The sequence below is a fragment of the Aulonocara sp. 'chitande type north' Nkhata Bay genome, linkage group LG14 (genome assembly GCF_057382095.1).
Source record: "Aulonocara sp. 'chitande type north' Nkhata Bay isolate Kocher_YH1m ecotype deep benthic linkage group LG14, A_spYH_male_GT1.1, whole genome shotgun sequence".
NCBI classification, from domain to species: Eukaryota; Metazoa; Chordata; class Actinopteri; order Cichliformes; family Cichlidae; genus Aulonocara; species Aulonocara sp. 'chitande type north' Nkhata Bay.
Window position 1 is genome coordinate 16,253,770 of NC_141357.1, and position 123,156 is coordinate 16,376,925.

Consider the following 123,156-nt stretch of genomic DNA (forward strand, 5'->3'; position numbering starts at 1 on the left):
CCAAACTGGTGGCAAGTGGCATCTTGGCAGCTGCACGCTTGACTTTTCTCAGTTCATGGGCAGTTATTTGGCGCCTTGGTTTTTCCACACGCTTCTTGCGACCCTGTTGACTATTTTGAATGAAACGCTTGATTGTTCGATGATCACGCTTCAGAAGCTTTGCAATTTTGAGACTGCTGCATCCCTCTGCAAGATATCTCACTATTTTTGACTTTTCTGAGCCCGTCAAGTCCTTCTTTTGACCCATTTTGTCAAAGGAAAGGACGTTGCCTAATAATTATGCACACCTGATATAGGGTGTTGATGTCATTAGACCACACCCCTTCTCATTACAGAGATGCACATCACCTAATATGCTTAATTGGTAGTAGGCTTTCGAGCCTATACAGCTTGGAGTAAGACAACATGCATGAAGAGGATGATGTGGGCAAAATACTCATTTGCCTAATAATTCTGCACTCCCTGTAGTTTATATGTTCATGTCAGGTTCACATTCCATAGTCCCTGACTCTCTATTTATGTTCTCTGTTTTAGTTTGCTAATCCTTAGTCTCGTGGGCATTGTGTTCAGTTTTCCTCCCTCTCATCAGTTACTTCCTGTCCACCTGTGTCTTGGTACTGTGTCCCAGGTGTTTCTTCTCTGCTCTAATCTCCCCGCTGTGTATTTATACACTTTCTTTCTGTTGTCAGAGTGTAGTTCAGTTCTCTAGCGTCATTCTGATCCCTGGTCCCTTGTGAATTGAAATAGTTTGCACTTGTTTTGCATCGTTTTGTGCTTGGCCTTATATAGATTTCCATCAATCCAATAATGCCTTTTGTTAACCTCTCCATCTTGGGTCCTAACACAACATATCCTGACAGTAAGAGCTCACGTGTTGCTGTTTGTCTTAGAATGAGGTTGTATTTACCTCATTCTCAAATCTGCTAAGGATCCGTTTTTGTGATTCAGTTCCAGATTTTCATGAATGTTAATTTTCTTCTCACTCATTACTGCATTTGTGAAACTCAAAAGTAACCACACCAAAAATAGCAGCAGCATCTGTTTTAGTATTTTTTCTTTATTCAAACTTCCAACCTCTACTTCACATGAACCAGAAAGCCACTTTTATCTCCCATCTCTATGAGGCAAAAGTCATCAGCAAGTCAAAACCTACGCGCAGCGCAGGTCGGATTCTTTTGACAGTGTGCGTGTGTGCACACTGCAGATATACACAACATATACATACAGCATATTCATCTCATGTAGAAATTTCACTAAAAGTCTAGAGATCAAAACCTTTAAAAAAAACATACAGCAGAATTCTCTTTGAACAGAACTACACAGTACATGTTTTATCAAGACACACTCGAAGAAGAGTTTTAATCAGTGGTCGTTTTCAGGAGGTTGCGTGTGATTCCTACTGTGTGTTAACCAAGGCTGTTAGTCAGCACTGTGTTGCAAGGGTAGCTCTGTTGCCTCTAGGCGAATGCCCAATGGATACAGTTAACAAAGCACGTACAGAAACTCCATCTGCTGTCAGTGACAAAATCTCCCAGGTCACCTTGGTTCCACAGTTGTGCAGCGATAGCAACCATACAATCATTCGATTAACACAGATTAACTGCGTGAGTGCATGCTAGGAGAGAAAGAGTGAAAGCAAATGGACAGAAAAAAAAAAGAAGTGTTGATTGCTATAGAATGAAACTTAATTTGTTTAATTTGCTGGTAAAAATGAGAAACAGTTCTGAAGAAAAAGAAAAACAAGAAGTAAATTTGCATAACTGTTCAGATTTGTGAAATAAAACTTAAGTTTGCTGTCGCAACAGCTTCCTCAAAAGCCCGATCGAGCGTCTGACTTGGACTGAGGTGACATTAACTGCTTCACTCAGCCGCGACGGTGAAAACGTGTCAGTAAAACCATCTCAATCAAGCATTTACTACAGAAGCATCTGAAAACGAAGAAGAAAAAATCTACTCACTACACTTGAAAACAAACTCTAAAAGCATTTCAGTTACATTTCCATGTATTCGCACCGTCATACACACAAAGCATAACTTCACTATAATCTTTCAGTGCCTTCGAGATTGTGAAGGTGATTTCTATAAAACAGAAAACATCTCAAAATCGCTCACATTCACGTCTTAAGGTTTCTGTGCGTTATCGTCACTGTGCCTTCTTCAAATGGAACGCGCTCAATATGTCGGTCGAGAACACGCCACAGTAAAGTTATCTGCTTGCCCTCATACTGATCGCTCGTCCAATCTTTGCTCCGGAAAACGGACGAGAAGGTGTGCCAGGCTAAGTTCGGGGCGAGGCCTCAGCAAACGTAACACTACTTTTTATATAGCTGCTTTCAGCTGCTCCCTTATTCACAAGGGGGTTGCCATAGCGGGCAGATCCGTGTGTGTGATTCAGCAGATAAAATTATTATTATTATTTTTTTTTTTACACCGGGTGCCGTTCCTGATGCAACCCCAAATAGGGATTTGTGCATCATTCTGGGATCAAACCTGGGGATGTTGTTAGGTGAGTGAGTAAACCACCATACTAACACCTGTGTATGTATGTATGTATGTATGTATGTATATACTTATACTTAATTTAAAACAATACGTCCTCTGTGAAAGTACATTTCTACTTTCTTTTGGTTCAATTTAGTTGCATAAAGTTAATTCTCATGCTTTCACTGCATCCAAGACAGACACTTGAAACGGGGAAAGGTAGAGTACATTTTGAGTTAACGCAGGTATTTTTAAAGGAAGAGGTTTCGATTTTGAGGAATGTGCTTATGCTCTCACTTTTTATTTATTTTTTTACTGAGAGTAAGATGAAAAGATCCTACCAAGATGCCAAATATGAAGGTAGATCTAAACTTACAAAGAATGAACAAAAACTGTCAGGCTTAATTTCTTTTTGTTTCTTATTTACTTACTTAGTTTACACACGTGACAGTAGCATCTGATCATATCATCCAACCTTACAGCAAATGTGCAGATTTCCTAAAATGCCAAAACCTCTTCCTGTTTAGCAAACAGCGGCAGCTAATGTGGTGAAATGAACAGAAGAGTTGCTCACAGGGGGCACGAAGGGTTCATTTCCAAAATAGCATGTATCCATTTCATTTTTGCAAACTGCAAAAAATATATATTTTTACTTTTTTTTCCTGCCCTTATTTAGAAAGGGTTGTCACAGCAGGTAGCTCCGGTTATTTTTGATTTTAAGCGAGATGCTCTTACTGACACAACCTCAAAGGGGTTTGTGTTTCCTCCTGCGGTCGAGCCAGGCATCGTTTAGCTTCTTAGCCAAATGTGCATGTGACACTACCTAACCAATCGATCGTGGCTGTTTCCAGCTGTCTGATACATCATTTTGGAACAAAACTCTTCAAATGTGCAGCTGCACCCTGGTGGGACAAATGCAAGGCAGCATCCAAACACATCAGCATTAAAAAAAGAAAAGAAGGCAGTCCAGCTGGAAGAGCCAGAAAAGAAACATAGACATGTGGAATGGTAAAAATTCCTGCACACACACACACACACACACACACACACACACACACACACACACACACACACACACACACACACGCTCACGTGCGCGAACATAATCGCGCGAATGAAGAATCATACTTGCACACTGGACATGTCACAGACATATCTGGCATGCATCTTTAGAAGAAAACACTTTTTGTTAGAAATTCTTTAACTGGTCTAGAGCTCTGATCATTTCTGTATGTACATAAATTAACAATAAATATAGGTAATGTTTTTTATATATTTTTAAATATATATATATATGTATATATATTATATAATAATGAAATATTCTTATATATTTCAAATATATTCATGACCTCTTTCCAATCTGAAACATTTTTAAAGAGATATAATCACAGTTTAGTAATAAAACATGTAAGAACACAGGACTCCCTACTGGTCGGTCTAGCTGCAGCGTCCCCGTTTCAAAGTTTATCAAGTTGTGATCAAAGTCCAGCCTTTTTTTTTTCTTTTTTCCCCCAGACTAATACATTCGACTTCATCAGAAGGATGAGAAATAATGCGACATAAGGTAGGTAACACTGTGACGGGAGAAACCGAGCCTGCGAATCGCATCTTATCAATCTTACGCTCTACTCATCGGTATGTCAGGGAACCAGCCCGGACAGAAACCACACAGTCCAGGCTCAAACAAGGCAATAAGGGCTGATCAGTGAAGCTGATCTCCCAGCTACAATACGTCTTTTCTCGTGGAGTGAACCTGTCCTCTGATCACCTGGAGGTTTACTGAAGGGACGCTGCAGCGAGGACCTCTAGGGTACGATTGATTTGGAACAGTCGGAGAGTGTAGAAAGCCGTTAAGACTCAAAAGGATCCCCCTCCCCTTTTCTTTGACTCAATCTCTCCTCTTCTTCTGTTCTTTTTCAGACACACATAGACTGGAACTGGACCACATTAACACTGACTGAGGGGAGATAGGTTGTCTAAATGCATGCAGTAGTTTTCCTTCGCTCTCTCCGCCACGCTCCTGGCTCACATGGCTTACAGTAGGATGCACTTGGAAATAAAGAGAGTAGAAGGAAACGGTTATCCCCAAGGTGTTTAGAGGAAGCAAGTCTTGCACCTCCTCTTGTTGGGGATAGCTCGATTCCTGTGTGTGATCGGGACCCTTTCTGTCCGTGGTTTCGTCCTCTGGGGGTGGTTTTAACTTCCATACGCTAGAGATGACTGTTCCTCTCTTTATGTCCATGGATCCGCTCACTATTGGTCCCACCACCCCTCTCTGTTCTCTCTCTGTCTTGCCGCTGACGGCATACTGGTTCAAAAAGAAAACAGGTCCCGTATTGCACAGCATGCCCTCATGGCCTGATGGTAGTGTGTCAGTGATAGCGACTGCGTTTCTCCTCAGTCTCAGAGGGGTAGTCCCTTAAACCAATGCCTCTCTGGAGGTTCAATAAAGAGTCTTTCATCTGAAGAAGCAAAACAACAGGAACACATGTTAAATAGTATTTTCTCCATTTTAATAACAGGCGAAAAAGTTATTCAAACTTTTGGTCGCAATAGCATAAATGAAAATCAAGCTAGTTAGCAAATGTAAGCTTTGGTCAGAGTTGAATGTATTTATGAGAACACGTACAATCTCTTCTGGCAGAAATAATATTAAAATTACACTAATATTAAAAATGAAACTATTAAAAATATTGAAACATAAATAAAAGTAAAACTACATTTTCAGAATTATTATTTATCTTATTTAATTTAAATAATGTTAATTATATTATTATTTACTATCTGCTGTAAAAAAAGAAACTTTTTCTATACCTGGTCCAGCAGCACTACGGATGACTTGATAATCTCCCTCCACTTTTGCAGCTCAGCATCGTGGTACCGCTGCTGTGCCTCCAGGAGTTGGGCCCACTCCATCTGCGTCTGAGGCAGTTTACTTGGAAAAACACACACACAGATAAACACACACAGCAACCTAAGGGTGCAGGCACTGAAGCATTATTTCCATTTTAAGGGACTGCTAACAATCAGTTAGCAAGCGTGGAGATTTCCTGTTCAAGGCAATATGGATGCAGTTTACTTTACGGATGTGTGTGCCTGTCTGGAATTGTATTACAGTGTTTGGGTATCTTTAATGTGTTTAACAGAAAGTTCTGTGTAAAGAGTAATGAAAAAAACAGTACAATAAACCGTGTGTACACATGGATCTGTTGGGGTGTGTTTACCTTTCATGAAACCGCAGACCTTGCCAGGTTGTTAAGGACTGCGCAGAGTACTCCAGCATCCACAGTTTGTAGAAAAGCATCATGTTGAGGAACACAAGCAGGACCAGGCTGGAGGAGGGCAAAGAGACAGAAATGAAGAAAGAGAGTCAACAAACGAGGGCTCAGCTTCACTTTGAAATCATTCATAATGTCTCTAATGAGCTGGTATGAGCACTCTGATGTATACTGAAAGTACACTTTGACTGTGGGATGGTTTTCAATAAATACTGAATACAGACGGATGACAAATGTAATGATTAAATGAATCTCTGTTATGCTTTGGGGGCATTTTGCTCACATAGTTTGGATCTACTTGCAAACTTTATCCTCTCTGCCAGGATAAAGGACACGAGGGCGTCGCTAAATAGTTTGATACACACACGTGGGAACAAAGCTGTTTTTAGAGTAATGAGAGTTCAACATCACTGAACGCCTACAGGAAACTTTGGACTGTGCATCAGTCAGTCAGTCACTCTCCACCGACATTGAGACATTAAATAAAAGAGCAAACTTGCTAAGGAACGCTAAAGCCAATCGGCCGACATATAGTGGCCCAGTACCTTACTAAGACAGTTTGTTAGTTTTTCTATAATTTGTAATCTGTCTATATATCAGAGAACATATATGTGTACCTGAGACAGATCCTATGGATGGCAATGAAAGAAGAGGAGAAAGGAGTTACACTCAAAAGAACAATAATGACATATTTCTAAGGAAATTAAAATAAGTCATGTCAGCATGTGTCAAATGTACATTTACATCCTGATGGACAACTGTGCAGCCATCCTCACAGGAATGACGTGTGCACGTGCGTGCTCTGATGAGCTGCTTACACAAAGCTGATGATGAGCAGCAGTTTGGAGACGCTGTACAGAGCGAAGCCTCCGGGCAGGTGTTCTGGACTCTGGTGTCTCGTTTGCGTGGAGCCGGCCACGTGTTTGATCCTCTGGATCACTTCCTCATCTGTCGGCGTGGTAACGGGGCTGAGGGCCTCATCCAGATGCTGGCTGCGCATGTGGGGAAGCGGCCTCTTCTTGCGCCTCACCGTGGAGTTCTTCACCACTTTTGCCTTTGGAGACAGCTGGTGAGTCTCCATGAGTATCTCCTCCAGCTTGGACAGCTCCAACTCTGAGAGAGGAAAAACACACCTGTTACATATAAATATATATAACACCCATGCACTTTCAGCTTGTTGAAAACATCCACATGCTCTTGTTCTCTCTTTAAGCATTAAGCAATGATTAGATTAAGTCTATCGTTGCCATTATTTCTCCCCTTGAATGGGGGGAGTATGTAATCGGTTCCATTTCTTTGTCTGTCTGTTTGTCTGTTTGCTGCAGTCCAGTGTCCAAAGATATCATTGTGAAAGTTTTGTGTGATGGTAGATACCAATAACAGCTTCAGCTGATTTAATTAAGGTATAACTAGGGTCAAGATCACATCAAATGTTAAAATCAGTAAAAAAAAACTATATTACCCACAATTTTTATGGAGTTCACAACAATATACCAGGCCTTGGAGGACGGGTACCATGTTGGCTGAGCATTTGAGTTTGACCTTCATTGTTAGCGCCCAAGATCATATCGAGCATAACACCCCCTTTTTTGAAAAAATACGATGCTCTACGAGCTCACAGTGACGCCATAACAGGCTGATGTCATCATATTCTAATAAAAACAAGCTGACGTCAGCATGTTGTAATAAAAGCATCATAAATAAAGGTTTTAGTTTAGCCCTTGCTCTTCGAGTTGCGCTCTCTGAGTCTTCTTGTTAAGAAAACCACATGACTGATGTGACCAATCGAAACAGCCAACCAAACAACCATGGAGTTTACCAAGATGGCGGAAGTTTTCTTCAAGCCCACTCCAGAAGTTCTTCTCTATGAAGCCTTTTACCAGCCCCCATGGCTGTTTCCTGTAACGCAGCTCTGTTGATATCCTAGGAGAAGAGGATGACTGTATTCATACACAGGTTCTGTCTTTGCAATAAAATGGTAAATAAATTGAGATAAACCATGAAAAGAAACACTTAAAAATAATTTAAACACGGGGAAAGATGGTCCAAAAATAATTATGTCACGAAGTCTTATGACTCACCGTAACCGACACTTGTTCTTGGCCACCCTCGTGAGCATGTAGCGGTTGAGAGTGTAGAAGTAGTCATGATAGGGGACGTCGTGTGTGATGACCTCAGCATCAATGATGTAACACTCACTCTCCTGACTGGCTTTGTATAGAGTCTGATACAATCAACAAAATGTAGTTTAAGTGTCTCATAAAGCACAGCAGAGCTTAAATAATTAAACATGTTTCTACTTGACATGACTACCTGTGTCTCAGTGACTGTGGCTGTTTTGGGAGCCAGGGGGTTGGACAGAGAGATGGTGTACATGATTTCTCTGGTCTGGTTCCCATCTTCCTCCTTCTTCCATGGATGGTACACTATATCTGAAAAGCAAATGTTCGAATTGAATAAAGCCTGTCTTTTTAGCTTGCACTCTTTCCAAGGAGCTCAGACGTGACTCGACTGAATCACGTGCAGGAACATCAGGCGTACCGACCTGAGAATCGCCTCTGCTCCATGAAATCACTCATGAACTGAGACTCCGTGAAAAGGATGTCATACAGCTTGTCCACACTGAACTTGTAGATCTCATTGATATGCTGCCTGCCATTGAGATCCTCATGGAAGGCTTGTACCTCTCCTACGTGGCAAAGAAACACACATAACAAATAAAGAAAATACATTTCTTATGTTCTGGTTTTAAATTATATGAATAGTCGTCCTGTTAGCAAAGACCGTCCGCTCTCTGCAATTACCCTCGTCGTGTGTTTCTGAAGAATCACTGAGCTCAGTGGGGATGTCTTCATTGTCATTGAAGTCCAGTGACGGTGATGGGACAGGACCAGCAGGCCCACTGGTCTCATTCTTTTCCTCCACCACCAGAGGGACAGCCAGCAGATCACCATCTGGCAGGCAGTCTGCATATTCCTCAGCTGGGAGGTCAAACTGCGGAAAAACAATATGGTGAAGTTATTCAGAGATTCTGAGGTTTGCATGTGATTTGATTTAAATTTTTGTGATTTGTTTTTTTTAAATACTGAAAAACCTGAAAAAACTGCACAAAAATACTGAATGGAGCAATAATGATACAAATTAAAACTCTTATATGCAAAGTAAAATGTTATTTCCTTTTTAAAAACGTGAAAAATGTCAAAAGGTAGAATAAACACTGAAATAAAAAAATAGAAAGGAATTGTCTGCCAATGATTTCATGTTTTAGGCTTTACGTGGTTAAAAACAGAGTATAGAGCATAACTGCAACAACTTACTGTGATGGTATCGTGGTTGCCAGGGGTGGGGATGGTGCTGTTTGGGATGAGCTTCTTTTGTACAGGAGGAGGGCTCCCTTCAGGCTTGGCTTCTACGTTGTTCTTGGACAAGTTATCATTGTTGATCTCATTCTCCTCATTGGGAATCTCCTCACTGAACCTGAAGGCAATGGAGAAACGTGACAGCCCCAGACTTTACTGCAGCTGTAGAGACGTCTGCGATAATAGAATAGCTAAGTTACAAATATATGAGTTTCTGCCTGTAGTCTGGATGTAAGCAGTAAATGTGAATTTCTCTGATTGTAGACAGCAATGGATTTACAACAGATGGCAAGAGATTTCTAATTTCTGCTTATCTGTCACAGGTAATTCCCGTGTTATCAGAGGCTGCTGACTTGACCCCGTTCAATCACAAACTGATAGCAGAGTGAGTCCTTTTTATTGACATTTTATTGTCAACTTGACACACCCAGATGGCTACTGATTGCGAGCATGACCTTGTCACTGTCTATGAATCAACCACTGCAAAGGCAGCATGGTTTGTGGTTTTATGTAGGAATGTTTTTCACGCTGGCCAATCAAAGGAACTAGCTAACATGAGGGGAGTGCTATTGTTTCTGTATGTTTATATTATGTCACATGTTTGTGTCATGTCACACCGTCACGGGTTCATGTGCTTCTATGTTGCAGAGGTAGGTCATGAGTTCTCGAATGAACGACTTGTTCAAATACATTTTTTGGCTCTTCTGAGCACAGTGAGCCAAGTGCCATTTATTTACATTATGTCATAAGGAACACAGACACCTCCACCCAAAACTGATGAGCTCAACACAAAAAGATCGAGATCGATAACTAGCACTAGGGGAGAAACATGTAAACTTGATTTTGAGGCAAACTGTCTCTTATGTGTATGTAGACATGTTCGCAACAAAGCCTTTAGCCTTCACTGTGAGTGCATTGTAGAATAAAAGCATTCAAACCGTGACTGTATTAATAGTACATCGGCACAGAAAATACTCAGTATTTACTGGCTCTGGCTCATGTTGGCCGGAATAATTATTTTCTAATTTGGGAAATTAGGCAACCAAATGACAATATTTATAGTGGTAGCCATAGTAACTGATGCAGCACCATAGCCAGACATACCCCATGGTGTTAAAGTCATCATCGGGAGGAACGTAGTCCTCGTCGTCACTGGTCAGGCCGAGCTCGTTGCCATAGCACTGATGAACAAAGTGCCAGAGCTCTTTGGGGCACAGAGGCTGCAGAAGATCAACAAACCAGTTATAAGGAACGAAGAGAGTGAGGAGGGAACCATGCAGCAATTTGTTGTTGTCATCCCATGTGTGGCAAAAGAAAAAAAATATAGACCAAAGCATAAAGTCACAAATTGGATTTGCTGACCTTGTCGAGCAGCGCATTCTGCCACAGTCTAAACATCATCATGTACGTCCTGTCCCTGGCTCCGAACGAGGTGAAGAAGTGCTGCAGAGAATAAAACGCGATCTCGTATTAGCCGACATGGAACTAAAATAACACCATAAATAAAGGAATTTGCATCATGTACAAAGACATGCAAATAGAAAAAAAGGGAAGAGAGTCAGTTCTGGGAGATTAAATAAGTGGGAACTAAAAAGTAACAAAATACAAAATGAAAGGGAGAAATAATTTTGTAAATTAGTTGAAATAAATGAAAATAAAAACTAAAGCACATATTTCTGACACATTTACGGGTGCCCTCCATAATGTTTGAGGAAAAAGACGCAATTTTGTAGTTTTGCTTCTGCACACCACCACCCCACAGTGGGCTGTAAATCAAACATTTAATGTGTGATTCTAATGCAGACTTTCAGCTTCAATTCAGATTTTTTTTCCCAAGAAAGTACAGGGACTAGAAAGTTACTGAAACCTCTTTAATTTGCAGCTTGTTTGCTTGTGTCATTTGCTTGCAGTTTTGCATTTAATAACTAAAAAAACGCCTCTGTTTCACTGAGATCAGATGACTGACTGGGCCATAGAAGAATATCCTGTTGTTTTTCCTTAAGAAACTCTTGGTTTGCACTCCCGGGGTGCTTTATCTCATCATCCATTTGTAGCTGTCTGATCAGTTTGGCAGTATTTGGCTGAATCTGAGCAGAGAGCACAGCTCTGTAAACTTCACACTTCATCTTTGTGCTTCTATCAGCAGCCACATCATCAATAAACACTGACATGTACACACTGAAAACAAAGTCTTGCGTATCCCTTACCTTCTCAGTGTCCGTGCAGACCTGGATGGCATTGGGAATGAGCCGGGCGGTCTTCTCCTTTGTCATTGAGCAGATGTCCTTTAGCCGCACCGTCAGCTTTAAACAAACACACAAATGTACACCATTACTTACACACACACACCCAATACTGCCAGAAAGAATGCACAGAAGTGCAGCAATACCAGCGTTTCCCAGCGGAAGATGTTGCTATAGAAACAGATCCAGTTCTCAGAGAGGTAGAGTCGTCCCTGCAGGAGGATGTCCCGCTGAAGAGCACAGGAGTAGTCTGCAACATGGATGAGTCATGAAATCAGACATGATGGAAAATGAGAAAAAAGACGGCACAGGAACTGCACCATGTAGCACAGAAACAACAACAACAAATAGGACACAAAACTGACCATTTCAGCAAGTTCGAGTCAAGTTCACATGCAGTTTGATTTAGTCGGAAGCATTTACAACAATGACTGTACTCATAGGAACACTGAGAAACTCTCAACAACAAATGAGCGAAACTTGTGTTCACATTACGTGTTCACATGAGTGCCCGAAAAGGAAAAGGTCTCCTCAAACGATGACACTAAGGCCTCTGAAGACCGTGGGATTTATTTTACTCAGTGACAAAAATCGACACATATTTACAGTCATGCCATGATGTCAGCCGGTGGGAATATCCCGTACTTGTCTGCTCCGGAAGGATTAATCATTTTCTAATTACTACCAAGCTGGCTGCACCCTGCCAGTACTCAGATGGCCTCAGTGTGTACACTCACCCACAATGAGTCTCTCTGTGTCAGGGAGCTGCTTGAAGAGTTTCCTAAAGTCCTCATTGCGCTGCTTGTATGTCGGGCTCAGCACCTGCAGTGACAGGCAGAGTCAGAAACCACACACACACAAACAAACACACACTCGCATCCTCATGCTCTGTTCACAAGTGTTGCCTCTGTCACACAGCCTGGGTTACTTGTTTCCACGAGCATGTGAGATAACCTTGTTAAAACCACCCACAGGTTTGATCGGTATGTCCGCTTTACTTTAATCATGCCGTGACTTTCATCCTGTGGGGGATTTTCACAGTTACTGCAAATGGAAATACAGAGTACGGCAAGCAGAGGTACGTAGCCCGAGATATCTGAAAGGACGCATCATAACCGATTTAAAGCGCAATACAAGGAAAGAATCAGCCCAGTGCAAATCATTCAAAACACATGCTGCCATGACTGGTATTTATGAGTCAGGATATCCTATTTGCATTACAGGGCGACATATTTCTGACAGTGAGGCTTTTGTTGGATCATCGATGAAATCTCAAGTGTAAACAAGCAGACAGTGTTGGCTTATTAGGATCAAACGGGAAGCATATTCTGTTTCATATGACCAGTATTTTTCTTTATGCTTGGCTTCAGCTGACTAGATTAGCCTGTGATATATCTCCAAATGTGTACCAGAGGGAAGGCTCTCACTGTCCGTGCCAGATGCTTTCCTTCAACAGGAAAACTTCAGGAAAACATAACAGCAACAAGAGTTAAGCAGAAAGAAAAGAAAATACATATTCCTTTTGATCGAGGCTCAAGGGAGAAGTCTAAAGCCAAAAAACTGAAAGTGTTCTTAAAAAAAAATCATGCCGTTCTCTGCAGACATCATCATGTTTCCATTTTTTAAAACAACCCTAGAAACAACCTCCGCTGTTGACAAATGAAATCACTCACATAGTAACTGGACAATCATGCCAAACAACAGGCCTATGTGAGCTCAAGAAGATTTCAAATAGCAAAGACTCACAGCCAAACCACTTGTTTGAATTATTGGTGGGGATTTACCACAGAACTACGCTCACAGCAGCATGCACAGCACACAAAGTTCCCTAAAAAAGCCCTCTGGGCGATCCTCTGTTTTGCCGCTTCAAGGTTACATTTTCATTTTTCAACGCTTCTCCCCGTGATGTTTTCAGCTTACGAGCTGGGGTCGACTTACAGCAGGAATCTCCTCACTGTCCCACTCGGGGTCTTGAAGGTCTGAGGCAGCCCAGCCCCACTCCCAACCCCATTCCCCTCTAGCTGGACCCTGCAGAACCCACAATGCCAACGCCTCATCCAGCTCCAGCATGGCCTCCCAGTCAGACAGCGTACAGTCCTCATCCAGTTCCATAATCAGGGCGCCAGATCCTTTTTGCTGCCTGGATGGAAACAAGTTTTCCAAAAATGCGCCCCAGTGGGCTCGTCTCACAGCCAACTTGACTTGTCAGTTCGAGAAAAGTTGGGAAAATAAGAGAAGCCAGACAATGTGTGCAGCAGTTTGAAGCTGTAGTATCCGCGCTCCCCTCCTCCTCTTGGGTGCTGCTCCCTTTCAACACTGAGCAGTGGACACAACGCACTCCAGCCACATGATTCCTGTCTCACTCTGTCTTTCTGTGCCTCTCTCTCGCTTCCTTTCACGCAGACAGGGAGAGGAGTTACGGCCGTTGCCCTCTAGTAACCCCAGCCAACAAGTCCTTTATTATCACGCCAGTAGCCTTTTCCTTTTTTCTGCTTACTCCTCCTCGTAAGTGTGCAAGCAGAGCATGAGTGTGTGTGTGTGTGTGTGTATTGCTGTCCAGGTCTGAGTGCCTGATAATTACTCTGTTTATGACCAGCAAAGAATGAGGCGAGTTTACTCTGCAGACTGGAGGATTAATATAAACAAAGATGTAGCTGTAGGGGAAAAAAGTAGGACTGAATAAAGGGAAAAAAAGCCAAAGTATGTGTTGAGTCCGTCTTACAGTCTGAGCGAGTGATTGAGTTATAGAGAACAGATGTGAGCATAACCTCCAGTTACCTCTGGCTGCAAAACAACACCATCAATCTTGAAAGGGACTGCACCGGGTCGCAAGCCAGGGTTTAAATAGCAGAGCGAGGAGAATGAATAAATACGCGCTCGATAATTCTTTGCTCTTGGGCTTTTAACGTTTATTTTATGAATGAAAGGCCGCTGGAATCCAAAGTACGAGTACTGAACGTGCTGAACGCCGGCGATTTCAAGAAACTGCAAGTATGGAGTGGTTCCTTCCTGCCTTGGTATTGAGGTCATTCATGCACTCCTGACACCTGATCCCCCTCTGCTACTTTCAGTGGGCGAGAAGGATGGAGAGCTTCTACTTCAGCAGCACTTAAAATCGATAGATTTTCTTAACAAAAAAAAATGCTTCGGCGCTCAAAAACGTGGGCGCAGTTATGGAGGTCTGACTGGTGAGCAAAACAAAAAACAAACAGAGAGAAAAAAAAACAAAACACAAAACAAGTGTAACTGTGGCTTGGATTTTCATTGCTCTAAGCAAATTTATAAGTCATATTTGGGCACTGGAATCCAGCCACGAGTCCCATCTTTGCGTAAGTTGAGGAAGCAGAAAGAAAAATATCACAGGCTTCTTGGAAAACATGCCTTTACATCATGAGCATGAAACTTAATGAAGGTTCATCCCGTACTTGTGGTATTTCCGTGTATTCGTGTCGATTTTGTAGCTTTATAGCTTAAGGAAAGAAAGAGTTCATTGACTTGACTGTGACTTTGCATGCAGAGTTCAGGCGGCACAGTGACGCCTAGGACGAACGGGGTATAAAGTGGAACTACCAACACACAGCGTGTATCGATCTGGTTAACTATTAACATGCTGGACAAACAGTAGGGGATGGAGGAGACTGGTACTGCAAACCTGGGTGGGGTTTTATGCTGTGTACCGGAGGAGTGTGTTTATCCTATTAACAATAAACTCTCTATTTTACTACCGCTGTTGTTCATTTTATGGAAAGTTGGTCTCCATGCACTAAACTCATGCACTGTCTACTGTCCAGATATCTCTTATCTTGCTGTTTGTTGCTTGTTTTCTCTTTTCCTGCCAACTTCCTGGAGGCCACACATTTGTGTAGATGCAAAGCGAATAAGAAAACGCAGTTATGCTGCTCCTAAGAAAGTGAGGTGACCGTGCCTACCTCGTACGGGCTCGCGTTAGGAAAGGTGGATGTTTAGTCACTGTAGTTTCGAAGTCGTGGCCGATCGCTACTGCCACGTAGACGTGCACACACACACATGCACACAGTGTCTGACAAGCAGGCGCATAAATGCTACAACACCTACGTGTCAGAACCAAGTGAACTGAAAAAGGATCTGTTAGACACACGTTTCTCCGGCTGATTGAGCTTTAGTAAAAACACATGTGTGTAAAGATTAGTGTACAAGATGTCAGGAAGGTAGCCCCGATGCTGAGCAGTTAATTCAATTCACCATTATGAATCAGCTGTGATGGTGAATTTCACCCCGATTCAAATTGTCAGCGGGGTTTGAAGAGAACATTGTAATGCCAATTCTGAATATTCATATTAAGGGATTACTCCATAAACATTTCTTATTTTCAGGCTTTTCCTCCCTGTTTGAGGCTCGGAGACCTGAGGCCAGCTATCCTGTTGAAGTTGTCTCACATACACACTCTATGTAGTTTTAGTCTTGAGCCAACGCAACTTCGAAATAACAACAACGTGAACTTCTTACTCTTAAGAAGTTGACGAAGCTACAAAGACTGACTGGCTTGTTTGGGTGCAACTCTTAGCTTGATGTGCTTAATGTGAGTTAATGCTGGAAAGCTTCATCCCTGCATCACATGTGCTGATTTAAATTTGATGGCTCAAGTCTTCTCTGTATGTCAAAACAAAATACTATTTTTAACTTGTAAGCCACAGTAGATTTGTCTTTTGTGTCCATAGCATTTACTCATCACCAAACATTTCAGTCTTATTTAAAGACTAAATAATTTCCTTTCAACATCTGGGTGCTGTAAGCTAATGCATATATTTATATGCAGTATATGTGTGGACTGTTTTCAGCTGCAGAACTGATACAGACGGCAGGCTTGTAGTACAAAGGGACTCGAAGGAGCATGCATGTAAACAGTTGTGACCGTGTTCAGGGTAAAAACACGGCACGCAGTGCTTCCGCTGACAAAAATGCAGATCTGCAAGACAAAGGAACAAGAAAACGTGGCAATTAATGAGCAGGGTGGCTTCACTGTTAGGTTTGGCCTTTTACAGAGATTTGTTGACAGCAACATAATCTGGAGGTAAGGGCAGATTATCCTGCCATCTTGTACACGACAAGTTCACTGTGCTGGTAGCCGGCAGTATATCATCTGTAAGTATGACAGTGACATCTGTGAGAGATTATCAGTGCAGTCCAGTGGTTTGCAAACTATAATGTCTATTTTCTGGTAATTTTATTGAAATAAAACTAATAATAATAGCATCAGGAAACGCTCATGCGTCTGCCTCCTCTGCTTAAACTGTAATAATTTAAGTTAATGTGGCTCCTTCCCCTGTGGTGCCTCTATTCTCCACCAGGGGGCCCACCCCACAGTTTGAGAACCACAGGACGGCACTTACAGCAGTGATTATCACTTGTTACGGGTCTGTTCCAGATAGTAGGTCAGTAGAGGAAATGAAATGGGTTTATTACAGCTGAGTGCATTAGCGAAGTATTGAAAAGCTTTCAGAATCCTTTTTCATGTTTCAGCTATGTTTAGTTAGGGCCTTGTGTTTCTACTTGTTTTAATGCCAGACCAAGTGCCCGTGCTTATCAGGACGCAGGAAAGAGAGCTGGGCAGGAGGAAAACGTGCCACAACCTAAAGCACCATGCTTCATTCCCATGGCGCATTCAGAAGCCCTTGTGATGGTTTACTGAGCTGCTTAGTACAGTGAGGAACTCAGTGTGCTACCACCTGTTGCACGCCAGAAATAGAAATTCACTTGTGCTCACAGGTCCACGTGTAAAATGCAAACCCTTTGAACACTGTTACTGCTACGAAAGAATAATTGTGCTGTACGATTCTTCTACACTGTGTTGAAAACACAATATGGAAGATCTTGTTTTGAGCTTTATCATGACAGCACAGTGCTTTCTATTTCAGCGTGTCACTTGCTGGCGGTAGCAACGCTGAGTGCTGAGGGAAGGCAATGGAATGAGAAACAGGCAGGAGGGATATCAAAAAATCCCACCAGTCTGAGAGCAAGAGAGACAAGTCAAAGATAATCAGGGCTGGACAAAAATACAAGTCATGCTTACTCTCAGGATGTGTTGTCTTTCATGCTGGGGAGAGAGGGGCAGAGTGTACACACAGGGAATAAAAGAAAGGAAATAAACCAACAGAAGAAATAAAAGGAGCACAAAATGGGGGGGGAAAATCCAATAAAGACCCTTCTGTAGAAACTATGTTCTCACTTATTAGTGGTTAAATCCACTTAAACCCACACAGCTGGCAACCTTTTTGTTTAAAAAAAAAAAGGGTTTAAAATATTTGTTAAGTGGATGTTCAGTGGCGATCTACAAAGAGAACCATGGTTAGGAAAATAGTGTTAGCACACCACCTTGTGGTGAAAACACAGAACTGCAACAATCTGCGTCGATTCTATACTGTGTGATACCAGTCAAATATGTGGGCATATTAGTCAAATCTTGCACTGCAGTGCTGAAGGATTGTTGTCTTGCTTGCTGCATCAAAGGCCCACTTGCTGCTATTTTAAGCCTCCTGCTAATCCCTTCCTGCAGGACCAGTAACGCACACTAGTGGTTCAGTGCTCCAGTAAACAAGGTCAAGGACAACAGACCTTTCAGCTCCTAAGCAGTGTTAGCAACTAAACCAACACTTTCAGGTGTCACAAACATGACATGAAGACACCCCAGCACACAAACACAAACACACGCGCACACACACACACACACACACACAGACAGAAGGAGATAAAGAAGGCGTGACTTACGTTGTACCAGCTTTGGCTCTTCTGTGGAAAGAGAAAAAGAGGAAAAGCATTTAACTCCGTGGAACTAGTGAACAGTGCAGCAGGCTTGAAGGCTTATGCAGATACACACGATCAATCACCTTTTTAATAACCAGATCCATCAGATGTAAAACAACAATTTCTTAACAGCAGAATTCCCCACACTATTTAAATAATGTACTCTATCCTGAACATGGAAACGATGGAGGGTTAAATTATCTTCCAGTCCACTTACGTAAGCACCCAGACAGACATGTCTACTTATCAATCAAATATAGGACTTTTCCCCAAATCTTCCAAGGAAGACCTGCTTCCTGTGTTGGTGGAACTGAAAGTAATTTAATTCTAAAGCATGTTGCGTGCTGCATTCGCTGACTGGATATACTATGTTTGTATTTCAAAATACCTTTACAACAAGACGTACATCGATATGTCTTCAAAAATCATCACATTGCCTGCGTGGAGTTTATTTTTTAAAGAAAATGTGAAAATTAATTCACCTTTGTAGTTTAGTGATGATATTTAAATGAGCTGTAATGGGTGTGAAACGTGTCACTGGTGATTTTCTATAATTTGTTCTTTTGAGGTCTCTTCTTAGACAAACAATCACGTCTGTTGCGGTTTTACAGCAGCAGAGGGCAGCAGAGGTGCGGCCTAATAAGATTCACAATTCCATTCACATAAACACGCTTTCAACTCTAACAGTCTAAATGCAAAAAGTCCCACAGAGGGAACATGCAGGTGATCATTCAAAGGGGAGAACAAAGAAGAGGGAAGAAGACGGGGACTAAAGAGGAGAAAGTGCATCATACAGCATGTGTCTGGCAGCAGAGGGATGATTGACAAAGAAATATTATATTAATAAAAGAACAAAAAAACCCCAAACTGACACAGTAAGTTAAATCTGATGTGAATAACAGACTTTGCGGATAATCCAGATTGAGTTTTGGCAAGAACACAGAAAAAAAAGTCGATGATGTTGATTGTGACGGTGTAGCTGAAGAGTGAGTCATATGTTTCGTATTACACTTTGACTTGGCAGCTTTAGAAATTGCCACAAAACACAAATCATGGACTGAATGAAGCCCTAAATATTGCAAAACTGTAATTTTAAAACACAGAAATATTTAGTTTGTTTGTTTTCTGTTCAACAGGGTTTGCTGCTTTTCTGGTGTGCGCAGCGTCAGCTAGCATTTAGCTGCAGAAGCGGGCTCAAGGCTGTGATGATAGCTGGGCCAATGTGCGCTACTCTGATCTGAAGGTGACAGAGAGAAATGACTCAGAGTCCACTGTCTGGACAAGGTGTGCATGTATGCATGTGCCACTGTGTTTGACTTCCTGTGACTACATAAGAGGAGGGGAAGATTTCTTGGTTTAAATTTTAGGACATATTGTTTTAAAGAAATAGTTTAGTGTCGGGGCAAAAGAATTGGCTCGAATAATAATATTTTGTCATTTACAGTGCTGACAATCACTACAGTGGAATCAGTCTTCTGATTAAGCCGGGCTGATTATTTAACATTTCAGAATGAAATCAGGATCCTTTCGCATTGAGTCAGAGGGTGGGGGCGCACTGGAAAGGACAAGAGGGACAGGAACTAGAAATCCATCTCTATATGATGGGTAAGTGGAGGCCTAAGGGACTCAATGGGAGGCAGAAGGGATTGTGAATGGGTCAAATGAAAACAAGAAGAAATGCTTACTTTAATCAGGTTTAGCCTGTCATACTGAAAGAAAATTAAAGAGAAACAAAAATGTCAACTAAAGCAATGAGCAACGTAAACACTGACAGGAATGGATACACTGATATCGTAAGCGCCTGTGGCTCAAGTACAACTCTGAAATAACACTGCCAATACCGATGTAACAGCGTCAGAGGGCTGACTGAGTGGTTAGGTTAGCCTCTCCATCTAGCTGGATATGTTACATTAGATGCCTGATTGATTATTATTATTACATCAGGACTGCCGTTTATGCCGTTTTGCATAGAGGCACGGCGCATACGTTTCTTCTACCAAATGCATCTTTGATTTGTGCATCATTAGGGTTGGGGCGATCGAGCTCACGTTGCTTGGACCTAATGCCATTGCTGAGGTCATGTGACCACTGCAGGCCACAGAGGCTCGTGTATATATGTATACATACACATATATTATATATATATCTATATATATGGGAGATATTGCAAAAGAGTTAGGGTGGGGGTGGAGAGGGTTCGAACTGTGGCACATAAAAGGAGAGTCATATGATCAATTAGGATCTATGTGTGTGCACTAAACTGATTGTGTGACTGCGCAGCAGCAAACAGAGCATCAGGAGGGCTCTCTTCACACCGACCTCCAATTTACTGACTCACTCTCCCATTTTTGCGTCTTTCTATTCATTTGTGGTAAAAAAAAAATTAGCTTTTTAATCGCATCCTATAGCCTGAGTCACTGTATAGCCAAGCCATAAATTGAATGACTGACATGAAAAACACTGCGACAAGTAGCAAACTAGATGATGGGGCTACAGTATAGCTGATGCGCCAAAACGTGACCGCAGTCTGGAGAATTTTGGGGCCTGTGGTGCAAAAAAAAATTTATTAATTAAATATAAAAAAAAAATAAGATAAATTTGTTTCATGTGATGACAGAAAGGCTGCTTAAATAAAGATCCGGTCCTGCTGCTCTGGACTAGGATGCTGGCAGTATTTTAAAGAGTTCATCCTTCTACAGCAAGGGAATTACAGTACACAGCATAACAGATATAAAGCACTCATTACCGCAGTGTAATAGCGAGATAAGTTTGTAAAGAGAGTTCCAGGACAAAGGCCCAAGCAGGGAACAGGAAGAGGAGGTGAGGAAGGAATTTGGACAATTATTTGCAATATTTATTTATCTATTTAGTGAATTTCTCTACATCTGAATAGGAAAAAAACAACAACAAATAATCCTGATGTGACATTTCTGTAGAAATTCATGTCATATAAAACCACCAGAAAGGGAAAGGAAGGAAAGAGGAAAAGGAAAGGAAGTGAGTAAGGTTGCGTAGGGTTATTGGTATTGCAAAAAACGTCCATCTGCTGTGATGAAGGGTGCAGATGGGGATCGCAACGGCTGCAGTGTGCACAAGGGGGCAAGCCGGGTTTCAGGGGGAAGCATTCGAAAAACAGGAATGTTGTTTTTTGGGGGGATTTTTCACAGCGCAGCTCACAAGACAGGAGGTGTTGCAGAGGGGAAGTGGGCACGGAAATATTAGAAGAACAGAAAAAAAGAGTAATGCTTACTTTGGAAAGACGCTTGTGAGACTAGCATGCAATCAGGAGAAGAACAAAGAACAAAAAAATCAGATAGAAAAATGAAACCCCAAAAACGAAACAAACTGCAAGAAGAAACAGCTGACAGTACCAACAGAAGAGCTGAACAGTCTTTATCAGATGGTATGTATTATCATTATGGCATGTAGCAGCAGCAGCAGCAGCAGCGAAGAGAGAGACGGCGTGCACAGTGTGATGTGGAGAAATGAAAACGATCTCAAAAACCCAACGGAGATCAGCGGAGACGGATGAGGCAAAGGCAAAAAAGGAGATGGAGTGTGATGGCTTGCATCTTCTGTGAGAATACCTGACTTTCAAAGATTTAAATTCGCTTGTGACGAGAAATGCTGATGAGAACTCAGATAGATCCAAAAAAGAAAACGCTGCAACACTTGAAAGCTACACAGAGAACATGCTCAGCGCAAGAAATCCTAATCTCTGATTTGAAACCATTGTTTACATTTTACATTTGTCAATGTAAGTCATTTCCTGGATTAATTTTGTTGTTTAGCAAGCTAAAACAGGTACAATATAAAACTTTACTGATTCTTTAATCTTTTATTGTAAAATTAGTGAAAAAATGTGTGTTCAGGAGGAATAGAGAGAATAGTGTTATCTGTTCAGATTGGTTTTGGAGGGGTGGAGTGATAGTTACAGATCATCAGGCACCTACCAAGTCAATAACCGATCCTAACACGTGCGTCACTACACTAGAGAACTAAAGCCGGGCCAACACTGACGTGTTAGTGCAGCCACAGTTACACAGCTGGATCACAAGAGTTAAAATATCAACACGACTGTCAGAGAGTCAGGAGGACTAATTTAGAAGATGAAAAAATGTAATGCAACACATCAGGACTAAAATCACAGAGGAAATCCAAAGCATGGCAGGTAGTTGCTAACCTCATTTTGGTGCCCTCCTATTGATTTATGTCTGTTTCCTACACGATTATATTCTTGCTGAGTAAGCGTTCACGTTATAAAACCAAATCTTCTCCAGAGTCCTGAAATTCGTCTCCACCATCTTACTGTATTTGAGCCAAAGTGGAAACAACAACGTAAAAATGCACTCAACTGTAATTATGTGTATGCTTAGGTTTGAGGTTAAAGACAACATATTGTCAAAGCAGGTAACACTTTATGCTAAAGATCATTGTTAAATGGTGAATAGATAGCTAATAAACAGCTTACTTATTTTGAACAAACACATTATATTACATTATAATTAATAATGTTTAATAATTGGTTAAAATAAGCAGCGTCCCTGATAATGATTGACGCCCAGTCAAATCAGTTAGTGTACAAACTAATAATAACTATAATTATCAAACATAATCAATGATAATTCCTTCACACTGAAATAATTTTTTACTACAGTTTAATTAATTCTCAATGAATAATTTATTACTGAGGATTATTACTAAGTGTTCCACTTAGGCCTTATCCTGCCCATCGCACCTTTATCTTTGTCTGTGATATTGACACCTGGTGTCCCACTGAAGCAGCTCTGTGTGACGCAAAGTGTTGTCGAGGTGTACGGGGGCCTCTCTTCCTGCAGTTCTGAGTGTTTTGGGTGGAAAGGACACACAGCTCAAAAAGGGCTGAGCGATGCTGAGAGCTGGATCCTCTGTTTTATCCGTTTTTTTAAATTTTTTTAATATGCCAGTGAAAGTGCACTGTGTTTCAGTCCGTATTGTATTTCCATCTGATCAGATTCCAGATGATGCATCGAGAAGATAAAAAGGCGAATCTCCCGTGTACTCACCTTTGAGTTCTTTCCCCCGCTTCGCGCCGACTGCACGGAGTACGTTCTCTGGACAACCTGCTCAGGCGTGGAGGGGGACTTGTCAGAGGAGTGGTCTGAACCCTTCTCCACCATGTTCTCACCCTCCTGGCTCTGTGGTGTGGGAGAGCGCGAGCGTTTACGCAGGACTGGTGAGCAGGCGGGCGTGCTCTTGTTTGAGTTACTGGCAGTGCTAAAAAAAACCAAAGAAACAAACAAAAAAAAGAGAGAAAAAGAAGAGAATTCATTCCAATGTGATTTACCCTCACAACAAATATTAAGACAAACTGCTCTGCATGACAGCGCTGACCTACAGGTCAGTGTGGACAGCAGCACAGCACGTACACTGTTTGCTCAGCCTTACATCACTTGAGGCTTAATAGGCTTGAAGCACCATGTGCTAACATGGCTAATAATGGCCAAGCTAATACGGGAACTCAAAAACAACAACAACAACAAAAGCAGCAATGACGAAACGAAATGGCGTAAGCTACATCCACATAGTTATTAAGAAATCTTTAGAAAAAATATCAAATTTGAATGATCCTCACTGTGATATTTCACTATTTCTGTTTTGCATGCAGTCCCAGACCTTAACTGTGCACAAGGTTCCTATCTGCTAGGCTCTGTGATCCAGAACTAGACTATCTCAAACATCTCTGGCTGAGTAAGGAGCCTTCTTCTCCTAATGACAGAAGCTAACAAAAGGCCCTGTAAGTGATCTGTGTGACAGTGTGCCTGCCAGGCCTGGTTACTTGACATGGCATTATGCAAGCCATTACGTCAGTCGATGGCTGCTGTTAGTGGTCATGAATTACTGATCTACCGTTACATTTGGGACTTGGAGCCTTGAATCATAGAGAGCGGTGATGACAGCTTCTGTCTGACTGTCAGATGCTGCTGTACCAATGGCTGCTTGATTTTAAAAGACAAGGACATCACAGAGCCTTCACATCTGTTGACTCACTAAGATAAATAATGCACGCCTCTGACATCAATACATATGATTACCTAAAGTTCAGTTCTTTCAGTCGATGATCATTTTAAGTATAGTGCACATTGTGTATTCCTTAGTGACGCCATTAAGAATACATTTAAGGGAAAGCTGTCCTTAAAAGACATTAATTGTTAAACATTTAGAATTTTAAGTATACATTAATTTCTGCCAACAGTAAAGGACCACCACATGAGATTTTAGTGCAGAGCTACAGTTTAGCTTTCTAATGAGTATTTTTATTGCCTCTCACGCTCCCTCTTGTGCTTTTTGGCGTTTCATATTAACTTCTGGCGTTGTACATGCCAAGATGCATGCTATTAAAGTTTGCAGCTTGCTGATCTGATATGCACCGTGCAGTACGATCTCTGTCTCAGCCAGAAGATTTGTAGTTAAGTGCATATACGACACACCTGGAAGTTGGGGGACAATCAAGCAAATACTTTGATTTTAGCACAGGCAACACCCAACCCATAACCTGCTGAATTTCCGAATAAAGGATGACATACTAGATTAAAATCAGAACAGACAATGAAATTATGACATTGGTTATTCAGAACGACACCTGTGCTGCTTTTCTTTAAAGGTGAATGGGTGGTTTTGTAAGGTTATACATTTTTTATGATGTAAGCAGATTCTTGTCTGGGCTACAAAACACTGTGGGAAACCCTGTGGGCAACTGCACATGATGATAGGAGGATGGAGAATGGCACAAACTGTGGCACATGGCCGTAAGTGGTGGGGGCGGCTGTTGTGTTCCGTGCTGCTGGTGGACGTGTAAACCAACATGAAGCACAAAGGTGTTCAATGAACGTCTTTTATGTTTGGTCAGATAGAACATTTGTGTTTTGGGGACTTCTGGGAAGACATGATGGGCAGATTTCTATTTTTTATTACTGGGTTGGACGCAAACCCTCTTACTTAAATTTGGCCCTTAAAACTGTACTATGTGCTGGGTCTTCTTCAGTGTGTTTGAATTCCAGAACAAAAATATAGATAAAATTAAATACAAGACCCTTTTATATACTAGTTCCTCACTAATGTATCGTATTTGATCCATGACAAATTTAAGACAGATTACCATCATACGTTTTATTGTAATCGGCTGTGACACATGGTGAATTCCCAACTAGTTCACCCTATTCTAGTATTTTCTCAACAATTCATGTGAAAGCATAAATAAATCATGACTGAAACCACGTGTGTAAGACCAAGTGATGCACAAAAATACAATTTAAGATGAGCATCCTGTGCACCATGTGCCCCTTGACTGGGACAGGTGACTTATAATCAGAACAGCTGTCACCAATTACACAAATATCAACCAGAAAAGGTGCAAGTAGCGCACTGTACCAAACCTTAGAAGAGCACAGGTACATCAAATAGATGTATTAACAATATATATCAAAATACAATAGCTACAGAACTGGAATCTCATGGCAAACCAAACCTGCACCAAGACAGTCCACACTCTGTCATGTGTCTGTGTTCTCAATGATCTCATAACTGCAGACAAACACATTTTTGTGCAAATAATACAGATAAAACATACTGTTTTCGTGTCTTTGCATCCAAACAGAGCATTTTACTGTAAGACATAAAATCTCAGTCTGCACATTTGTTTGTTTCTTTGTCCGCCAACTCCAACACCTACATCGCCAGGAGCTGAGCGATAAAACCTGGCGCACGGGTGCATCTTAGGCTCCTTTAAGTTCTTTTCCATATCAGATATTATGATATCACCATGTTGCCTAGGAACCACCTAGCAATGGGCAACTTATATGAGCTGCTTTCAGTACTGATGCACCTGCATCCTTTTATTTCATTATAAAGACATTTTATTTATGTCCACAAAACTTAATTTATACACCATCAGACACCTGATGGCTTCATTAAAAAATCTGCCAAATCCAACATAGGGAGCTACCCACTATGACAACCCCTTGTGAATAATTTGTATTACCCCATCAGGTTGCCTGGCAACCACCTAGCAATATGTAAAAATGACCCGTTTTTAGCATTTATGTGCCTGCGACATCTTATGCAAGCATCCTGTTGAATTAATTAAAAAATAAATAGCACAAATAGGCCAAAAATACTATAGAATCGGCATGTACTGGGTTCATGTCGTGTTATTTTGCATGTCACATCCTAGGCTGGTCACTCTCACTCTCACACTAGCAGGTCTGGACTAGTGCTGCAAGACTGGATGGAGTTCCCATCTGGTCCTATGAAGGTTAATTATACTAAAAGTCCAAATGCTTGGATACTACAATGTAGCTACAATGTAGCATCACCAAACAAAAATAGACAATACATAAAGATAATGGCTTCTATAAGGATTGTCTAAAGAGCATAATTCACGTGAATCCATGTTAAGTTTGAGAGATGTGGTGGGGTAACCAAAACTAGCAAATAGAAGAGATAACAAAAAAAGACGTGGCTCATCTCTTATAATGTCCCCGCATGCAAAACATGTACAGGGACCCCCACTTGTTGTTTTCAGTAATAGGAATGCACGAATCACCTCTCCCTTCCAGATACACGGCAGTAAACAATGGAAACACTGAATCCGTCATCAGCATATGAATGACTGAACCCAATCGGTCATTCACACAAGAGTTTGCTCTTTGAACCAGCGGGCTAAGTGTGGACAGAGTGAACATGCAGCCTTTGCTAGCCTGGAGAAGAGTGGACAAAAGCATCAGTCGCAACTGCTTTGTTCTTCACTCCCTCATGAAACACAACACTGAGACACAAAGCGAGGACCTGTCACAGCATTATCACTGGATGCTAGTATGTAGTGTGATTAATGTCAAACACAGAGTTCGGCAGTAGATTAATAGACAAGGCTCTTACAGTTATCACGTCATATGAAAATGCCGTATGTAACAGACATGACAAACACTGCAAACTTATATGCACTATTGGTTGTATTGGAGCTAAAATAGGGCAGGAGTCCCTACTGGGTCATAGGGTGGCAATGATAAAGTGGCCTGAAGGCTGCTGTGTACACTTATATTCAGTGACATATATACAGTATACACACAGAGAGAACTTCAAGAAATTTATCAGTTTAAAAAAAACCCCCAAAAACATATCACTTGAAGCATTGCCTACTACAAAGCTCAAACACAGCTCTACTTTGAATGAAGATCGCTATAGCAACAGTGGACAGGATGGCTTAAATATTCAATGTGTGTGGCTAAATATACTCAAGTTCTGCAGTCAGAGAAGCCGTCTGAGCCGAAAATACAGCAGGATGGTGATGTGACAGACAATACCTCACAACCCATCTGGGCACCGTCATTGTACATTTCATGATTAAGCAAGTGTTTGTGTCTTCAAACAAACAGCTGTCATTTAAACATTGATTATTCACATTGCATCTGAGAAAACTTGAAGGTACAAACACAACTTGGCCCCGGAAATGTTTGGATTTCGCCTCTGTATCCCAGCAAATGGAGTTGAAATGAACTGAGATCCAAGGGAAGCGCAGAGGCTCGGCTTTAATTCAAGAGACCTGATAAACTGTTACATTAATTGTTGAATAATTGCAGACTTTTTTAATGCTCAGACTCTTTTAAATGCAAGTGAAAACTCAAAACGTATTTTGTGGACACCTACGGGCTATTTCTTTATTTCATTAAGCAGATAAGAGATCTGAAGAGGTCTTTTCTGCAGTTGCAGTTGTCAATGCAATGTTTCAATGCAATGTACATGAAGTAAATGGAGACTAGGATGCCTTATTCCTGTGCTTTTGTTGGTTCTGAGCAGTAGCTTGGACTGAGTCGAGCTAAGACTTGATGATACAACGAGATGAGTAACAAGATTTTTGTTGTCCAGTTTTAAAGTTTTGCCTAGTTACATAAAAAAAACCCCAGAGAACTGACTTCAAGGTGTTAATCACACAGGATCTTGACGTGCCAGCCATTCACAATAGGTCAAGTTCTTGTGCTCATAGTGAAAGAAAAAAGAAAAGAAAAGAAAGAGAAACAAGCTCGCTGTTTGCACCACTTTGTTACAGTCTTTTCTTTAAATAAGCTCTAAAGCCCTAAATCCAACCGGCTCAAGCTGTCCAAACGCTCAACTTCACAATAGAGCAGAGTTCCGGGCCTTTCCATGGGCCCCACTTGTTTTCACAGTTTTGCTGACCCTGGAAAATACCCATCTGGCATTGGTCCTTCAGCTCTGCTTGCTCCCAAAGGACCATGAGGAGCACCACGCTCGCTAGCAACCACTGCACATGCGCTCCCAGGAATGCGCACATTGAGCACACAGGAGCAGAAGTAAACATGGGCATGCGCGTGGACGCACAGTATGTATGCCCACTAATCACACCAGGCACGTCACAGCTCGCTTTGTCTTGCCGAAACTGATACAAATAGTGACATCGCACACACAATCTACAAAACAATACAAAATAAACCACTTTGGTATTTAAATGCACCTGTGAAATGCACAGATTACATAACCAAAACCATTCTACCCCACCCATCCCTTTTTCCCCCTGCATATGCACAGTGACACTAACGCATGCATCACAGAATCCACCATACCCCTGATGAAAGACACGGCCCCTCAGCACCTCCTCACAGCAGCCCTCAAGGCAGCGACAGCCCTCGCTGGCCACCGTCACACACTCAAACACCACCATGTCCTCGCAGGCAGCTCCCAGTGATGAGCTGTTCACCCAGTGGATCATCCCACAAACTGCACACTGCACTTCTTTTCTCTCTCCGTGCAAAAGAAAAGGTAGCTGGAGAAAAACAAGGTGAGAGTGAGAGAGACAGAGAAAAAAAATGGAAGGAGGAGGCTGGGTGATTTCCTTCAGCAGGCTTAGAGCCACTGATCTTCCCCAGCCAGCTCTGATCTCCTAATAACCAGCTTACGTTGCCCTTAACACCACCTGCCAAAGAAGACGCATTGGTGGTCTGAGATGCAGCTCTCATCCTCCTAGGATTTTCCTTCTAAATAGAACGTGTTGATCCAAGCAGGGAAACTCATCATTATGCCGGCTCCGTGTCAGTCTGTCTGAATGCAGGCAGGTATGCAGGCAGTTGTTCCCAGAACTAACCTGCTTGTAGCCATGTAGGGAGCCACTCCGCAGCGCTCAGCCCCTTTCAATCAGCTTCATTCACGCAGCGGGAGCCTTAGATGAGGAACAGGAAGAAGGAGAGAGGAGGTGGATGAAGGGTGGGGAGGAGAGGAAAGAGGGATGAGGGATAAAGGGGAGGAGGGTGGACGAGTTCCGGAGCATGCCAGGAGGATGAGAGGTAAAGAAGGAGGAAGCAGACGCAGCAGAGCGAGCTAAAGGAAACATATTTTGTTCCCAACAGATGGAGAGAAGCCACCGAAGCCAGGATATCAGACCTCGTTCTTCTCTTTCTATCATGCGCTCGCCTCTCCTTTGTCAGATACGGGCTGATAAGCTCCCGTTCTCTCTTAGCAAGCTGCACTTTTCCGTTCCCCCTTTTTCTTCCTCTGCTCTCTCAGCCATTGGATCATCTGTCTGCTTATTGCCTCTCCTAGTATTCAAGCGAGGCTCTTCCTCTTGCGATCGCTGCTGCTGGGTCACAGAATTTCAGGGCTGCAGGCTGACAATAGATAGAAGAGAATGTGCGAGGCAGGCTAGAGCGAGAGCGGGTGAGAGACAGAGACGGAGCTAATGAGGAAAGAGATGGCTTTCACTTTGCATTCCATCTCTGCCCAGCGCCGGTGCACTGAGCCTGCTTCTTCCTCAATTATTCATGTGTTTCATGAATTGGAGGGGCTGACATCACCGGCATTCAGGTCACTTTACACTGGAAGCTCCTTCGAAATCGCATAATGAGCCACCCATTTCTCAGTGGTAAACACATTTCATGTTTCACACCCACACACATGCACAAAGCCACGGTGTTTTTTTTCTAATACTAGAAGTAACCCAAATTCATATATTTCAAAAAAATCATAGCTGCTGACGCTCCCTGTATGTGTCCAACAAATATTTAGGATTAACCTGTGATTCATCTGTGGAACTTTCACTCCATAGCTCCTAAAGCATTCTGTGTTTCCACTTTGTCTCATGGTCAAATGAATAAATAAAGATTAAAATAAGAAGCTGTATCATTGCTATCCATTTTAATGCAGATATACAAGCAGTTCACTTTGCATTGTAACACACGTGTGCGACGCCTGTCATTAGTCATTCCTGCTGTAGTGGAGAGTGCTTCCTGAACTTGATCTCACCTCTGATTGTTTTGCATTTTAAAGCAAAGAGTGCAGCAATAATCAAACATGCCCCTGAATATAAAAGGCATCGCTGATTTAAACTTCACATGAACTTACAGTACTTTCCCCCGAAGCAGTGAAAGCACATTATTTTTGCAGTTACATTATACTTTAATGATGTTTCATTAATGCATGCTCAAGCTCTAATTACAGAATATAAAGGTGCATAGTTTTACAAATTTGGTATTTTATACATGGGCGTTTGAGTCATAACGGTAAAAACACAAGATTACAAAAACAGATTGGCCTCTTATGGAGTTCACATGGCACAGCAGGAGAAGTGGATGTGTAAATAACAAAATAAACCATCCCTAAATCCCATTAAACTGATCACAGTGATGACTCATAGTCACACTAGTTCCATTTTCATACGGCCATTTTGCTACAGGGTGCTGCAGCATTCCTGTTTATCTCATGTGTTCATGTGTAGAAGGGCTCAGTCCCCTCCCTTCACCCAAGTCTGATGCTTCCAGGATCTAAGCTCACAAACTAGTCACAGGTTTCATAGACGTCACGACCTGCTCGAAATTTTAAAGCCTGTTTCTGTTATTTTTGTTGCATTTAGTTTTTATAGCAATGTTAAACTAATGTTGGTGCTTCCTACCTCTGCTTAGCATTAAATACTATCAATACTGGACTTTCTTTTCCAGTTTCTAGTTTTTTAAACGTGCATACAGTATAACTGTATTTACGCTGGTGGGTTTGGGATTAGCGAACCATGTACCAATTAACCTAACCCCACTAACTGTGGGAGGAAGCCGGCCACGCAGCCAGGTGTCGGAATCGAATTCAGGACCTTCTTGGTGTGAGGCAACAGTGCGGACAATAATTACCTGATTACATTATTTTAAATAAACTGAAAATGGAAAAATATCTGAACACAAAATCACACAATCATTCACATGCCAGCTTTGTGAGCCATTAAAATTCTGTTGTTATCTATAACTTATCGAATTAGACATATTTACACCTTCATGTAAGTCAAACAGATGCAAGGTTTTGGCTATAGGACTGGAATGAAACCCTAATGAGGTACAACTGGTTTCTAATTATTATGGGTGAACCTGTTCTATGTGAAACCTAAAATGTTTGTTTATATTTACTACTTTATTAATTATTACTATGATTTACTTCTAACTGCACATTGTTGTGAGACTATAATAAGCTCGCAACAGCAGAAACCTGTCACATGCCACACATGCCAGGAAAAGTCATTTTAAGGTAATGAATTCACATTCACAGCCATTTACACATGCAGGCTATCGCAGTCAGTAATCACCTCTGTGTCTGTAAAAAGAAGCAAACTGAACCTTTAGCTGTGCTGCTGGAAAGACTTGACCCTGGGGCTGCAGCATTGCTGGCTGCCTCTGTGGGAGCGCTCAGCGGAGCTGTGCTGTGGAACAAAGGGAGCTGGTCCACTGAGCTGGACTACTGTGTGCCGTGATAAGCCCGCCCAGACTCACACCAACAAGTGACCTACTTAGAGAACCTCTGTTCTCATTGTTGTTGAACCCGGGGGATACACAGATGGTCAAATTGACCACACACTCACAGACATGGTAGTGTGTGGTGTTTACGTAGCTGCTCCTTTGCAGCTACGTAATGATGATTGACAGGTTTAAAAAACAATTCATTTGATTTCATACAGTTCATTTTGCTGATGATGTACGCAAAACACACCACAAACGTTAGAGGCTCCTATGATTTTTGAGAGGAAGGCGTGCTGTTTACAGAGTTGTCATGACGACACCAATGTGACGATGCCTCGCTGGGACGGAAATGTCTGTCAGCCTGACTGTGTCGGCCGTGCAGCTACCATGGCAGCCTGTCAAGCCATTCATGTGCACCGCTACTTGAAACGTTCCCAAGTCGAGGGAGAAGTAGAGAGCTGGAGGGTGGTGTGTTCGTGAGTCAGAAAGGGGGGGTGGGGGGTGCTGATGCAGTATTTAAACACGCTATTAGCAATCAAAAACATCCCAAGAGTTCAAGCTGATGATCGGTGTTTCCATTTGTTTTTTTTTTTACCAAATAAAGGAGACTGAAAGACTGACATAACACTTTCTGCATCAATGTACAGTGTGTCCACACAGTAAAAAAAAACAACAACATGCGGGGCATTATATAGGTTACCTTTCCTAAAACTATTTCAATCTATTCCCACAAGCATGACTTTAGTCCCAGGCTTAATTAAAATGCTTAATTATCCTCTCTGTGAGACAACCTAACATAGGAAGGCCTGTAACAATTTTTGGGTTCTTATTGAAGCTGTCACCTCTGGGTACAGGGAGCTGTTTTAAACGCTGATATAATTAAACATGCCGAATTAAATTCCAAACCACAGCTTGATGAGGTAATTTGAGAACTCAAGGTGTCAGAGAGGGACAGGAAGGGACGGGAAAGTGGCAACCGGATTAGGCCCCTGTAGGACACTTTGTCCCAGTGGGACGTGGCACAGCCGCTGCCATCTGCAAGGGATACACAGGCGGAAGCAGGCTGGGTGACAAAGCTCTGGGCAGGAGGTAGGGCGAGGGAAACAAAGTGAAGTATTTTTGAAGTTTGAAAGTCAAATAAGTAAGTAGTGTTACTACTAATGTTTGAAATATGTAATTAAATATTTTGATGAGAAACACAGGAACACCCTGGTGTTCTCATGCTGTTATGCTGCACTTCTATCCTAAAGTTAAGCCGATACGAGCAATTGATTCGTTTTACAGAAACAAAGATGATAATCAATGAATACCAGTTCTTCAAGCAACAGTTTCCAACACCCAGTAATCATATGATCTCGAATGTGATCTTTACATTGAAAAAAATAAAAGGTTAATTCATACTGTTAGAACTTGATTTGTTAGACAAACGTCTTCTGTGTGTACATTTTCATCCTTTTCTGGGTTTTAAGTGAAACACAAGTTCTTATTTACTGACAGTTAGTATTAAACAAAAGCTTTTTTACACTAGTTCCCTAAAACCTGTTTGAATTTAACCTGGTGCATATGGACGCATACATTAATAACTACTCCACCTGACTGAGGTAATGCTGTAAAATACAGCATCTCCATTGTATCAATGTTAACTTTACTGGTCAATCTGGATATTTCATCTCTCTAATATATGCCAAATTTTTCAAGTCCTTCATGGTTACAAGGTTCTGCTCATGTCAGAGACACAAATATGCATCATCTCCACATTACTGCGGATTATGCATCTATAGCTACCACTGTGTGTGCCCTGAAGACTTTCATGACCCAGTCTAATAAAATATATAGTCTCTTTGTTTAGAGGGGCTTTGTGAGAGATGCATATGTAAAGGTACTGTTTTTAGGCTGATGGCGAAAGAGGAAAGTATATGCTATATATGTGTATATGAACCAGTTTTCTGGTTCCTGAAATATTCATAGTCTACTGACTGTGGGGCCGTTAAGATTGCAGAAATATATATAAAAATATATAGAAATAAATATATAAAAAAGTCTTTTAAAATGTTATTCCTTATTTATTCACATATAACCAAACTTCCTAGCCTTCCTACTTAGGTAACCTGAACCCTGAACTGCTAATGTATGCATTATTCCTATATCCCTAAGTGCTGTTATGTAACCATCTCTGTGTTTTTCATTGACTTTGTGAATCAATAATTCTGGCTTCGTCAATCATATCCGCTCACACTGCAGACACAAAAAAAGCTTGCTGCATCGGATGCAGCCTGTGGAACAGTACAGAGTATAATCGGTGATGACAAATGGCTTGTGGCAAGGATGCACTAATAAAATAAGTAAACAGGGGGATGGGGGGACAAAAGAGAGAAAGGGAGATAATCAGCTGAGGCTGGACGGGAAAGCCTTCTGCAGTTTCTCTACACTGCGGAGCCCCCTGTAGTAAACCTGGGAGTCCACTGTGGCCTTGCCTGCTGGTGCAGTGGTCTATTTCTGACTCTGCAGCTGGGTCCAAGATGCTGCACCTATTCCTTACAAAATCTTGTCTCTTGACATTTCATGCTTTTGTTTTCAATGCAGGGGGTTGATCACATCTGACACCTCTAATGGCTCTGGAGGACCAGCTGGACAATCAGCAGTTCACACAGAGGCACAGTCTTTTCCTTCTCTCTCTCTAACACCATGCATATACTGTGCTAAATTAAACGTTCTCTGTACAGAGGCCTGGGAGCTACAATTTTCAAGTCAGCCTAAAATAGCCCAGAGAGCTCAGCACTGGATATTAACTGCCCGAAGCTTTGGATTCTATGTATGCACATGAGGATCTAAAGCATCTATGCAAATGCTTTGCTAGGTGTGAGTATCTAAATATCCCTGCTGTTTTGACTCTGTGTATGACAGCAGTGTATACGGACACAGCACATACATGCAGATAGCTGAGGTAGTGACAGAGCTCTGTTCCACAGCCGCAGAGGGGAATACAAATCCAAGTCGTGGATGGAACGACTCCTCAATGCCACTTGCTGCCTTAGCATGACGCGAAGCAGGGGAAGGACATGCATTCGCCATCTACGATCAGTAATGTCATTATAGACAGAGGAGCTAAACAACTAACTAGACATGTTTGGGGCGAAGCAAAACACACACGTTTCTGTATGTGAGTCTGCACACTCACAGTCTGTCCACCTATCCTGCAGCAACAACTGGCTCGTGCCATGTGCAGTGAGTAAGCTCCAGCTCTAGCTTGCTGTCAGTGCCTTGTTGCTACAGCTGCTGTTGGCTGTATGTGCACATCTGCGTGCGAGTAAATGTGTGTGTGTGTGTTTGTGAGCAGATTTAAGTCAGGCCAAATGTCATACCAAGAGCAAACATCCATACACTGCGGACACCGTCAAATCCTGAGCAATCTCCCTCCTTCCCCCTTCCCTTTCTCACACACACACAAACGTGCGCACATATCCTGTCTCTCTTCTTCTTCCCTATTCCATGTCTTCTGATTAGTAAGTAATCAACAAACCCCACACTGGATTTCTTTAATACATTGATGAGTGCAGATATGTCCTCATCCCACTGATATTAATAAGAACTGCATGTCCAGTGTCAGCTCCTGATTTATAACCTTAATAACAAAATGAAGTGATAGTGGTATGGAATGACCTGCAGGTCGCACTGTTTTGCCTACAAAGCAGATTGCTCCTTGAAGGATGGAGAATAGTGTCATAAATACTGACAGTAGTGAGTTTAGTGCTCAATCATCTCAGTGATAAATGTGAAACAGGCAACAGATCATAAAGACATCAATAGCATGTGCAGAAAAGAGCAGAAAAGAGATGAAAAAGAGAAGAGACGCAAGAAAACAGAGATAATGAAAGAGAGACATTAGGAAAAAAGAAGAAGACGTCCTGCAGGAAAGAGAAGAAGTCCTCATGAAAGTGAGAAGGAAGGAAGGAAGGAAGGAAGGAAGGAAGGAAGGAAGGAAGGAAGTGGGACGCACGTTGCCGAAACTGCTCCCCCTCCAGTTTTTTTTCTTCCTGCAGTGTGCCGTAATTCGTCTCTAAAAATATCAAGCAAGAGGAGGAGGAGGAGCATAAACAAACACAGGCGGAGGAGAGGATAAAAAGATGGACGATAGAAGAGTGCACGGGGAGCGCACAGTGCAGCAAGACAGGCTAGAAAAGAAAGTGAGAGTAGAATCACTTGCTGGTGCTGAATCTGTGTGTCTATGTGTGATAAGGAAGGAGCAGGAAAACAGGCAGGGGGGAAGGCGAGAGCGAAAGCCGCGGAGAGACCGAGGGAGCATGTGCATGCTCTTTTCCAGGCAGCCACGTGAGTGTCTCTCCTCAGCTGCTCCTTTCACACTGAGCCAGCCAGAGGGGAGAAGAGCAGGGTCGCTATAGTCACAGCGGGAAAAACACGCTACACCACACTGGCCCCACCGGATGTACACGCTCTGGTCACAGCTTACTGGTCCTGATCTAGCCCTCATTACATGCCAGTTTCTAGCGATTTACATAAGGGTGTAGAAATACACAGGTGTTAGACAGACGGATATGTGCTCGATTTAATAAGCACAGCTAAATAAACATCCATCAAGCCTCATTAAAGAGAATGTCATCTTAGGATGACATATGTTATTAAAGCCACAGAGGACAAAATACCAGAAAATAGCCCAGACATCTAGATGCTGGACTGGGTTGTGCTTTGCATTCATGACAGCCTCACGGCTATTTGGGGGAGGAAATAACGGTAACATTTCAAACACACACATTCGGAGTGCCACATCTCCTTGTCTTTTCTTACCAGGCGAGCTTGAAGCCTTTCATTAGTACAGCGAGGAGTGTCTGATATCCATAGCGTGTTGTGGGCACTGGGCTGCCCGTTCACACCGCCGCATGCTGACTGACAGCCTGCCAGTGCCTCACCTCCCATACACAGACCAGGAGAGATGCACAGGGAGAAGAAGGGAAGAGAGACACGCACAGGCTGACGGATGGTCGGGAACCGAAGTCTGGATGGATGATCCTCTCGGCTTTCTCCAACCTCTCTGCTACATTCCTTCGCTCGGATCAAGATGCCGCAGTGCTGAGCACTTGTGCCAGAAATTCACACCTCCCTGGGGTTCCTCATTTTTCCCAAAAGAGAAGGAGGTGACCTGCACTGCAACATTCGCAAAGCAAGCTGCAGCATGCAGCAGAAGCACGAGGGCTAGTGATTGCAAATAAAAGCCAACATGGCTAGTTGCTGCTCCTTTCTTTAAAGCCTGGTCGGCTTTCAATCAGGCTCGCACACTGTCGCTTCAAGCTTCTGTTCGCTCACTCTAACTCTCTCTGCCTCAGCCTCCGCTGCGGATGAAAGCTGCACTTGCTGTGCTCACTATGAGCAGGCGCAGGATCTCTACCCTCCCTCCCCCTCCCTCCTGTTCTCTCTGTCCTTTTCCCTAGATGGCTCTCTTTCTCTATTTCTCTCCAAGATAAGCATAACTAGCCCAGCAGAGAGGGCTAGAGCAGGGTGGTAGGCTCCTGCTATAACATCCTCTTTGCATTTACCCCTGTGCTCAACTCCGACTATACAAGAACAGCATTATTTGAGGGAACCTGCTGCAATTCTTTCCTCTCGTACTCGTCTCCACCCCTGATTTGTGTCAGCGGCTAACCCTGTTAATCTCTTAATGCATTGAGTGTAGTGGGGTACTTGTGTTTATAGCTATGTGGCCTGCACACATGATGAATCCAATGGCCTTCATGGTAACTCAGTTTGCTTAGTTGGCTAGTAAGTGTTTTATAACTGCAGTAACTTGACTTTAAATCAAACTGCCCTATTTGGTGGGGGGGATAGTTCTGGGTGCTGGGTTCATAAGCCTGTCAGCAATAACTGCCCAGTCAACAAATAATGGGAGCTATCCAACCTAGCCAGTGAGTGTATTATGCTGTTATTCTAGTTTTCCAAAAGATTTGTAGTTTTATTTTTGAGAGAAGTGCAGTGTTTGACATTTATTATACCTACACGTGGCTTTTTTAGCAGCAGCTTCTGCTAAGCTAAAGCAACAAACCACTCAAAAAACTAGAGTATATTTTAGTTATGGGATTATGATTATGATTCCATTTGCTCATTATTTTTCAGGCACTGGTGCGTGGTAGTAGTAAAATCAAAAGCTTTTAATTAAATTACCAACAAACGGTGGGGACATTTTGAGGATATTTGAGAAAAAGGGCGATTGGTCCCCTTCAGAATCATATGTTATTATTTCCGCCCCGTTAGGCTTAGCGCATGAACATCATAACACTGAGCTCAGTGAGGTCAGTCATTTTAATCTTAAACTATATCAGTGAGCAGCAGGTTGACGATCTATAAATGATAACTCAACTTTCTGAAGAAAATATCCAGAAATGTGGAGTGACAAATCTGTCTCGCTCATCTTTGAACTACAGTCTGTGCCTCGCAACCATTGAATGGCTGTAAAATATAGCAAAGGCCACTAATACAAAAAAAGGACACATAAACGAATGGCTGAGTATTTCGTGCTTTCAAGTTTGCGGTCCACTGAACACAGAAGTAGCCGCTTATCTCTTCCCTGGATCACTTGAGGCCACAGGGTTCAGAGAGCAGCTGATCATTCACTTTAACAGAAGCTGTCATCAAAAACTATGACTGACTTTAGCACCGACGCTGGGTGAAGGTGCAGCCCATTCTTCCTGTTTAATCTTCTTAAAGCACTGCACACGAATTACACCTCATTAGGGGTGACTAATACCATAACAGATGCAACACACACATGCTCTAAAGATCTAGAATAACAATTCTAATAATTTCCTCAATTATTAATAAAGTATTCTGATTCTGATTCGAATGTAGACCTCTTATTTTACTGAAACGTGTTTGTTTTGGAGAGATGTCTTTTTCTGTTGTTTGAATACATTTGTTTTATTATCACAACCTATGGTTAAACTGTGTAAGCAGTTTTATTAAAGCACAGTTTCGTTATAATAAGTTATTATTGAACTCAGCCTGAGCCACTGACCTTCAATCACTCACTTTGATTTCTAAAATGTAGATGTTGCCACGTGAGTGAGCACATGCCTGACCAATAAATAAAATGATAGCACGCAGATAATACAGATAAAATTGAGTACTTCAGTCTGTGAATAACATTAATATGCTCCAGTCACAGCCAGTAGGCCAAAGTTAAAGACAGTTCTAAGCCAACACCTCGCTACACACATAGAAAACTCCTGTGTTGCTATAATGCTGCATTAACGCCACCGAGATTTCTGATTAAAGTATGAGCCGTGGCAGCGGAGTATAACAACTCATCTATTTATGGCAATGCAATCATGCTCTGAACTGTAACAAATCAGAAGTTATATGTAGGAGAGAGGGAACAACATCATAATCTACTCAGATGTGAGTCTAGAACTTGTATCTCTATATCGAGTATTTGGGAACGCATATTGTGTTAAATCAGTTAACCTTCACCGCTTCTAATATTTAACACGTTACTTAGCAGGTATCTGTGTCTACATCATGCACCCATACACCGTCTCTGGATGGAGATTGCTAACTGGTGGATTACTGTGAGTGTATGTGGTTGCTAATGCACACATTAAGAAGTGCTGAATAATGTAAGCATGCAAGATTTTTGAAAATCTATATTTTTTTGCGGTTTTGTGAATGATACTGAGCTGCTATACATTATTTTACAGAAGTCTGGCAAATAATTTCTAATGTCTATAATATGTCAGCAGCATAAATTCATCTTTGCACATTTGAGCATGTCTTATCTCAGAGGATTGCAAATTGTGCTCCATGACTATAAGAGGGAATAGACAGCAGCTGCTCACTCTCAAAAGGCCCCCAGACCCCACTGTGATTACTTTTATCATGAAAAACTCTCACGGTGACAACGCTCAGTGAGTGCAACTTTCATCGCTTCACCAGGAGTGGGAAAGAGCAGACAGATGGACAGCCTCTTTCTCTACTGTTAGCCAGCATTTGCAGCTAATGTGAATGCAATAGGACTGTGGAGAAAGGGGCAAAAAGTGAGGAAAGGAAAAGAGGGAAGGAAGTGAGGTGAGAGCACTCTAATCGCTCTCCCAGGATAAAGCTGTGAGAGCTTGAACTTCATTCAAATAAAAAGACTCATCTCACACAGTGGCCATATGGTGCACACCTTTTTTTAGACTGCTAAAAAAAACCCAGGGAACTAAATAAATAAAAGAATAAAAATAATGAAAAAAATTATGATGTGAATATGTTCCATGTAAGATTAGTGGCGGTCATGATTTCTGGAAAATTCCAGGGAGTCTTTCACAGATTAGGGAGTGAGATGTCACCTGCCAAGGCTTTCAGTCTTTAATGAAAGCAGAACCCAGCTATTGTAAAGCAACTGCAACACGGAGCATGCATTGTTCATTTCTGTCACTATCACCAGATGGGTCTCTGTGACATTTTACTAGTTCTGCTGCCTTTGTAAACTTCATTGATTTTTCTACATCACAGGTTTCTTCGTGTGTATCTGTAGTTTGAATCTTGACAGGGCTTGAGCTCAGACACAGGAGACACGGGGTGCTGAAAGGACAGCTCCTCTGGTGAAGACTCAAACAGTCACTGACTGTTTGAGTCTCACCGACGCCACCTGCTGGTCACTGAGTAGCTGAGTCTTCTGCAGAAAAATATTTGTTATGTTCAGATAAAGTGTTATTATAAAAGTATTCAATATGGGATCAGGAAAAATGACTTATTGTCAGGATAAACTCTAAAATAAACTTTAAATGTTAAATAAATAATGTGTTCAACATTTCCTTTTTTCACCCAAAGACATAAAATTTTATGTTTATTTACACTAATACAGTATTTTATTGAATAGGCGTTACGGATAGTAGGTCCTTGTAAGTCTGCAAAACACTGGTCATGTGATTTCTCAGCTTCGTTTTTAGCATTCCTTGAACCATAATCTGATCCAGAGATTTTTCATTTATATCTAAGAATAGCATTGGCAGATAATCTGCATTAATCCCTCTACACTGCCTTGTGGGATTGGATGGTGTGGTGAGTGTGACTCACTCATTCTGCCCGCAGGGCATTTCTTACTCTGAAGCTGAGAATGGATTACTCTCGCGCTGGTTTCTGTCAATATGGATGACCCTCCCACGTTCATCTTTACTCTGTGACCACAGAGGGGGAATTGGTGGTCACGTGACCAGCTGACAGTTTTGTTTATCGATTAACTGACCATGTTGGATAATCTGAGTTCCCAAGGTCACAGCGTGGGGAGAGAGAGCACACTTTTACAGCCCGCAAACACAGGCGTACATCGTATATGCACGTGGGTACACATCAACAATAGCATTTCTTTGTAGTTTGCTGTTTGAAGGAAGAAGAAAAAAGACAAACAGATACAAACATTACATTTGGAATAAGATGAAAACCAAATCAGTGAAAAATAGAGATTAAAAAACGTCAGTATGTGAACTCAAACGTTACTAAACGTTCATGATTATAATGTGAAGAGGAATGAATAAAACCCTTAAGTCATATGAGCGATGTTGAGATGAGATGATGACACAGCGATGCAAGCTGACGTGCACGACTAACAGAAGCAACAGATAAGCCGGGGACACAGCCAACGTCTCACAGTAAGAATAAGTCTGAACAGATGCAAACATCGGACAACAGCACACAACAAACATCAGCTCAGGGTGGCTTAGTGAAATTTAATATTCTGTTGAAAACACACAAGCAGCAGGCATCGCACCGAGGAGGACAAAAGAGACAATATGCAGACGGCCAACACTGACATAAAAATAAAAGTAGTGTAAGGAAAACCAGACTGATCCAATGGTAAAATATGTTTATGTTTAATGGCAAGAATCAAGCAACACTGCAAAGGGACAGTCACGTTCAATATCAGGTTGACCCACAAAGTGATAAAGTAAAGTACAGATGGCCTTCTGCCTGCTTGGCACGTGTGCCATGAATAAAAGAACAAAGTACTGCACGTGCTGACATTAAAGCACTCTTTAAAACCCCCCCCCCCAAAAAACAGCCTTCCACTTCCTGTTTCTGCTGAAACAAGCAAGATGGAAATGGGTCGATGTTTCTTTTAAAACAAACCTGCAACGCACACATCCATAATTACTAAACAAAGAAGAGAAAAGGAGGAGAACGGGATTTTGGGATTAAAAACCTAAACAACAACGTGGGTGTAGGCTTGAGGATTAGTAAGTAGACAACACATTATAAACAGTAACATGGTAGCTGGAGTCTGGTAGAGTTGTAGTTCTTTTTCTTTTATGATCTAAATCTGGATTTTATCCATAATTTCATTTCAAATCATTTCACTGTTCTTCAGCAAAACATAGTGAAAAATAACACCAGTTTGAATATTTGATAAATAGCCCCAAACACATGGAAATAGCCTAGTTTGTAAGGTAACAGCTTTTAAACAATATGGGTAGACTAGTCCAATTTTTTAGCTTCAGTAAAGCTTAATCGTGGTTTTGAGATATTGGCCTTCATTTACAAACATGTGCATGGAAACATTCCTACCCTGCACAAAAAAGTGTGCACGCAAAATTACCGTCAGGTTTCTTACACGTGCACACCAGCCTATTTTGTTCTTATCACTGTGCACTTGTTAGTACATCAGATTCATTCTGAACCAACAGTGTTGTGCAAGCTACATATATGTGAAGCAGACTAGCAGAACTAAAACTATTGTGTCCAAAGAGGAAGTCAGAGAAGACAAAGGTTACAAAAGTGGTTCCATGGGAGTAATGAGAGTAAAAACAAAACAAAACAAATAAAACAAACAAATGAAAAAGCATGGCTCAGACTAAAATAACAGAGGATCTAAGTATGTTTTAAAATTAAACAGATACTGTGGTAGTAAAAAAAAAAGAGAAAAAGAAAGGTAAGAAGAGACTAACAGACTACAAGTAAAAAAAGAAAACAGGTGGAGGACAAAAGAGTGCGTGATCTGTCAGTTGGAGATGAGAAACTCCCTGCAATAGGGGAAAAGGAAAATCCAGTTTCTCCAGCTTCCCTGGGATAGTGCCAAAAAATTAGACTATTAGACAATAGACAATTTAACATAGGGTGAGATCAGATAAGGAATACTGGAATAGATTTAAATGAAAAGATAAAAGTCTACACGTTTCCTTTTAGTGTTTGGTTTTCTGATATTCAGCGTCTTTTTTTTTTTTTTGCTTTATTTAGTTGCAATTCTAAGCACTTTGTGGTTTATGGTCTTTTAGGCAGCATTGAAAAAATGACCAAAAGGCAACAACAATAACAATAACAAGAAAATACTAGTAGCAGAATTCCTGTTGAACACTTAATACTTTGCATGTCTTAAGCCTGCCAGGCCTTCACTGGTCAGAGGGACATTTTTTGGGGAAAATATGAACAAATTTTGGTCTGAAAAAAATATTGATAAATCATTGATTTGTGTGCGAAAAACCTTTAAGCGTGATTTGTGCACCGATCTGGGCCCATTGTACTTCTTGATTAACTTTTCATAAAATTGATCGATGGCAGCTCCACTCCCACTAACAGTGTGAATGGAGGACATCTGATGGTGTCACTCAGTCATTCCCATCAGTAGAAATTATATATTTCCTCAGGTCATTACTGAGTGTGTTTCAAACATCTTCAAATTGCAAACTGACACCTTGTAATATATTTATGTAATATATTTACTACTAACTAAACTACTGTGCTTGGTCTTCAATCTCCTTCCCGCTGTAAGCTGCTAATGATGCTTAAAATGATTTTAGCAGCCACTGTGTGAGCTCTGCTCGTCTCCCATCCTGAGTACTTTAAGAAGATGCTTATGATAAACCTCAATGCTGCTTCATTTATTGGCAGCCTCACTCATAAAATTGTGTAACGTGATACTGATATTCAATCTTTTTGAAAACCCCCTGACTTACACTTTCTTTTTTCTTGTGTAGTTTATAAAAAAAAAAAAAAAAAATCTTATATCTCTTATGGATCTCTATATGTGTTTAGAACGGAGAAGTGCCTCCAACCTAAATTTTTCTTTTTAGGGATTATCCATCCATCCATCCATCCATCCATCCATCCATGGTACAGCTGACTAATGGATGGAGCAGAAAAAGCATTTTAGCTTGGAAACTTATGCTAACACATGATGTTAAAATACACCTCTTTTGGCTGAAATGCAGCTACCTGGCAACTTTTAAGAGGCTTTTAATGAAGTGCATTGACCTTTGAAGGAATAAATTGCGTGAGAGGTCTGAAACGCTTGACTTCACGAATCGTGACTCCTTGAGGTTCAAACAATTGAATTCACTAATCATGATGTCATTTAGTTACCAGCAGAAAAAAAACAGAAAAGTGTAACGTCTACTCTCTAATGCACCACATCAGTGACTCATCACTTCCATGACCCTGAGCTCCTCAAATACACAGATGCGCCATTCAGAAAAATGATGTCATGACACAGATCGGGTTTCGCTGATCTCTCCAGATCTAGTCCACATCCAGTTGTGTACGGTATAGGTTTTAGCTGCTGCTGTAACACTGCATTGCTGACACTTTTGTCTAAGGACAGAAATGTCAAAGAGTCGTCTGGGGAAGCCGTGCTTTCCATTTACTGGAAAGTAATATTTCATTATATATACCCAAGATTAAAGTAGCTCTGTTCCTTTTTTTATTATCAGTACTTGATTTGTTTTGGTATGAATATCAAAAACCTTCTCACTGTCACCAACATCTTTCTTTGTGTCTGTGTATGAAAAAGGTCCAGATGACCTTGTCTTTAAGAAGTGAGAAATGCCGTGGTGTGGACGCCAGCACAATCAGATGAGGTTTTGTCAGAGAGCTCATTCAACATTGGAAACACTCATAGCCCCCAATGAGTGAAAGAATAACCCATCTGTGTCTTTATGCTCTTGCTCATGTCCTTGCTTGGGTTTAACTTAACTTGAAGTCTAGTGTCCACCCTATGATGGCGTTCGGTCTACATTAGCGCGTTTATCAGTGGTATTTAGGTGCCAATGACGTGCAAACACTCGTCCGCTCTGAAGCAAAAGCTTGAAGGCTGAGTGAGGGATGCTATTTTTATATGAAAGGACTCTGGCTATAGAGCAGTGGCGAGATAAGGTATTGGGTGAAGAGATATTGACTGACCCCTCCCCGACAACCCTCACTTCTAGTCAGTCAGGGCTGTTGCCAGAGACGACCCTGCTACCATCAGAAGCAGCCCAAACTGCTGCTTCAGGGCCACATGTGGACCTTGGGTGCTTTCTTCACATAAACACGCAGATGTAGTCCGTGAAACAAAATGCTAAGTGTAAATGACCTTTAAATTTGTAAATATTTTTACGTTTGTTTGAAAGGCACTTCGGTTTTATTTTGAAATCCATGCTTTTATTTTGAAACAGGAAACTGGCACAAAACCGTTAAGGGCTGTTAGTAACGTTTCTTTTAGGATATGGTAAAATAGTGTGCCTTAAAGTGAAAAATATGTACGTTTACTTTGCCAATTAGTACCTGGCTGACAGTGGCACAAGGTTTGTTAATGTTTCCTTTAACGGAATAAGTTACATGCAATCAAAATGTCGTTTAATAGAGTTTATGTTGTTAACCTTGACCTTGACCTTTATGTGTTGTTGTAAGTTAGTGAGGTGATATAATGAATTGAGTGATGTAAATTTGATGTATATGCTATATGTGAGCAGGAGAAATTTGTTTCCTTTGATGTTATGGTATTAATATTGCTGGTTTTGTTTTGCTCCTAGCTCTTACGGTGTCTTCACTGAATGTTTCAATAAAAACATTTCCAATAAAACCTCTGTGAAGCATCAGTATAAGAGACCATCATTCAGCCAGGGATGCTACAGTAAGAGCTTCAGCCTCACGAGTTTCACCTGACTGCCAAAGTCTATGATGAAAGAAGAGGGATTCATTTTGATGGTCTAAATGTGACACTCGCTCAAAATGGAAGCATCTCAGATATTAACTGCAGAAGCAGAAGGCTCAGATCAAATAAAAGACATCTGTCAAGCAAGCAAGGATGAGGAACTTCGCAGATCTGATCGCCCAAGAAATCCCACGGAGAAGATGCTTACATTTCAGAGAGAGGAGGCATACAAAAGGGAGAAGCGGCTCATGCACCTTTATGATCAATGGAAGATCCAGGCACGTAAGGCAAGAAATCAGCTAAAGCTAGACATTCCAGAAAGTGAAATCGCAGCTCTCATTGATATCTTAGAGAAATGCATGAATGATATTACGGACATTTATGTACAAATCAGAGATCACCTCACACCATCCAGTGAAACGAGACGTCGTGTTGATGCATGTGAGGCCGTAACAAAGGACATTATTAAAATTGCATATGAAAGAATATCAGGCATAGACGAAGACTATGATAGTGAAGCAGTCAAAGAACGCCTTCGTGAGCTCCTTAACAGAGACTATGCTCATTCCATATATGGATCCACAGTTTCACCTCCAAGTCAACACACTATAGACTCCATTGTCGCAGTAAAAAGAGCAGATGCTGCAGCAGAATTAGCAGCAAAGGAAGCAGAATATGAGTTGTTATTGGCGGAAGGAAAACAAAAGGAAAGGATCCAGCTCTTAGTAGAGCAACAGAAAAGGGATCTTGAAGCTCAAAAACATGAACTAGAAAGACTAAGGGCTGAAAAGGATATAAGAGCAGCACGAGCAAGATTGTCAATTTACAACCAAGATGTAATGCAGGAGGGCAGCTTGTGCTCTGCTAACAGCAAACTAAGGAACCAGGAACATATGCACCCACATCAAGCTGTGTCTCTGGCTCCAGTTCAGCATCTCATAAGATTTCCAGCTTCACCTCCACAGACAGATGTGTCCCACTTAGCTCAAGCAGTACAAGACAGCATAGCCATGAACAGACTTCCAATGCCAGAGCCACCTGTATTCACCGGCGACCCAATCCAGTTCATTGAATGGAAATCTTCATTCATATCCCTCATAGATAAAAGGAACATATGTTCAGCTGACAAACTGCATTACTTGAGAAGATATGTGGGAGGTCCTGCACGAAAGACACTTGATGGTATCTTTTACAGGGAGGATGATGAAGCGTATAAGGATGCATGGGATCGCCTTAATAGCAGGTACGGTCAACCATTCGTCTTGCAGAGAGCTTTCAGAGAAAAACTAGCTAGCTGGCCAAAGATCCACTCAAAGGATGCAGAACAACTCAGAGCATTCGCCGACTTCCTACATGCATGTCAGCAAGCCATGCCTCATATTAAAGGGCTGGACATTCTGAATGACTGTGAAGAGAACCAAAAGCTGGTCCAAAAGTTACCTGAGTGGGCAGCTTCAAGGTGGAACCGCAAGGTGACCCAGTTTATGAAGGACAGACAGGAATTTCCAGCCTTTCAGGACTTTGTCAACTTCATGTCATTAGAAGCAGAGATTGCCTGTAACCCAGTAACTTCCCTCCATGCATTACGTTTATCAGACTTACCTGCAGAGAAACATCATCTGAAAGAAAGGAAAAATAAATCTACTGTTCTTCATACACAGACACTTACAGAGAATGAGAAGAATGTACCATCCAAGACAAGCTTAAAGCCCCCTTGTACATTCTGTCATGATAACAAACACCGCCTACATAGTTGTCCAGAGTTTAAAGGAACGCCTCTGGAAGAGAAAAGAAAGTATGTAAGGGAAAACAAACTCTGCTATGGTTGTCTGAAACCAGGCCATAATGTTAAAGACTGCCGCCACAGACACTTATGTGATATCTGTAAGGGACGACACCCAACTTGCCTTCATGACGACAGATATTCCAACATGAATGCTGTGTTAGCCTCTAATCAGAATACAGACGAAGCAGTTACGACATTGTCTCTCAATACAGAGACTGAGCACACATCTATGACTACATCCATGATTTTGCCAGTCTGGGTTTCCTCTTCCAACAACCCAGGAATAGAAAGGCTTGTCTATGCTCTGCTTGACACCCAGAGTGACACTGTGTTTATTGATGAAGATGTTAGTCGTAGCTTGACAACCAAGACCTATCCTGTAAGGCTAAAGCTAACCACCATGATCGGAAAGGACACAGTAACACACAGTGAAAGAGTCTCAGGTCTCAGAGTGCGTGGCTATACCTCCACAAATCACATTGATCTCCCTCCTGCCTATACCAAAGACTGCATACCAGTGAATCGAAGGCACATTCCTACCAGTGAAACGGCGAGGCATTGGAATCATCTCAAAGCAATAGCAGATGATATTCCGCCACATTTAGACTGTGAAGTTGGTCTTCTAATAGGTTATAACTGCTCACAGGCACTAGCACCAAGACAGGTCATCCTAGGAAGAGATAATGAGCCTTATGCAGTCCGCACAGACCTAGGATGGAGCATCATAGGCTGCTCACCACCTCACCTTGAATCTCCTCCTGTCGCCAACATATGCCATAGAGTAACTGTCAAAGAGCTTCCTCCAGTGACGCCATCCGATGCCATTAAAGTACTTGAGTCTGACTTTAAGGACATCAGCAAGGACAGCAGAACAGTGTCTCAAGATGACATCCTCTTCCTCAATATGCTAAAGGAAAGCATTTACATGAATGCCCATGGTCACTATGAGATGCCTCTCCCTTTTAAAGAGAGACCCTACCTTCCCAACAACAAGCAGTTAGCTATCATCCGGCTCAACCATCTCAAACGAAAGCTGCTGAACAACAAGAACTACAAGACTCACTACGTAACGTTTTTGAATGAGGTAATTAAAAACAATGATGCTGAAGAAGTTCTCTGTGAAGAGAAGGAAGGTGAAACATGGTATATTCCACACCACGGAGTTTATCATTCCAAAAAACCAGAGAAGCTCAGAGTGGTTTTTGATTGCTCGGCTAAGTACAAGGGAACTTGCCTAAATGATCATCTCCTGTCGGGCCCAGATTTGACAAATACTCTAACTGGTGTTCTTATCAGATTTCGACAGAACCATGTTGCTCTGATGTGCGACATCGAAAGGATGTTTCATCAGTTTCATGTGCGCGAAGCGGATAGAGACTACCTACGTTTCCTGTGGTGGAAGGATGGGAACTTCAGTGTGGAGCCACAGGAATTCCGTATGAAAGTTCACCTTTTCGGTGCTGCATCTTCACCGGGATGTGCCAACTATGGGTTGAAACATCTCGCTAAGGAGAACGAGAGCCTGTTTCCTCTGGGCTCCCAATTCATTATGAGGGACTTCTATGTGGATGATGGTGTCACAAGCATAGCAGATGTAGATGAGGCTATTCAGCTTGCAAAAGAAGCCCAAAGGCTCTGTGCTATGGGTGGTCTGCGACTACACAAATTTGTGTGTAACAATGCGAAGGTGCTTGAGAGTATAGCACCATCTGAGCGTGCCACTGAAGTAAAGGCTCTTGATCTTGCCTTTAGTGATTCATCGCTGGAAAGAGCCTTAGGAATCCACTGGCACATTGAGTCAGACAGTTTCAGGTTTCATGCCCGTTTGAAGGACCAACCAGAAACCAGGCGTGGTATACTATCCACTGTTGCCTCTCTTTATGACCCACTTGGGCTTATTGCTCCTTTCCTGCTAACTGGGAAAAGGGTTCTTCAAGAAATGTGTAGGCATGGTACAGGTTGGGATGACCCACTCATCAGTAAACTGCAACCAGTCTGGAGATCCTGGAAGAGTGATCTGGCAAATTTGGATAAAATCACCATACCCCGATGCTATGTACCAGCTGACTTTGGAAAGGTCACAAAGAGAGAGCTACATCACTTCTCTGATGCAAGCACGTATGGTTATGGCCAGTGCTCATATTTGAGACATGTGAATGGAAATGGAACTGTTCATTGTGCTCTGATTATGGCAAAGTCCAGAGTTGCTCCAATCAAAGCTGTGACCATCCCCAGGTTAGAACTGACTGCTGCTGTTGTATCAGTTGCAGCAAGCAATACTCTAAAGGAAGAACTGGGAATTTCAGGGATTGATGAATACTTCTGGACAGACTCCAAGGTTGTACTGGGGTACATTAACAACGAGTCACGTCGCTTCCACACATTTGTATCAAATAGGATTCAGAAAATACATCTCAGTACAACTCCTCAGCAGTGGCGATATGTTTCTACTGACAAGAATCCTGCAGACCTTGCTTCGAGAGGTTCTAGTGCAAGCAAGCTTCTGACATCGAACTGGTTTACTGGACCCAAGTTCTTATGGGAGAAAGAGGTATCACCAGAGGTAGAGGTAATCCCAGAAATCCCAGTTGGGGACCCTGAAGTTAAAAGGGTTCAAGCACTAAATTTGGAGTCTGCAGAACAAGTGACTCTTCCAGACCGCTTGTCAAAGTTTTCTTCATGGTGTAAGGTCAAACAAGCTGTTGCGCGACTTCTTCGCCGAACCAAGAGTGACAAGTCAACAAGTCACAGCACAGTTCAGGAGCGAGAGGATGCACAGCGCATCATTATAAGAGATTTACAGAAACGAGTGTATCGAGATGAGATCCAGCTACTTAGTAATGGCTTACAACTTTCACGGCAGAGTAAACTGTTTCGATTGGATGCCTTTCTTGACAAAGATGGAATCCTCAAGGTGGGAGGAAGACTGAAAAATGCATCTCTCCCTGCCTCTCAGAAACATCCAATGATCATTCCAAAGGACCACCACATAACGAGGATGATAATAGCTCATCATCATGAACAGGTTAAACACCAAGGAAGGGGTATAACCATCAACGAGATCAGATCAAATGGATACTGGATCCCAGGAATGAACAGAGCTGTTGCATCTTATGTGCATCAGTGTGTCAAATGCAGGAAACTCAGGGGATCAGTGGAAGAGCAACGAATGGCAGACCTGCCATCTGAGCGGGTGGATCCATCTCCACCTTTCACTTATTGCGGAATGGACTGTTTTGGGCCATTTTTTACAAAGCAAGGGCGTAAGGTGAATAAGCGTTATGGTCTGCTTTTCACATGCCTTTGTTGTAGAGCAATTCACATTGAAATGGTGAATGATATGTCAGCAGATGCCTTCATTAATGGCCTCCGATGTTTTGTTTCCATAAGAGGAGCAGTACGACAAATAAGATGTGACCAAGGAAGCAATTTTGTTGGAGCTAAGAATGAAATGTATAATGCGCTGAAACAGATGGATGTCAATCGTCTGACTGCATTCTTGGCTGAGAGGCAGTGCGACTTCATTATGAATGCTCCCCATTCAAGCCATGTTGGAGGTGTCTGGGAGAGACAGATCAGAACAGTAAGAAATGTACTTCGGTCCACTCTTTCACTCTCACCTGGAAGATTAGATGATGCCTGTTTGAGGACATTGTTTTACGAAGCAATGTCTATTGTGAACAGCCGTCCACTCACTGTGGATAACCTGAATGATCCAAATGGTCCAGAACCGCTGACTCCTAATCACCTACTCACTATGAAACCCACTGGAGCCTTACCACCTCCCGGGACGTTCATCAGAGAAGACATGTATGCTCGTAAGAGATGGCGTCATATCCAGTATCTAGCAGAGCAATTCTGGAACCGCTGGAGAAGAGAGTATCTCTCTAATATTGCCACTAGACAACGTTGGCATATTTCTAGAAGGAATCTGAAAGTTGGTGACATAGTCATCGAAAGGATGGATGATCTGCCACGGAACGAGTGGAGATTAGCCAGAGTTGAAGAAACAGTCGCTGATAAAGATGGGCTTGTGAGGAAAGTTAAGATTCGTCTTGGAGACCAGAAAATGAAAAGGGAGGGTCAATGTTCTGGCAAGCCATCCATTGTTGAACGGCCCATTCAGAAACTGATCTTGCTTTTAGAGGCTGTCTAAGACAACGACCATACCCTTTATTGTATGAAGACTTGTGGACATTACCTGCAGGCTCATGCATGGATAATTCTTTGTTTTCGTTATGTAAAAGGCCTTGTGGTTAAGGTCATTCGTTTTTAAAAATCATTCGTGTTATGGTTCTCCCTTTTGTTAAAACACTCATGATTTGGTGGGAGTGTAAATGACCTTTAAATTTGTAAATATTTTTACGTTTGTTTGAAAGGCACTTCGGTTTTATTTTGAAATCCATGCTTTTATTTTGAAACAGGAAACTGGCACAAAACCGTTAAGGGCTGTTAGTAACGTTTCTTTTAGGATATGGTAAAATAGTGTGCCTTAAAGTGAAAAATATGTACGTTTACTTTGCCAATTAGTACCTGGCTGACAGTGGCACAAGGTTTGTTAATGTTTCCTTTAACGGAATAAGTTACATGCAATCAAAATGTCGTTTAATAGAGTTTATGTTGTTAACCTTGACCTTGACCTTTATGTGTTGTTGTAAGTTAGTGAGGTGATATAATGAATTGAGTGATGTAAATTTGATGTATATGCTATATGTGAGCAGGAGAAATTTGTTTCCTTTGATGTTATGGTATTAATATTGCTGGTTTTGTTTTGCTCCTAGCTCTTACGGTGTCTTCACTGAATGTTTCAATAAAAACATTTCCAATAAAACCTCTGTGAAGCATCAGTATAAGAGACCATCATTCAGCCAGGGATGCTACACTAAGGCCCACCTGAGCACACACACACACATACACTGCGTACTACTCGTTGCTATGCCGCTGTCGTCAATAAGGCATTCAACAACTACGTTTGAGCTATTTTGAGCCACACAACTGATCTGTGTCACTCATGGTGACAAAGCAACAACAAGGTCTCAATTTTGCATTGATGCACTCCTCTCAATTCTTTTTTCATCTTTCTTTTATTTACGCAACAAGCCTATTTTGTGGGTGAAAACTGGAAACAGTGGATTACATCAATACAGTCAAATTCAAGGGAGAGGGACAGAGTCCTCTAATGACTTAGTGTTATGAGGAATTTCTTCGCAAATGCTCCAACTAACTTTCATAAAAATCAGCTTGGTCGTTAGAAACGTACGGTATTATTCACAACATAATCTCCTGCTGGTAATAATCATGTGCAGGGAATTGATTCTGATGTACGGTACATGCTTTAAGCACTTGTGAAATTTTATTATAAACTGGATAAGAATGGGATACGGCGGTGCCAGGAAAGGACTCTCGAGAGAAAGTTAATCAAGAAGCAGAACTGGAACAAAGATATTCTGACATTTAGTCCTGAGTGAGTGACTCCCAAAACACTAGGAAATAAGATAGAAGATACTGCGCAATTATAGACAGGCTGAGTAAAACCTCGCTTCACTAATAAACTGATATTGCATAATCAGTGGCGTGTAACTTCTTTTTTAATCTTTCCAGTTTGCCTACAGCCATGTCCTTTCAGCGAGGCTTTTGGGTAGTTAGATTCTGGATGCAAGAACAAGCACAGTTTCACATAACTGGGTTGCGCTCCTGAAATGATGATCAGGATCAGGATGATCGTTAAATGATGCAACAGCAGTTTTGCTCCTGGATCTTCCTCACTGTGAAATCTGAGGACCATAAGAGGCTGATGGAAGGCAGAAATGCATCTTGGGATTTAAGACATGTCAAAACAGTGCCCTCTCTTGGTGGACCTGAGCATGGCATTTTCAGAGGTAATAACTTGCAGGTCTTTATGTTAAGAAAGTATTTTTTTTTTATTATTAAAAACATGATATTATAGGCAAGTACATTTAGAGAATGAAGGACTGCATGATGTGCTAGAAAGTACTGTTTGTCCTTAAAGACATGACTCACACCCAAACTGCCACACAATATCACTGCTGTGTGTGTCTTTTGAGATACATCCTACCTTTGAGGTTTCCATATCAGTTTCTTCCACTTCTTTTGCTTGGCCTATCAGTAAAGGTAGAGAAGAGTAAATGAGAAGAATATTTATAATATGATCCTCTGGATGGTTGAACTAAATGCAACCTTTTATGTGTTGTGGTTTCTGTAGATGGGCAAGATGACCTTTTCACGAGTAACAAAGCAGATCTTGGTCTCAAGACGGCCAAGAAACTCACTCTCAGCTATTTCACTGTGGTTACTTGTGAGCACTTGGACTCAAATTTCAAGGCCTAAGGGACTTAATATGTCCTGATATCAGCTGCTAAACATCCAATTTAGGGAATTTAAAATAACTTCAGGGAAAGTGGGGGATATAATTATTTGATCTCCTGCTGAATTTCTAATTTTTCAAATTTTTATGGTTTTTCATTTTAATGGAGACAGAACATCAACCAACCAGTCAGAAGAAAAACACCATTACATAAAAGTTAGGCATTAATTTTCATGTCATTGAGTGAAATAAGTATTTGATGTCCTACAAGAAAGCTGGAAATCTGGCTTCCATTACAATCAATCAGTCAATTACTCAACAACAGATGCTTCTGATCTCATCTACTGCAGCGGTCCCCAACCTTTTTTGTGCCACGGAACATTTTAATGACCAAGACAAAAACTGTGGTATCTTGTAAATATAATAATAAACGTGAATTCACTGTGTAATTGTGTAACTTTATTAGCAGCATGCTCCTGAAAATGCGCCAACAAAATTGAGAGTAACATCCTCCTCTCTGCCCTTTAATGCTCTCTGGTTGCTATGGTAACGCGTAAATATTTCTTTCAAAATAAGACAACTACAACACGGGAAAAGACCCAGGGAAACCAAGTTAACGATAAAAACCCTGAAAACCATAAATTTCACATCCAAGGCTCAACGACTCACAGACTGGCACAGGGGTTGGGGACCGCTGATCTACTGTATTTAAGCACACCTGCTCACAAAATCAGCTTCTTCCATTCTCAGATTTTTCTGTCAAAGGACGTCAGGGACAAGACTTTAGACCTGCAAAAGAAGGTAGAATGGGCTACAAGACCATCAGCAAGAAGTGCGGTTTGGGAGATTATTCGGAAATGAAAAGAAATTGAATCTGGAGCTTCATGGAAGATTGTGCAAATTAATTCATAACTTTCATGTGATGTATTTTTTTCTGGATTTTTGGTTAATATTCTGTCTATTTCCAATAAAATGAGCGTATAATAAAAATTAGTGAATGCTCATTTATTTACATATACATTTTTATCTGCATTTAATAAATAAACCAATATATTACTGGGTAGTTTGCTAACTCAACTGCTGCCAGTGACTCAAGACAGTGTATGCATGAATTATGGTGATCAGAGGATCTCAATCACTCCTCCATCTATGTAGCAAATACATAATACAAATGTATTACGCTGCAATACATTTGCCTCCTGAGTCAGGGCTATGGCTTCCCACTCTTTTTGCCCGTGACTGAGCTTCCCAGCAGCTTCCTGAAGCTGTGCAACACTTTGTACAGACCCAATGCCCGTCAGTGAGGTAATCAAACTTGATACTTTTTCACCAAGAGAAATTGATTAACTGGAGTAATACCGGCAGATACAGAATAGAGGTTATTTAGCTAATGCTTCGGTATAATGCTGCTTACCTCGAGTCAAATAAATGCACAGTGTCAAATTCCTTCAGCAGGTTTTTTGGTACTTTTTCAGAGGTGTGGGGCACAGGAAAAAGGAACCCCTTAGCAAGAATAATCAAGACTAACTTTGGAACAGCTAGAGGAAAAATCAATCACGCCTCTGATGGAGGAAGGCAATTTATTGAAGACAGATTACACCACTTGATTTATAAAACCTGAAAAGCAGGCTTCCAGTAAAAGCGGCTATGTAAGAAAAGCAAACTTCTGCAGAGAATTTAATCTAAGATCTTTGGAGTTTACATCTCTAAACAGCTAAACCCCTGGAGCTTGAGTTTGAAATACTCAACAGAGCTGCTAAAACTATCTGTTTTGTCAGTTGAATGATCATTTTAGTGTTTTTGAATGAAAACTGTAAACATTTAAATAGACAAAGCTTCAAAATGTCACCCACCCTGGGCTCAATGAAGCCATTTTTTTGAAAGTGTCAACAAATAACTGATAGATTATAGAATGTTATCAATAGACTACTCACGAATTATGTAATTGTTACTTTTATAATGATTTGAAACAACTGTGCTGCTGGCTCTCCATCTACAACATATACAGCATATCTGCAGAAAAAAATGAATGCAATGTTGGTGTGCAGGGGCAGTGATATATTCATCAGTGGGACTGATTTGCTGATGAGTATAAGTGAATCACACAGTGAGTCAAAAGAGGCCCTGTGATTAGTCAGCATCAAGGTCCCACTGAATGCAAACACATGGCCCACTCAAACAGATACACTATGTTCTGTAAGTTGATGTGAAAACCTCAAACCTGGATGTACAGGGGTGACTGCAGTCTGTGCTGCCTGTCTGCTTATCCTTACCCACATACAATACTTTGAGTGCCCCAGTTTACTATATTGAGATATAATAAACCATAGATCCAATTCTCCTGCAAACCAATGCCTCAGTAATAAGACTGTATAGGTGGACTTAAAGAAATCATAACTGGATTGCGGTCAATAAAAAACCTGTCTTGAAAGTGATTCATGAAAGACAAAGACAGGTCTATACTTAGTTTTCATGCCATTAGGCGGCATATGTGCATGGCATATCTCCTTGTGTAACTCTACAGTGAGGCAGATGTCCACCCAGCATGAAAACAAGACCTTTCACGAAAGCAGTAAGCGGGTTTGCCAGTGACAGTTAGATTGTCTTTAGACAGGAGGACTTAATGAATCACCTTCAGTGTGACAACTGGCTCAAAATACAGGTTGGAGGGGAAAAAAACCCTCTTACTTATAAAGGTTTAGAGATGTTTTTAAAGAAGCTTTAAAAGAGCTCTAGAATTTCTTTTTAGGTCCGTTTTGCATGTCACTATCTTCAGCAGCTAAAAATGATATTTGAGCCTTACAGTCATTGCTAAAAGATTTGAATTTTCCTATACAGTGCATCAAACTGTATCTCTAACCAAGGCCGAGATATCCAAACATATTAACTCATAGAACTCACATTTTAGGAGGAAAATATGAAAAGCCACACATTTTTAACTCTATTTCCAATGTATGAGTGGTTAGGAACAACAGTACCTCATTAAGCTTTAGCGTTTTAATTTACAACTACATGTAATTGAAATTAATTATAATTTTGGTAGAACTTTGATCTTCGACAAGTTAATGTGATTCAATGTTTATTTATATATCATATATATAAGTAAAAAAACGTTCATGCCAAAGTATATGACAGGGAAGAAAAACGAAATGCATGTGCAACTGGTATGCAATTTAGTTTTCATAAAAATTCCTGAAATGTGATTAAAAAAAAAAAAAAGATATTTGTGAATGTATATTAGTGGAGACACTTAAATACTTACAGTGTGCATATTGCAAGCTTTCAACTATCCCAGCATATTAACAAATTGCAGCTTAGTTCATATCATAATATTTAACTCTTAACAAATTGCTTTTTAAAATTTGAATATTCTTAAAATACCATTTTGATACATATCCTGTGACATGAAATGTGACTGAAAATATTTAACTGCAACAATGAATGAATCCAAAATAATGCTTCAAAAAGACCTCTTTTTTCCACTTCACTTGATCTTTAATGTTTATCTATTGGTGATTCATTTAGTAGCTAAGGGACAGTTATGTAAAGGTAGTGCAGTAATACCTGCCAGGAGTATTTATCACAGGGTGGTAACCTAAAACAGCCCTAGGACTGTCCTGCATCCCTGTCGACAGGCGAAGTATAGCTAACCAAATTGCCCTTAATGGATCTGGGCAGCAAAGATCACAGCCGAGATTTAGAAGCCGGCTGGAAAATCCTCTCTGCTGTGCGTGTGCGTGAGAGGCCGACTGTACAGGCACATTGTGATTTATTCTGCAAAACCCCTGTAGCCATTCATCAGTGTTAGGGAAAATGAAATGTGTTTATTAATCACTCTGACACTTTCTCCCAATTAAATATAAAGGATAAACCTGACCAAAAGTTGTTGTTTAATGGTGATTTTAACCCAAGCCCCACCCTACAAAAAACATGGAAAACAGTGTAGTCCCTGCAGCAGCACATTATGAAATCATATGAACTAAACTTATATTTATGAATCTACATGTATAACAATGTTTTGTAATGTACGATGTCTAAAAATGCATAACCTTATATTAGTGTACAGCTGCAAGACATTCATAAAAATATTTAAATAATAAAGCAACTTAGAAGAACAAAAAAAGCTAAAGCAATTGACATTTAAAAACCTGCTTTGGACAGTTTTTCAGCAAAGGTCAAACAGAAAAGGGTACAGCATATATATATATATATTAGAGATGGCACGATACCACTTTTTTATGTCCGATACCGATACCGATATCATAAATTTGGATATCTGCCGATACCGATATGAATCCGATATAGTGTTTTTTAATCAACAAAACTGTTTTTTAAATATCTTGCTGCATTTTGTATAAGTTCATACTCAAGTTTAAAACAACAACTACACTAAAGCTATTCTGTTATACCTGTATGCAAAAAAAAATATTTCATAGTACAGCAATACTGATCAATCTAATAAACTTAAACCTACACCATCCTCCCTATTCTGGTATTTTAAAGAGTACTTAGCATAAATATTAAGCAACCTAACTAATAGGGTTCCAACTCCCAGCAACAACAAAAATAAAAAAATAAAAAAATAGGGAACCACCCCTCACGCTCCACCTCATGATGCTTAATCGACGTAATCAACCTTAATTTGATGCAGTGTGAAAAAAAAATGCACAGAAATCAATTATTTTTCAAGAAATATTAAATAGATTCAACATCTTTCTTCAACAAAATTGCAGACTGCACAGATGGTACCTTCCCAAAGGAAAAAGTACTATAGCTTACTAGGGTATATATATTAGACTTAATAGTTACTATATACAGTAATGGACTTCTATACATTTTGCATCAAATTAAAACTTTGGGTGTCAGATAATTATTTATTAAAAGCTCGACATTTTAAATGAGAATAAGAAAGAAAAGTATGTCTTTGTACCCCCTTTTCCCTGTTAATGCCCTATCGGCCCCCCTGGCTAAACTTTGCTAGATCCGCCCCTGCACAGTTACCAGCGTCAGCTACGTAGAAAAAGATCCTGGTGTAGAAAGTAATATTAAATAAATTCTAACAGCAGCTGATCAAGCTTAAACGTGCTGCTGTTGATCAGCCGCTGGTTTCCTCTTTCTGGTGCAACGTGGGCCAAAAGCAAACTAGAGACACGGACTTGCGACAGAAAAGCCGATCAGCTGATCGTTAAGCAGTTTCATGATTGAAGTAGCAGCAAGAAGAGGCAGTCGCTTGTTAAGCTTAACGCAGGAATGCTTTACAAACATTCAGAGATGGACTTACACACTTGCTTTACTTCTCTCGGGATAACTTTGTCGGAGATGAAATGCCGGGTTGCTAGCGAAGCTCCAAATGCTATCCAGACCACAGGTCCCGCATGCCACAGCCGCTCTATCACGTGATGCATACTGCTCCGACTGCTAACGTTCTGAGGTGAGTTACGGTGTGTTGCAAGTTTTGTGAGGTGCTTTCGTGATATTTAATGGATCGGATTACATTTTTTATTTTTCTCCGATATCCGATCCAGTAATTTAGGTCAGTATCGGACCGATACCGATACGTAATATCGGATCGGTCCATCTCTAATATATATATATATATATATATATATATATATATATATATATATATATATATATATATATATATATATATATACACACACACACACACACACACACACATGCATCTAGATACAGTTAGTCAGCCCGTTTGACACTTCATAACACCTTTTTATGCTAACACATTTTATACTTTATACTAATGCTATAAACTATTTTACGGTTTAGGATTAAGAATAGAGGTTGTTGCACTTTAACTCCAGGGCTGAAAACATTCTGCAACTGCACACCGGTAACAGACATGAGAGCTGACCTTATGTTTGTGCATGGTGAACAGGCAGACACCATCCTGGCCTCTCTCCTGGCTCTCATGGCCTCTCTTCCCTTGTTCCGTTGTCAAAGTGTCACTTATCCAACATGTTTTGTCATCATCATCACCAAATGTCGAAATCCCCGTCGTCCTTATCTTTCAAGCAGCACATCCAGTGTCAGTCAAATGAGACATAATGTCTCCGATGCAAGCAAACCAAAGTGATACAGACACTTGTAAAGCTAAAATGCTTGTTCGGAAGCCGCAGGATGTCCAGGCTGACTAAATGCTTATATCTTGACAGAAACTGAACCAGCTGCTCATTATTCCAGCTATTGTCAAATCACTGCCTTCCTTCCTATACATAACAATAATAATAATAATAATAAAAAGAAAACACACACTGAGCTTGTGTTTTCAGTCTAAGTGGCTCTCACAGTCGCTTTCTACTGTATCACCTCACATCTGCTTGCAGAGCCATGGATGAGCAGTTGTACGCGGGAGGATGGATCAAGGATGTGAGCGCACTGATTGGCTGCCTGGTCATGGTGTGTGTGTGTGGGTAGGTCCCTTTGGTAGGCTCCCTGCGAACGGTTATGCTCGACGAGGGTGGTCCTTCACCTCTTTTCCTCTTGTCGTTGCTTTATCAGCCCCCCATCCTGTTCTGCTTCCCTCTGTCTCCGTGTCTGCACTAAAAGCTGCAGTTACGCTTTCCTGTTCCTCAGCCACCGCATCACAGTATGCTTGTGAGGACGCCACATCAGTGCTTCAGTGAATGCATGCACACAGATACTGAATGAATATGGAGAAGAAACAGCAGCTGCGTCATGCATTCATTTCCTCTTTCCAGACGTAATGGCTCTAGCAAGTGCTCACTGAAAATTTATTATATAAATAAATAAATAATTAAAAAACAATAAAAAAAGTCTCCTCTGAGGTCACAGCCTGAGCTAGACGTGGAGTAAGGCAGGAATCAGCTGTAGGTGGTTCAACACTGTATGTTATAAACAAATATATATTTTTTGGTCAATAAAAAATTTAATGGTCATGAAATACCTGGTAAAAATTGCATCCATAGTTTTAGCTCATTTTTATTTATGTATTTATTGTTTTTAAATTAAAAATCTCATCATATGTTACGTGAATTCTTGCCTGTATAGTGAAAGTCACCCACAGCCAGACTAGTGTGTTTTCAAATATGTTGAATCTTTGCTTTTCTGGGCCTGTCTCACAAAGTAAAGGGCAAGATCAGATTATGCTGACCTCCATCACTGGAAGCTAATGTCTCTAACCACAGACATTGATCGATAATCCAGCATTTGAGAAAGCAGAAAAGCAATGCAGGCATTAGAGCAAAGGCAGAGAGGATAAGGCAGGACTGTTTGGAAGAATCTCAGAAGCATAAATATCACAGCTAATGTAAGGGGTGTCCATTATTAGCCAACCAAATCTTAGTTGATGAGGAGCCTCTTTATGGACCACGTTTTGATTGGTAGTTGGCTGCAGCATAAAAACAACAACAACCACACAACAAAGAAACACAACTAAAGTCAGTCAGTCATTCAGAGGCAAATGTTTTCATTTATATGGCTGGTGCCTGTGATTATTAGATTAGTTATTATCCAATGAGCTGGGCAGAACTCAAACAATGCTAATAATGTTAATGTATGTAGCATAAACCTAGCCAGCATGTATGGCAACGTGCTTTAACACAGGATAATGCAGACATTATCACATTTATAATAATTATAGGTTGTGCTCATTATTAGGCTTTTGTATTTCTTTCTCACTTGAAAAACAATGCAACATTCCGAACCATTTTTCCGAATTTCCTGGAAAATGTATATGTAGATAATTGCTGAGTAACCCCATTAAATTTTCCATGCAAAGAATGCATCAGAGCTTCTTTCTCCTCATCAAAACTGAAAGGTTTCTAATTACACTTGCATTACATTTTACCTAACCAAAGGGCTTTTTGCATGCATTATTTACCGGTGCTCCTATAAATAAGTATTGATCTTAAGCAGTCTGTCTCACTACTTAGGAAATACTGGAAGCCCTGTTACAAGGTCTACGGAGATAGATTTAGGTCCTGTTGGCTGTGGGATGGGCCTCACGGATTGGTCTTTTCACACTGTACCCCACATAGGGATGGGTATCGTTTAGGTTTTATCCGATACCAGTACCAAACCGGTACTTTTGAAACGGTGCCGGTGCTTAAACGGTGCTTAAACCGGTGCTTAAAGAATGGAGAACACAAACTTTGTCCAAAAACCTCTCATGTTCAGCTGTTTTTTTGTAAAAAGATAACAATGTTAGCCTTTTCTGCAGCTATAGGGGATTTATGGCATCACTCTTGGCTGGAAGCAGTGCTTAATCAATGAAAAACAAACTTTGTCCAAAAACCTCTCATGTTTGGCTGTTTTCCACTTTTTCTTTGGTCATTTTAGCCTTTTTGGCCAGGGTGAAGGGAGTATCTGCCATCAAACAAGAAGACATGTAACTATGACGGTGTTTGCTAGTTCACCTTACATGCATTAATTTAATAATGTGGTTAGCCTACTCAACGTAAATTACACACGAACAACATTAAGCTACTCACACAGAGAAGAACGGCTGCTGCTGCCATCATCATCCGTCATCATTTCTGCTACACTGGCAGGGCTAGGGGCCAGGACTCTACTCTTCGGGTTTTTGGGGGATGTTGCGACCGATAACAGGCAACCCACCCACAGTAGATGTGCACACACGGTGTGAGGTCTCGCAGCAAGCTATCGAATACGCCGCATTTCTTGGCTTTTAACAAAGTGCTATACGTTGCCAGGTGTTTCATCAGATTCGAGGAGTTACCTCCTTTGCACAGTATCACCTTAAAGCACTTGTTGCAGGCTGCTGAGTTTGCATCTTTTGCTATCAAGTACAGCCAGACTTTGACCGCTTCGCCTTGGGCATTTTTAATCTGTAGCTCTGCTCTAAAAGAACGTACGTACCTGAGCCCGCCTACTACGCTCGCAAAGGTAAAATGATTGGCTGGAATCCAAAGTGCATGACATCTCAGGGGAAAAAAAGCACCGAAATAAAACACCGAAATGTGCGCTGCTTTTCGGTCTGGTTACTACCGTTTATGTCAGAACCGGTACCCATCCCTAACCCCACACATGCTTGATTGGATTTAGGGAGTTTGGCGACTGGGTCAACACCTTGAGCTCTTTGCTCAGAGTAGTTTCTGCTGTGTGGGGAAACACATTTTGCGGAGGGACGTCAGCTTCAGCAACATTAATAAAAATGCAAGGACTTAAGACTTCTCATCAAAACATTGCACTGTTATAGTACGATCAGCATTTTTTTAATTCCCCCTCCTCCCTTATTTTTTTTAAATGTATGACTGGTGTTAGTACATCTTGTTTTTTAACAACTAATCTCACTAATCATTAAAAATTTTACTGCTATTGTTTAATTATATTCTATCATATGCACTCATAACCATTCAGTTCTGTGTTTTCCTCTCAATAGGCAGTTATCCACCTCTGTTGTTCTGCCATCCTACCCGAAGCAGAATGCATGAATCATTCTAAAAATGCAGAGGTGTTTAAGTGAAGATGGCAATCAAACAAAATGCAACAAAAGCAGCATCTCTTGGACTAATAGTTAACACTCACTATTACAAAATACACCCACTGTCATTCAGAAGGTTTGCCCACCGTATACAACATGCAGCTGAGCCACCTGTGTATCCAAAACAAATTTCAGACATTCTCAGAGTCCCTTGTCCTCACAAATTCAACAAGCATTAACTAGGAAGAAAAGGAAAATCAACATCTAATTACCATCAATTTTCCCACAAAAGGCACGGCTCCTGGCTTGAAAGGCATTGCACTAAATGCCGGAGTACAGAGACTCCTAGTGGTTTAAACCTGGACTGGCCTACTTGTCACCAAACTCGCATGACTGACCACTCAAAGCATACCAAAGCAGACACACGCATACCAGATTGCACACACACAAACACAGAATAATAACAGTGTTCATTCAGCTCAGAAAATGTGCTGCACAAACATCATTTCTCCTGAATGATCGCTGCGAGCATCAAACACAGGCACACATCAAAAAGCAAAGCGCTTACATGGTTATGGCCTCATAACAAACTGCCAGTATCACTTTCTACATAAAATAAAACATGCTCAACACCATGTCTGAAAGTTAGTACAGTATATCTATTACTGGGTTGACTACACTCTGACTCAACATTGGAGAGCAGTCCTAAAGTCAGAAACGTAGAAACAGCAACTTATATAATTTCCCGTCATGCTGCCGGTCAAAGACTTGCTTGTAGCCAATCACACTCACCTTTCCAGTGTACGCCTTGGACCTTTTTGCTTCAGGTCCAGCACAGTCTCTCTTGCACAGCCTTCACACCCCAAAGAGCAAAGTGTCTGTGCCCACAGTGTGAGTGCACAGTGCTGACCTGCCACCGGCTGGGTAGCTAAAGGACTACAATCTCCACAACAGTGCCCAACCTACAAAGCCCTGTTTGTGTCTAATGTTGTTTGTCCAATAAAAGATAACAATGGCATTCCATGGCTTGCAACTGTATTCACTGCTGGCCTCTCCAAATGTAAAGCGTATTCAGACACCTTGGTTGGTGGACAAAGGCGTGAATCTGTGTCACATGAGGGGTGGGTGGGGCCAGGGCAGATGGGGTGACAGTAAGGCTGGTCACGGTGGATAAGCTCACCAGCATACGATGCATGCCACCACCTCTACGGGGACGATGAGGAAGTAGACTCACCTGATTTTGTCCGCTGCACTGTCAGACCTGCACGGGGGAAAAAGCACATTCAGTCATAGCGTACTGCAGACACGGCTTTTATCTAACAGCTGAAACACTCTGCATCATATTATGTGGTTGTGACATCAAAAAAACACTTTCTTTTTCTTCTAAATAACTATAACTCCTCACTTTAGAACAACTCATGTAAAGAATCTATTACATTCATTATATATTCATATAGTTTTACAAACTCACTAACTATAATTTACCTGAGACGCATGAGGTGAGGCGCATGTCCACAACTGCTTGTTAACAGAATGGTCTAATCAGCCAATCACTTGGAAGCAATTATATTTAGGGATGTAGGCACTGGTCAGATGACGTGCCAACGTTCAAACTGAGCATCAGGATGGGAAGAAACTTTGAGTGTGGCACGGTGATTGATGCCAAACAGAGTGGTCTCAGTATTTCAGAAACTGCGTCCCTACTGGGATTTCCCCGGAAAAACGATTGGTCGGACTACTTTGAACTATCAGGAAAGCAACAGTAGCTCAAATAACCACCCAAACAAGAAAGGAATTAGAAGCAGGAATCACCAGACACTGAGGAGCCTTCCTGTTCTACAGTAATAAAACCAGAATACAACCTGCTTGAAACCAAGTTGTCCCGTTAAGTTGACAAAGACTCATTCAGACTGATGGCAGCATGTTGGCAATCTGTCTGCATTTACAAATTAAGTACAATTATTTACAAACCTTCAACAATCAGAGGGTGACTGCAGTCAGTCCAAATCAGACTGCAACTGTTTGCAGAAAGGTTGATATCATTATGTAAGAATGAAAACACACAGTGTATATTAATTCAATATTTGAGCATTTATAATCTAGTTATAGATATCTGGAGGGGGTGAGCTTCCCCAGTGTATGATTAAATAAAGTCCATCTCTGTCTGCTTGCTGCATTGTAGTGCTTCATATGGTGGTGGAAATATAGCTGCGGATATATTACTTAAACCTTCTGAGAAGGGAGGGGCTTTAAAGCTAAGTGTCACATGACAGCCTGGCAATTTCACTGTAATTACATAAACGTATTCTCTATTCTGCAAATTGATCCGGCATGTCTCACAATGCACAAATTTTCATTCACAACTCACAATCATGTGCTGCATCATCTTCACCGATGAGTCATATTACACTCACTTAGCAAAGTCACATTGTGATATTACATAACACTATCTGCAGTTAAAGTGGAGGAGTTGAGCAGAAGCGTCAGAGGCAACGAAACCAAAAACATGACAATGACAGGGAATGAGCAAACTTGTCTTCACGTCCTTCCCAAAAACCTCCACAGATGCCCTGATAATCTGGCTGAGGCAGCTAAACGTTCACATACTGTGTTAGCCTGCTGCCACTTCACCAGAAAATGCAGCTGCGCACATCATACACCGAGCAAAAACTGCAGCACACCAGGCAGACAGACAAACGCAGAGAGAGCAAAAAACACAAGCGTGACTGGCATGGAGATGACGACACGGGCGAAGTTTGCGAGAAGGCAGCCGCCGGGCAGAAATCCAGCTGTTTTTACCTGCAGAGGAGACATGACATTCCGTGCCCTCTAAAGCCGGCTACAGAACGCTGCTCTCCCTGCAGCTGCTGCAGACAAACCTCACTAGCTATCACCAGTGCAGCAAAGAAAAGAGCGGCAAAAAATCCCATAGGTTTCACAGGTGCTGTTCCTGATTTGAGTAAGAGGAGACACTGAGCGAGGAGAGTGCGCGGGAGGGAGAGCAGGACAGAGAGAAACAGTGGAGGTGTAGTGCACAGCTCTGGTAGACTGAGCTAAAAGCAAAGACAACTAAGTGGGTGGTTATTCAGAGGCTAGACGGAGGGGATTCTTGCAAATTTTCTCTTCAGGATGTCCTACTTTTGCATCATGCTTGACTGAATCTTAGCTCTGCACGTGAACAATATGAGCAGCAGTTTATTTGCTCTAAAGCAACAAACTATTTATTTTAACCAGATTCTACTCTGTTTTTGGCACACCACATAACATTATGAGCATGAAATTAGCCAGTTTAGAAGAATAATTATTGACACAGTCTTGTGTTTTTTTACCTGCAGGTTGTCATTATCTGGTGTGATTTTAAGCACCACCCTTGGATTGAAAGACTTATAAATTTGGTGTGCAGGTTTTCTTATGCAAAAATCTGTTTAATTTTTGCAGCGATCTAACAAAGTTCCTTATCCTCATCTTTTTAAAAATTATTATTTTAATATTTATAGCAGATGAACAGCTAAAGTTCCCATATGGAAAAGAAATAGTAAAAACTTACATGATTTACTCATGAAAGTGGCCACTTTCTCATTACTTTCATATATTGTTTTAGTAAGTATCCAAAACATACAAGTTTCATTATATAATTTTTCAAAGGATATTATATGTGTTTTCACTCTTGTATGCTTTTCATACAAGTTTCACACAAGACAGATACAAACTTTATAAGATTTATATATATCTTTTCCATATGGGTTTGCTGTGCAGGGACAGAGACCACACTAGAGACTCTGCTTTTGTTTCCTTTACTCAGCCTGAAAACTACCACATGTATTATCAAGGCTTCTCTACAGCTTTACTATCTGATTGTAAAAATTGCCATAAAAACTGGATATCACATCACAGGCCGACACACGTATGACAAATAAAGACATGCACACGCCTAAGCACCAGATTCAGTTACTGATTTTACTTCTCAGTAGTGATGCTGTGACAACTGCACCAAAGAGTGACAAAGAGCTAATCTCTCAACTCAAGCTGAGCTCTGGGACGCAGAGCCTCTAATTGCTGTGGGAGAAGTTACATATCACCGCTTTCAGATGACTGCGGCGTAGGCACCAGTAAAAGAACCTTCTCTGTCAGTTTGTAGTTCTCATGAATGTCACATCAGAAGGAAAATCAGAGCGTGGCATTTATGGATGGTTCAAAAGCTTCATTTGAATCTATTTTCACAGAACAAGGCCCCTCGAAGAAAAAAATAATGTTTTTTTGAATGAGGCTTCAATTAGCATTTTTATGAAACTGATGAAATATCTAAATGTAAAGCCACAACCAATCTTTTTGCCTCACCGTCACTACTGGCAAAAAAAATAGACCTTGGACTGCCCTCTACTGGAGAATATATGCAATAACCAGAGACTGCATATGAAATGACCAAAAACACTGACTTCATTGTTCTTTCACTTTGAATGACTGTATCAGATAGACACACAAAACACAGTGTATGTGCCCTCACTGATGCTCACAGCATCATAATTCCTCTAATAATAAATTAAATTCTTACAGAGTGACCCTTGCAGTGTAGCACATAACTTCCTGGGTTTGACCTTCAAATCCCAGCTTCAACTTGGTTTGCTAACACATGTTAAAAGTCCTCTTGCTCTACCACATAAAAAGTGTCTCATGCAAAGGCAAATGTGTGCAGCAGTTACACACTTGCTCACCTCTCCTCTCGGATCAATGGAGTCAAGAAGCGATTGCTTTCGTCTTCATGGCTACTCTGCAGGCTGCTTTGCTGGCTGCTTTGCTGGCTGCTGCAAGAAAATGAGGGTGACAGTCAGTGTCACACAGTTCCAGCAAAAATGAAAAGATACAGACGTTGCATCTAAAATGTATTTATTTTTGGCCTATTTCTCCCTAAAAGAAAAAAGAAAAAAAAAGAAAAACACAACAAAAGCAAACATACATACAAATAAACTCTATGCGTGAACTTATATAAAAATAAATTTCATCTATTAGTTTCAACTCTCACACTGTCAGCATGTAAAGTATGTGTCAGCTACAGTTTTTGCATGCACATATCCCATGGTAACACTAGAGGGCGATATATGACATGGGCTATGCAAAGAAAAAAAAAAAGAGTTCTGCAGTTTTTTGTTTTTTTTTGGGGGGGGGGGGGGGGGGGGGTTACAGATGTTTAAATATATATATAGAGAGAGAAAATATTCATTCACAAAAATGGGGCTTGAACAGCTTAGGAGCCAGAGATCTTTTGAAGAGATTTAGGATTGTTTCTGCTACACCACAAATAATGCACAAGCTGCAGTTTATTTATCAGTTACGTCTTATATAGTATATGACTAATACACTAGTAATAGAGAGCGTTTTTTCCCGAGCATTTTAAAATTCTGCAGTTATTCTCATCCACGCTTTGACATTTAAGAATAAAGCCAGTCTGTTGGGAAAAAAGGTCTTCATTAATTCACACTCTTAAGTCTGCAGGATGCCTTGACCTATTTCCTAAAGCAGCTATGAGCTGTCCAAGCCTGGAGGAGATGCTGGAATGTATGAAAAATGCAGACTTTGGAAGCCTGAGATTATTTTGGGAAATTGTTGACGCACTTTGAAAATACTTGTCCGAGTTAATCAGTTATTTTAGTAATCTGTAATGTTCTTTTCGAACGTTTAAGTTTTTACTATTAATAATACACATGTATGCACGGCTACTAATATAAATGAAAAGTAGTTAATAATTGTTATCATGTAACAAAATGTAACAAAGAAAACCCCAGCGAAAACAATAAACAAGCTAAAATTAGCTTTATCGGATCATCTGCTGCTTTTCTGGTACAAAAACTTGACTCCTGACTGCAGATGTCACTCAAAAGATACATTTTTGCAATTTCATATCATTTTGCCGGGTTCCTATCTTCCCTCCTGCTTCCTCCACTGCAAGCTGTTCACTCAAGGCTAAGACATACTGTATGCACTCTAATCAGATGTGTTTATTCTGGTGTATATATCTCTGTCCTTCAGAGCATGCTCATTCTAAATGACAAGAACAGAATGTAGACATGGAGTCAATCCAGACTGAATTATTCATTGCTCGTACACAATTAGTACAATACCCCGACACTATTCATTATACTTTCTTACTTTTTAAACCAACATATTAAAAGGTACAACGAAATCAAGGACAACAAAGCTACATAATCCAAACTTCGATCACGTATGATCCATGTTTATAATTTATATTGTATCTCCTCATCTTTAAATATTAAGCAGTGACTGGTTTACAGTTCGCAGGATACATATTTTCTTTCTTTATTTAGTAAATAACAGTTTTAAAAAAAACGAAAGGGAAAATGAACTTTGCAAATATGCGGCTTGATGGTTAGTAGTTAATAACAGCCCATCAGTTTATAAACACTTTTTATAGCCACTACATTCTTTCAGTTCTTGTCTGGGGGGATTTTAACCTACACCTCCAGAATAAAGCTTCTAGTTCTGTGACTTCCTTCAGCTTTTATTTTTCCGATGCTAAGCTTGGGAACTCTGACAAAACCTTGGCTTGCACCTCTTACGTTGTCCAATTTTGAAACCCTCCTCTTTTTCAGCTTCTAGCACTGTTGCTCATTCAGGCCAAAAAGTTCACTTTAATTTCATCAGTGCCCAGGACTTAACTCCAAAGACTCCAGGCTTTTCTTTCCTTTTTTTTTAAATTAATTTGCAAATATTTCACTTGGCAGTAAGCAGACAGGTCATATTTGTGTAGGTGTCACTGCACAGACCAGAATGTGCATTACTATTCCAGTCTAATGCAGTCAAACACTTAGAGAGGATTTGCCTTTCTATCAATCCTGCTTGACATGTACAAAGAGTGCTCTCTCAAAGTATATCTTTACCTTCCAGAAGTCAACTTGTCCTCCGGTGTTCTTGTTAACTATGATTTTAAGTCACTGTGAATTGTGGAACTGTCTACCTGACAAAACTTTGCCATCTTCTTCCCGCTGCTTAATGAGAAGCAATTATTTAAATTTCCAGACCTTGTTAAGTCACCGGCTCCCCTGTGCTCCAGATGGACACACAGTGCCTTCACACTGGAAGCAGCAGGGGAAATAAAGATGGACGATTCTCAACAATGAAACTTCTCTGTTCACAATCCAAGCATGTGACTATAGATGCTATGCAGTTATTTAGATGTTCCCCAAGTCAGAGGGTTTGTATAGCTTTGAAATGTGCATCACCCAGACTTCCCTATGAAGTCATAACCCTAATAAAGACTTTGCAAACATTATATTAGAGCTCAGACCACTTAGGCTGCTCAAAGTTTTACAAACTACGTGATGATTTTTTTCTTTTTCTACTCTAAAACCATGAAAAAAAATCTTCTCTTGCTTAAAACGTTAAATTTTATGTCTTTTGAAGACGATTTTAACCTCTATGCGTAAAACTACAGACATTACGACAAATGTTGACCATGGTTGACCAAACTAACCACTCTACACTTTAAAGTAGAAGAATTCACCTGGTTTTGACATGTAATCAGCACTGCTCTTTAACTCAGAAACTTCTATTGTTCACATAATGACACAAAAATACCAACATTGTTTCTACGACTGCAATGAAACTACCTGAAGAACAGCAGAGTTCTGGAAATCTCTTCAAACCTCAGTTTTTTTCTGTTGAGTAGCTGAAATATTTATGTTTAGACCAAGTAGGGGTCAAACCAGGTAAAAATGTTCTACCACTTTCTGGAAATTGTTCTGCTCTTATCAAGCAGCAGCTTCCACTGTGTCTGTAAGCTCCCTCTGTTCTTTGAAACACTATCTTAGACACGCAGAGATACACATAGGTCCACATGCACACACAGTGTGCACACCGAATGTGTCAGACCACAAGACGAGAAAAACATCAGAATGACAAGATTAAGATGAAACAGGATAACATGTCAATACTGCGACAAGGGATAAGTAAAAACACTCAGGCTGGACAAAGAATGAGGCTTTACTTAGAGAGGATTAAAATCAATAACACTTAAATGATTTCATGATTTCACATTCATCACTAAAGATTTAAACATTTAAAGCAGTTTGATGAGAGGAAAACTGATTGGCCTTCCATGTCAGTGATGAAAGAGCTAAAGTTGTATAACAAAGAATTAATTATTTAAAGAATTTTAAAACTGCAGTCAGAGTCAAATAAATCAATTGTATTCTACACCCGTTAATTCTTTAGAAATGTAAAAGGCATCATGGCAGAGCTGATTTACTACAGGAAGCGTAAAACGTCTTAATTTCATCCTAGTGAAATACTTCTGAGTGTTTCCATGAGGAGAAAACAGAGTTCTTTCACACTGCAACACATCTGACTATCTGTAAAGGATCTGCCAGAGTTGTATATTAACTGAGGAGTAGAAGCAGGTTTCACATCACAAAGCTTATGTACACATTTTGGGGGCACAACATTTCTACTGCTGATTTTATGTGACATTTACACACTAAAAACAAGTACTGACAGGTAACATTTTCGACACCCTATATGTAAATGAAACATAAGAGTGCTTATGTAAAATTTCTCCTTACATCTCAAAAAATGTTTCTAAATACCTGCTATTATATATAATATAATGTGATATAATATTTCTAAAGCCTTTCAGAAGAGAAGACCAAGGTAACCAAGGTAACAGCACCAGATCCCTTTATAAATCTACAAAGATGTGGTTAAATATAAAAGCTCTGCTACGTTTGTATATTAACTGGGAAATTAAAGCAGGCTTCAAGTCACAAAACCAATGTAGGCATTTTAAAAAGCACAAGATTAATAGGTTTTACTTCGGCTGCTGCTTTTGTGCCGTGCCTATGTCACTCAAAAAACAACTACTAAGCTAAAAGCCTTTTAAAAAGAAAGAATGATGCGGTGTGTTATACCCTTCATATTTCATATCTAAATTAACTTCTGGTGGTAATTTATCTTAATTTTAGAACCTCCAGAATGCAATAGCATGAGGATAAACTATATCCAATTTAAATGAACTGAACAGCAAACAACTAACTACAGTATTCATGAATGACAGCTTATTTATTATTTTTTTAGGTTCCACAATCTAGAGTTACCATTTGTTTGTTTGTATGAAAAGACTCCAAAATAAGAGGAAAACCAATTGCATTGGAAATTGGAGGTCGCAGTGGTGGTTCAAGCTGCATGCCAACAAAAGCTGCCTAAAATAACACAATAACAATTTATTTCATTCATACGTTTTTCGTAGTGAGCCATCAGATATTGTAGTAGATATTTATATGAATGTTAACAGTATGGAGTCAAAGTCAGGGAATGTTACAGATTGATGATGAATTAAGGGAAAAAACAGAATGACCGACTCCGACAGTGAAGGTTCCAGGAACTTACAGTTTTAGGGACATTTTACTGGCATGATTTGGAGCCACTTTACAGGAAAGGGTCACTGCAAATTAATACAAAGCACTCATGAGTCATGAGTGAAAAAATTTGTATGCTCATGGGAATGTTTTCTCCGGGAAGAAAGATCCCCCACTTGTAAGGCATGAGGGTTTACTGATGAGAAAGAAAAATTATGTAAAAGATATTTTGTGGCATTTGTAATTTCTCTCAGATGCCTCTATCATGTGATGAATAAGGTAGGTAGAGTCGAAAAGCTACTGATATAAGAACCAGTTCATTTACCAACTAGTAGTAGTGAGTGAGTATTTGCAGACAAACATGAAAAACTACAGGCAACCACGGGAATCTGCTAGCAACCAAAGCAACTAAACTCACTGGGAGGTTTTTGGTGCATCCACTTCTTTGCAACCCTTTTCACCCAGCAACGGCCAGAAACTACTGGGAACTGCTGTCAACCATCCGTGATATACACATTTGTATCTAACAACCATGTGGTTGATTCACATCCAACATGGCGGACAGCTGTAGAGCAATGCGCATGTGACGTCATGCGAGACCACTCAGTAGAAGAATGTGGGAAAACAGCTTTCAGTCATAACAAAGGTTTCGATACAGCGAATGTTATATTAAATATCAACTCTGCGAGAGAACACTGTGAAACAGAACAAACTGTCTCGGACGTTTATGCACTTCTTGCTCTGCTTCAGCAATAATTAAGTAACGACAAACATTAACATCTGAATTATTTATGTCACTCTCACACAGTTTTAAACCATGGTATTTTTTTTCTTTTACATAATAGATTCAGTTGTACCAGGCAGCACACTGAGAAGCCATGTCAGCTTTATGCCACAGTACATTATTAAGCTGAGGAACACTTCTTACGAAAGTTCACATTACACCTTCAGGAAGAAGTAGAGATTTTCTCAAGAACTGCTCGATAATGACCGTATTTCAAACTCAAGGATGCTGCGGCAGTTATGCACCTCTGGAGAGTGCCTTCAATTCAGAGAAAGATAGCACATTTATGGAGGGAAGAATGAATCTATTCCTGTCTGCTGTTAGCAGTGATAAGTGGCCCCCGAAAAAAAACAAGAAAGACAGAAAAAAAACAACGAGAAGAGAAATTATCAGAGCTTTTCCTTCTAGCTTGTCATGGTTTGGGAGGAGAAAATATTATTTTTCAACTAGACTAACCAAAATGCATTTGTATTCCTAGGCCAACCAGACAGGTTACAGTTTAGATTCAGGTCAGACTTATATGAGCAGTGAAGACAATAAAGATGTCTAACTGATAACTAAAGGTAAATGCCACCAGTTCTGTGTCTCATTAAAACACAGTCACAATCTCGCCTTCTTTTTTTCTGAGTTATAGCTGTGAATACCAGTGAAAAAAAGTAAAACATTAACATGCCAAAGTAAATATGTCTGTGAAGCTTCTCAGTCATCCAGGTCATCGTACTCTAAGGAGCTTGGAAAGAAAAGCATCTAGACTTCTTTAAGTTTCCTTGAAGATGTTTCACCTCTCATCCGAAAGCTTCAGAGCGACAGGTGGAGCCCTATCACTAACCCCCTATTGATAATGATACTCTACCTAATTACACGAGCCAAGGTGTGAAAACGGGTGTAGGTCACAATCAGCCGCGGTTTCGGGTGAACCCATTGTGAGAGGTTAATCTTTGACCTTTTGGTTATTAAATGTCACCACATTACCAAATTATTCTATTGCATATAGTTCTGTGGAATTTGAGAAGGAGATGAGACGTAACAAAGTACAAATACTGTTACTGTACTTTGCTAGAATTTTCAGGTATCTGTACTTTACTTGAGTATTTATTTTTCTTACTTTAACTCTTAACTTTCGCTCTCTACATTTTAATACAAGTATCTGTATTTTCTACTCTTTAAATTTTCAAAACAGCGGTGTTACTTTAGGTTTAACACATTTTGGGGATATTTTTATTTAACAATAACACCTGAATGACTACAAGAGATCTTATTTGTGTATCCACTGCTCAACAAATATCAGCAAAAGCAAATTGCTTGTGTGCAGTTTGTCACACAGTGTGTCTGCAAGCTGTGTTTCTCAGGAAGAGCAATGATGGCACTCACAGATGGAAGGGGAAACTACAGAGGTATATATCTAAAAAGTAAGAACTGCTCAGTGGGATTTGATAAATTGGAAATTTAAAGCTGCATTAAAGGTGCATTTTTTGCTTTTATTTGATAGTGGAAGAATGAAGGCAGACAGGAAAGTGAAGAGAGGGAGAAGGGGAAGTTATGATCCAAAGGGCCGTGGGTCAGACTCAAACCCAGCCTGCTGCACTCCAGCCATGTGGCATATGGTCACCTGCTCACCCACAGAGCAAATCTGGCACAATGTCCTAATTTTTTAAAATCAGGTATTGGATCTGTATATGATGTGAAGCTATGTTTTTTCATATTGTGAAATGTCCTGGAAAACAGACTCCGTTATTATTAAAATACTGCTGTTTCGTGCAGGATAAACAGGTTAGTTTGTGATGGATTTTAAAGTAAAGAACAATGTTGGGTGGTGTTCAGCAGCTGAAGTTGATCTATAACACTGAACAACACTTTATAAGGAATTCCATGAAGTCATTACTGTTCCCACTTCAGGAACACTAAGGCATTTAACGCTTACCATAAATCATAAATGTTAAGGTTTCCTGTTTAACTATTAGCAATTATCTTATAGCCACATTAGCCATCTGTTATTATTAAGCTAGTGCCTATGGAGAACAATAAAGCAGTAACATTAATGTGGAAGCAAATATTATCAGCCCTGCTTGTCTGTAACATTAACAGATAACGTTAAATTAATTGGATAAAACAATTGTTTGTGTCTAAAAAATGGATATTAAAAAGGAAAAGTCTACCAGCCACACACTACACAGGAACAGTGACAGAGAGTGGCAGCAACAAAAATATGGCACAATGTTACCTGAAGCATAGCACCATCTCAGACAAGATTAAAATTAATTGGCTTTATTTTTTCGTCAATACCTAAGAGAAACACATACTTAGTTACGTTGTTTATAATATTACTATAGTACTAGTAGTAGTAGTATAATAGTAGTATTATCATTTGTTTTTAAAGAGTATCAGAATTTTGTCATTATTTCCTCTGTGACACCAAAGTGTATTTTCTAGATATCAGTAACGAGTTAACTAGTCTCTTTTGCTAAGTCATTTGTTTATCTTTGCAAAATTAGATTATCTGCTACAAATAACATTCAGAGGCCTGACTGAACAATTGAGTGCATTTGCAACATTATTTGTATTTGCAACTTAGAATACTATGACTTTTCCTCATGCTGCACGCTTGATTATTTTATCTGAGATACCAGACTTTGCACACACATACTTTCAAAGGAGGAAACCTTTTGATTATCTAAACCTTTTGATCTGTCTTCAATAGTGTAATCAGATCAACCTTTTAAGCTATGAGTAAATGACTGAAAACATTTACTGTGTATGCCTCTTGCATGCAAGAAGATGTAACTTGTTAATGTGGGTAACCTGTGGACAGGGGTCAACACTCTGGTGACTCCATTAATGTGGTGCAACAATCTGTGCAATTTATTTTGTATTTTTTAATGGCTATTATGGCCCTTGATGTTCTTTTTTAGTTTAGTCTTTCTGCATACAGCCCTATTGTGACTGTTTGCCTGTGAAAAACACTTAACAAATAAACTATCTGACTTATTTATTAACTTATTAACTAACAAAATATGGACGAAAGACAAGCACAATCAGTACATAAGACTCAGCTAAACAGAGACCTAAAGGTTCAGTCATTGAAAAATACCATGCCAACAACTGAACTCTCAAGTAGGAGATACATCATTAGTGCAGATAGCAGGAATTATGAAGCATCATGGAGGTATTAGGGAAGAAGAGGGGTTTAGGTGAATAGAAAGGGCCCATACAAACCTGCTCTCACTGCCTTGCTCCTTCTTTTCTCTGACCTTCAGCCACTTCCTCAACAGGAAACGCTTACGGCGAGGAGATGCACTTGGTGTGGAGCACCTCGACCAGGAAGGAGCATCTTCGTCGCTTGATGGTGTGATTTCGATGGAAGGCAACTGAAGGTACTCCTTGGAGCTGGAACGGGATCTGGCTGTAAGGTGGCAGTTGGTCGGCCGCCCTCTTTCGATCTCCCTTTCACTGGGCACATTCTTCATGCGGCGCATTTTGAAGCGTTTGCGACGGAGGGTTGGTGTTGACGAGCTGGATCGCACAGAGCCATCTGACACAGCATTGTTTCCTCCATCGGAGTATGCTGGAGCATCTTTTGGCACACTCACCTGGAGTGAAGGAGGTCTAAGAGTGTCAGTCATGATTTTTGCCTAGCTCTCTAAATACTCCCCTAAAGCACTTCTTTTAAGATACACTACTTAAGATTATTACAGATCTTGCAATTCTGTGCCTTGAAGAATTGCAGAAAAGCTCAGGGCTGAACAAGTGAGGCACAGTTGAGATCCTTGAAAATCTTTGGTAGACCTCCCATAGCCCCTTCAGGTCTTGTTTATGTTAAAGCCCTTTCTGCATGCTAGCCTACGGATTATAAGACTGGCATATAGATCCTGGTAGTAGATATCTAAGGCTTAACCAAGTCCTTTTGCTGCTCCTCAGCTGTTGGTGTTTGTGTAGCTCAGTGGCCAGCTGACTGATTTAGAAGAGCAGTCTTGTGGCGGTGAACTCAGGCTGGAGAGAAGAGGGCTAGATTAGATAACAAAGGGGGCTTCTGTTCTGAGGCTAGCAGATGAAACATGTATAAGGTCTGTCAGGGAGTGTAACACAACTCCTTTGCTGGTTCTCCCTAGGGACTGGGAGGCCAAGTTACACACACACACACCCAACTACACATTTACTATGCCACTGTCCGAGAGCTGTTATTTTAGCTACCGCTAATGCTAAAGGGAAGGCAACCACTGTCAGCTCTTGATTGCCGATTCCGATGTATGAGGTTGGGAGGCTGTTTGCCGTCACTTTGTGCTCATTTTGGCGATGCTGCAGGAAGACACTGTTGCTTCAGGCTGAAGTCCGTCTTGTGCCCCAGTGTGCCGTGCTCTCCACACAGTTAATGCCTACAGGTTAAAGGGAAGTGATAGGACTGCAAGGTAAAGGCAAGGCTGAGGATGATAATGGCCAAGTTAAGCAGTCACACACGCACACACAACCACACAGGCAGATAATCAAAAGAGGCAGGGCTTAATGGACAAGAACCCACACAGACAAAGGAAGACACCATGGACACCAATCACAGGAGACAGGCAGCACACTGTTCTACTCAACATACGCTACCTACCCACCACCATGCACCAGCTTAAGTCTGTCAAACCACAAGGCCTTTGTTAAATGTATACAAGACTATAAACCTTCTGCCAATGTCCACAAAAAAAAGGAAAGGAAAAAAAAAGTCGCATGTAATGGATGGCCTCTGTGGATCACTATCATTGTAAACAGAGGATATTTGAGTGGTTGCAAACTGTTTTATGTGGTATGTACTCAACAGAGAAGCTTTCTTTACAATTCTGAAGATGGCAATTCTTTCAGCAGGTGATTTTGAAACTGCAACGTTACTGACAGGTCCTTGATGTCTTGTTTTTTTTGAATGAGAGCAAAACCACACGTGTCACTATTGTATGTCTAACTGTGAAGCAAAAAAAAAAAAAAAAAACACGACAAAAAGTGAAATGGGGGCATGTTAGAAATCAACACAGAGCAAGTTGCCAGTACTGTGTGAGAAAATGAGATACAAGTATCAACACATGCTCATGCCCAAATCACCAAAATATTAAGAAATGCTCAGAATCTTTTGCTGTCACATTTAAGTATATTTGTTTAAATGGGAAGGACAATGCTAGCTTACTAGCAGTGTTGGGTAAGTTACTTTAAAAAAGTAATTAATTACTAATTAGTTAGTCAATATTGTATTTAAAATTACTGTGTCAGAAAAGTAACTTAATTACTAAATAAGTAATTTAACTAAATACTTCTTAAAATCCCTATAAACCTTGAGTGGGCAAACAATAGAAATTAAACTCTTTAAATAATAAATACATTTTTTAAAGACGGAGACTCTACAGTAAGCAGCGGTAGCATCTCTTCCACAATGTAGCCTGCAATCATTTTTTAAGCTCACCTTCAGACGCTTTCTGTGCTGCTGAAGTAAAATCAGGTTTTGTCTGCTTAGCAGGAGTTGCCGCGGTGTTATCCATGGATGATGAACAAGGATCACTCAGAAGTGTTTGTCTATGCTCTCGTGTCAGGCGCTTCAGTAAATTACTCGTGCTATTAACAGCAGCCGATAGTTTTTTCTCCCCAGGATATAGCTTACATATTACTGTAATGTTCTTGTCTGCTTGTTTCAGAAAAGTGAAGAGATGGGAATATGTCCATTTCATAAAACAGCCACTCGCTTCAGCCGAGTCCGACATCTTCCGCTTTAGAATACAACTATGCAGCAAACTGGCGCGAAATGACGTGCACCTGCACTACAACGATGTTAAAGCGGCAGAGTTTACTTCTACGTTTAGAAGAAAAATTATTGAAATTATATAATGATATTCAGCGAGTTTAATTATTTTACAATGTAACACAAGTACATTGTAAATAACTGTAATTAAAATACCTAAAAATGAACAGTAATTAGTTACTCTACTTTTTCAGTGGAAAAGTAATTTAATTACAGTAACGTGTTACTTAGTAACGCATTACACCCAACACTGCTTACTAGTTTACTTTATAGAATTTTACTTATTTTACTAATTTTATTCAGAGTGGAAGATAAAAAAACAAAAACAAACAAACATATGAAATACATGAACTGAAAAACCATATTAGTTTAAGAAAATATTAGCTCAGACTAAATTTGATGGCAGCAACACATCTCGAAAAAGTTGGGACAAGGCTATTTTTACCAGTCGATAAGCATCCCCTCCTCTTTTAACAGTTTGTAACTGAGGAGACCAGTTTCTGGACTTTTGGTGGAGGAATGCTGTCCTTTCCTTTTGTTCTATTTCGAATAAAATAATGGTTTATGAAATTTGCAACTCACTGCGCTTTCTTTACTTTTTGCGCATGGTCCCAACTTTTGCCGAATTTTATTCGTAGACTTTCTAACATTAGAAGGCAAACTTTTCTTGGGTATCACAGTGATAAGCCTGCTGGAGATTGGAAAGGTTTCCCATTCTGTGACGTGACAATGCGACAGAAGGTGTGACAATGGCATAAACAAAAAATGCTCAGTTACAATCTCAAGGCTCAAGGTTTAATTAGGCTTAAGCAGAAACAAGTGCTTTAAAATGTGATGCCATGGCATCCTTACCATGTGCTGTATTTGATGAGTTGTGAGCGAGACTGCTACTGACAAGATAGCAGAGTGAATAGTGAAAATAACCATCTGTGCTTTCTCATAGCCCACACCATTAAAAATACTAGCATGGTTGTTGTGCACATATGGCTTTCTCAGTTGGGATCTATGAGGTGAGAAACAAACAGAGACTGGTAGTTTATATGCCTGCTATGGTAAAGACAGTGCACATCATGTTTGCAGAAAGAGACTGAATAACATTACTACTGCTGTTTCTAATATTCCTACGAAAACTAATCATGTAATAATTAAACAGTTAAAGCCAGTCAATAATAAAGCACTTTAAAAATGTATAAACTTCATAAGGTGTCAAGATTAAATATCGAAGACAGGATCATCCAGAGTCAACGATCTCATTGACTAGAAGCCCTGTTTTCTGTAGAAGCTCTTACAGATTTAGAAGTATAAGAGAGGAATATAACCATGCAATAAGTTTGCCCAGAGAAAGTGAGAACATGAAAATCCCACTCTTAAGTCAGAAAAGGCCTGATCTTAAAGATGATCCAGGAGTCATAATAGAAGTGGGATTTGCCGGCTGCACTCCAGCATTACAAAACATACTGTAAAGTCAAGAGAAAAAAAATCCTCCAAGGTTTCTTGCAGCGTGTTAAAGCGGCAGCCAAACGGATAAAATTAATTCATACCTTGTATCCTAAAATTGAACCTTTAACAGCAGATCTCCAGGGTATCGTAAGTAGGACAAAGTTGGCTTTTATCCATGCGTGTTTTTAAGAAATCAACTGCGCTATGATAGTATGACTACACATAACACTTCAACTGTGTGGTTAGAACCTCATTGGCAATGCAGAAAATAGGCCAGGTCTAATAATGGGTTGGTTTTTTTAACAGGATGCAAATATAAGCTTGTTCACAACTACATTCAGCGGTATTTAAAAAAAAAACAAAAAAAAAAAAAACAGGATGTAAACCACTCACACCTTTTTTTTTTAGCTGCCTACACTTCCAACCCTCTGCATCAACTGGCTCATCTGCATGACTAAATCAAAAGAAAATAAAGGAACCACTGATGCCAACAAGCACCACCACTGAAGATTCACCATCATTGGTAACCATCAAAACATTGCTGAAGACATGGTACACTACAGAACCAACGATATGGAGCTGAAAGAAGCATGGGAGGATTTAGGGCTGTGCGATATGACCAAAATCTCATCTATCGTCCCGATAACGATATAAATCACAAAAATTTAACATTTTCTGTAAATTCTGTGAATCTTGGGCAGCTCGACTTGCGGGAAGTGTTTCCAGGTGGGAGTCGTGGACCTGGAGTCGAGTGTTTTAACCGATGCATGAATCTATACATTTTTAGACATAAGTTGTAACGGCCGCCGTTTCTTTGTGAGTATTTATTACACGGCGTGCTGCGGGGAAAAGCCTATTCTAACGTTTGAGTCTAAGGTTTATTTTTTAGCACCTTTTTTGCTTCTCATCCGTAAATACCCTGCATCTTTCACGTGATTGTTTATTTTGAAAAGTCTCAACAGGATCTTGAGCTTTAATTGTGAAAGGTTTATGTGAAAGATAAACAAGCGGACATGCGATGGTTTTACCGTCGTTGTTGCTAACCACAACGCATAAAAACAGGCGCTTGTCCGTCTGTAGTGTGCACACTATAATATAAGAGAAAGAGAGAACTTTAAGAAATTAATATAGCCACTACAGTGACCATCAAAATGATGAAAAAATATTGCCGTAAACAGTTTATTTTGCGACACCACGAAACAAACGATAGCGTAAAATGAAACGATTGACGTTTTTATATTGTCATCCGATATATATCGTTATATCGAACAGCCCTAGGAGCATGAGATCTACTTAGTTTACTTTACCGAACTGATTTTATGTGGTACACGCCGCTCAAAAATCTGTCAAAAAATGTTTTAGTACGACTTTGCTAAGCTACGAAGCCGCACCGCTTGATGGATTGTGGGAGCATTACGGCTACCGTAGTCAGGAGCCTCACGGAGTGGTACGTACTGTACTTCAACATAATATTACGGTATTGTGTGTGTATAATCTCTTTTTGTGGATATTATATGGTTATGCTCAGGATATGTCGGCCAATTTCCACTGGAAATGCCTTTTGGTTAAACTGTCAGCAAAGAATTTGGATTTGCACTGTTAAATTTTTATATAACTTTAATGCACATAAAAAAAACAAACAGCTGCTTCTTTAAGTGAAAATACATTGAATGAGTTTTTTGCACTAATAAAGTTGTGGAATTGTAAAGTATTTTGTCCTACGTCAATTATATCGTTATCACAAATTTTTAAATATATATTGTGATAAATATTTTTGGCCATATTGCCCTGCCCTAGTAGTAAGACCTGCTATGATGACAGTTTAGAGATGGTGGCAAAAACACAGGAGGCACAGCTGGAGGTGACAGAGTTAACATTTTCATTGGTAGTGATCAAGATGGACAGGGTTAGAAATGAGAACATCAGAGGGACAGCTCAGACTGAGAGGTCTGGAAACAATGTGAGGAAAGTGAGGCTGAGATGGTTTGGAGCACAGTATAAAGGATAGTGGATATATTGGATAATATGTTGCCAGGCAGGAGGAAAAGAGGAAGACCACAGAGACGATTCATGTAGGGAAGGAAGACACGCAGAGAGTTGGGGTGAGAGAGGAGGATGCTGGGGACAGGATGAGATGCATGAGGCACTGTGGCAACCCCTAAAGGCAGTAGCTCAAAGAAGAAGACGAAGAATATTCAGATAAAAGCTGCAAATTCAACATGCTACCAGTAACCCACTGCAGGCTTCCTTGCAATTTGTCATGTAAGATTATATCAAATATTCAGCTTAAAGCCACTTTATTGTTCAAAGATCAGTGCAGAATGGCAGCACTGTTTTGTAGTCGAGTGAAATAAAGGCTTTTAGGAAATTCTTACAGTATGAAAGCTACCCTATTGTTTACTCTTGTTGCACATGTGCACAGTCATGAAGATGAGCTTTTGCAGGAACCCTGTGTAAAAAATTTGCTCACTATTTAAAGTTAAAGGTGCTGCTACTCTTTACTATACATTCACACACATACACACAATGACCTAGAGGCTGAGCATGGAAGTGGGGAAACATCATGAATTAATCATGGCAAGACAACGTGTCTCATTACAATTTCACACATTCTAGCAAACTCGGGTTGTACTCTGACACTGCTCGACTCACACGTGAGCAGGTGATGTCATTTTTAGCATGACTGAGCGCTTAGCTTTGGTTGTTCTGTAGTTAAATGAACAGATTAATAGTTTTCATTATAGTTATGCATGTGAGAAACACTGCTCTCTAGCTGGAGAGCATGTTGACACACCTGTCTAATATAATATTAAAATCCAGAGTGCACAGCAGGAAGGACCCGAATGGTCTAACCATCTTGTGTCTCAGTGCCTTGTGCACTTTGCCATGTGGACATTAGCGGAGTCAACAGATGGGCCTACCACAGAGCGGCTTTGCTGTTACAGCTGAGAAGGCGATCGCAGTTTTCCATCACTGTAATGACTACAGAAGACAGGACAACCATGTGATTGCTTGCCTTTCACGCGTCATTACTGACCATCAAAGTTCAACTCTATTGTTCTCTGCATCTCTATTCTTAGCACTCTGTCCCTGTTAGCACAATGTCAAAGACTGTGGGCAGATTACAGAGGCATGCTAATGCCAATTAACAAACACTCATGAAAATACATGCAGCATAAAGTGTTCTGATTAGTCAAATTAATTCTTTACAAGAGCATAAAATATGCAGCATACAGGACTGGGAGATCCATGGTGTTTTGGTAAGTAATACTACGTGTAATAACCATGGTATGGATGGTGGATTACACTTTTAAAGTGGATATTTCAGTGTGGGTGGTAGGAGCATATGGCAATAACAGATTTTCTTTTCTATTTTTTTCAATAACAAGCGTGGGAATCAGGCTCTAAAAGTTTCTCCATACGTGCATCTACAAACTCAAGTTTCAAAATTAAACTACCTACCAGAAAAGTTTTGGAATACTGTTGTGCTCCTTCAACCAAATTACTAGTCATCATGTTAAGTACATATTATGGTGCATTTTAAGGTATTTATGGTCTTTCGACACATTAGAAAAATTAATTTAAAAAGAAAACACGCTGAAAAAAAAAAGAAGAAGAAGAAACTGAGTTAAATTTGACTGGTGGAATCATAGCAACAACAACAAAATGTCAAAGACACTGAACAAAAATGGGGAAAAAAATTTTTCACATAAAATATTTATCCACTGGCTCTGCCAATGTCTTTCTGCAGGCATGATGTCTTTTCCCTACTAAACAACCTATTGCTCATACCAAACTGTATCTTTGAGCAGCTATATGCCTTTGGGAAACTCAGTAGTGTTGCAGAACTTTATAACACTGGATCTAGTTGGGTGACAGGCAAGTGTTACAGTACATCTTGAGTGGAGCTAATAGGATTAGAAAACAGTTTATGTAATAGAAAATTAACCTCATCTTACCTTTTCCTTTTGCTGCACTAAACTACCGTACAAATCTCAGAAGTGCTCCAGTACAGCACGCTGACTTTAAAGAAGGAACACATTGTACTGCAAACGACATGTTCAGTGGTCTCTCTCGCTCCGTCTCTCTTTATCGGTTCACCAGATTTATTTTAGAAACACGTTAAAAATGAATGCATTTTTTTTTTCAGGAATAAAAAAAAAAAAGGTACATGTACAAGTGCTAAGCTAAAGGTCTTGTTAAAAGACCACCCTGAGACATGTACAAGCTTTACCATGCAGCTTCCCAAAGTGCATCCTTCTTAATCTGAGCTAGCAAGCAATCCCATGTCCCATATTTTACTTCATGAAAAGGGCTGACTCCTTCTCTTGGAAGACTTGCTGTACTGATCAAAACACCAGCTTTCATCACTTATTTAGATACTGTGCCATCTAAAAATAACCTCGTTAGACTATGGAAACAAGCACAGCTGTTCTGTGGAACTGATTGTGAGTCAAACCTACACTTAAAGGAAATTAAGAGAGATTCAGGTGAACAACCAGACATATTTTATTCTAACCTAGATATGCTGTGACTCACATTTGTAACTAAAATAAAATATACACTCAATGGACCTGCTCTTTTTCCTGTTCGCCTTGCTGGTATTAGGTTTGACTCCCTTTTCCCTTCAGAACTGCCTTAATTCTTCAAGGCATCGATTCAACCAGGACCCGGAAGCTCTCATTAGAGATTTTGGTACATATTGCCATGACAGCATCACACAGATGGCACAGATTTGATGGACTCACATCCATGATGCAAATTTCCCTTGCAAATTGCGATCTGGTGATTGTGGAGGTCGTCTGAGTACAGTGAAGTCATTGTCATGTACAAGAAACCAGTTTGAAATCTGCTGACTTGTTACATGGCATCCTGCTGGAAGAAGCCATCAGAAGATGTGGTTATAAAGCGATAGGTATGGTCAGGTGGCATCTAAACAATAATCAGTTTGTAGTACGGGGCCCATAACAGAAGGAATGGTTCAAAAACATGGATACTTTCATGTGGTCATGCCAAACTTTACTTTTAACTGTACAATTTGAATGTTGCAGCAGAAAGAATTGAGAATCATTAGCTTTAGCGACATTTTTCAAATCTCCTATTGCCCAGGTCACCAACAGACAGGCCACAGTCCAGCTCAAGATCCAGAGGCTATTCTGGAGCAGCGGTGGACTTTTAAGAAAAATATTCTAGCTAACCAATACGCTGTATCTGTCGCAGATGACAGATTATGACTCATTTTCAAAGACCAGTGAAAAGTTTAGGTTTTTATCTTTAATTTTTTTAGAGAGAGATGGGCAGCACGGTGTTTAGCACTGTTGCCACACAGCAAGAAGGTCCTGAGTTCAATTCCACCATCAGGGCGGGGTCTTTCTGTGTGGAGTTTGCATTTTCTCTCCGTGTTTGCGTGGTTTTACTCCGGCTTCCTCCCACCGTCCAAAGACATCTAGTTTGTGGGGATAGGTTAACTGATTAATCCAAATTGCCCATAGGTGTGAATGTGAGAGCAAATGGTTGTCTGTCCCTGTGTGTAAGCCCTGCGACAGACTGGCGACCTGTCCAGGGTGTACCCTGCCTCTCGCCCTATGACAGCTGGGATAGGCAACAGCGCCCCCCGCGACCCTGAAAAGGATAAGCGGAAGCGAATGGATGGATGGATAGTTTTAGATATTCATGTTAAAACATTGCTTCAGATTTCAATTTCAGATTTAAAAAAAAACATGGTGCCACAGTGGGATGATGGTTCTTTTTTTCAAAAGAATATATCGAAAAGTATTTGATATATGAAGCTAAAAATTTCACAGCGCTCATTATGTTAAAACCTTGTACCATATAATTTTCTGGTGAACCCTGCATCTTATAGTAAAAAATATATAATATGCATTGTTGGAAAACTATTGAACAGAACGTTCTTTCTTTAACTACATGCAGCCACTGATACAACTATTAGGCTTTATGATATGTCACCTAATGATATTTCAGGCTTTTACGTGAGGACATGTTCTCTAAATGGATTGTAATTGAATAGCCATGTTCTATAGTCCAATTTTGGTGAGCCCATGCAACCCATGTAGCCTCACTTTTCTGTTCTTAGGAGTGGTACCTAGCGTGACCCTCTGCTGGTATAGTCGTCCGTTTCAAAAATTGACATGTTGTAATAATAATAATAATAATAATAATGGATTGGATTTATATAGCGCTTTTCAAGGCACCCAAAGCGCTTTACAATGCCACTATTCATTCACACACTGATGGAGGCAAGCTACAGTTGTAGCCACAGCTGCCCTGGGGCAGACTGACAGAGGCGAGGCTGCCATATCGCGCCATCGGCCCCTCTGGCCAACACCAGTAGGCAAGTAGGGTAAAGTGTCTTGCCCACGGACACAACGACCAGGACAGAGAGCCCAGGGATCGAACCAGCGACCTTCCGGTTACAGATGCGATTCCCAACCCCCTGAGCCACGGTCGCCTGTTGTGCATTCAGAGAGGCTCTTGCATACCTTGGTTTTACGTTATTTGGTTGCCTCCCTATCAGCTTAATCCAGTTTGGCCATTCTCCATGTCTTTAAGCATCAACCAGGAATGTGATGATAGCAAATATTTAGTAGTCGGTACCAATAGAATAACATGATTCTCTATACCCCAGAGATTCTATACCTTGGTGGAGTCAGACTGTTTAAAATGTTATTATATTTGGTTGATGGTTTCTGAGTAAGAAATTTCCTAGTTATCTCAAACACAGGTAAATGCTATCATTTACTTCTTCTGGTCAGATACATCACCTTATAATCACGAGCTTTCAAACAAAGTAAGAACACTACAATTTTTTGGGGGGCATTTTGTTGTTCACAAGAAGAAAAACGTTATGTCAGTACCACAGAAGGTCATGCCAAAACCACATGCAGTGTGCAACAGGAAAAGGCAAGTGCAAGAAACTTAGATATTTTCCACAACGGAAACCCCCCATAACCTCTAGCTCAGTCAGTTCAACACCTAACACAATGCACACTTAAAACGCCCTAACCATTAAAACAACATGAAATAAAAAAATGCAGGCCAAACTTTCTTTATGCACATCCATAGGACTATATATAATATACTCCGTGGAAGCTACTTAAATGGCAGGAATGCAGAAAAAAACTCAATGAGGTAAAGAAAACTGTGACTGAGAGTCATTTCCTGTGGAGTAAGAGGCATTTTCCCACGCCTGACAACCACAGACAGTGAAGAGAACTAGGGCTGTCGGAAACCAGTAGACATGAGACGTTGAGATGCATTCAAATTGGCCTCACTAAGAACAAGCTGGGTATAGAACTGTTCAGGGCTGTTAAGCCAGGTTTAAAAAACAAGAATGTGCCTGAAATATATTTGCAAAACAAAGAAAAGAATGATTAGAATCTGATCATGCTTATATGTATCATGTGTTTGTGACAAAGGCTGATCGGATACCTACAGAAAACTCCAACAGAAGACATGAAAGAGGAGTCTGGAGGTTGTCCCTTTGTTCAGCATCACACTAAATGACACTTAGTTTGCATAATCTAGTGACATGTTAATAATCAAACCTTTATTTCTGTACACATTCACTCTTTTTGTGCATCTGTTGTTTAGGAAAGTAACCTGATTATATGTGAATGTGTCACCTAATGACGCTAATTCATTTGAAGGAATTTTTAAGGCCCTGGATATTCCTGGATATTCCTGGATATTCCACTTCCTGCTGTGACAAAACAAATTTCCCACGTGTGGGACTAATAAAGGTTATCTTATCTTATCTTATCTTATATTAATAGCTCAGGTGTTCTCCAACACACACATATTTTGGCATATTTTTTAGGATTAATTTTCATCCCAAGCAAGTCACTGAAACCATTTGATCAGTTAGGAAACAAATAACAATTCTAAACTTGACCAACATTAAAAGGTTTTAAGTGTAAATCAAATCATTAATAAAATTTTAGAATGCAAAGGAAAAAATAAGAACACCACGATGATCTGCTTTAGGTGTAATACTCATTTAGTATACAATGAAGTAGCAAGACTAGATCCAGTCCTGAGTTGAAAATGACCAATTAAAACAAAGCGAGCACAGAGCAACACCGTGCATCAGAGAGCTGGTAGCTGAAAAGTAGAGCTGGGCGATATAAGATTTTTTCATATCACGATATGTTTTTTTCATTTCAGGCGATAACGATATATATCACGATATAAGCCAAATAACTATATTTGTAAGATTTAAATGTGCCGTTGCTCACAAGTAAAATGTGAAATAATCAGCAGCTTGTTTTTATTTAAATATTTATTTCCCATAATAAGTTCAACAGGGTAGATGTACTTGAGGAACATGAGACTTTTTCAGATAAATAAAGGCAAATATTGCAAACTACACAAAAGGCAGCCGCTAAAGCGTTTAAGTTTCAAAATAGAACAAACGAAACAGACGACTAAATTGTCAATTCCACTTAGAAACAAAATATTAATTCTAAAAATAAATCTTAGTTTGTTTTACAGAAGAACAGACAAAATTGACTAACTTTTGTCAATATCAAATAAACTGAGAACTAAAAGGAAATTCTCAATCTCTCCTTGTTGTATAGCTTCGCTTTTCAAACAGTTTTAACAGTTACTTTAGTCTGACAAAAGCCGAATGACGAATTAGTGCTTCCAGTCAGAGACTGAGGCTACGTCCACACGTACACGGGTATTTTTGAAAACGGAGATTTTCCGTTTTCGTTTTAAAAAAAAATCCCGTCCACACATAAAGGCAGAAATGAAGGAAAACGCTGCTGTGAACATGCCAAAGCAGCAGGTGGAGCTAGATTCCTAACCGTGCAGAAATGTTGGCCAATCAGAAGTCTAGAAGCCTCGGTGGGAAAAAGTAAACACTCTGTTTTTTGTCAGACTTGAAATAGCCGAAATACCTTCACACTACAGAACTTCTATGGCTCTTCCGTTCGACAATCTCTCCGGCATTGGAACCATCATCTGTTTTCTCTTCGGTCACGCTCGGTTGATTTTTCTAGTCGGCACACTCATTTCCTCCATTACCCGGGCGGTACGGTGGCTGGCTGCTTCCCAAACAAACACACGTGCGGCTTGGCACTTGTGCTGTACGTAACAAGTCACGTGACGTGACGCTGCGGCTGTGATTGGTTCGGCTCTGCGCTACTTAATTTGGATTGGCTGTTCTTTTTTTTTTTTTTTTTTTTTTTTTTTAAGAGGACAAGAGCGGCGAGGTCTATCGCGATAGTTTAATTTTTCTATCGAGAAAAAGTTATATCGCGATACATATCGTTATCGTTCTATCACCCAGCTCTATTGAAAAGTCGACGATGTACTGCAACCTGTATGAACACAGACTAAAAATGCACAAACTGAGCAAGATTTCAAACTTGTACCAGCAGGAGCGCTACAAGCTGATCACACTGCTGGAAGCAGAAAGGGTTCGGGTATCCACCAAAGGATCAGCTGAAGCAGAGGGGCAGTGAAATTGTAAAGCTCGACGAGAAGAAAGAAAGTCTTTCTGCAAGGCTCAGCAAAATCTTGTGACAGACAAGCCCTGGCTGCCAAAACAGTCCTCTGAGGGAGAGCCAGAGAACAGATGCAGAAGACTGAAATACATTTTAGAAGAAGGCTGTAGAGGAACAAAACTTTTAAAAAGTGCTGTTGGAAAAAAGAAGATGCCAAAGGAAGTAAAGCAAAAAGGGAAGGAGACATGAAAATGGACGCTCATGCTGAACCACCTCTCTACACCCGTTCTCCATCTCCTTCAAATTACCTCTCCAGCCTCCCTTCCTTATACCTGTGTCTTTCCTCTTTCCTTTATCTTCCCTTTGCTCCAATTACCTCCACCCTGACCCCACTCTCCAAAACCACTTTACCTCTACTTTACTCCCTTGATTCCGCAAACCTCCATACATTTTATATATATTACCCTTTTCCTCATATTTCTATATCCAACCTCAGAATGGTGGCTCAGTGATTAGTATGCACCTCTTCCACCTTCCATTGCAACCTATGCAGCCAGGTTCTTCTGAAAATCATTAGAGTTACTATAATTATCAACATAAATTATATAGTATAATTATTAAAGCAAACCAATCATACTTCTGCATCTATCTACAAATTTAAGTAAACAGAATAGAGTCCAACTGCACTAGATTGTGGCTGTTTATTAAGATTTAAGATGGTCAAAGGAGCTTGCAAAGAAAAGCGTCTGGACTTCTTTAAGTTGCTTGAAGACGTTTCACCTCTCATCCGAGAAACTTCTTCAGTTCTATGGTCAAATGGTGGAGAGTCCCAGATATAAACCTAGTGGGAGTGACCCCCCACCGAGGGACAAAAGGACCCCCTGATGATCCTCTAATAGCCTGAGCCAAGGTGTGAAACTGGGTGTGGGTCCCAATCAGCCAGAGTTTCGGGTGAGTTCATTGTGAAACCTGGCTCCACCTTATCATGCGAATTCCTGAGATCAGATGGCCCAGGATGTGAGTGGGCGTTAAGGCGTCTGGGAAGGGATCTCAAAACTGGATTATAGATGGCAGAGAGTTGGTGTCGTAAACCCCCGCCTCTGTTCAAAGATGGTCGCTCACAGTGGACATAGATGGCTTCTTTCACTCCTCTTTCAAACCATCTGTCCTCTCTGTCCAAAATGTGAACATTGGCATCCTCGAAAGAGTGTCCTTTATCCTTAAGATGCAGATGGACTGCTGAGTCTTGTCCTGTGGAGGTGGCTCTTCTGTGTTGTGCCATGCGCTTGTGAAGTGGCTGTTTGGTCTCTCCAATGTAGAGGTCTGAGCATTCCTCGCTGCACTGTACAGCATACACCACATTGTTAAGTTTGTGTTTTGGCGTTTTGTCTTTCGGGTGAACCAGTTTCTGTCTGAGCGTGTTGCTGGGTCTGAAATACACTGGGATGTCATGCTTGGAGAAAACTCTCCTGAGTTTCTCTGATACACCGGCTACATAGGGGATGACTCTGTGGGGGGTCACTCCCACTAGGTTTATATCTGGGACTCTCCACCATTTGACCATAGAACTGAAGAAGTTTCTCGGATGAGAGGTGAAACGTCTTCAAGCAACTTAAAGAAGTCCAGACGCTTTTCTTTGCAAGCTCCTTTGACTACGATGACCTGGATGACTGAGAACCTTCACAGACAAGATTTAAGATGATTCAAAGGTCTGAAGCACATTTGTAAAGGTTTATAAAGAAAAATTAAGTGCTTAACGTCACTGACAGAACTGAAAAGTGCTGTGGAGTTTAATTTACGAACTCTGACAAACCACAGTGAAAAACAAAGTTCATTGCCTCCATCAGGTAGAAATTATTTCTGCAGAAAAATGCTCCCCATCAGTGTTATATGAATTAACATTACTGCTGTGAATGTTTAAGGTGAGGTTCAGTTTAAATGCCTTATATTCTGTTGACCATACAGTAATGCATCATACTCTATAAAATGACATGTTTGTAGTGTGGCTGTTGTGGCTGACCACATCTCTCAAAACAGCTTTTAATGCACCGAGAAAAACAGGACTACACATTTTTAAAAAAGGCTATTGAAAGTGTCTCCATAGGTGCAGCGGTTTATGTTTGCCTACCAAACCAAACATGTAGAGATACCTGCAATGGTGACCTCTTGTGATTTAGAGAGCAGCCAAAACTAGCTCATCTACAGGTGGTTCAAAAAATGAAATGATGTGTCTGGTTGAGTTTAGTACATTCAATCAATTGTGCCTGCTTCATTAAACCAGAAATCAACCTTGCCTGTCCATAAGCCAGGCTTTCCTTTACAATGTGTTAAGGCCCGAAAAGTTGATTATGTTCATCTGGATGTAGAATTTTCAGGCCATGTCCACTTTAATACGTTTTCATTTGAAAACGCATCTTTTTCTCTCCGTTTTGGCCTTCCGTCCACACTGAGACAGCGTTTTCGGGCAAGGAAAACGTAGCGTTTTCAAAACGCTCTCCAAAGTGGTTACATTTGAAAACACCGTTTTTGCATCGAAGTGTGGACAGCGAACCTGGAGCCTTTTCGAAAACGATGACACATTTTAGTCATGTGATGCAGTCACGTGCCCTCCGCTATCTTAGCAGTAAGATAGCGGAGGGCATTATACAGCAACAGCCCTATTAAAGATTTGATATCAGTCTGTACATGCTCCAGATAGCTTTTCTTCAAATTCTTTAACTCACTCGCTTTTGCAACTTTGTGCTTTTGTGTTACTCGCAGCAACAACTCCACCTCATTGTTAATCCCTTTAAAAACACTCTGTTTTTCCGCAACATTTTGCCGCAATGTTGCAAAGAGCCAGAAAGTAAATAAGCAGCAGACAGAAATGAGGCAGGTCAAATCGTCTTGCGTTTCACGCATGCGCAGTACTGGAACATAAGCATTTTCAGACGTTTCAATGTGGGCGCACAACTCTGTGTAAATGACTGAAAACGATAGTGTGGACGTGGAGCGTTTGCAGACGAAAACTCCGTTTTCAAATTTATCCGGGCTAGTGTGGACGTAGCCTTAGTGGGAGAAACTTTTCATCACTCATTCAAGTGACTTCTTCAGTCTCAGTAATGTGTTAAGGGTTCTCAAGATTACACTCAGTTGATAACCTCAATCAGCCACCTCAATGCAACCATTGAGCTGACACCTTACTCATGCAACCTCAATGGTTCACATGCTGGCACAATGGGACGATGTGTCACAAAGGATTCACATCTTCGTTCGGGAATAACCCACATCTTGTTTCACACCTTGGCTCATGGGACAACAGATGCTGAACAGTGGGTTAATGACCCACAGATCACCACCAAGAGGACAACCCCACTAGGGTTAAATACCTCTGACTCTCCATTAGGCAGTTTTGGAATTACAAAAAAGCCCCTTGGAGTACACACACACACACACACACAAGGTGCAGTGAAAGCAGAGGTAGAGACAGTCCCATCAAAGACCTGAGGTTTATCCAGACGATCAAAAACAACAAGATGTTCAAAGAAGGTGAAAACACATTCATCTACGAAAACGAAAGAAACCATAGATTCCAATGGATTCATATCAAGCTAGTTTCCAGCGATAGCCAAGCGAGGCCACAAGATGGAAGTAATATACAAGATGGAACCAAACAATGAATTAGACGAAGGCTGTTTGAGATCTAAGAAGAGAGATCACTTTCACTTTGGTATGTTTTAACTGATGTCTATTTGCTTGACTTGCTTGCCCTCAGAGAACACCAGTGATTCAAGGTAGAGACAGCTACTAAGCATATCACTTACAGGCATTTAGCAGTATTACAGCAACAATTTACAGCCAAATGATAACTAACTTAGTTCAGTAAGTTCCCTAAAACAAAGTCTGTCATGTCGCTCTTCCTGCAGTCTTTATTTCTGCTGCTTCCTTGCCTAAACCACACAGTAGTATCATAAACCCATCTTACGCAGATTATTTCCTGCTGTGCGCTAAACATAAGAAAGGACAGCTGTGGATAGCAACATGACTCTCCCAAAGCTGACCAAAATTCACGTTTTGAATGACAAAGGAACAAAATCCATTACAGTCTGTCTGAGGTAATTTTGAGAAAATTGTAACAGTTTCTAAAAAAACTAAATGTTTTAGCGGTTTTACTTCACAAGTGCTATATATGCAGTGTACTACAAATAAGTAGGTTTTTGGAAGGATACCAATTTTTGTGCTACACTTTGATACCTGACTCCCACAGCTAGGAGCTGAAGGTTTAAAGTGACCAGAAACAATCGTTTTTGTTAGAGTTTGTTTAAGAAATCAGTCTGAACTGTTCCTTTGGGAGACTTAGTTTTACAGATTTTATCCAACACACACACACACACACACACACACACACACACACACACACACACACACACTCTGAGTGAAAAATATTCTGCTGTGCACACTGAGCTTTAGGCCCCCTGAAGACTTTTTTTAAACACATGCTGTGGTGATGCGCACATGCGGCACAGCAGACATGTCCTCTCAAACAGCTGGACAATCATGGTCACATTATAAAACATACCAAATAAGGATCTATATCCTTTAAGTCACCACCACATGATATTCAATGCTCACATAAGAATTGTTTTCCTCTCAAAGACCTCAGTGTAGCACCAACCACTCACTGTTGTAATATTAATGTTATATGCAACTTCTACGTGAACACTGGACTTCACACGATCCCTCTCAAAGGGTAGCCGCAGATCACCAAAAGAATGAAGAAACAGTATTAATTACTTCACTCGGACCAACTTACTTTATATAAAATAAATGACTAACACCATAGCACTCCGTGGCAAATGATTGTAACCAAAATAAGCACACAAACTACATTTCCAGCTACTGGCTAAAATGCTTTAGTTTAAAAAAGAAAAAGAAAAAAAAGATCGCAAGGACACAAAAAGGTGAACTAGGAAGACACCCGGTCTTTACTGAACCTTACAAAATCCAACTTTGGACAGCTCTAGAAAAGATTATGTGGTCAGTGAAAAAGGTGAAAGAACAAATAGGGTAGTCTGTCCTTACTGATGAGCAAATCAGTGAGAACTGAAAAATGGAAATGAAGGGAGAGTGTACAAAGCTTTGTTATAGCTTCTTGTTTCCTATACACATATAAATAAGGTCAGTTAAGTGATTTGTGGGTTTAATGCACGCGTAAAGACATTGCTGTAAGTACACAGTAAGACCAAGGTGAGAGTTGAGGTTTATAATTGAAGTGTGAGGCGAACTTAATAACAAGGCAATCTCTTTATGAAACACGATAAAAATGGCTAAAAACGTAAGAATGGTCATATTTTACTTCTATACATCTGGCAACAAAAAGTTTACAATTTGGATGGCAAGATGGAGTCTGAGATGATGCGAGCCGGGGATCGAACCCGCATCCCTGCTCTGTGGCTATAACTAATATTATTACAGTTAAAAAGTACTGGGTGGCCTATTTCTCTTCACTGGATTCGTTGGATGCGACAACATCCAGTTTTATAACTTTCTCACAAACAGCCTCTGTCTCCGAGAGCGAGTGGCAAACTGGACAGGAACAGCAAGTGTATTATTGTGATGATCATGATTAGACTCGTTGTCTTCTCACAGCCATGTGGGAAATATAGTCTGCATTCATTCCGAATTACGGCGCGTCGTCCCTGCGGGGTAATCAGCGATCTGTTTACTCGGTTTATTCAATAAAAACTCGACAGAAGTTGTAAATTATTGACGCGCGTTGTTTCTTATTCCGCTTGTTAGACCTCTCAATGATCCTCGAAGCAGGTAACGATACAGCCAACCTCGACAATCCACCGACAACAGAAAGTGTGACATGTTTCATCAAGGTCTGACTTTACCTTTTGTGATTCTCCGTCGCCGACTTCCACAAACTTATCCGTGCACTCGGCTGTCAGACACACACGCAGCCAGGCTGAGAGGATAACTTCACAGACGATCCTCCATGCTTACAGGTAAAACAAATCCGGTGACGTCTCCTGCTTTGCTGGCACAGCCGAACAACAAACTCAAATCAATGCATCTCGGAGGCGGAGATCCGTTACTTCACGGATGAGAGCCGCAGAGAGCACACCACTGAGCGGTGACCTATCAGTGTCTGGCCAAACACCATCAATGACCTCCCTCCTTTTAACCTCTTAGTGGCAATCTACGTTTCTCCGTCTACATCTGCATGCTTCTATGTAACGTTATTTTGGGCTGTAACGTTCATGCATATGGAGAATATTCAGGAGATCCTCTAAATAACCGAAGCAGGTTATTATTTCTGTTATTCAGTCAGGACAAATTGTTTCATCTGCAATGTGCACATGTAAAACTACTGAAAACAGCTGTAGCCCAGCAAAGTTTTAGTCTTTTATTAATTTAGAGGTTTTAATTGGCTTATGAGACACAACAATGCTGAAAAAATAATGCAAATGTGGCTCCATCGTCTTTAATATGACACACACAGATCATCACTGGCACAAACGACCAGTTTTTGGTTGTCACATAACTTTAAAACAATTAACATGTTTTATTAAGTAGTATTTATATCCTACCTAAAAGTTCTAACCTTTGTTGTGTCATCACAGGCCATTCATCCTATAAAGTAATCCAACAGGTATCCTGTTGCTCAAAAAGCATTCAGAGGCAGAACATCGAGCAACATCCAAAGTCCATGTTCGCTTTACCTGTTCATTTTCACGTGAAACAGAAGCACAATAGAAGAAGATTACAGTCAACTCGTTATGTCTCGTATCATGAGGTCTGACCTTCTCTGCCTCCTTGGGAACAAAAGATTAAAGGTTACGGACAAACAATGTGGGCAGTCCGTCTGCCAGCGTCTGCTCAAACGGTGTGTGTTTACTGTATGCATTTGTGCGTTTCCACACATTCCACAGAAAGAGTGTGACTTTTTTCTGTGGCCTCGTGCATGCAAAAGACTATTTGTTTCTGTCTGGCAGAAACAATTTGCTTCTTGGATTCTGTGGACAGCCGAAACAATGTTTCTATTGATTAGAGAGTGACAGAGGAAGAAAGAGAGAGAGAAAAAGACAGGCAGTTCAACAGATGAGACAGAGACAAATCTACTGTAACTATCTGATTACAGTCGACACCATTCACTGTCAAAAGGGCAAAAAGCTTCTGGGAAAGCTGACTGGAAACACTCAGATCTGTCAGTTTGCTAAGTGGGCTGCAAATGGCCTTTCTATCACGGTGATACTGTGTACAGATTTATAATATATTTGCACTAATATTTTTGTATTTCCCAAAGACTTATTCAAATTTCTGTAGATTCTACCTTTTTGTTTTTTAATTTAATCATTTCTCTGCAATTTCTTTCCATGGAAAAACACAGATCTTTTAATCCCATCTTGCCTAGAAAAATAAGGGGAGTAAAATCAGCCATGTGTGATGTTATGTATGCAACATCTACTTGCATGAAGCTCAGTCTAATGCCTCGAGCCAGAGAAGTATGGCAGGAAATTAGTCTCACAGGTGAAAATCACCTAATGAAATTAAGACAGCAAAGTAAATCAAATACTTGACTTAAGGGTGATTTATTAGGGCAGGGATAGCTCAGTAGGTAGAGTGGTGGCCCCTGATTGCAAGGTCGGGGGTTCGGTTCCCCTGAACAGCCACCCTGAGGTACCCCTAAGCAAGGTACCGTCTCTACACACTGCTCCCCGGGCGCCCAATGGCTGCCCACTGCTTCAATGAGTGAATGGGTTAAATGCAGAGAGGAATTTCCCCACAGGGATCAATAAAGTACACTTACTTTCTTTCTTAACTGCAGCAAATTTACACTAAACTGGAAAAAAATTGAATGTTTATTGAAGCGTCCGACAATAAAAACAAACAAACTAGATATTAATTTGCATATATGAATTTTAATTTGTATCATATCTGCTACATCTGGCATTTTCACTGGAAAAAAATCAATCACACTGATGATGTTGAAGTTTAATAAACTCACAAAAACAGTTTGTATCAAATATGATACAATAGGCATTAACGGGTTAAAAGAGGGCATTACATTTAGTCCACTGTGCATTGCAGTCACTCACTTAGACACACTGTTTGTGTCTAAGTGACTGAATCCATGATAGAAAGGTGCACTACTGTGTTTGTTAGGTTGAGGCCTAAAATAGCTACAGTTTGATAAGACTCCAATTACACTGTGAAAGTGTGCTGCTACATTCAGGCAGAGCTCGGTAGGAAATCACTGTCGGTGCTGTTGTACTGTGCAATCACTGAGATTAATTCATGTGGCACACTCTGACCGCCATTCATTCATACATAAAATTCTGCCTTAGTTATCCATTAATACACCTGTACTGAGTGGCTGCGGTGCCTTTTGCATACAAATACTGGACAAATAAGTCCATTTTAGTGTAAAAATAATTCCTGAATTAATTTACAAATTTACAATTTTATCTGATTAGCCGTCTGTGTTTTGTAATAGATGCATTACACGACACTTTCAAAATCTCCCCAAATTATACACATTATCCATACTATCCATAGTATTATCCATATGATGTAGAGTGCACTACTCCCTTCTCACAATTATGAATTATGAATGCAAAGTGTCACAGACTGTTGCTACATATAGTGATACCGATCATGATTTTATTCCCATTTTAGAGGAAAAGGATGGTCGAGGGAGCTGTAGCACCTGCCTCACTGATGTATCGCAAGGTATGGCTTCAAAACTTTAACACTGTTATTTTGTCTTCTGTCCATGTATTGAGTCTATTCAAGATGACCTGATGACTTTGACATACCCTTTAATGTCACAACTCACTGCTTTGCTGGGTAGAAATTTGTCACTTCCTTTCAACTTTATCTCTTCATCTCTTCTCCTCTTGCTATACCCGCTTATCTGATTAATGTTTTATCATTTTTGTTGCCTTGGATGTCAGCTAGTTTAACTAAATTTCTAGTGTGGTGAGCAGTGTGATTTTATATATACATTAGATGTAGTAAATTAATGTGTATAATGATACTGGACCACCATGCGGCACTGGATAATTCTGTTTGTTTATGTGTGAAAAGAAAGAATGCAAAAGAAAAACCCTGAGCAGGAGAAAGTAAGAAAAACTCTGCAGACCTTACAATCATGGTATAGTAAGTACACTGTAAAACAACTAGCAATTGTTGATCTCAGTAAACATTTTCAGATTTATTCAGAAATAAAAACATCATCTTATAGTTGAACTAATAGGTTTTTTCAAAGCTGTATAGCAACGATTTCTGAGTTACACAGAAGACTACTACAAAAGCAGACTGCCAAAGCCACAGATAACACTTCAATTGTTGGGGCACAGTTCAAACAAAAAAACAAAAGGTTTTAATGACAGGCCTGATCATTGGTTCATGGTTGCATCATGAATTGCATGATACGATGATCGCATCATCTTATGAATAATCTGTAAAGATCATAACATTCATTTTACTCAATAACAGCTCCAGGTATGCATCTAGTTAAGAGAAGATGAACTGTGACGTGATGTTGCAATCATTTCAGCAAGCTAACAGCCGCTGTGAACTGACAAGTTCAATCTTTAAAACTTTAGGCTTTTAAGTGACACTTTAAGTGACAATTACATATATTTTAATCAAATTTCAAAATAGGAAATTTAGTAGGAGTTGAAATATACTCAAAATTTCATTCAACAGTATAATATAACACACCTATGTTTAAATAGCATTCCTTAAACGCAACTATAGCAACATGAATAACCTAGTTTTGCCCACGTAAAGTGATAGAGCTTTCATTATACAGTGGTTAATTATAAGTGCTTTTCTACTCTACTTGAGCTCTCAGAGTGCTTTGTACAACTTGTCTCATTCACCTGTCACACACATTGATACAAGCACATTATTTCCATACATGCTCTCCATCAAGCATTCACACACACATTCAAACTCTGATGGATGCACTGGGGAGCAACTTGATGTTCAGTATCTTGCTTGAAGATACTTTGACATGAAGACTGGAACAGCAGCCAGGAACTGAACCATCATCATCAGCTATTTTTGAGTTTTCTGGGCTCCCCTTTTTTCATGCAGTATACAGTATGCTCTAGAATGATATCTTTCACTCACTATTTGGCAGATCCAGAAGAATGTTATTTTTTCCTCCCGCCCCCTCAAAAAAAAAAGAAAACAAAAAACAGCTGATTCATGAAAAGACTCCCCTGCATTTGTTTGTACAAGATATGAGGTAATGAACATACAGAACAAGTGTGGGGAAGAGACAATTTGGCTTAGTTTCCATGGCAACAATGGGAAGATGAATGACTGATCACTGCTATAATTAATAACGTTAACATCAGATTATTAAAGTTTGCTCACTAATTTGATTTCCTTGACAAATAGTTTTAAATTATCTGTATTTCAATAAATAACTTTAGCAGGATGTTTTTGCTGACGACATCCTTAATGCACTGTTTACTTCTTCATGTCAGAGGAGGTTTTGCTTTCCCTCTTGAGTACAAGTACATACGCACGCAAAACTACAAAACTACACATACACACAAATGAATGATAATCAAATTCCAGAAAGTAATTATGACTGGTATGATTTTGCAGTCAGGAAATCATATGCTTGCTGCCACTTCAGAGTGTGTGTGAATTACACCCAGAGCTTCTAAAGATGAACGTGAAAATCTGCCAAACCTTGCATACCTCTTTAATGTCAGTCTGTGGTTTAAGGTTTATCAATAATCCATGTCATTCATATCTATGGACATTCATTTGCAAATAAAGACAGATAACTGAAAATTTGTGGACCTGTGCTGGGGTCCACCAAGGGTCAGCTCTGTCACCCCTCCTCTTCATTCTATGTATGGATACCATCACGGCCAACCTCCAGTTACCTCATCCATGGTCTCTCCTCTTTGCCGATGATATTTTCCTTGCCAGCAAAGACAGAGAAGAGACCCAAACGACGACGCAACTCTGGAAGACCCGGCTCGATGAATATGGCATGCGGCTTAATACGAAAAAGACCGAATACCTGGAAGGAGGCCCCCAAACTGATGGCACCATCATAATTGACCACGAAGAGTTGAAGAAGACAGAAGAGTTCCGCTACTTGGGCTCAGTCATCAGCTACGATGGAAATATAACCTCCGATGTCCGAGCACGAATAAATGCAGCCTGGTTAAAATGGCGACAGGTCACTGGTGTCTTTTGCGACAGAAGAATGCCAGATCGACTCAAGGGAAAAATCTACAAAGCAGTGGTCCGCCCAGTAGCCCTGTATGGTTCTGCATGTTGGCCTGCATTGACCACACATGAACAGGCCCTAAACACCATGGAGATGCGCGTGCTCCGATGGAGCCTGGAAATTACAAGACGGGACCGTGTTACAAACAAAGACATACGGAAACGACTAGGTGTAGCCCCAATTAAGGAAAAGATGCTCCAGTCCTGCCTGAGGTGGTATGGACACGTGATTCGAAGCGATGAGAACTCTGTAGCAAAAATGGCAATGATGATTGACCCAGAAGGATGCTGGCCTCGAGGCAGACCGAAGAAACGGTGGATGGACAAAATAAAGAAGGACATTAAGACTATCAACGCATCACCTGAGGACGCCTTGGACAGAACCAAATGGAGAAACCTTTGCCGAAGAGCGGACCCTGCACCAGCGGGAACAACGCCAGGATAAAGAAGAAAACAAGTGCAAAAGAATCATCTTTCAATTTTTAGGTTTTACACATCAGGATGCACACACACAAAAACAGTCTGCTCCAACAACACATGATATATTACACCACAATATTTTTATTTAACAACAATTCATCTAAAATGCAACCCAAACAGCTTGCCATGAACTTTCTGACAAAAAGTCTAAATGCAGTGTTTCCATAATTTGCATCTCGTCACTAAGTCTTTATGGAGCACGAGTGAATATGTGAGTTTCTAACGCACACAAATTGCTTCAACTAATCAAACTCATCCGACCGGGCAAACTCTAATTTCAAACATCCTGTTGTGGTGTCACAACATTGCCAAAGAAAAGAGATAAGTATTGCCTAAAAAAAAAAACAGATCCTCATCTCTTTCTGTTTTTTCATTTCCTTACACAGCACATTGCAGACCATAAATCCACAAGATTACAGCAAAACGTCATTTGGATGTTATGGCATGCCACGGTTATATATGAACAAGCTGTGACTCTCTGGGTAACAGAATAAATTAGATTACTAAGTTTTTTTTTGGTTTGGTTTTCCTGACAGAGCCAATGTGTCTTCATGCTGGTTTCACTGTGCCTCTATAACAGTAGACTTTAGCATACTGGACTTTAAATCAGTTTAAGTACGACAACACAATGAAGCACCTCAGAGAGCGACGCTGCTTATTGTTCTGTGGTGCTGACACTCGATTGGCTTTTTCAAATTTCAGCTCTTCAGTCGCTTTGGAAGAGCTTTTGGCAGATTGGCTCCAGTTCTTTTCATCGACTGAATATGCTAAAACCTTTTTGATTTTTTTTTTTTTTTGATTTTTAGTGACAGAATGTTCGGCTGAGCTGTTGCTTCTACAACACTCTAAAAATATTCATCGATAGGAGCGCAGATCTCACATGTGAATGCTCAATATGTCCCTTTGGCTGTGTAGTTGTGCATTTTGTGGTTTTAGAGCAAAATGCAGAATTTATATGTAGACTCTATTTAAAAATTAGTTGTAAATGTAGCAGTGTTTACCTTTGCCTTTAACAATAATGCTGAAGACACTCATTCTGAGAAATCTTTGAACCTAATGCATTTTAGATGGGAAAGAATCAAAGAACAACTCACTGAATAAAACCGTTCATAGTGAGAGCTGCAGAGAGGATCATTGGTGTCTCTCTCCCCTCCCTCTAGGACATTTACAGCACCCGTCTCACTAAAAAAGCCCTTTGCATAGCGGCTGATCCCACGCACCCAATGCAAAGCTTCTTCAAGCTGCTGCCGTCGGGGAGGAGACTGCGGAGTCTCCAGGCCAGGACCAGCAGGCTGAAGGACAGCTTCATCCATCAGGCTGTCAGGAAGCTTAACTCCCTCCCGATTCTGCCCCCTCTCCCCTCTCTCCTCCACGGTCTCACTGAACTCTGTCACACACACACAAACACACACACTCTCTGACTCACTCACTGGCCTGCACCAGTTACCAGTCACTTTGTGGAGCATTGGACTGCCATTACCTCATAAGACTTTGTTGTTACACTTTCTCTTACCGTACATTACTAAATCTCCATTTGCACTATTTGCCTATTTGCACTACTCTGCCTGGTTTACACTCAATGTCACTTACCCATTATATTGTATATTGTATAGCTTTCTTGTTATATGTAAAATTGTATTTATTTAAATTTTTACTTTTTAATTATTTTACTTGCATTTTTAATCACTTTTATATTTAAATATATTTAAATGTTCATTTGCTATTTATCTAGGGATTGAGAGTAACGCAATTTCTATTCTCTGTATGTCCTGTACATGTGGCAGAATCGACAAATAAAGTTGACTTTGACTTTGACTATAAAGTCAGCTGGTAGGCAGAAGTTAGAGCTATTTCTGTTATCAGACAGATTGACTGTCTGATATATATGTATGTATATATATATATATATATACATATACATATATATACACATACATATATATACATATATATACACACATATATATATATATATATATATATATGTGTGTGTATATATGTGTATATATATGTATATATATATATATATATATATATATTTATATATTTATTAGGGGTGCAACGATATTCGTATCGATATTGAACCGTTCGATACAGTGCTTTCGGTTCGGTACGCATATGTATCGAACAATACAAAATTTGTAATTTATCTTATCAACTTTCCTTCTGACGATGCTGTCTGTGTTGAGCGCTCAGTGAATCTGCATTTGACTACTCCGCCTAGGGTCGACAGTGCAGCCTAGGCGGAGTAGTCGAACGCAGATTCACTGAGCGCTCAACACAGACAGCATCGTCAGAAGGAAGAGCGCAGGGCAAGCTAGCGAGACAGAAGTTAAGCTCTCCTTACAACATGGACCTCCCCCACCCTCATTCAGATCTGGCGTTTGGAATTATTTTGGTTTTCATGTGACGTATGACCCTGAAGGTAAGTGAGTCATGGACTAAAGTAATACAGTATGTTGGATGTGCCATGCAATGCTCAATTACATGGGTGGGAACTAGTGTGTTAGCGCAGTTAGCTCGTTAACGTGTTGGCCGTCTAGCCCCATGCACGGGGCGATCGGCGGTAGCTCGTTAACGGAGATTTGCCGTGTTGTGGCGTTAAGGTCATTTCAACGAGATTAACCTGAAAGCACTAGTGGGAACACAATGAATATGACTGCACATTTACGCCGACATCATCCTAGTGCAAAGACAAGTGGAAGCAGACAAAAAAAAGCAAGCATGCTACTAACTTTAGCCGAGTCATTTAGACAGCTGTTTAATATGTTGCTGAGAATATAGCCCAGAAGAAGCGGATAGTATAGCTTTTATTTTGGAAAGAGACATTTCTCTGTAATAAACTCTCTTTTCCAAAGATGAGTGATTCCTCAATCAGATACAGGGCTTGCAATATCGCTAGCCCGACGTCCGGAGCTAGCGATTTTTTTCAGTCGGGCTACCAAAATCTATCTCTTCCCTGCCCGTCGGGCTATTGTAGGAAGGAAAAATATATGTCAATGCTTTTGCATTCTTTCGGAAATGTAGCTGGGTAATTATGTCATTGGCATCGGTGAGCCACTGTCAATATGTGACATATTGAAGTCGCGTTTGAATTTGCGCTTGTTTTTTTGCTTTCACTTTGCAATCGCGGAACTGTGTATAGAGAGCGACAGCACTGATCTGTGAGTGATGATAATTTGCGCACCAATTCCTCTGACATCGTCTTATTAATCGTTAGCTTACTATGCAAACATGACAAGTGAAATCTCCCGCAGCTTAAACATGTGAGAGGTTGATCGCGCAGAGAATCGCTGAGCTTATGTGAGTGCGTGTGTAAAAGCAGCAGGATTTATATTTGACTACGATGACCTGGATGACTGAGAACCTTCACAGACAGATATATATTTTAGTTCTGCTGAGCCAAATAAGACAGGTCAGGGTGAAGAAGTGACAGCCAAAGAAAAGCTTACCACAAAACGGAGAAGTTATGACAAATCAGACTATAAGGCAAAAAGAAAGTGCAGCTTTATGGTTTCATGGACAAAATAATTTCTGTGGCTGCGATATGACGAGCTAAATAACCAGGGCTGCACATAAGTGGTCCGCAGGTGCGCATTCGCTGTCAAAATAAAAAACACGCACAAGGGTTAGGGTTAAATTTAAAAACTGTACTTTTGAGTTAAAATATATATTTATAATTTTAATAAATGACAAATTAAAAAGGCATGAACATTTTTTTGTATCGAAAAAATATCGAACCGTGACACCAAAGTATCGAACCGAACCGAACCGTGAATTTTGTGTATCGTTGCACCCCTAATATATATATATATATATTTGGATTTAATAATCCAAAGATCAGTCGGTCTGACACATTGAATAACGGACAAATAGATGGTGTTATTGCACTACCAATCTCTATGTTGCTTTAGACTTGCCCATCAATGTTGCGGATATATTTAAGAACATGACAGATATGAAAATGTCATCACTGCAGCATTAACATTTTGTAGTAGGTTTGAGAGGAGGAAACTGGACTCCTCAGTCCAGTAGATATGCAAAAAAAGCTCCTCAGATGAGAAGCGAAACATCTTCAAGGAACTAAAGAAGTCTAGTTTCCTTCACTCAAACTACTAGGATCACCATGAATTGGATGACTGAAACCCTTCACCAGCTATTAAGGAAACATTAAGTAACTTTTTGTATCATGTTGTGTATCGCTGCTGGACGTCCCCCACTTATTCCAAAAGAACTTATCCAGCGAAAAAACTAAAGCTATGAAGTATATCAGAGAACAGCATTTACTTCAAATTGCTTAAAATTTAGGATCTCAGTCTTCAAATTCGTAGCTTCAGATTTTATGTGAAAACAGCCTTTTTGTGTCCATGTCTTAAAATATGTGGAATAAAAGTAAGCTTACTCTAGTTCCTTATGTCTATAGGAGGATGCTGATGATGTCTGTGTTGAGGCTTTGGCTGAGGAGGTGATGAAGATTTACGTGCTGGAGAACCAAGATGGGTCACTCAAACCTTGTGATGTAGGGATCGTTATTGAGGGCATAACTGTTCTCGGTAATCTCGGGATCTCAGCAGAGCCTGTTGCTATCTGTTGGGACTAGTCTATGCTGTGGATCTGAAATAAACCAACAATCTCAAATATTGCTTCGAGGTACTTCAAGAAGTGTTCCTGGAGCTGGATCCCGCAAACCTTTCAGCCAAGGTTCAGAGACTGAAGAATCACCTTGTGCATTGTAGATGACTACATTTCAGAAAATGGGACTTTTTGAATGGATATCCATCAAAAGGTTAATGCATTGCCTTGATGTGATGTGATTTCCATTATAGAGAAAGCATTTTTGGAATAACAAAATCTCAAATATGTCAAAAAAGCAAAGGGAATTGTTCTAAAAAATAACCATAACCTGAAAGATGTTTTTCATACAGGCCAGTAGCCTGAGGGAGGGTCTAAGCTTGTTCTTGTGTTATCACAGTTCTTGTGTAATTTACTAGGAGATGGAACATAAACCATGAGCCTTTTTCATTATTTTGAGTGCTGCCAGCATTGCTGCAGAGGTTGGAGGCGTGGAGGGTCAGCCTGTCAGTGCTCAGACCACACGCCACACACTACATCAAATGGCTATCGTCCCAGAAGAACTTCTCTGAAGATAATGCACAAGAAAGCCCACAAACAGTTTGCTGTAGACAAGCAGACTAAGGCCCTGGATTACCTGTGGTCTGATGAGACCAAGACAAACCTATTTGGGGTTTGTGGCGGCATCCAAGTGAGGAGTACAAGTGTGTCTTGCCTACAGTCAAGCATGGTGGTGGGATGTCATTGTTTTGGGCTGCATGACTGCTGCTGGTACCTGAGAGCTACAGTTAAAGGAGGTAACCATGAATGCCAACATGTACTGTGACATACTCAAGCAGAGCATGGTCCCAACCCTTCAGAAACAGGGTCATAGGACAGTATTCCAACATGATAACAACCCCAAACACACCCCCAAAAAGACCAGTGCCTTGCTAAATAAACTGAGTGTAAAAGTACTTGACTGCCCAAGCATGTCTCCACACTTCAACCATATTGAGTTACTGAACTCAATTGAGTTATTTTGAGGTGACGGCAAATTTACTCTGTTATACAAGCTGTACACTGACTACATTACATTGTATCAAAGTGTCATATCTTCAGTGTTGTCCCATGAAAAGATATAACAAAATATTTATGTAGTCCCTTTTGTGAGATACTGTAAATGCAGGACTCGAAGGTAAATGAAAACTAACCTTTAACTAGTTTAAAAGCTCATGTACAAAAGTTGCAACATCCATACTCTTAACCAGAAGCATGAAGCACATGAGCGAATGAACACAGTAATGACAAACAGACACTCTGCCAAGGTCTGAACAGAGATCGAGGCTAAATATACAGGGAGTGCAGAATTATTAGGCAAGTTGTATTTTTGAGGAATAATTTTATTATTGAACAACAACCATGTTCTCAATGAACCCAAAAAATGCATTAATATCAAAGCTGAATGTTTTTGGAAGTAGTTTTTAGTTTGTTTTTAGTTTTAGCTATTTTAGGGGGATATCTGTGTGTGCAGGTGACTATTACTGTGCATAATTATTAGGCAACTTAACAAAAAACAAATATATACCCATTTCAATTATTTATTTTTACCAGTGAAACCAATATAACATCTCCACATTCACAAATATACATTTCTGACATTCAAAAACAAAACAAAAACATATCAGCGACCAATATAGCCACCTTTCTTTGCAAGGACACTCAAAAGCCTGCCATCCATGGATTCTGTCAGTGTTTTGATCTGTTCACCATCAACATTGCGTGCAGCAGCAACCACAGCCTCCCAGACACTGTACAGAGAGGTGTACTGTTTTCCTTCCTTGTAAATCTCACATTTGATGATGGACCACAGGTTCTCAATGGGGTTCAGATCAGGTGAACAAGGAGGCCATGTCATTAGTTTTTCTTCTTTTATACCCTTTCTTGCCAGCCACGCTGTGGAGTACTTGGACGCGTGTGATGGAGCATTGTCCTGCATGAAAATCGTGTTTTTCTTGAAGGATGCAGACTTCTTCCTGTACCACTGCTTGAAGAAGGTGTCTTCCAGAAACTGGCAGTGGGACTGGGAGTTGAGCTCGACTCCATCCTCAACCCAAAAAGGCCCCACAAGCTCATCTTTGATGATACCAGCCCAAACCAGTACTCCACCTCCACCTTGCTGGCGTCTGAGTCGGACTGGAGCTCTCTGCCCTTTACCAATCCAGCCACGGGCCCATCAAGACTCACTCTCATTTCATCAGTCCATAAAACCTTAGAAAAACCAGTCTTGAGATATTTCTTGGCCCAGTCTTGACGTTTCAGCTTGTGTGTCTTGTTCAGTGGTGGTCGTCTTTCAGCCTTTCTTACCTTGGCCATGTCTCTGAGTATTGCACACCTTGTGCTTTTGGGCACTCCAGTGATGTTGCAGCTCTGAAATATGGCCAAACTGGTGGCAAGTGGCATCTTGGCAGCTGCACGCTTGACTTTTCTCAGTTCATGGGCAGTTATTTTGCGCCTTGGTTTTTCCACACGCTTCTTGCGACCCTGTTGACTATTTTGAATGAAACGCTTGATTGTTCGATGATCACGCTTCAGAAGCTTTGCAATTTTGAGACTGCTGCATCCCTCTGCAAGATATCTCACTATTTTTGACTTTTCTGAGCCTGTCAAGTCCTTCTTTTGACCCATTTTGCCTAATAATTATGCACACCTGATATATGGTGTTGATGTCATTAGACCACACCCCTTCTCATTACAGAGATGCACATCACCTAATATGCTTAATTGGTAGTAGGCTTTGGAGCCTATACAGCTTGGAGTAAGACAACATGCATGAAGAGGATGATGTGGACAAAATACTCATTTGCCTAATAATTCAGCACTGCCTGTATACATGAGGTAATTAGAGGGAGTGGAAACACCTGGGGAACTAGACACAGCAGAAACCAGTCAAGATGATGAGACAGGGGAAGAAAAACTTGAGGTAAGTGAAATGAGACTGGGGGGAAGTAACTACATGGGGAAACACATGACAAAGATTGCAAGGCGCTGAGGAGGCAAGGAAAATCTGAAAACACAACACAAACATTTAATACTAATGAACCTCCAACTCTACAAAACATAACACGCCCTACAAAAGAAAAGAAAACTCTAAACAGAAGCTAAACCAGTAAATATTAACTAAAACACTAAAACTCAAAATGATAAAATCAAAGGCGGTGACATCGTCTTTTTGCTTCTATCAGCTTACAGGCCCATGCAATGACGTTGCCTCCACCATGTCTGACAGATAATGCGACATGCTTCAGATCGCGAGCTGTTTTCTTTTCCTGTTATTTTATACAAGTTAATCATGGTTTCATCTGTCCACAGACCTTTTTCATAACTCTGCAGGCTTTTTTAAATCGCTGCAGTTCCTGAACAAAAATGCTTGTAAACCCCCTTAAATTAACACTATGTGTCTGCATTTAAATCACCTGAAGTGCAGATTCTCTACTGTTTGATTTAAAATCCATTGTGGTGTTGGCTTATTAAAAAAATGCCAAAGAAACAACACAATATTTAAAATAAAGAAAAATCTTCAGAAATATAAAGGCCAAGAAAACAAAGCCTGAAATTACACCTATTTTTTTTTATACTTGATATAAAATTGAATTATAAAGTCTTATTTCTCGGAGCTAGACGGATTAAGAACTCACCTTTCAGTCTTCAACACTCTGACTTAGAGGGCTAATATTATGTGCTGCTGAACTGAAATGTGGGTTGTTTTCTTTGCTTCATTTCCGTCGAGTTAAAAAAACATTTAACTATTCAAGCTGTTGTTACTCACCCTGTTTATTCAAATGTTCTTGAGCATGCACTAGCCAATCAAATCATATTAGGCATATATATTAACTATCAAATGTGATGTTGCAACTAAGTTTTTTTAGATACAAGGTGCACAGTGTGAAATGCAATAAACTTATAAGACTTTGAAAATATCACAGTCTGTCGGTGTCTTAAGGCTTGGAGAGTTGTTGGTAATTTAGCTTTGGATATGTAGATGCAAACTGAGGATATAAGGTTGCTGTGCATATACTGTTAATAATATACAGAAAGGGAGTGATGCATAGGTTTTACAAGGCAATAAACTCAGCAACATGAAAGTACTAAGAATGTTTGATTACTTTGTGAGAACTTCATCAAAAAGGTCTCAAAGTGATGTTGCCCAGCTTGACATTTTCTAATATAAACGCTCATCATTTTCTACATCTGACATTTTTTCCATAATGTCCTTCGTAAACGTAAATCTCTCGCTATGCAGGTCCAGATGAAACTTGCTTCAAATGAGACCTTTGATAATAATAATATAAAAGAGGAATGTGTTTTCTGGATTTTTGGTTGATATTTTGTCTCTTGATGAAGAGGAAATTAGCATAAAATTAAGAAAAGATTCTTATTTTCCTTTTAAGTGAGCAAGCTTACAAATTATGTTAGAAACTACAAGAGAAGAAGCTGGTATAAATTACAAAACTTATATAAAAAGCTAATTTTTAAATACATTTTGACATTAGACGGTGAAACTTTTTGTCTTTGTTGGCACACACTTCCTAAACTAAACTCGAGAAAACAGAAGTTGAATTGCTATATTTAATCACACTGGGGTCTGACATCTATCCAGAGGCTATTATTTATGAGCAAGCGCGTGCCGTCTACCTTGATTTTTAAGTGCAGAGAAAAAGCTGTGACATGTGATTAAGGAGCAACTGCCAGGCGAGAATAGCCATCTGGAAACAGCTACAAGTAGGTAATTAGTCCTGAAAAAAACACACACCCTTCCAGCTGCAGAAGAAGAAAATACATTGAATATATTTAGCTCCTCTGAGGACCACAGAGATGCTGCTCATTAGCAGTTAATGGAAAAATGTTTTACTTTTCGACAGCAGTCAGGTTTCTTTGAATCAATATGCCCAATGCAACCCTTCTGTGGCCACTAAAATTACCTACACATGATATTGAATTGTAAGACAACACACAGTGAATCAGTTCATTGTATTCTCTTTCTGTTTCTATGACTATATAGATAGAAAACAATGGGATGAAGTTTAAAAGCATCTTTTACCATGAGACAACAAATGGCATGGTTTCTTATTCCAGAAACTTGGGAATCCATGCAATTTGTTATGCAGATTTCACTACTCAGAAATGATTACCTTCCAAATATCCATTGAGACCAGCTGCAATCTTTTCACAATAGGATTCCAATAGCTTGGAAAATCAGTACTGTGCTGGCAGTCTATGATCTATAGTGCACATTAAAAAGAGAAGAGTGATCTTAAGAGAAAAGAGAAGTTTAATAAAAACCGCAGCAACAGCTGCCAATTCATGCTAACTATCCCCTAAAAACGGTTAAAATCAAGCGACATCATTAAACACAGACCCACAGTTTAAATGCGGAGCTCTATTTTTTGGTCTTTGAAAGTGGCACAAAAATCTGTGTTTTTAATACAAATCACTCATCCCACATAGGCGGAAAAGGCAACTGTGAAGCTTATTGTTTGCTGCTCAATGGAGAGCCAAGGCTCTAGCCTGTGTAGAATAATAGGGGTTTTAATAGATTCAAAAAGTGCAAAGCTTATCAGTGACAAGTATTAAAATGCCCACAGAAACCAGTCTTGCAGCTTAATCCACAACACAGCACACATTCAAAGTTTCCTTTGTATTGCATCAAAAAGCCCTCTCTCTCACTGATATACAAAAATTTCAAGCTTACTCCACGTTAAGTTTGTCTTTCATCTTTCTGACCTGTCATACTTAAAGTAATACATGAAAAAATATTGTTAAATGGATAGCTATGTTGGATCACTTTCAGTCTCTGTGACTAATATGATGGAGTATCAGTTTTTAAAGAAGTCACAGTCAAAAATTATAAAGAGGCATTCTTTAAATCTAAAGAAAAAGAAAACCTCCCTAGTGAGGTTTCTACACAAAGCCTTCTACTACATGGGCACGCCAAATAAAAGCCTGCTGAACTGACTTAATTTGTTCACACACATTTGTCAGCAAAATAAGTGCCCCATGAGACAGAATGAAAATGAAGTGATTGCGTCCCTTTGATCTCATATGGTTACGCATATGAGCACACAGTACGTATCTAAACCTATCCAAAGGCCATATGGAAGTAGCCTACCATCTCCAGACAAATGCACAAGTATGAATTAGGGTGGAGTTCAGTTTTGATTTTCAAGTGGCATTACCAACGCGTGCACAACACCGTGCCTCTGTAATCAGTGTGTGACACAGCACTGAGCGATGGGAAAGAACACGGACTACAACGTGCAGTAATGTCAGTCATCTCGGTGGACTCCAGAGATAAGTGGAGAAACAGTTGTGACTGACCTGTCACTTGCAAGGGCGGCTAGAAGTCTGCCTCAATGAGAGGAGGGACGAGGCTCATTATGCTAGAACAAATGAAGCATGAGCTGTCAGAATCTGTCTGACTGCCAGGCTAATACGGACCATAGCAAACCAAAATTCCTGCCTACAGTGAAAGACATTTCATAATTTTACTGTGATTATCTTTTTCTTTTGAAATAATATTTATATGTAATATGGAATAGTGTCTCCCTTTGCTTTGGATGCATTTGACAGCTGCCATTCTGCATCAGTTTTACAGAAATCTGTCTCTGCAAGAACCCCAGTGTCACAGCTTTAAGCTACTATAGTAGTATAACAGTGCTAAAGCATGAAAAACATGACATATAAAAGCATGTAGTGATATGAAGTGCAATACATGGTAAAAGGTTATAGAATTTGTTACTGTTTTGATACAACATATAAAATCTCTGATAAACTACGTGAAATACTGGTTCTGTTGTTTTCAGTGCTGTTTCTGGAAATCCTTACCCTCTGTTGTATTTCCCAGCTATCAACTATATGTTCTGGTGACTGTTACTGACAGAAACAAATTCTCCCATTTCATAGCTCATACGAAATGAATTAATAAATCACAAAGCCTCCTATGGCTCAAAATATCTAAATCTGAGGTCTAATCTTTGACTCCAAGCTTTATTTTGACACATGAGTTGCCATGGCGTGCTTTTTTTTCAGCTTAAGAAAAAGTATCATTTATGATTATTTTTTCTCTCTACTCAGGTATCCTCCAAAACTCCAACACCTACATTTAGTCTCAGATGAGAGACGACCACATCACTTCCTTTCTTGCTACATTACACCAAATATCTGTTTGCTATAGAACTGATTCTAAACTTTTTATAAACACTTTTAAAACTTTGAATGGCTTTCCACTTACCTACATCACAGATTTACTTTACTTGTGAACTGGGCTGCTGCCTACATTCCTCAATTACCTTTCTAATTGCACCCTTAGTCCCCCCCATTCCCTGCAGCTGTGGGACTCTTTAGTGCTAACTTAGTTTAGCAAACTCAAATCACTCCTCGTAACTTTCTTTCACAGGAAGACTCTTTCTTTCTTTCTTTCTTTCTTTCTTTCTTTCTTTCTTTCTTTCTTTCTTTCTTTCTTTCTTTCTTTCTTTCTTTCTTTCTTTCTTTGTACAGTAAAGTGATTGCTCATCTTCTTTTATATTCCTCCTTACATCTGTTTTTAATTTTACTGGTTATTATTTTATTCACACAGTTCTTTTCTTTACGTTTCAAGCACTAGTTTTATTATTTTATTGTTTGTTTGTTTTTGCTCTAACAGTGTTGAACTCTATTTTATGCTCTATTTTTATGGTTTTACTGTGTGTTATACAAATATTGTTGCAAATACAAAAACAGTCACTGAAAGGCCACCTTCATTTGATATCCAAATGCTCACATTTCACTGAACTTGCATTGAAATACATGAAATAGTCAAAAACTGAGAAATGTAAGTACACAGATATGCAATCCCTGGTAAGTTCCAGACTCTCGTTACATGTCCTTTTCATTTAAGGGTTTATTAATGGAGTCATATGAAAGTAAAAATGCAATAAAGATCAATAAGACAGAGACTTTGTGACAGATATTACATTCTTAAAAATAGCGTAAAATGAATAAGAGCTTAGGTTTTATTGTATTGCTCATGGATATGTGAAGCATGCTGTAGGAGTTTTAGACACACTCATTACATTTGCTCAGCAGCCAAGTGGACCACAGTTGGATAGTTTGAGCTGTGTCACAGTGTTGGAGCCAACACTGTCATTACTGAGGACCATCTCGTTAAAATGGACAGCTGTGTGTATGAGGCCTGCTTGTAATCTTGTAGATACCTGGTGGGCTCTACATATAAGCTCCTATAAGTCCCGTCTGACATGTTTGAGCTGCATACTGAATATTCTCCATGTGTTTTCTTTTCTGCTGTCAAAGATCCTACACACAGATCCTCTCACTTGCATCTTTAAATACTTACTAAAGCCTGGCTGTGGAATAATGCAACACTGATGTAAAGTCTATTATGTTAATTGAGGAGAATTTCTTGATAACAGTTGCCCTCTCCTTGCTTTGTTTTATTGGTCACGAAAAACACGTTTCTCTGTAATCAAATGAAAAATGGTTTAGAAGACGGAAAGCAATAAAAAACAGGTATAGTGAAAAGTAATAAACAGTTATTCTTACAAAGCTTCCTCGGAGGACACAGTTCAGCGAAATAGCCAAATGAGCAGGATACAACCACAGACACAAGGACTAAGGGTCATTAAATATCACCCAAGACAAGGAACACAGTGACAGACTGACATCAAACAAAAAGAAGCAGAAAACAGGAGACAATTTTTAAGACAAGCTGTAACAGGAAAGGTTGCTGTCAGTGGCAATCTTGAGGGACTGGATACAGATGAAGCACAGAAAAGAGGAAAACTGCAGTGCAGGGCCTACACAAGGCACTGAGTGCACAATGCTCACAATATTTATGATGATTAGTGAGCAACTTTTTTTAATGGCTTAATATATTCCAAATCTGATTGACCAAAGCCACTAGCAATTTTAATGATCCCCCAACGCAAACTAAATATTAAACACTGTTAAAGCTTCTAAAAGAGGGTGTCATCCAACAGTGTTGGAGGCTGGTCTAACTGGAAAACAGAGGATAGCAGGGGTTAGGCGCTCAAGGGGAGAACACACTTAAAAGCTAATGTTTTATGATGTTTCCAACCAGTTTCCCCTTTGTCAGTTTTTTTACATTTATCTTTAAAAATGCTGAGGTCGCTAATTGATTCATTTTGTTGCCAGTTTCAGTAACTGCAATTATATTTTTTTCAGCTCTTTCAAGGGCAAACCCTTAAATGCTTCTACAAAATTTACACTCATCCCTTCAGTAGTTATTTTATGCAGACGCATGAATATTGCCCTCATGGTGGTACTGGAGGTCAAATCAGGGAACGAATAAAATCATTAGGATTAATTATCTCTTTCTCCTGAGTCTCTAGACCTAATCTCCTTCCTCCTCTTTTCACATCACCATTCTCATCATCGAGTGTTGAAATTTGGCACATCCCACAGATTTTGTGTAACAACAGGCCTGCCATTAATTATGCTAATTCTGCTTTTGGGGCTGTAAAGCTAAATCTGCCTGGGCAGCTTTTAGCACGATAAATATCCACTCCATTATAGCTGACATGCTATGGTTTAGACCGCTCTATTGTGTGTGCAATAAATGTCTACAGATTATCTAGTAAGCAGGAAAGGATGTCATTTAGTATTACAGCAAATAGTTCAATGCACAGAAAACACAGACAGTCATTTGTGAAAGGTGATTGTGACGCTGATGTGCAATCTAAATGTTTAAAGAAACCTGCAAATTTCTGTAGTTAAATGGTCTCCAGGACAGGACAGGAAATAACTGCTGCTTGCAGCATACAAAAATAAAAATGTTTTCCTCATGTAAGCGTCATGATGACAGTTGCTAATTATTGCATGTGCTGTGCCCACCCCCTGGTTTTTGTTTTTGTCTCATCTTCCCTCTGGTGTGACATACAAGCAGTTAGTTTTGCTTGCAAGTTGGCTGCTAATTTCCCTGAGGTAAAGCAAGTTGCTTCCTTGCATTAGCTAAACACTTATTCAGTTTTATCATTTCAGCTTTGTTGGATAAAAAACAATGAGATTAGACAGTGAGAACTGAACTAATATGGAGCGTAATAATATCCGGGACGCTCATAACCAAAAGTGAACTGTAATTGTGGGAAAATGAAAACAGGAACAAGACAATCATTTAGCATTCATTTCACATATTAATGTTTAAATATGATGCATAAGTACAGCTTAATATTGCAGTAAAGATTCTTCAGTATCAACTGATCTGATCTGTCCTCTCTCACTAGGAAAAAGGAAAGTTCTGTCGTTGCTCTGATCTAGCTCAAAGGAACAAAATCTATAGTTTGATTTCCACTGAACTCATTTCACTCTATTATGTTGCCACAAGAAAAAAAACTAATGTCACCTGCACAGAAAAAAGCAGGTGACATTCTGTCAACAAACAGGAACCACATATACATATAACTGATGCTACACTTGTAATGAATCAAAAATGTGAACTGAACGATTTCTGCAAATCAGAATTGATTCACTATGTGAAAGTAACTAGGAAAAAACATGTCTCGATGAATTGTGAAACAGAAGTAGCATGTGTGAAATAAATCTTCATTAAAGGAAGTCAATAAGTAATTCAATATGTTGAAGGAGTAGGTACTAATTAAACACCGGACGATATATACTCAGCGTGTCTCCCAAGATGTTAAGTCCGTCAGGCTTACAATAACACCTGCTAATACCAGTAAAACATGCCAACTATGCAAGCGCTCTGTCAGAGCAGGTGATTAGTTGAAGAATGCAAACCAAGAGTTCAGACGTTACAGTTTGAAATGAGACCAACAAAGAATGCTGGATTTGATCATTTTGACACCTGGCATTATGTGCCAGGTGCCTTTAAAGACTTTAAAGTTAAACACCAGTACGTATGTAATATGTAACCACAAAGTGTCAAACCACAGAATTCAATTTAGACTTATAAACAATCATGCTGGAAAGCATCATGCAAAATTAAGAACGTGGATGCTGTCCAGATGGCACTGGGAGTCAAAACAATGAAATGCTGCTGCTCACAGAACGGTGGCAGGGAGTAAGGACTAAAAGAGATAACAAGCAGAAACCAGGATAAAGATGTGGTTATTTCTTCCACGGAACACATAAAAACCACTCAGACTCAGAACAAGACCTGACTACAGCTCATAGTGCTGCTGTACTATGACAAAATAAAGTGCAATACAGTAGTTACAGTAATAACTGCAGTTGCTTATAGTTAGCACTGCTGTCTCAAAGCAAGAGGGGTCTTGGGTTCAAACCCAGGTTTGGTCCGTTTGAGTAGCGTCTGCAGGTTTTTCTTCTGCCGGTGGAAAAAGAAGCCCAGGTAATAATACCTTGTCAGCCCTGGACACACATTTCCAGTGTTTTAGAAAACAAATACACCTTCTAGTGTTTATTGTTAATGACTAAATATAATTAAAATATAACACCTGCATTGGCACATGTATTATTATAGCATTATGGGCTCAGCAGGACATAGTCTGCAAGACAAAAAACACTCAATCCAGAGCAAAAGGTCAAATTCAAAGCGTAACCATGAACCTCTGCTTTTCATCTGACCACATACCGTGCTTTCATAAAGTAACTGGTTTTCATTGCAGTGACTACAGTTCCCCTGCTTTGTGATGTTTGTCGGACAGACGGGAAGCCGATGTGTTTTTAATCTAGAGCTAATAGTGTGAGTTTCAATATGGGCACTAGAGAGCACGAGAGTGACTCTGGGAATCCAATGGGAAGCAATCCAACATCAATCTTCATTCTGAGACAGTCAGTGAATGCTAAAAATAAACACATTAAGCTGACATTGACAAAATGCCACAGTTTGAACTATGAACCTGGAGGTGCCTCCTATACAAAGAGGAAAGCACATAATGTTGAGACCAAGCACAGAAATCTGATGGTCAACTGTTTGGGTGACAGAGCGATAATATACTGTGGCAACTAATAGAGATGAGAGGGGAGGATAAGCAAAATCACAGAAGTTCCAAGTTACAGCTTTGTACAGTCCTACAGGTGAGGTAATTAACTGGAATCTAACATCTGGTTTGCCATGTCTGCTAAATATTTAATTAGCTGAAAGTATAGTATTTCAAGTGGGTAAGCATGCAGAGGGTCTTGGTGCTGTTTGAGTTTGCTGGGGCTATTCTTATCTGTGTATATCAGTGAACACAACTATGATAAAGGCTAGCACCGGGTGCAGTACTTGTGAACGGTCTATATTGGTGGTAAAATTCTGCTCACTAAAAATGGATGAAAATTGATTAAGTTGATACTTTAATTTTTTTTATTTTTTTTTACGGTCAAGATTTGGTCCTCAGTTTAATTTTTGTCGAATCAGCTGTGATTACAAATACATAAAATGTGAGTTTCTTTCTCATTTCTACCTCTTCATATATTTTTGTTGACTGTCTTCACATTCCAGCAAATACTTATGCGGTGTGCAAGTTTATCCTGCTATTAATTACTATCAGCAATTTATCAGCATCTGCTCTGAACACTAACACTGTGATGACATCAGGTACAAGACAGGAGACAGTGTTTGCGTGCATGTACAGTCTGTCTGGTTGTGTTTGTGCATTTGTGACAGCAAGGACAGGTGAAAGTGAACGTGAGTGAGTTATTACACAGACCAAGCTCGCGTATTCAGCCATTGTTTCTGATGCAAACTTCCCCACATTGAAAAATCGCAGATTTTCAATAGATATTACAAGACTGTCATCTATTTTTCTAAGGAAATTAAACAATACATTCCCAACGGTGTTAGCTGCTTGAGAGAAGCTAGCACATTGTGTAGAGAGTATTGGTTTATAAGAAAGGCTGGCAACTGGCCAGCAACTAAGTAAGTGAGTTTGGTGTTAATCCTGAGTCGCAGGGATTTCTAATTACAGGAGAAAAATGTGAATAAGATCAAAACGTACAATCTTCAAATGTACTATAGAAACTGCTCTTTGGTGAGTGGCACAGAATGCATATGAACATTTATTGCATGGCTGAATATCTTTTTTTGCAGTGAATAAATTAATACACTGTGTTTGTATAGCTTTTGTTGTACTCTACGACACATTTATCAGGTGTGTTTTGTTGTCCCTACAATCAAAAGCACACAGATAACGAAACTCTCTCAGGTTCGTATCACAGTTAGTGCTAAACCTTGCAAATAATAGTGTCTATAATCTGAAACACAACACCTGCTTCTGTTGCAGTGTGTGCCATCATGATTTATAAGTCTGCACAGAAGAACAGCAGCATCAGTTTAATCTATAAAGGGTAGCTGGTTGAATGGTTGAAAAAGTCCAGGTGGTTGCAGAGTCAGGAGAAAAGGTGCTGGCACCAGGTCACAGCCCGTCTGCCGTCAACAAACTCGCTCTGGACCTCAGCTTAATCTTAATCTAATATATACAAGTCAGCTAGAGAGAAAGGAAAAAAAACTAATTAAAAGCTCCACTATTTGAACCTTGTGAAATAACTTCACTCTGATAAGGTGCTGATGTGGTGGTGATTGAGCCACAGTACTTCCTGTCCTCACATTCCCTTTGGCACTGCCCATGAACTAACATTTCAGGCACACTTGCATGCACATTTTCATTTTGCACATTCATTCAAACACATTCAAAGCAAACAGTGCAGCTGAACACAAGTACGAGCATGCAGCTTTAGCAAAAAAAAAGAAAAGAAAGAAAGAAAAAAAGAGCTGACATACGTTGCCTCAGTGAGTGATGTGAGGACTCATTCCTGGGTGAGAGTCAGAGATCAGTCTGCCAGAGCCATCTGTCAAGCAGGCTGGGTACAAAGGAAGTAGGAGCAAGTGTCCCTCTCCCTCCTTCCTGTGCGTCTCTCTTGCTTCACAACAAAGTCCCGTGTTGCGTTGGAGAAGAGAGCAGCACTCCACGAGCCGGGGAATCCTCTGTCAGACTAAAGCCAATTTAAAGCAGTTTAAATCCCAGATGAGAAGATGGAGCGATGCACCTCCCTCTTCTTCAGGAACGACGACTTGCTACCGCACAGCTCAAAACCCCCTCTCTCGGTTTCTTCGGTCTCCTTCTCCGCTCTCTTTCTCTCCCCTTCCTGATCCTGCTCCACTTGTACGTTCGCTTGCTCTCTCTCACTCTGGCATGCATTTTTATCCTGTGGCTCAAGCCCCCACAGGCACGCATACACACACACTGCACTCTCCACACAAACATATGCAAATAACAGAGATAAACAAACACACCAAGAAAAAAGAAAAACTCCTGTCAGCTTCTTTAGAGTATTTGTCTTCAATGTAACTGGTTACTTCCTGCTGTTATGCAATCGAACGCGTGCTCCTGTGTTTTATTCGTGCTATCGACATGTTCTGAAACATAGCACAATATGAAGATAAACAGGGGCTCCTTGGACTATGAAAAATACAAGGTTGGCGTGTTTGCTGAATTAAATGGGATTATACTCAAGCTTTGATTTGTGGGTGAGAAAAGCTCACATGTTCAACTACGGGCAACGTGTGTGAAGGGATCTAGACTGAACCGAGCATGTTTTTTCCTAAATTAAAAAACTAATATGAAGTGAATGTGGACGAATGAACTTGGAAAAGCTGTTTTCCCACCATCACATAAAAAAGAGCTAAACTGTATGCGTGTCCCTGTTCACATAAACCTATCGTAAGCCTGATTCGATGCTCTCTAGAGATGTTCTATTTTGAGCGTTCAGTCGTAACGCACAACAGAAGAAAGAGGACAGCAAAGCGCTATTATGAGAATCTCCCCTAAAACTACCCTTCCCCCAACACCACCACCACTTCTGCCACCACCTCCCCATCTCCCTCCCTCTATGCTGAACATCTCCATGGTTTAAGGGGATAGCAGCAGGAGGGAAGGAGGAACATAGTTTTCGGAGAGATATAAATAGTGCTGGAGTGACCTGATCCATTAGCGCTTTGGTGGAGAAAGGTCCAGGCGGCCAAACACAGTGCCTGCTTGTAATAACAAGTGGGCTTGGAAACTGATCAGATCAATTTAGAAGGATATTTTAACACATGCTGTAAAAATGTCTTTGAATAAACTGATTTATTGTGAGTGAGTACACAGACGAGACATAAGAGTGAGCGAAGGCTTGATGAGCACATATTTTGATGGGGTGTCAGTCAAGTCCAAGAGCAGTTACAGATTATTCTAGTAAGTATTGATTTCGAACCTTCCCTAGCACACAAACAGAACGATTTGAATCGAGTTATTAGATGTTTCTCTGTTTCACCTGTTCTTACTGAGGCTTGAACCCAGTGTTTGTGTTGGCAGATAAGAAAAGAGCAACTGTGTCAACCAGTATGTTAAAGGTGGCCGACAGATATTCGGTTACCTGTTTGTTTTTATGAATGTAACGAAGCAAATGTTCCCTCTGTGAAGGGCATGCGTTTTATCTACAAAGGAACAAGCAACATTTGCATTCGTGTCCACGTTTGATCGCATACACTGTCTGCAAACGAATACACAAATATTTGCCCTTGACCAGGTGACTCGAGAATATACAGAGGCTATCTTGAAAATAAAATGTAGATTGAGAGAATTCAGCTATTTTAACAAAAAAAGAGAAAACAAACAGACCCCAAAACCCAATAAACCTACTTTATATGCAGATGAAACTCAAAATAAGTATAACAAATTTGAAATATATTAAAAACAGCCTAATAAAGTTAATCAAAAAAGCCCCGTGTGTTTGTTCCAATAGATGAAAAAGCAAAAGGAATTCAACATCATTAAAAAGTAAGCATGACAGCTCTAATCTGTAGATTAACTCAAGGTTTAAAAAGTATGCACAGTGATGGAAATCGCCAGCCTGCGGTCTTTCTGCCAAAAGTGAGTTGGAGCCATGTAAGGATCAAAAGCCAAACTTAACGTTCTTAAGTTTGGAGGATATTTTAACTGCGTTTAACACTATCCCTGCAAAACGTACATTTTTTTCCAGTAATTTGTGTTTTCATTTCAAGCAATAGTGTTAAAAATCTAACTTTAATAGATATATGTAAATATATTCACAGAACAAAAATGTTGTGGGAGGTCTTGAATGATTGGGGATTGATGAGTCACTGCTAAGTTAGAAAAACACTGTTATCTGATCAGAAACCACACAGAAAAGCAGGTTTCAGATCGTACTGCAGTACGGTGCATTATTTACTGGGGATTATATGAATTCTTTGACTCTGTAAGCTAATTTTGCTGGTAAATGTTTGCTATAGTATCCTAATAATCAGTGGATTAATTTTTTAAATGTGTGCTACACTGATCATTACTTAAATACTTGATGCTCTTTGTTTTGGTGTGCAATGTAATTTAAACCACGGATAAAAATGACAATAATAATCTTAGATGTTTCAGTTAAATTCAGTTCAAATCACTATACTCATAAATGTGAAACAAATACAGTGATATGTCCATAGTAAAGAAACATAAAACCAAATTTTCCCAATTTTTCATTCTACTTTTTGGCATACCAGTGAAATGAAAAGCAGTAAAATGTCCTTGCTTTGATGAGTGCAATCACTGAGCGTGCTCAAAAACCTAGAATCAGTATCAGATGTCAGTATAAGATCAGTAACTTTTCTTACACTGACAACTCTAACATTAACACTAAATTGCTACAAATTGCTTCCCCTGCAATGTTAGAATAAATCAATGCAAACTTGTGTTGCAT

The 123,156-nt window shown here is 40.2% G+C and overlaps 3 protein-coding genes across 10 annotated transcripts; 2 read left to right on the forward strand and 1 right to left on the reverse strand.

Annotated features, from left to right (window-relative positions):
• Window positions 1-2,404: 2,404 nt before the first annotated feature.
• gramd1bb (GRAM domain containing 1Bb) lies at window positions 2,405-120,511 on the reverse strand. Of its 8 annotated transcripts, XM_086261229.1 has the most exons (24): window positions 120,191-120,511; window positions 76,690-77,846; window positions 68,040-68,129; window positions 64,562-64,588; window positions 23,190-23,400; window positions 21,395-21,415; window positions 19,830-19,853; window positions 18,109-18,129; window positions 17,414-17,437; window positions 12,102-12,186; window positions 11,511-11,614; window positions 11,329-11,424; window positions 10,484-10,564; window positions 10,226-10,341; window positions 9,080-9,239; window positions 8,567-8,756; window positions 8,308-8,451; window positions 8,076-8,194; window positions 7,844-7,986; window positions 7,582-7,685; window positions 6,581-6,875; window positions 5,709-5,816; window positions 5,299-5,419; window positions 2,405-4,946 (listed from the first exon to the last, which is right to left on the reverse strand). In XM_086261229.1, the coding sequence occupies exons 2-24, from the start codon at window positions 77,094-77,096 to the stop codon at window positions 4,857-4,859; spliced, it is 2,781 nt and encodes a 926-aa protein (XP_086117355.1). In that variant the 5' UTR covers window positions 77,097-77,846; window positions 120,191-120,511; the 3' UTR covers window positions 2,405-4,856. The 8 variants fall into 8 exon arrangements, with proteins under 8 accessions (XP_086117355.1, XP_086117356.1, XP_086117357.1 ...); XM_086261230.1 differs by lacking the exon at window positions 120,191-120,511 and having other exon boundaries at window positions 76,690-78,498; XM_086261231.1 differs by lacking the exons at window positions 19,830-19,853; window positions 21,395-21,415 and having other exon boundaries at window positions 120,191-120,510.
• LOC147314353 (uncharacterized) lies at window positions 45,864-52,451 on the forward strand. Its single transcript, XM_086261228.1, has 2 exons — window positions 45,864-52,131; window positions 52,360-52,451. Exon 1 carries the CDS (start codon window positions 45,870-45,872, stop codon window positions 51,732-51,734), a length of 5,865 nt encoding a protein of 1,954 aa, XP_086117354.1. The 5' UTR covers window positions 45,864-45,869; the 3' UTR covers window positions 51,735-52,131; window positions 52,360-52,451.
• LOC147314354 (uncharacterized) lies at window positions 100,976-101,845 on the forward strand. The gene has a single exon (XM_086260377.1). The coding sequence runs from the start codon at window positions 101,018-101,020 to the stop codon at window positions 101,843-101,845; it is 828 nt and encodes a 275-aa protein (XP_086116503.1). The 5' UTR covers window positions 100,976-101,017.
• Window positions 120,512-123,156: the final 2,645 nt, after the last annotated feature.

Coding starts and splice junctions, on each gene's coding strand:
- LOC147314353 (XM_086261228.1), top strand. CDS start 45,870: ATGGAAGCATCTCAGATATTAACTGCAGAAGCAGAAGGCTCAGATCAA.
- gramd1bb (XM_086261229.1), bottom strand. CDS start 77,096: ATGACTGACACTCTTAGACCTCCTTCACTCCAGGTGAGTGTGCCAAAA. Junction 23,401..64,561: donor AGTGCAGCGGACAAAATCAG/GTGAGTCTACTT, acceptor GGTTTTTTTTAG/CACTGCCAGTAACTCAAACA. Junction 8,195..8,307: donor GGAGCAGAGGCGATTCTCAG/GTCGGTACGCCT, acceptor TTTGCTTTTCAG/ATATAGTGTACCATCCATGG.
- LOC147314354 (XM_086260377.1), top strand. CDS start 101,018: ATGGATACCATCACGGCCAACCTCCAGTTACCTCATCCATGGTCTCTC.